The sequence below is a fragment of the Heptranchias perlo genome, chromosome 1, assembly GCF_035084215.1.
Source record: "Heptranchias perlo isolate sHepPer1 chromosome 1, sHepPer1.hap1, whole genome shotgun sequence".
Lineage (NCBI taxonomy): Eukaryota > Metazoa > Chordata > Chondrichthyes > Hexanchiformes > Hexanchidae > Heptranchias > Heptranchias perlo.
In genome coordinates, this window is record NC_090325.1 from 137,201,751 (window position 1) to 137,343,999 (window position 142,249).

The following is a 142,249-nucleotide window of genomic DNA, read 5'->3' on the forward strand; positions in this document are numbered from 1 at the left end:
ATAGTTTTGCTCAGCTTCCTCCCTGAGATGAAAACTATATTTTCTGCTGTTGTTGTTTACATGTTGTAGTGCTGGGTTTTAAACAGAATCAGTTGTACCCATTTTCCTAGGTTATCTCATTTGCATAGCTTCAGGTGATTTGGACAGGTGCAGGGAGGCTACTATTGATGTGACACTCCCTTTAAATTTTACTTTTCCAGTCCCAATAGGAGGACAAATTCTGAAAGCCTTTGAAAAGGCTCGGAAGGCATTTCAAACAATCAGCAGCTCTGCCAAAGTTGGAAGGGAAAGGGAATCCAAAGTACAAATCTGCAGGCAGGTGCTGGAGAAGCCCAGCACCCAGCTGCCCGTTTGATGGCTGCTGTAGAAGGAAGGTGGTGCTGCATGAGGTGGTTGTGAGAAAGTTGGCCCTCTGCCAATCTATGGCACCATCCCCATAAGGCAGCATTGCAGCATGCCTGCAAAGAGGTGGAGCCAAACCTTAGGACACAGCTAACAGTTGTCCCAGCTAACACTCCCTATGCTGTATAGTGACTGCAGGGGTCCACGTAGCAGATGGCAGAGCTCTACAACTAGCTGTTTGCTGACCTGGACCCTGTGAAGACTGTTCCCCACTCATTGGCAGGTAGGTACAACAATTCTTGCAGATATGGTTGGCATTTTGGCAGGTGTGACCAATTAGGGTAAACAACCTGTTGATCAACCTGGCATACCTTCTTTCATGCAGTGCCACTGATAGCATGACATAGCTGTTGAGAAAACAATCTGTTAGTCAGGCATTCACATATCTGAATTTAATGTCCCACTTTCTTTAAGAATTGGAACTTCTGCATGCATTAATTCGCTGCCAAAGTGAGGTCTGGCTGCAGATGCAGGTTTGAAGGTCCCAGAGGTTGGGCACAATGCACCACTTGTGCAGCCTGATCTGCCTCATATCCCTGTTTCAGCCCTCTTCTTCCAAGCATATCAGAGAGGGACATACCCTCTCTGGGAAAAGAATAGCAAAAAATAAACTGAAATATTGCAGATTTAACATACTTAGTTGTACCCTTTTTTATCAGCTACCGCCATAAATGGTTCCCTAGCAATGCTAGACACTCATTTCACATCAGATATCCTCCTGTTTCAGCTGCTTCCTACGCCATTGGTCCTCACTCTCTAGAAAGTGTGCTGAGACGCAAAGTTCCAGTGGGATGGAACTCTTGCCCATTTTCTGAAACTGCCGCCAGATGTATTCTACAAGGGGTAGCTGGCAGTGAGAACTCTAGGTTCAGGTGTTCTGGTAACTGTGAAGTGTCCTGTCAAATAGGTTGTCCAAGAATTGATGTGGTTTGGAATGAAAGTGACTGGGCGGAAGTAGGGACTACTAACTGAGCTTTGAATATATTTATATTGAAGAACATGATTGTCCGTATTGCTGTGGAAAAACTGACATTGTCGTAATCACATTACTAGAGGATTCTATACCAAGAAAAATTATGTAACATTTGGGGATGATATAATCCTCAGTTGTTACAATTCTTTATATGTAATTTTTTGTTTGAGTCATAATTTATTCAAAATAAATTGATGACCAGTGACCTGAGAATATAGACCACAGAGTGAATGAGAGTAACGCCAGTAATGTAAGGGGTATTGTAATTGAAAGTTAATGGACTCGATTTTCCTCTGGATTGAGTTTGCTGTCAGAGCAGGGTTGGGGTGGAATTCCCCCTGCAACTCCAAATCCACCACGATCTTGGTCCTTTTCCCTGAATTGGGGCAAATCTCTTACACAGAGTGGGATTCCTACCACCAAGGGGGAGCCTGCTACTGCCAACGAGGAAGGTGCAGCAGAGAGGTATCCACTGCAGTGCCAAGAGGAGGAGGGAGATGATTTAAAAGGGGGAAGGAGCACTTTGAAGACTTAGGAAAATGTTTTCATTGAAGGTCTCTGACTGGACCAAGGCTTTCAAGAGGTGACTGTTTGAGGCCTCATGGAGGGAGAGATGGTTACTACTAGGCTCTCTGCATGCAATCTTCAGAGTCTGGGGTGGAAAAGAGGGAAATTGGGCAGGTTCCTGGACTCCGTCTCCCCACCATCATTTATATGTGTGGGGTGGCCTGGGGTCAGACAGCCTTCTTCCCTGTGGTGGGGGTGGGAGAGAAATTGAAGTTGGCAGTGGTAGGAGTAAGGAACTGACGGTAGGCCCCTCTGCCTGATTCTTCACTTTTTGCCTGATTTCAACTGATATAACAAGAAAAACCATTTCATTAACTTTTTTACTTTCTATTACTATTGGCATTAATTTTATTCTCGGTGCCCTTTAAATAATTGCTTAAGAAATGGTATGCTCTTTATCTGAATTGTGCCAGCACATCTGGCCGTTCACCTTTTTTGTAAATTCTTTGGAAAATATGAGCAAATTCGCTCAAAATTCAGAGAAACGGACCAATCTGAAAATTCGAGTAAAATGTTATGCCAGTTATTCAATGCTAGTATAATTCGCAGGAGCTGGTAAGAAGTTGTGGAGTTAGCCTTTACATACAGGATATGGAAGCATTGTTTAGTTCTTCCACAGATTTACCTAGTATTTGAATATTTCTGTGTGACTGCTTATATGTCTGAGATTTCTATCAAGATAATTAAAGATTTTGAATTGGTCTGATGCACCAAAATAATTAAATTTTAACTCTGGAGATTGGGACATGCATTTCCTTTATGAATGAGATATTCAAAGAGGAAATCCATTTCGTTTGTGCAGCCAGAAAACTTCCACTACTATCATTTTGTGGAATGCAAAACTATCCCAGTTCTCATTCAGAAACGCCAGCATGGTCAGCAAACATGAGATTTTCATATGTTTACATAGGAACAATCTCTTTAAGGATTGCAAAGTGCTTCCAACTGTGTTGTGGAACATGAGCAACAGTTGCTGCAAGTTGAACTCAGATCTGAAGAACAAGGGTAAAATTTGGTTTGACGACTATAAAGTGATTCCATCTGTACTAAGCATGGGTGAGAACTACAACCAAATAAGACTGAGGCCAAACACCAAGTAAATGTGTGTGAGCTAGGAACACTATCATATGCCAGAATTTGCGGGAAAAAATAACGGCGTGTGAACAACGCATGCTGTTATTAACGTGCAAATCGGCCAGCAACTTGTGGCGAGCAAGAGATAACCTGTGAATTGCAAATTGCCATAAGTTTCTGGACGATTTGCGCCACTCTGCCGTTAGCTTTGCGAAAACGGCATCTCGCCCTTTACCTCCCAGTGATTTTCATGAAGTTGCTGCATTTCCACATTAATTGCCCATTAAACTCATCCACAGAAAGTTAAGTCTAGTAATTAACAGCATAAATATCATTTTAACAAGATAATTGTTAGTTACTGCCAATCAACTCCTGAGGAGCCCAGAAAGTAAACAATTAAAAGTGAAGAGTCTCATTCCTTCAGGTAATCAATTGTGGGAGATTTTAAAAATGTCAACTTTTAAATTTAACTTTTTAAACTTTTTTTGTGTCTCTCTTTTCTCTCTCTTAATCCACTCTTTCTTTCCCTCTTTGTCAAATTTGGTACAGAAAGATATTGAATTTTGGATGCTTTGGTGATGCGAGTACTCTTTGGAAGGATGCGAGTACTCTTTTGCATCACAGTATATACATTAAGATAAATCAGCCAGAAAGGGGGGGAAAAACGTACTTTCTCTAAATTTCTTGGTTATCCCATCCACCGTATATATCTGGCCAGGCGCCTGCTATAAACGGTAGGGACTGTCTTGTAAAATTACCACCTGCTACTCCCAAATGTTTGTGACTGTAGTTTTCAAACCTCACATTTGCAGCATTTTTCTGGCTATTTAGCAGACTTTGTCAGGTATTACACACACACATTGACAGCATAGAGGCATAAGCTTGTTGTTGATTGTATTAGTTGCTGATGTTAAGAAAACTAAGCTACCCTGGCTTTAATGTACGTCATACAGTGTTGTGCATTGCTGGGCACAATATGGTCCCAGTAGACTGGACTGAACAGTAGGATTGAGTGATTAGAATTCTTCATCTCCTTTTAGATTTGCTAAGTCAAATTTGCATCTGCAACAATAGACAGTAAATATTACATATACTCATTACAATTTGACAATGTTATTTGTTATGTTCATCAAAGGGGAAAAAATGCTAACTTTGGAAATGGCTCTGACTAAGTAGTCACCCATCTGTTGGTAAAAATACTAAATGGATTTTTTAATCAAAAAAACTTAAAATTAAAGTACATATTGGTGTGTATTTTGATGAGGAAACATATTTTTATCATTATAAAGGTTTATATTTCTGCAATAGTAATTTTAATAATGCTATCATAAAAATAAGTGAAATTAATCGAGGTCGATGATGAGATATTTAGAGGTGCCTGCACTTAAGCCAGCAAAGAGGGGGACTCTCTTTTATAGTTACAGAACTAAATTAAGAACATAAAAAGCAAGTTCAGAAGTAGTTAACTACTGCATTACTGAGTTGAAATTCCTCTTTTGAGTTAGTTAATGCAAGGGGTGAGTGTGCATTGTGTAGTAATTTTGTGTTATCAGCAGTAACAGACCACTCATTCATTTTTGTCCAGGCCTCTAAAATTCATCCAGGGAGTAATCTGGTCTAATGCACATTAAAGTATAGACCCAACATTTTTTTTGGCATGTTAATGACTTGTTGAACATCAATTGAAGACAAAAGTACAACTTTGCTTATAGCAGCCTTCCAGCCTACGCTGCATTAATAATGCTTACTATGAAGACATTAAGGAAACAAAGAGTGTTGTCAAGGCTACAGCACAGAGCAGAACAGGAGACATTGTAAAGAGTGACTCAACTACTACAGTCCACACAGTAGAATAAGTACATTGGCAAGATTCAATTTGTTGGACCTGTTGGAGGAGGAACAGTAGCAGAGGACAGCCAGGGATTACCAAGGCCTAGAGGGAAGACCCAAAATGACCCATTACTACACCAGCCATGTAGCTGTTGCTGTGCTAGAAATACTCATTCTCACCCAGAATGGTGTTGAGGCTTTGCTTCGGGTACTAAGCTATAGATGAATTGTGCCATCTCCTGGAACCAGACCAGCAGTCGAGCAGCATTATCAGCACCACATTGACAGTAGCAGTACAAATGATACTAGCACTCAACTTTTTTGTCAAAGGTTCCTTTTAGGCAATAGCAGGAGATTAGCTAGTTTGCAGTCCTCGCAATATTGAGATCACAGTACTGTCATACAACAGGAACAGAAGAGGCACACAGGCCTAGAAATTTGATTATTTCTAGAAAATAGAAATTTCCAGGTGAAAAATGGGTGCCAAAGCGTTCAGTATGGCCGCGTTGGAAATGTGCCGCTTGTCACATTGTTATAGGCATTCCAGGGAGGCATCCAGGACCCAAGCCTTAAACATGCGTTAAGCCCTTTACATATGCAAATAAGGGGCATAATGTTTGTGAGATGCCTCCTTTGCCAAATTATTTTGCCCTAATTGCAGTCCAGGCTGGGCCGGGCCAGTTGCATTTAGGAAAGCAAAGTCCACATGTGGCCTAACAGGTGGTCCTTAAAGGGACCACTAAAAAGATGTTTTAAAAAAGTACTTATCTGGAGCCGGGGGGTGCAGGAGTGCTCCTCTCGCCACCACATTAAAACCACTGGCCACTGCCTTCCCCCCCCCCCCACCCCCGATCGCTGCCTCAACTGCCTTGTTTGCCCCGATCGCTGCTGTGACCCCTCCCTCTCTCAATTGCCACCTCGATCCCTCCATCTCCCAATTGGCACCTCAATCCCTCCTTCTGATCAAGGCCTCATACCCTCGAGCCGCCCCCTCCCGATTTTCCCCCCGCCCTGCTATGCTTGGCCGCCCCACCCCCTTCTCCCTAGACTCACCTAACCTACCAGCGATGCAACGGCCCCAAATTCGAATGTTCTTCACAGGCGAGCTGCCTGGGAACGCCCAGCAGGTGACTGCAGCTCATTGGTCTGATGTAAATAAGGCCCATTATCAGGTGGTCCTTGGCCCGATCCGTTCTGCTGCAGGAATTGTTCCCTTGTGCCCAGTTCACTCCGGCCGGCTACAGGGTTTTATGAAAGGTGTGGCATTCCTCATTTAACCATCCTATGCTGTTCATTGACATAAGAGCCCATTCTAAGAATGTCCAAATGATCTTCGACCACCGCCAAAGAATTCTGCACGTCAATGCATGATCGATGGGGCATGTCCACAACACCCTATTTTAAGGGAATAATGGATTCCTTACTTATTCCAGGACGATAATTAGTTCCTCAGATACGGGTTACCCTCTCAAAACGTGGCTGAGACTCCATTGGTAGCACACTCATCACCAACTTTGAAGGTTATGGATACAAGTTCTGCTCAGGACTTGAGCGCATAATCAGGGCTGAAACTTCAATGTAGTATTAAGGCAGTGCAGTCCTTAAAATGAGATGTTAAACATGTTCAGGTGGCTGAGATGCATGCTAAAGATTCCATGATACTGCGAGAAGAAAATCAGGAAATTCTACAGTAGTGTTGGCCAACATTTGGGGGAAAAAAACAATTAATTGTTCATTCATCTTATGTTGTCTGCTGAAAAGCTGTTGCATTTGCCTACGTAATAGCAGACACTGGACTTCAAAGAATTTCATTCTATATGAAGCACTTTGAGATATTTCTGAAAGGTGTGATAAGGTGATACATTCAAGCCTTATTTTTTTTCTTTCTCATAACAGCCACCCACATGTTCCTGTGAGTGTGCGTGCATCCAGCTGCTTGAGGTCGAGTCCTCATGGTGACCATTGATTTGTGTGTGCAGAGAATGTTACTTTACCACAAGGCCTCTGCATTCTTCTGTGATGACTGTGTGTTACCAAGCACATCACACCTGGCCTTGATCATGTCTTGGACTGTCAACCTCTGTCTCAATAGTATCAGTGGGGATACTCATGAGGGATGCTCAGCTGTGCTCACTATCTTCATGCCTGAGGAACGTGCACTGAATGAATGAATGGATGTTTTGTATTATATATGTCAAACAGCAATATGATTTTATAGCTTTATGCATAGTTACTTAAATGTAAAATACCTCAGCTATAACATGTTTGAGAGCTGATTGAGTGCATTAGCTTGCCAGATGAATGCACAAATAATGGCATTTGGTCTTCAATTTTTCAAAGCTGCAATTCATTGACCCTTTTTGGCCTGTTCTACTGGTTCTCAACTATATTGGCATGAGCACGGCCTCAATAGGCTGAATGGCCTCCTTCTGTGATGTGCTGTAACTATGCTATGATTCTATATTCCTTACTTTGTGGTGTAATTGCAGCTCATTACTGGATCAATTCAGGTGAAGTATATTAAGCTACTCAAAACAACTAACAATTTGAGATTGACCTGAATGACTGCTTACATATATTGCGTCCATGTTTTATCCACCCTCTTCCTCATTGTTCACCTTGGCATTTTTCTGAAGGTCAGACTCCAGTTTCTCTGGGTAAATGACCTTGCATTCATGGTTGGGATGTTGGCCTGGTTGACCCTTTGCTTACTGGTGGGTTGCTCCTCTTCACCATTTTCCTTCTGCTGTCTACTATTACTTCCAGATTTCTATCTGTGAATCTGTCTTTGTGCTGTCTGAACTCTCCCTCCATTCTCCCTGAAATTGCTCACTCCAAGGCTGTGTTGAGTCATTGAGTGCTATTTATATTGGTTAAGTAGCTGTTTAGCGAGTTAAGCAACATTAGTGCAGGGGCTTTTGGATTGGCCACTAAATGGTGTGTAGGGTTTTAGGACACTCTAAAACACTAGCCTCCAGAAAGCATAACAAGTTGTACATGTCAAACATTTAACTCCCATTTAAGGCAGTGAGTGTTAAGTGTAATTTCACTTTCTATAAGTTTTAAAAGAAATTAGATAAAAATTGATTAAAATCTGTCGTGTGAAAAGATTTTAGATCATAAAACAAAGTGAATATCTATGTGTAGCAGAACAACTAATACTTTATACCTTTTTAACTGAAGATTCTGGCATCAAATTAAGAAATAACAAATACTGGAGCAAATTTGTTATACCAGAATGTTTAGCGATGGCATTGTTTTCATAACATACATTAAAAATAGTTATATTGAAGATAGATCAAATATGATTTATAAATTCTAGTAATGTAATTCTTTTTGATTTACCATTCAGTATGGTTTACTAATAGGTATGGTTTACTAATGGATTAAAGGTGTTACAAAATTATCAATGCTAAAATACTCCATCAAATTACATTTGCGCTTTCAAGTTAAAAGTGAAAAGCATAACATTTTATTGTTTGTCATTTTGCAAGAAACAAATATATTTATGCCGAATACAGTGCTGTTTATAACACATCAGAACATGTGACTAAAAGTGTACTAATGCACCTCAGTATACATACTGAGGATTGTGGTGGTGCCAAGCAATTGTGCAGCAGATGGTTTGTGAAGCACATGACCATGGGAAAGGAGCTAACATGAGACTATTGAACATGCCTATTTACACACAAACGTGGGCCGCCAAAGATGGAAAACTAATTTCTGTATTGGTGGTTTCCTTCCAGTATTCAAAGGGTTAAACTTTAGAATTCAAATTATGGTCAATCTAAAGATGTCTTACATCAAACAGCAGACAGGACTTCCACTGAAGTGCTTTAAAATGCTATTCCTATTGTTCCAGTTTTTCTTCTGCTGAACGAGATTTCCTTAAACGTCGCTGTGTATCCAAAAAGTGCGGATTTTATGGGCTGTGGAAACTCTGTTGAAGTGGCCCTGTTAAATCAATAAGTACCGACAATCTGAGTGAGCTACACTCTGCAATACTGATCTAGACTTCAACACCGTCACAGGAAATTCACTAAATACGTAGGCCCTGAAAATCTGTGGGGGGTGGGCACATCCCAGTATAAGTGGTGAGAAGTGCCCCCCTGGACTGCTGCAGCTGACCCTGCCAAAGTTTGTAGTGTCAGGGGAAGGACCCTTAATTTGCCAATGACAGGTGCTCGTGCCACCAGGGGTCACTGTAAATGTGCTGGAAGGTCCAGTGGAGGTGGCCGGGCTGGAGGGGGACACGTTGGGGACCCCTTGGAAATATTAGAAAGTTACCCAGTGCGGTCCCCATGTGGAACTCATTCAAGATTTCAACAAAAAGCTATCATTTCTCAGGGATCCAGGCCACAATTGTAGCTTGTCCCCCAGGTAGCCCCTTCAATCACCAGTTGTTAGGAAGATATGCCTGGTCTGAAATAGAGTCCTTGCCCCAGCTCCTAATGGTGATGACTGTGTCTGGGGTAATTGGAGGTTCTACTCCCAACAGGCCATCCTGGATATTTCAGAGTAAGGTCGAAATTTTCCAGGGGCAAGGGTCAGGAATATCAGTGACTTATTAAATTTAAACCCCACGAATCCTTTTAATACACTTTCCTTTTTAATATTTATGCTAGTTGATGTGGCATTGAACATGGTAATCTGCAGAAAATGTTTTGCCTGTCTTTGTATTGCTGTTTCTCTGTCTCCTTTTTTCCTTCTATGGTGTGCTCTCCCCTCTGCTGCTTCTCTCCCTCTCTCTCTCTCTCTCTTCCCCCCCCCCCTTCTGTTTTTTTGCTTCTGTTTTTTTTTCCTTTAGAGTGGGTAGTATGGTGCAATGTTATGGGAAATGAAGCCGCCAACAGATGCAGGTTAAAAATGGCCCGAGGGCTCCCTTATCATCTCTTCTCCCAATTATATGTGCCTCCCAATGCTCTTTTTTTTCATCCCTTACCCCTTCACCTTCCAACCAGCCCCTCATTCCCATCAGTACCCCTGCCTCTTGCCTGTTGAACTACCCATTTAAGCACTGTATCCTCCCCTCCCCCTTACTCAGCTGTCATGCACCTCACCCATAACCCAACAACCACTCCCCCACTCAATAACCCCAAAAGTGGGTACTGAAAGGCCTACAGCTCATCACCTCAACCACTTTCCTCCTTCCCTCCCTCTCTGACTCCCCTTCCTGTTTCCCTCAAAGTGACTTTAGTTACTTTCAACATTGAACTTGCCTTTTTTTTAAAAAAGGCGAAATCAAATGAGAATGAGGAAGAAAAGCTGCCTGTCTGTCAGATAGCTGCCTTTCTCTCCCTCTCTATTGGGTATTAGACATTAGAATCTCACAAGTATAAGCCACTAGCATTGATCTTTTCTAATTGTCAGGTGGAGATAATTAGTTGGCTTCAAAATTCAACTAATTTATTTTGAAGACATGGAAGAAAGATGCACTTCATTTTCACTTTCTAAAGTTTATAAAATGCAAAATCCACAACAGGTGTGTAATCATCATTTTTTTCACTTTCTCACACTTTTTTTAAAAAATACTCAATAAAAAATTTACCTCATTAAAGCTTTTGAAATTTGTCCTCGTTTTTCAAAATTCTGAAGAAAAGCTACAGGGTAGAAATTGCTAGGAGGTAAAGAAAAGTATTCCATCAGTAGAGTTGACTGAACAGTAGGAAATTAGTTACATACTCAGAATGCACAATCCAAATTCAACTCATAGTCACAGTTCTGGACAAAAATAATCATGTGCAAGCCCAGGCTTTTGGGAAAGGCTAAGGCCTTTTTAAGTAAAAATTTTAATGAAGGCATTTAAAGACACAGAAGACAATTCAGTGAATATATTTAATAATTTTATGGTGAAATGCATTTTTTTTGGATATTAGAAAATTGCATTACTGGAAAAAAAATTCAGAAAGCTTTGAGTTATTTATGGGAATCCAGTGCCCAGATTGCATAATCTCTTAACTATGAAATAGCTATTCAGTGTCACTCAGAATGACACCTAATATAGGCTTACTGCAGGCGCAAGGCAGTTTGGGCGCACTGCGTCTATCCAACACCCATGCAGAGGAAGGGGCCAGGAAGATTACCCCACGGTCTTTTCCAGTCCAATACATTTGTTTTTGACATCTTTTTCTTCATAACATAATTGAAATTACAGTCAAAATTGATAATCACTGCCCCCAAACTATCTTAACTTGTTGGACTTAAAATGCATTCAGGACCATTTTCTATGATTCGCAGTCCATTTTGACCACCATTGTTAATGTTATCGCAATCTACCTCTCAGTAGCTGATCTTCCCCTTTAGTATAATCCTATAGCCCAGAAATTGCTCAGAGCAGCAAATGAACTGTGCTTGCCGCTCCATAGATTTATTCTCACCCACAAACTTACCGCGGTCTCTAATTCAAAGCTGAAAAGAGTCCAGCGTTAAGTCCAGCAGAGCTAGGATCATGTGAGTGGTCATGGGGAGAGCGAGCTCCTCTAGTCAATCAGATTGCAGCATTTTTGACAAGCCACGAAAAGTCAATGAGTCAAAACCAGGAAGTGAAAGGTAAAAAATTTTAAAACCTTTATAAAAATAGAGACAGTGAAATAATAAAGTGAGGGTAAGAAATACTGAATTAAAAGATAGAGATAAATGAGAAAATAAAAAAAATTAAAATTAAAAAATTTAAATGTTCAACAGCTCTTAAAATCACAATTAATGAAAATCCACATTTTAAAAAAAATTAAATTTCAGTGCCAGAGAGGTTGTTTGGCAGACATTAAAACTTACCATGCCGTTAAATCTTAGTTTAGAGCTGATATTTTTGAGCGTACCTATTTTGTGGCAATATTAATTTCTAGCTGGGCAAGAGAGCAAGTTGCCATTGGTCTGTTGATTCTAGTGATTCCGGCCAGCGAGGTCCCTTTAAAGCGAGTCTGTTATATCGCTGGCAAACCAGGAAGTGCAAGTTCCGGATTTCCACATTTAACTGAGCATGTGTGGAGGCCAGAACTTGCTCTTCGATTTCATCACTAATAACAGTGAGCGCTGTTGAGCTGACCGTTATTTTAGAAGCAATTTCTGGGCCATTACTTCTACAAACCTCTTTCAATTGTCTATAACTCCCTTCCTCTGTTCTCACTATATGGTGGTCTAGAATGGATGGCCAGTATTGTTGCAAAACTCTTTAGTCTTTTTAATCTGAACACCACCTCAATAATCAATCTCCCTCTCCCTCTGTTTGTCTGTCTGCCTGTCCGTCTCTCTCTTGCAAATTTTATAGCCAGGAATGTTTAATTCCCAGACCTGCCCCAACTGAAGCCAAATTTCTGCAAAAGCTATGACATCAAACCACTCCATAGTAGTAATGGGCTTCTAGGTCTTCAATTTTATTTATAATGCTTTGCGCATTCGCATATAGACTCTTTAGCCATGATCCATTGTTAGTGTTTGATAACCTATTCCCTTCTATGTTTTCCTTATTTCTTCCAATCTGCTTATTGTTAACTCTAGCCCAATCTGTTCTAGGACATGTCTCTCCATTTCACTTTGCTGAGTTCATTGGTTTAAATTCATACCAGCAAATTCTATCTATTCTTGGTGTCAGGACGTTGGCACTCTATTGGTTCAGGTGAAGTCCCTTATTGCTCTGTAGCCACCTCTTGTTCCAAAATTAATCCTAAAACCCCACAAACTTGAAACCCTTCTTCCAACCAGATATTTAGTTGCCTAATGTTCACATATACACTGAGACTCAGCTGTCCCTCTCTATCATCTCCTCTACCTCTCGACAGATTCCTGCTGTAAGGCTGCTTGTCTGACCTCGAGTTTTCCAGCTCCACATCGGGAAAACCAAAGCCATCAGCCTAGAAATTCACACGCCCATTTCTAGGCACGTGGGGGCGCAGGTACAATCCCACTGCATGAATGGTGGGGCATGAGGTGCCCCTGATATTGGGCTTTGGGCCACATTTCCACGGAGCCGTTGCGCTGCGCAGGGCAGCCGGTGAATTGGGATTGAAGATTGGGCCGCTGTTGCGTTGCAGCGATCCTCAGGTAAGTGAGGAAGGGTGGGGGGATCGAGCAATTATCCGATATGGTGGGAGGCAGACTTCTGGCTCACCATATTGGGAGATTAGTAGGCCAGTTCTCGGCCACTGTCTTTGGCCCTCGCCAATAACCCCATCCGTCTCCCCAACTACTCTGAGGCAGAATCATACTGCTAGTACCTTATGACTGATTCTGTGCTCAGCTTTGAACCCCAAATTCTATCCATCACCAAGACTGTTTACTTCCACCTCCGCAACATTGCTCACCTCCGCACCTACAATAGCCACTGAAACACTTTACCTCCAGATTCAATTACTCTAATGCTCCTTTTGCTGGCCTCCCATTAATTCCAACTTGTCAAAACTCTGCTGCATGAATCCTGTCCCATACCAAGTCGCAATTGCTTATATCCCTGACATCCCATACCCAACACATTAAATTTAGAATCCTTTTCTCTCTCTGACATCCTTCCACAGTCTCACCCCATCCTATGCCTAATCTCCACCACTGCCCGCCCCCACCCCCCCTACCAAATCCCTTTCTTAGCACAGTGCTCCATCTGACTCTGGCCTTCTCTACATCCTCCCCTTCCTTTGCCAACCATTGGCTGCCGAGCCTTCAGTCACCTTAGTCCCACGCTATGAATCTTTCTCTCTAAACCTCACTGAGGATGCAACATCCCTATCATTGCCATTCTTTCCTACATTAACTACAGCCACATTCTGCCTTACTGCTCACCCAACCCTCCTTAAAACAGGTCTGCACATTCTTCAACGTTCTTTACCTTGACACCAGGAGGAAATATACCATTTAGAACTCCCCAAGTTTTGGACAGACATACCTATCCATCCCCCTGATCACTGAGTTTCCCACCGTCTTGCCCTATGCTCACTGGCTTCCCCAAGTAACAATGTGTTTCACAAGCTATCATGAGCATCATCTCTACCAGCCTTCTCCATTCCTTTGAAGACAGCCTCTGTAGATTGATCCTTAATCTGCTCCTCATATTCCAGACCAAAAGAACAGTTGTTGTTTTAGCCATATTGAGCTCATAATGAGCTGAATACGTGGCTCTCTTTCTTCTTCCTATCAACTTCTCCCAGCTCATCCTTCCCCCATCTTGCAGTCCAGTGTAGCTGTGTTATTTTCCCCAGCTTGTATACTGTGTAACATATAAAGATACTTCTCATGTTTAGTGATTTACTGCTAGAATATAGTGACTTAATGACAATTAGTCCATGTGCATTCCTCTTGTGCCCTGCTCAAGTATGTAATACATACGATTGTACTTCATGCATGTCACAGGCTTCTCTATTATATATACATCCTTTTAAATATTGTAGCATAATTTAAAAATCAATTGGATAAGTATTTGAGATGGAAGAAACAAAAGGATTTGGGAAAAGGCTGCAAAAATGGGATTAGAATAGGTAGCTCCAGTTAAAGAGGAAGCATCAGCACAGGTGGAATGGGCCAGATGGCCTAACTTCAGTACTGTAATTTCTATAATCCTCAAATCCTTGTGTTTTACTTTACCTTTACTTGTGTTTATAATTATAAGGATGTTTATTAGGAAATAAAAGGAATTTAAAGGCCTATAGTCACCTCACTTCCTATGAGACAATCAAGATCTACTGCTACAGAATGACCAGCTAGGACTCTGTAGTCGGGCACCATAAAACACTCAGCGCTGGTTTCTCTGACACTAGCTATACGATAATGATATATCATATACATTCATTGACAATAATTCCTGTGGGCAGTACATACATTGATTATATAATTTATGTAATATATAACATTGCTACTTGCTTCATGAAGGATGAGCTTTAATAAGTTGAATGGCCTCTTCTCAACCGTGACTTTATGGGGGTAAATTTCTCCTGTTTGTCCACCTTAACTTTGTTTTGTGAGCTTTTGCAGCTCTTCTGCCAGTGTGAATAGTTCCAGTCATGGCAACAGGGTATATAAACCATCTTCATAGCATCATTTCCTTCAGCAAAAATAACAGACACACATTCTTCAAAGAACAGACTTTCAGCAAAAGCTGCTGCTGTGCCAATTATCTCCTTCAAAATGGTGCTGGATAAATATTTGGTGGCATTGAGATTGGAGATTATAGGAACAAGTATAGACCAAGATGAAATAATACCCCACAGGCCCTGTTGGTTGTTGAGGCTTCTCCTCATATTTAGCTAACCTTCATGTCAGCCCATATCTACCCACCCCCCACTCTCCACACACACACACACACACACACATTGTTAAAATAGAACTTCATACCCTGTTTTTAAACTTTTAAAGTATAGTTATATGTGCAGCTTACCTTCACATATTTTTCGCACCAAGTTGATTTCATAATGTTTAAAATCTTCATAGGAACGTACTGGAATCATGAACTTGTGGCTTCCTGCAATTGTCAGAAGTGATGTTGCCTGAGTATCCCCCACTCCCAGCACTATTATGGTGATCCCATTATGTCTCAGCTGTTCTGCACTGGCAACAACATCATCTGAACTCTGACCACCAGTAATTACCACAACAAACTTGTGGATTCCTGGCCTTGCTCCCTTCTGGATGCTTAAGGTATCTTCCAGTATATATTTAAGTGCTTTCCCAGTGTGAGCACTCCCATCCAGGAATGGGCCTGAGCTGATTGCCCTTTTAATTTTTCCTTCACTGTCAAAGGAATCCAAGTTAAAGAGAGTTCGAGGTTTGTCGCTGTAGATCACCATAGCAACCTGTGTAAGGTCTCTGTCGATATCAAACTGTGAGATCACGTTCCTCACATACCCTTTTATTTGACGAAAATGTTGTCTTCCAACATTATCAGAAGCATCCACGGCAAATACTAGATCCAAGGACTTGGAAAAACAACCTGTGAAACAGTAGAGTCACACAGCACTAACTCACTTTGGTAAATGTAAACAATAAAACAGCTTGCAGGGAAAAATGAGGGAGAAAACAATTAATTGGGTGTGAAATGAAACAAACAGTTTTCTCATTTATATTCCATCATATCTGCAAATTTTATCTTTCAATTGGCCTCTGATTCTCTGTAAACTCAATTAAGTTTACATTTATATTATCGAGGGCACTTCATGCATAATCCCTCACTTCCCAGCTCTGTTACAAGACTGATAGTGACACAAGTTTCAAACAAAAAATGTGGTTGGATTCTTCATATTTTGACAGAATTCCAGTATAAATTTTATCCCCATCTTATTTTCAGACAATTTTCTAGAAGCAAATTTAGAAGTGTTAATGCTGTCAATAATAGATAATGAAGGCTGTGGGGGAGAATTTCCACAGGGTGAGTTAGGCCACTTTCAGCATGAAAAAAGGATTAGCACTCGAGGGTGGTCGGGAGAGAGGTATTTACATGAGAGTTTCCTGGCTTGGCTCATTTGCATACCCATTTCCTATATTACAATAGTGACTGCACTTCAAAAAGCACTTCATTGCACGTAAAGTGCTTTGGGGATGTCCTGAGATCGTGAAAGGCTCTATATAAATGCAAGTCTTTTTACATACTATGACCACTGTCACTGGCATAAATCCTGTGTAAAACGGGTCTAATCTGCTGGAGTGCATGAAACCAGGGTGCGGCCTTTAAAAGATAATTCCACTTGCACACTTCAACAGCAAACTAGGGTCAACCAGGTAAGGAACAAGAAGTGCTTGGCTCACTCACTTGACTCTCAAATAAATTCACTACATGTCTCATCAATCAATTTGTCATACTCTTCAAGGGCTATTAGGGATGGGCAATAAATGCCGGCCTTGCCAGCAACGCCCACATCCCATGAACGAATAAAAAAAAACTCTTCAAGAATGTCTCCAGCAGGACCCTTTGGAGCAAAGATCCCTGAGCCCAGGGACCCACATCTCAAAGCCCAGTCTTGAAAAGAACAGTATTTCAGGAGAATCAATCTCAGGTGCTGGCAGTTTCCTCACTCGTGGTTGAGATGATGGATAAGTGGGAGGAGTCCACTACCTGCCTCTGCAACACACTGCAGTAAGTCCCCGCAACCTTGGTCTCCCAAGAGCCTGGTGGAACCCAGTCAGAAGAAGTGTGCTGACACCACCCTCGTGGAAGTGGGGCCCACCTGGGGCTCCAGGATTGGGTTGCAGCTTGGACCCTCAAAAGACAGCTAACTGGTGAATAACTGGCCCAGATGCTCCTGTAGTGGTGCGGATGCCTGCCGTAGGCACTCACATTAGGTGACCCCTCTCTGACCCCAATTACTCTGGCAGGGTTACTGCCTGAGATCACCAATGGATGCCATCCCAGCATAATTTACGGGATCACAGTCTGTGGACATTCAAAAAAATGTTTTTTTTAAAAAGGTCAAAGCAAAAGTTTTTAGGTTATTGGGTTAAATTTTACAAGACCCCTCAATACCAGCTGGGCTTTGCAAGCAGCCGCTGGTCACCAGAAAATTTCCCCTATAATATTTTTATCCGAACAAAAGGTAGTGCCTCCAGACTTTACTTCCAACTTAAGTTATTAAGGGAATGTATCAGCACATCCTACCCACTGAATTTCCAGATACTGCATTAGATTTCGATATGAGCTACTCTACACATTGGGGTCAGAGCATGGTGAGCTTATCATTCGTCACCTTACTGCTGGCCCAAACTAGGTGCATTTTTTGTAGATGCCCCTAATTAAAATAGCCTGGGCCTCATTTCTGCAGCGGCAGGTGAGTACCTCACCATAAGGTCCACCCGTACCTCGCCTGGAGTTAAAATCGGGGCCTAAGTGCTCATCATCAATCACAAATTGAGACTGCAACAAACAAACAAAACAAAAGAACAACTTACCAGGTGTGTTCAATCCACATATTTTCGTCCTAAGCTCCAAAACCTTACTGTCGAGTTCCTGGGGTTCATTATACGTAAATGCCAGCTGAACGTCTCCAGCTATCTGGTTTAGTTGATTTATTATATGTTTTGCTCCAACAGACAGAATAAATATTTCCCTCTCTTTAGCGGACTGTGCAGGGAGAATCACCGAGTCATGAGATTTAGAATTGGACAACACCACAAGAACATGAGGAACGTTCGTTCTGGAGCCTTCACTGATCCTGAAACCATTTTCAGCTACATAATGCAGGGCCTTTCCCGTGAAAGTGTTACCTCCATTGAAGCGTATGTCATCAATTGCTTTCAGCAAGTCATTGAAGCCACCATATTGTCCCATTCCAATCTCGATATGAATTCTGTCACTATACTGAGCAAACCCCACTAAAACTTTGGCTGAAGAAATCATGATGGATCGAAGAAGTCTTTTAGCAAAAGCTTTAGCTTGTAGGAATCCCTCGAGGCCCATATTCCATGACCCATCCACTAAAAAGAGCAGGTCGACAGTACACTCCATGATGCCAGCAGGTACTGCATAAGGAACGTAAATGCATTGGTTCATGAGGACAAGACAACGGCATAAGCTTTGAAATGGCACATTCCACTGAGTGAATTGTCTTAGTCAGGTACTTACTCAGGTATCTGTTTCCAGCTGTGTAACAAAACAATAAAATATAATTAGTAAAGGAAAGTGTTTATTAAGATTCACATTCATGAAATCTATTCATGTAGATTTCCAGCAATCTCAGTCCTTTTGTGAAATATAATCCATAAAGGGGCATTAATGGTGCAGATTTCAAAAGAAGAAATTCTTGACTATAAATGAAAAGCATTTCTTACGTTCTGTTTTTGTTTATTTAATCAACATCCAGGGGTTGTCAAGGAACCACTACTGATATCCCCTTCAGCACTTAGAGTTTATATCAGATCACTTGACCAACTGATGCTGATATCATACATTAGGGGCCCCCTCACTTACGCTGGCGAGGTTATACTGGCTACTGATAGTGATGTTCCTGTTACCTCTAAAGCGGTGAGCACTACTCTGCACGCTTAGGTATGTGTACCTTGTACATGCATAGTAGGATTCCAAATTTTAGAGCAAGTTAGAGCATCCAATGTGTGTGGCCTATTTCACCTAACTGCATACATGCTATATATATGGGCGGATGGATCTGACACCAACAGATATGGTTTCAAATGCATATTATGTTATACATTAGTTTCTGTGGTATGCGTGGACTCCTGCTTTTATACCACAGCTAACACAGTGCTATTCCATGACCAAACCATTTGCTTGCATGGATTTCAATGGAGACAGAATAGCCTAATGACAGTATGATGCAGCTACTCTAGGAACACAGGAATTCACAGGAACAGAAAAGACCATTTGGCTGGTATCAAAGTTAAAAAAAACATACTCAGCCTCTGAATCACTTCTATCACCAAAAGAACTCTTGAATTTTCCAACACTATTTCTATGGGCAGTTTGTCTCACATCCTCATCACTCACTGCTGAAGTAATTTCACCTTCCCTCTTCTGAGCCTGAATCTGTACCATTATTATAGAATTTATGGTTGTATTAAACATTTTATTAGGGTTTAGTTTATCCATATCTCTTAGAAAATTCCATAAGGTCACTTCTGAACCTTTTCTCCAGTCTAAACATTCCCAGCGTTCTTACTCTCTCCTCATAACTCAGGGAATGCGAAAGGTGCCAAATAAATGCAAGTTCTTTCCTTCTTTACTCTCTCCTCATAGCTCAGGTGCCTGATCCCTGGGATCAGTTGATCTGCCCGCCACTTTACCTTTTCCAGAGCCAGAATCCTGTGTAGTATAGTGACCAGAATTGTACACAGTCCTCCTGGTGGGGCTGAACCAATGCTTTATACCAGCTGACTATTACCCCCTGACTATGATATTTGCAGTGAACTTATGCCACTAGGAATTCAAATCTGGCTCAAAAATGTGACTGTAACAGAGGCAGGAATTAACAAGAGACCTGCAGCAAGTCCAATCACGCTGATTCAATTGGGAAAAATCGAAGTAAGAGTAAATAAATGGCCTTGATAATTAGTTTAATGAATGTAACGATTTGGGCATTCTCAAAACTGTTCTTATTCGTGTTCAGGCCAGATTACAATTTTCATAGGCGAACCAGCATTCCCTATGAGTCAAAAGTTACAATTTAACATGTGGTGATTGGGATTGGCATGTTTCAGGATTAATAATATAACTTTATACTACTTTATACACTGGGTTATGTAAAAGAAGTCCTATAGGATGCCTACCATGTACCACTAATCGCTTTGATAGACTGAAAACCACCACAATGTCAGAGCATAATGTTCAGGATAAAAATACAAATCAGATTTATTACAGAAACTTAATTCATACAGAAGCAAAATAAATCAGATGATGAATAGGAATACAGTCCTTAACTTGTGTCAATACTTTAAACTGTCTTTGAAACCAAAAGTAACAAAATGTTCGAATTCCTAGAGTCCTTTTCAGACTCCTGTAACTAAGGGCCTGAAATTTTACTGTTATCCATTGCTGTGGACCATGTCCAAAATCACTGGGACAGGTTCATTTAAATAGCCGGGGGTGGGCAACCTGTGCCTGTACGGGCACTGCAGAAGCATCTGCCTGACAACAGCCAAGACAATCAAAGCGACATTAAACCACTCTGATGGCAGAACTGAGTCCTGCAAAGGACTGAAGAGAAAATGCCTAGAGATGTTTAAAATGCTTCTAAGGGAGCAAATGGATGTTTTTGGGAGAGGTAATTGATCCTCTGGGATCGATTAGCTTTCTCTCGTTCAGTCTTGGGTCCATTACTAGACCCAAAGCAGGCCAGCTCTCAGCTGGAAAAATTGTGTTGGGCTTAACAGGGACGGAATTCCCGGAATAGCCTGGGAATACCCCATGACATGACGTGCGAAGGATGCGTGGAATACTTTTCCATTCACCCCAGCAGAGTTTAAATGGGTTGGAAACTTAGCCGAGAGCTGGTTTGAATCCTTATAAGGCTCTAGGTAAGGCACCAAAATCTCAGCAGGTCAAGGCAATCAAACCTGGAGATCAATTACCTTCACAAAATGCCCCCCTACCACCCTGAGGAGATAACAATTGAATATTTTAAGTAATTAGGCCCAACAAGCCTGTCTTTTTTCCTGAGATCAGATCCATCTACCAGTTCTTTCATTTTATCTCCCAATCCATTTTGTCTACTGAAACATATCCAATTGTCTCTTGATCTCTTTCATATTTTCCATTTCTTTGATGTTATCAGGTACCTTATTTCACAATGATTTTTCATCCAGAATGTAATATCTCACTATTGAAAATAAAGTGCAAGTCCTTAGTTCAAGATCTTATAATAAATACTTACTACAGTGTTTGTCCCCTCCATAACCAAGGGGACACAAACAGCTGTACTCGTCCACAGTCTCTGCAACACAGAGTCCTCCATTATGACATGGACCTGAATCACAGGGATCTGCAACAGTACACAGGAAAGAGCAAAAATCATATTTTATATTTGTGGCACCAGTAAGAGAAATGAGAAGATTGGATTAGCATTATGACTACAAAGATTATCCAAACATTATAACTTATAGTCATTTCCAATATGTAATAAATGGTTGGTTGATTCAGGGGTGCAGCAATGTATCAAAAGTATTGCTGTCCACAGATGAGAGGGAACATTTATCACAATAAAAACAAGCATAACATTTGTCGTCATCATTGAAGAAGAGACTCCCTCGTCAGAGTATTTTTTCTTCTTCTTTGGGTCTCCCCATATCACACTGCTTCCCTGGCCAAGAGGATGGGCATGCATTCTGCTTCCAACAGTCAACCAGTGCAACTTTGAGACTGAGGGGATGTATAAGTGCAGTCTGGGATCTTAGCTCTTTTCCTGTCTTCTATTTAGCATCTCGCTAGGATGCTACAACTGAGATTAACTAGCAGTAGAGGAGCAAACTGGCCATAGCTGACATTCACGCTTTCTAATGAAAGATACTGTCCTAAGCATTTCCTTTTCTCAATAATATTTCCTTCAATCTCACTATCATGTGACAAATTCCTAATTCTCATCTAACCTCAACCGCTGTAACAAGGCACCAAGCAGATGCTGGACATTTCCCTGCAGAGAGAGGAAAATCAGAGGACATATCATTCAGGATATCGTCATGCACCATCTTGTGAGTGACAATGTTGGGAAAGACCGTTTGTCCTAATGAGACCTAAAAAAATGGAAGGTGAGAAAATCTCATGAAAAATTACAAAACAGCAAGAGAACTTGACGCTTGTAGATGATAGGGTGAAACTTCCACATGGGTTCCCCAATTTCCTGCTGTGACTTTGGCTGAAGATTGGAAGAATCCTGCAGAAATTCCCAGTGGATGTATTTACCTGGACAGAGGGTGCGGTAACAGCGACTTTGAATCCTATTGTATGTTCTTTTCCAGCTGAAGGGATGAAAAGTTCCAACTATTAAAATAAAGCAACCACATTTCCTAGTGACTTATTTTTTAAAAACTGCCACTGTGTATTTGTCTTTACAAAGCTGGTAACATGTTCATCTATTTACCATGATAGCATTGGCACTTCAAATTAATATATATTCAATTAACATAGAAACATAGAAAATAGGAGCAAGAGTAGGCCATTCGGCCCTTCAGGCCTATTCTGCCATTTAAAATGACCATGGCTGATCGTCTAACTCAGCACCCTGTTCCTGCTTTTTCCCCATATACCTTGATCCCTTTAGCATTAAGAAATATATCTATCTTCTTCTTGAATACATCTAATGACTTGGCCTCCAGTGCCTTCTGTGGTAGAGAATTCCACAGGTTCACCACCCTCTGAGTGAAGAAATTTCTCCTCATCTCGGTTCTAAATGGCATACCCCGTATCCTGAGACTGAGACCCTTGGTTCTGGACTCCCCAGGCATTGGGAACATCCTCCCTGCATCTAGTCTGTCTAGTCCTGTTAGAATTTTATATGTTTCGATGAGATCATCTCTCATTCTTCTAAACTCTAGTGACTATAGGCCTAGTCGACCCAATCACTCACCATACGTCAGTCCTGCCATCCCAGGAATCAGTCTGGTAAACCTTCGTTGTACTCCCCCCATGGCAAGGATATCCTTCCTCAGATAAGGAGACCAAAACTGCTCACAATACTCCAGATGTGGTCTCACCAAGGCCCTGTATAACTGCAGAAAGACATCCCTGCTCCTGTAGTCAAATCCTCTTGCAATGAAGGCCAACATACCATTCACCTTCCTAACTGCTTGCTGCATCTGAATGCTCGCTTTCAGCGACTGATGTACAAGGACACCCAGGTCTCATTGCACCTCCCCTTTTCCCAATCTATCACCATTCAGATAATAATCTGTCTTTCCGTTTTTACAACCAAAGTGGATAACCTCACATTTATCCACGTTATACTGCATCTGCCATGTTCTTGCCCACTCAGCCAACTTGTCTAAATCACATTGGAGCCTCTTTGCATTCTCCTCACAGCTCACATTCCACCCCAGCTTTGTGTCGTCTGCAAACTTGGAAATGTTACATTCCGTTCCCTCATCAAAATCATTGATATATATTGTGAATAGCAGGGGCCCAAGCACTGATCCCTGCGGTACCCCACTAGTCACTGCCTGCCACCCGGAAAAAGACCCGTTTATTCCTACTCTCTGTTTCCTATCTGTCAACCAGTTCTCAATCCATGCTAGTATATTCCCCCCAATCCCATATGCTTTAATTTTGCACACTAACCTCTTGTGTGGGACCTTATCAAAAGCCTTCTGAAAATCCAAATACACCACATCCACTGGTTCTCCCCTATCTATTCTACTAGTTACATCCTCAAAAAACTCCAGTAGATTTGTTAAGCATGATTTCCCTTTCATAAACCCATGCTGACCTTGTCCAATCCCGTTAATGCCCTCCAAGTGTTCTGTTATCACATCTTTTTTGTAATTCCCTGTTTTTTCTCTCCCTCCTTTTTTAAATAGTGGTGTTACATTTGCCACCCTCTAATCTGTAGGAATTGTTCCAGAGTCTATAGAATTTTGGAAGATGATCACCAATGCATCCACTATTTCAAGGGCCACTTCCTTTAGTACTCTGGGATGTAGATTATCAGGCCCTGGGCATTTGTCAGCCTTTAGCCTCATTAATTTCCCTAGCACTATTTTTTTTACTAATACTGGTTTCCTTCAGTTCTTCCCTCTGACGAGGGAGTCTCTTCTTCAATGATGACGACAAATGTTATTTGTGTCCTCCTTTGTGAAGACGGAACCAAAGTATGTGTTTAATTGTTCTGCCATTTCTTTGTACCAAATTATAATTTCCCCCATTTCTGACTGTAAGGGACCTACATTTGTCTTCAATAATCTTTTTCTCTTGACATATTTATAGAAGCTTTTACAGTCAGTTTTTATGTTCCCTGCTAGTTTACTCTCATACTCTATTTTTCCCCTCTTAATCAATCTCTTTGTCCTCCTTTGCTGAATTCTGAACTGCTCCCATTCCTCAGGCTTGCCGCTTTTTCTGGCAATTTTATGTTTCCTCTTTGGATCTAATACTATCCCTAATTTCTTTTGTAAGCCACGGCTGAGCCACCTTTCCTGTTTTATTTTCGATTTAATCAATCAGCTGGTATTTAACCATTTTGTGACAAAACTGAATTTCCAACCATAAGATTTTAGAGTCTTGTCTTGCAGAATTAACATCAAACCACACAAATGCATTCAAAAAGATGTTTACGATGTTACTACATATAGTGACCAGAGTAAAGATTTGTAGATCTATAGCAATGTTTGGCAACAATCCCACTACATGTAGCTATAGTTGTAGCTTCTTGGCACAAGGGTGATTGTGTATATGTGACTGGGCTAGGAGGAGGGGGGAATGCAGAGAGAATTATTTTGAAATCTTTTTCCTTGTGAAAAATGGAAGACTCCTTCATGTCAGTCCAATTAGTAACTATGTTAATATGCCAAGGAGAAGAAATGTTGCATGTATGTATGTACATGTTGGCATGTTTTGTGTGTAGTCATGTGCCCAGATGTGTACATACATATGTGCACATGTGGAACACATGCGAGGATGCCTGCTGACATTATCTGCTTTGGTCCCCAGCCACCATTCTTCCCACCAGATGTCCTATTCACATGTTACATACGATAGCTGTTGGTGAAATTAATGTCAGACGAAATAATCAAACTCTTTAAATATATCTGCTGCTATTAAGAGCTGAACAAACTGACGTGTAGAAAGGACAGAAGGTAGCTATGGGTTTTCCATGTTGTTTTGCACCGTTGTTTTTGCCTTTCCAGCAAATATGGTTTCCAAGGTATTTCTTCTCAGCGTTGACTGTTGTTCTCAGACAAAACTGAGACATCACCCTACAGGCTGTAAAATCACAGAACAAAATATGACTGAATGAAATATTTATAAATGTGTCAGTAAATTTTAAAGACAAGTAATGAAAGAAAATAGCCCTAGTGCTGAAACAATTAGTCATGTGTTTCAAGAGTGTCTTCATTCAGACTGGAGTTAGAGAAAGGACCACTCACAAAAAATGTTGAAAAAGACCATCGAGTTATCCAACTCCCTCCAACATCCAGGTTCCATTTCAGCAGTTCTACTTTGTCCACCTCCCACAAGTCATCAGGTCCCACTAGTACTGGTTTAATTCCCTGCTCCCCCCGCCCCCAACCTCAAAAAAAAATCACAAGAACCAGAAATGGATTAGCAAATAATTATGGCATTGTAAGTTATGATGAGAGATTTACTTTTGGAGAAAAGATTACTGAGGTTGAGCTGACCATTTTGCATAGTTCTCCTACTCCAACCCATGTGCTTCCACTCTAATGAATCAAGAGTCTGAGTATTGATAAGAGTATACAATGTTAATTTACAACAATGTGGGAGTAACTTTAAATAAGTACACCTTTTATCCCCATCAGACAGCAAATCAGTCGTTAAAGTATGAGCTTGAGGGCAGCTAGTTGGCAACGATATGTCAGTTACTAGGAGAACAGCACAAGCACTGTAAGCAATTCCCACTACAGAGTCTTGAGCACATAATCCAGGCTGACACTCCAGTACAGTACTGAGGGAGTGCTGCACTGTCGGAGGTGCTGTCTTTCAGACGAGACGTTAAACTGAAGCCCATCTGCTCTCTCAGGTGCACTCTCATCAAGAGCAAGGGAGTTCTCTCCAGTGTCCTGGCCAATATTTATCCTTCAACCAACATCATTAAAGAACAGATTATCTGGTCATTATCACATTGCTGTTTGTGGGACCCTTGCTGTGTGCAATTTGGCTGCTGCATTTCCTACATTACAACAGTGACTACACTTCAAAAGTACTTCACTGGCTGTAAAGTGCTTTGGAATGTCCTGGGGTCAAGAAAGGTGCTATATTAATGCAAGTTCTTTCTTTAGCAAATTATAGAAATTGACGGCCATGGGGCTGGCTGCTGAGGTCGGCAGCTGCCATAACATGGGCAAAAATGTTCATGAGCATGTGATTAATGAAGCCAACCTCACGAATACTATGAGACTTTGTATTAAAGTGCTCAGCCAGTCTGCATTAAGCCTGGAAGAACTAAATGCAGATTCCCCAGCACTCTAGCAGCACTTAGTACCCACGGCAATATCTCAGACAGGCTGTAAGCGAAGAAGACTTCACTTGGTTCAAACAAGTTATTTTTAGGTCCTCTAGCACCAGTAGAAAAAAATTGTCCTGAAGCTGTGAAGGAGCAACCAGTGTTCAAGACCCAGCAGGGCTTAAAACTGCGGTAGGAAGATTAAGAGATAGGCTGGATCTTGCCTTAATATTCATTGATGACCTTCTCATTGCCAGCCTGGCTGAAGCTCTTATTTGATACTGGTAAAGGGAGTGGACTTTACCATGTCAAAAGCTAAATACTGCAGATGCTGGAAATATGAAATAAAAACAGAAAATGCTGGAAATACTCAGCAAGTCAGGCAGCATCTGTGGAGAAAGAAACAGAGTTAACGTTTCAGGTCAACGACCCTTTCAAACTGAAGCGTTAAATCTGTTTCTTTCTCCACAGATGCTGCCTGATTTGCTGAGTATTTCCAGCATTTTCAGACTTTACCATGTGCTGTGAGTGGGAAATCCTGATAACATCTTTGCTTTTGAACTCTACGGGGTCGATTTTAGCACCCGCGATTGGGTGTGTTCCTGGCGGGGGGGCCACGAAAATCAGGGATTCCCTGGGCGGGTCGGGAGCCCGGCTCCAACCCGCCCACTTCCAGGTTTCCCACAGACGCGCTGACATGCGCGCACAGCCTCCGCATGTGGGACTCCCGCCGGCAATTAAAGCCGGCGGGGTGCCACTTAAGCTATTTATTTTGGTATTTCAGGTTGTTTACAGACCTGATTAATGAGATATTTTAGGAGGGTTGGTATTTTACAAACAACTGGAACTGTTTCCCATACTGGGGGAAACACTCCCAGTTGAAATGGACGTGTTGCAGCCATCAGCCTGTGGCAGCTGCAAAGGTCCATTTGACAGGTGGGGGGGAGACCCTCACTCATTGCAGGAGGCCACTCTGTCACTTCGGACAAAGTTTGGCCTCCACCACCCTCCTCCTAACAAGCTCCACACTTACCCCGGGGTCCAGGGACATGTACCTACCTTGCGGACCCCCTCAGATGTACATCTTCTGGATTGGGGCCGCCGTAGCTGCAGTCATGACCTCCTCGGAGGGCGAACAGCATCACCAGCCTCGCCGGCCACGCCGTCCACCTCTGACACGTGGAGCTCCACAACACAGTGCTGTGACACATCCACCTGCACAGCAGGAGGGAGGGCAACCGCAGAGAGAGATGCGTCGCAGAGGACACTACCCTCACCACAGGGTCCACAGGCCGAGGCTCAGCTTCCTGGACCTCTCTGAGCAGCAGTGCACACAGAGGCTCTGAGTCACTCGACATGTAGTCAAGGACATCTGCAGCCTCCTTCATGCCGAGCTGCTCCCGGTTGGCCCGAGCACCATCTTCTTACCTGTCGCTGTCAAAGTCACCACTGCCCTCAACAACTTCTCCTCCGCATCCTTCCAGGGTGCCACAGGGGACATCGCCGACGTCTCTCAGTCGTCTGCACAAAAGAGCCCTGCAAATACACCTACACCCACTCTGCAGTGACACAATGGGTGGCATCTGTTGTGGGTCTTCATTGTGATCCTCAGGAAAGGGCATTATTGCACAAACCAGACAAGATTCGTAAAGAAATGGCAGTAGTGGTGCCAATATACTATGTAATGTGAGTTGGTCAGAAATTAAATATAAGTAAAAACCATGACAATCCCTCAAACACCCTTGTGCATCCCCTTCATGCTCACGAAACGTTTGCCTTATGCTGCCTACTGCACATATGTGATGCATGCCCTGTGGCTGCAGCACAGGTAGTGGCAGGTTGAGTGAGGCTGACCGTGAAAGAGATGCATGAGAGGGTGAGTATGAGATAGAGCCATGAGATTGTATGAGGATTGGGTTGAGTGGTAGTGGTGGGATGAGTACTGGCGAGGTGAGTAAGTACAAATAAGATGAGGATGAGGTTTGAGTGGGTGTGAGGGGTGATGTGACAGAGTAGTGTTGGCAGTGCAGAAGGAGATGCGGGGTGGGGGCGGTGATGTGGCAGACAGAGTGTAGGGGAATGAGTAAGTGTACTCACTTCGGCTGACCTACTTAGGTCATTGCAGCGCCTCCTGCACTGTATGCAGGTGCGTGATATGTTGGTGGTGCAGGTGACCTCCTCTGCCACCTCGAGCCAGGCCTTCTTGGTGGCAGAGGCAGGCTGCTTCCTCCCGCCCGCCGGGGGGGGAAGATCTCTGTCCTCCCCCTCCTCCTCACCCCATCCAATGATACCTGGAGTGAGGCATCATTAAACCTGGGAGCAGCCTTCCCCCTGGGCTGCTCCATGCTGTAATTTTTCCTATTTCTTGCAGCATCAGTCAGTGGAGGACTGCCCCTTTAAATAGAGCTCCTCCCACTGACAGACAGTACTGCGCATGCGCAGTTCGCCCGCCGCGCAGCTCAGCAGCGGGGAACCTGGAACAAGAGGTAAGTGGATCCAATCAGCCTGCGATTGCATTCGGGGCAGACTGATTTCACCGGGCGCGTTACCCACGCGCCCAATCGCCCCCCCGCCGCGAACCCGCCGCCCTGGTAATATCGGGCCCTATGTCACTATTTATAAAGCCAAGGATCCCGTATGCCTTTTTAACAGTTTTATCAACTTGTCCTGCCACCTTCCAAGATTTGTGTACGTGCACCCCCAGGTCTCTCTCTTCCCGCACCCCCTTTAAAATTGTACCATTTAGTTTATATTGCATCTCCTCATTCTTCCTACCAAAACGAATCACTTCACACTTCTCTGTGTTAAATTTCATCTGCCATGTGTCTGCCCATTTCACCACTATGTCCTCCTGAAGTCTATTATTATTCTCCTCACTGTTTACTACATTTCCGAGTTTCGTGTTATCTGCAAACTTTGAAATTGTGCCCTGTATACCCAAGTCTTGGTCATTAATATGTATCAAAAAGAGCAGTGGTCCCAACACCGACCCCTGGGGGACACCACTGCACACATCCCTCCAGTCTGAAAAACAACTGTTCACCACTACTCTCTGCTTTCTGTCCCTTAGTTAATTTCGTACCCACACAGCCACTGTCCCTTTAATCCCATGGGCTTCAATTTAGCTAACAAGTCTATTATGTGGTACTTTATCAAACGTCTTTTGAAAGTCCATATACACATCGAACGTGCTACCCTCATCAACCCTTTCCGTTACTTCATCAAAGAACTCAATAAAGGTAGTCAAACACAATTTCAACCCAACCTAGGAAGCATCCCATCTGGACTGGGTGACTTTTCTACTGTACAATGTAGATGAAAAAAAAAGACTTGCATTTATATAGCGCCTGTCATGACCTCAGGATGCCCCAAAGTGCTTTACAGCCAATTAAGTGTTTTTGAAGTGTAGTCACTGTTGAAATGTAGGAAACACAGCAGCCAATTTGCGCACAAACAAGGTCCCACAAACAGCACCGAGATAATGACCAGATAACCTTTTCTTTAGCAATGTTGTTTGAGGGATAAATATTGCCTAGGACACCATGAGAACTCCCCTACTTTTCTTCAAAATAGTGAAGAAAGGGCCTCAGTTTAACATCTCATCCGAAAGACTGCACCTCCGACAGTGCAGTACTGGAGTGTCAGCCTAGATTTTGTGCTCAAGTCCCTGAAGTGGGACTATGAACCGACAACCTTCTGACTCAGAGATGAGAATGCTACCACTGAGCCACAGCTGGCACCTTTAGGATATTCCTGAGAGGTGTAATAAAGTGCTCTATAAGTGCAAGATTTTCTTTAGATTAAAACTCTAAAAACTGTGGAAGATAAAATCGATTTTAAAATGAACCAGAATGCACCATTTTTAATGTAACTATTCAATGTTTCCCGGGGCAGCCAGCTTCTGAACCCCTCATGAAACGCACGCAACAGTGGGCACAGGGCAGCATTTGAAATATGCCTGCACAGTTCTAAATTTCCTGCTTGCACCATTGTCCTGAACAAATTTTCGATAAAAGCTACCTGATTCCCAAAAGGTAATGAATCTAACTCCTGAGTATTCAACTCTTCTCATATCTTTGGTACTTAGCCCTGGTCGACTCTCCTCCAGATGACATCCCCCTATCGCACCCTCCAAGTGCATGAACCATTGTATCCCATGGAGTATTTCATCATCTCTGTCTACACCTAACCTATAACTACCAATCCTGTTCCCAGATATTTATCCAGTTCCTTGTTAAACATGTTAATTGGCTGAGCTTTTGTGGCTTCTGTTGGAAACCTGTTCCACATATCCTCTACTCTGTGGGAAAAAAAGTTTCTTCTAACTTCTCGTCTCAACTGAGATTTTAAATTTTAAATCTGCACTCACAGTTTACATCAAATAGCCTGTTTATATCTACATCATCGGTGCCTCTTAGTATTTTAAGGTTTGAATCATGTTCTCTTAAAATCTTTTCTGCAATGAAAGTAAATTCAACTCTATAAGTTTCTCCTTAGAATTTAAAGCATGCAAATCCCATGATTGTTGTTTTTTCACTGTAAAATTGCTTAGTTCCTATTTTGGGAAGTAGAACTAAACATTTTATTTGTTTTAAAAGTACGTACAGCAATAAGGCATAATCAAATAGTAGAGACCGCACAAACAGATCATTAACGTGACTAAAAAAGCAGATACAGCTTATTTTAAAGGTGGATCACAAGGTGATTGCAGCATGTTACAGAGGGTGATGCAGAACACTCTCAGGGTGTTACCCCTATTAAAGTAGTGCTTGTGGAGGCCAAAAAGCTGTAAGTGGTTGTTAGTAGGCAGACAAGGCACGGGCCAATGTGGATACCTGTGGTGCTGATCGTTCAGGCTCAGAAGCACAAAATTTCACAGAAACATAAAAAAACTTCAGGTTCTGACCAGCGCGACAGCAGAGAGGCCAGAGTGGGGATAAGGAGAGACGGTGAGAGGCTTCAGACCAGCACGAGAGCAGCAGCGAGAGCAGAGAGGCCAGAGTGGGGATCAGGAGAGACGGTAAGAGGCTTCAGACCAGCACGAGAGCAGAGAGGCCAGAGTGGGGATAAGGAGAGACGGTAAGAGGCTTCAGACCAGCACGAGAGCAGCGGCGAGAGGCCCCAGACCAGCGGGAGAGCAGCGGCGAGAGGCCCCAGACCAGCGGGAGAGCAGCGGCGAGAGGCCCCAGACCAGCGGGAGAGCAGCGGCGAGAGGCCCCAGACCAGCGGGAGAGGCAAACAAAACAAAAACAAAACAGTTAATGTGATGTCAGCACAAAGGACGGAAAGTAGCTGATTGGTAAGTAGCTGATTTGAGTGTTTTTTTTAACCCTTTAGTTTATTTCTGTTAAGTTGAATTAATAGTCTAATAAATAGGGGCATGGCAGGGCACCTCAGACTCACTGAATGCACATCCTGTGCCATGTGTGTCCTGGACAGCCACAGGTGCAGAAAGTGTCGTCAGCTGGAGGAGCTTGAGCTCCGGGTTTTGGAGCTTGAGCAGCAGCTAGTACGGACACGATGGGCTGAATGGCCTCCTTCTGTGCCGTAACTTTCTATGATCCTATGATTCTATACTGACCCTAAATAAAAAGCGTAGGCAAAAGCTAATTACAGACATAAGTTTAAAAATTACTGCTACCGAGATTAGCGGACAAGCTCTTAATGTGATTGTTTGATATTCTTCTGCCTGTTATTTTAATGGAGACATTAACACGTTTAAGAATAATTGGGTTACTGCTTCCATTAAAAGTGTGGGCAGAGGAATGTCATGTGAACATGAGAACATGTTAAATGTTTGTCTGGTCATACTGGCAACAGTAATGTCTAGGTTACAGTTACATTGCAGGCGGAATACATTCTATAGTATACACAATAGAGGTGATATTCTTATTTCAGGCTTCGAACGGAGAACCCTCCCCACTGGAACAGCAGATCAGAAATTTGACTGTGCACAGCGCACAATTTAAATGGTTGGAAAATCATGCACCATGCATGTCCGAATTTCCAAAGGGAGCGCAAAGATGGGAAATTACCTGCAATATTTCTAGACGCTTCAAACACATACTGAAATTTGCTGCATTGTATCTCTAACAGAGGATTCAGAGCAATGTTGCCTACCTGGATGCACATCAGAGCAGACTGTATACTGTGTCAGTGTGGTGTACAAACCATTGATAGCATCGTCATAGTGTTCTGCATAGAACATATGCATCTCACTGGGAACGCTGGCTAATCTGTCCAGTTCTTTCCACCTACAGATGGCACAACAGCAGATGAGAGCATTGCAGCAATTGTTACTCAAAAATTAAATCACCCTTACGGCTTTTTCTCAGCACAATAATATGTTCTTACCCTGGATGCTTAATTCCTACAGCAAATATTGTCATTCCACTGTTTCTAGCAAACCTCAAAGGCACTGTTGCATTGTCTTGAGATTTACCATCAGTGAGAATCACAATGATTTTTGGGGCATCTTCCCGTCCTCCATGAAACCCTTTGCGCAGCACGTACATCATTGCTCTACCAATCTCAGTGCTGCCACCCCTAAATGAAACATTGAGAGAAATCAATGGGTTAATTCTTTTGCGAGAACTATTGTAGTTTGCAGTTTAATGTAAAGTTACTGTTCTATATTCCAGGAATGCAGCTCTTGTACATGCAAAAGTTTTATTTGAATTATTACTTTCCACTAGTTATGCAGTGGCAATACATGCCTGAAGAAAATCTTTTTGATAGCTTCTTTTGCTTCTTCTCTTGTAGGGTAGGCTTCCAATCCAAATTCTACTTTTGGTTTTGAACTGAACTGGATCACTCCAATGCGAACCTATTTGAAAGTAAATAAAGCCTTAAATAGGATACAAAACTAAATTATAACAATTTCAAGATAAGATACGACGACCATAGAAAGTAGAACTGGTGCTCTGGGAACTGAATGACATTGTTTTTGTACTAACTACTTGTAATAAGTTTTGATCAGACTTGTTAGAGCTATCTAATCTGAAACTATACCCAAAATTCCAGAGGTACTTGACTCACAAAACATGAAAATCTCAGTTTATGACAAGTGTTGCCTTTTGCATTGTGTAACTAACTGATGCTGAATGTCAGGTTTAAGGCATATTAAGTGTTGCCAGGGCCCAACAGACTTCAGTAAAAAACAGCTGATTTAATATTTTCACTAGAGTAACATCTGTTGTATAACATGCTGCAAAATATTGCTACTACGTGTACTGAGCAGATCCTCACAATATGCAAACAATGAGCAGAATAGCTGAAGTCCAGTTCTGTGCTTTGTTTCATGACCAAATGGGAATGGGGTATACCCTTTGAACTGAAGAATTTTGCTCTTAAAGGAATACTTCAGAATAAGAGTCTTCAGGGTAGGAGTTTATAAAATCCTCATTCTTAAGTATTCATATGAAATACATCCCAAATTTATTTTTCAAAACATCTCTTGTCAGCTTGGCTCAGTTGGTAGCATTCTTGCCTCAGAAGATTGTGGGTTCAAACCTCACCCCCAGACACTTCAGAGCAGAGGTGGAGGTGCTGTCTTTCAGATGAGACATTAAAATAAGGTCTCAACTGCCTGTTCAGGTAGATGGAAAAGATCACATGGCATTATTTGAAGAAGAGCAAGGAGTTCTCCCAGTATCAACATTGTTCCCACCACCACCAAAAACTTCTGTTTGTGGGATCTCACTGTGTGCAAATTGGCTGCTGTATTTGCCTCCATAACAATAGTGACCACACTACAAAAGTTATTCATTGGATATGAAGCACTTTGCAATGTCCTAATGATAAAACGATCGGCACATTTCTGCATTTCTGATTATGACACCACAGTGGAACTTTGGTGTAATATATGTTTAAAAAGCTACTATTTAGCTAAATGTAGTTCTCAGGGGTTTAGATTGACAGGACAGGAAGACTGGGAGATATAGATTAAGATTCAGATGGGACTTCTGAACCAATGTGCTGCAGACAATGAAAGATAGTTTAAAATTATAGTGACTGCTCATACATATTGCTGCTGCAACAACTCTATTCATTTAACCTCAGCCAAGTTAGGCTGGTGGATTTTGCTAGGGAGGGAGATAGTCAGGTTGACTAAAAGCCGAGTCAGGCTGACTGGAGAGAACAAAACAGCAAACTGTAAGTGAGGAAGTTCTGCCCTGGGTGTAAGGCAAACATTTGGGGGTTCAGTTTCTGTAGCTAGTAGTTGTAAGATAATTCTGAAAATATGACTAAGACAGTCTACCAATGTGGCATGGCATGGCGAGTTCATTATTTCCTCTATGTACTGGAATTAAGTACAGGTATCAAGTGATATCAAGATTAACACAAAAAGTTTTTACAATTATATTTGAAGAAAAAGGGTAGTGAAGGGTAATGTGGGCCCTTTAAAAACAGGAGCAGGTAATATTACAAATGAAAATAAGGAAATGGCAGACTTGTTGGATAATTACTTTGTCAGTCTTCACAGTAGAGGAAGAGGATAATATACCTGACATTCCAGGGAAAGTAATAATGAATCAAGGATTAGAACTCACTAAAAAGTTAATGTAAGCAAGAAAACAGTAGTTGAAAAAATAATGGCACTAGGGACTGACAAATCCCCAGGACCTGATAGTTTCCACCCCAGGGTTTTAAAGGAAGTAGGTGAGGAAATTGCAGATACTTTAGCCATAATCTTCCAAAGCGCTCTCAATTCAGGAATTGTCCCTTCAGATTAGAAAATTGCAAATGTAACTCTATTCTTTAAGAAAGATGAGAGAAACCAGGAAATTATAGACCTGTTAGTCTAACATCTGTCATGGGGAAGTTATTGGAATCTATAATTAAGGACAGAGTAACTGAGCATTTAGAGAAATTTGAGCTGATTGGAGAGAACCAACATGCATTTGTAACAGATAGGTCATGTCTAACAAACCTAATTGAACTTTTTGAGGAAGTAACTAAAGTGGTAGACAGGGGAATGTCTATGGATGTAGTTTTAATGGATTCCAGAAGGCATTTGATAAAGTTCCACATAACAGACTGTTAGTTAAAATTAAAGCTCATGGAAATGAAGGCAAATTATTGACCTGGTTAGGAGATTGGTTAGACATAGAGTAGGGATAATGGGTATGTACTCGAATTGAAAGGAAGTGATTAGTGGTGTCCCACAGGGGTCTGTGCTGGGGTCTCAACTATTCACTATATTTATTAATGACTTAGATAACACAATAGAAAGCCATAGGATCCAAGTTTGTCGATGACACAAAGATTGGTGGCTTAGTAAGTAGTGTAGACGGGAGCATAACTTTACAAAAAGGCATTGATAGATTAAGTGAGTAGGCAAAACTGTGGCAGATGGATTTCAATGGAGATAAGTGTGAGGTCATCCATTTTGGACCAAAAAAAGGATAGATCCGAGTATTTTTTAAATGGTGAAAAGTTAGGAATGGTGGAGGTCCAAAGAGATTATGGAGTCCATGTGCGCAGATCACTAAAATGTAGTAGTCAGATACAAAAAATGTTAGCCTTTATATATAGGGAGCTAGAATATAAATGTAAGGAAGTTTTGCTTCATCTATACAAAGCCCTGGTTAGACCACATCTGGAGTACTGTGCATAGGAAGGAGTATAGCGCAAATTCACCAGAATGTTACCAGGGCTCCAAGGGTTAAATTATGAGGCGAGATTACATAAACTAGGCTTGTATTCCCTGGAATATAGAAGGTCAATGGGTGATTTGATTAGATTTTTAGGATTTTGAAAGGAATTGATAGGGTAGATAGAGAGAATTTTTTCCACTGGTGCGGGGGTCTAGGACAAGGGGACATAACCTTCAAATCAGAGCTAGGCCATTCAGGAGAAATGTTAGGAAACATTTCTTCACGCAAAGGGTGGTAGAAATGTGGAACTCTCTCCCACAAAAAGCAGTAGATGCTAGCTCAACTAATAGTTTTAAATCTGAGATCAATAGATTTTTGCTAGCCAAGAATATTAAAGGATACGTAGCCAAAGCAGTTAAATGGAGTTAGGATGCAGATCAGCCATGATCTCATTGAATGGCAGAACAGACTCGAGGGGCTGAATGGTCTACTCCTGTTACATACAAACATACAAACAATGACAGACAGGAAAAGACACACTGGTCCATCCAGCCTGTCCCACACAATTGTGTGTCTCACAATATATACACTCCCCACTCCAGACCATGTGATCTCCTGGGCGAGGCGAAAAACCAGATAAAAGCCCATGCCAATTTGGGGTGAAAAAAATCAGAGAAATTCTTCTCCGACCCCTTTGGCAATCGAAACTAGTCCAGGAGATCACTCTGGCCTGGATAATTCTATGCATTACATTGCCTACCTTTTGTAACAGGTGATCTCGGCCCCAGCCAGAAACAGGTCTGGCTCTCGCTTGAAGGAATTCACCGAATCGACATCCACCGTATGAGCTGGCAGCCTGTTCCAGAGGTGCACTATTCTCTGGGAGAAGAACCATCTCCTGACATCTAACTTAGATCTGGCCATATCCAACTTAAAATTGTGACCCCTGGTCCTCCCTAACCTATTTAATTGGAACAAACTGTCAACTCGAACACAGTCTATTCCCTTCATCATCTTATAAAGCTCGAGCAGATCACCCCTAAGTCTACGCTTCTCTGGAGTGTAGAGTCCTAGCTCTTTTAGCCTATCTTGATAACTAAGATGCTTTAAACTGGGAATTAATCTAGTGGCCCTCCTCTACACCCTTTTCAATGCCTCACTATCACCCACCATGTGAGGAGACCAAAATTGGACAGAGTGTTCCAACTGAGGCCTGACCTAGGTCTTGTACAAGGACAAAATAGTATGTGTAGTCTTATAGTGAATTGTCCTATAATGTCCTATAAATGCACCCCAACACACAATTCACTCTAGCTAATGCTTCAAGGCATTGTTCATGAACTTTTAGAGATTTATGCAGTAGAACTCCCAGATCTCTTTCTCTACCTGCTTTAATGCTGTTCCCTGAAGGGTGTAAGCATGTTGAGCATTTGTCCTGCCCACATGCATTACACTGCACTTTCCAAACTAAACATCATTTGCCAGTCACAGGGCCAGTCCCCCAACATATCAAGATCCACCAGAAGCAGTCGAGCAGTCCTAACACTCGCACTAATCTTTGTATCATCTGCAAATTTGCAGATCATGCCCCCAATACCTACATCTAGATCATTAGTAAAAATAGTAAAGAGCAACGGTCCCAACACCGATCCCTGCGGTTCACCATACCGGTCTCCAAATCCATCTATAACAACTTTCTATCTACGGCCTTCCAGTCAGTTCTCAATCCGGTCCAATATATTACCACCAATACAAGTGGCTTCGATCTTGTCGAGAAATCTCTTGTGCGGTACTTTATCAAAAGTTTCTTGGAAGCCTAACTGAACAATGTCTACTGGGCTTCCCTCATTCATCACCTTGGTGGCTTCTTCAAAAAATTATAATCAATTTGAAGCCATGTTGGGTGTCCCTAATATGTCCCTCTCTATCCAAGTAATCATATATTACATCCCTAATGATTCCCTCAAGCATCTTTCCTATTACTGATATCAAACTAAGTTATCCGGGTCCGTCTTGTCTCCTTTTTTAAAGATGGGGACTATATTAGCCTCCTTCCAGGCTATGTCCCAGAGTGCAATGAGCTATTAAAAATACAGGCATGGGGCTCGCACAGCACATGTCCCATCTTCCTGAGGACTCTCGGGTGGATGTCATCTGGCCCGGCTGCTCCATCTGTTTTCAGGTTCTTAATTCTACCTTAAACAATATGTTACATACGAACATACGAATTAAGAGCAGGAGGCCCCTCGAGCCTGCTCTGCCATTTGATAAGATCATGGCTGATCTGATTGCGACCTCAACCCTACTTTCCCGTCTACCTACTATAACCTTTGACTCCCTTGTTGGGGGACTGGCCCTGTGACTGGAAAATGATGTTTAATTTGGAAAGTGCATTATTATGCAGGAATCTATCTAACTCAGCCTTAAAAATATTCAATGACCCTGCCTCCACCGCTCTCTGGGGAAGGGAGTTCCACAGACTCACAACCCTCTGAGAGAAAAAATTTCTCCTCATCTCTGTCTTAAATGGGAGACCCCTTATTTTTAAACTGTGGCCCTTAGTTCTAGTCTCTTCCACAAGGGGAAACATCCTCTCAGCATCTACCCCTTCTAGTCCCCTCAGGATCTTATATGTTTCAATAAGATCACCTCTCATTCTTCTAAACTCCAATGTATACAGGCCCAACTTGACCAACCTTTCCTCATAAGATAACCCCTCATCCCAGGAATCAGTCCAGTGAACCTTCTCTGAACCACCTCTAAAGCAATTATGTCCTTTCTTAAATAAGGAGACCAAAACTGCACACAGTATTCTAGATGTGGCCTCACCAATGCCCTGTACAACTGTAGCAAAACATCTCTACTTTTATATTCCATTCCCCTTGCAATAAATGACAACATTCCATTTGCCTTCCTAATCACTTGCTGTACCTGCATACTAACTTTTTGTGTACTAGGACACCCAGATCCCTCTGTACCTCAGAGTTCTGCAATCTCTCTCCATTTAAATAATATACTGCTTTTCTATTCCTCTTGCCAAAGTGGACAACTTCACATTTTTCCACATTATACTCCATAAGTTCATCTATGTTAAAATTACTAGTTTTATTATTAACATCTTTAAATTGTAACAGTCGAGCATCATCTTCAAGAGTGAAGACCGATGCAAAGTACTCATTTAATATTTCCGCCATACCCGATGAGTCCTTCGTAATCTGTCCTCGAGATCCTTCAATGGCCCAATACAGGCTTTGACAATTCGCTGACTCTTCACATAACTGGAAAAGCTTTTCCCATAACTTCCACAATTGTCCACAATCCTCTTTTCCATTATTGTTTTAGATCTAATAGCAGCCTTCATTTTCTATAGCTGTTCTTTATACTTAATTCTGTTTAGTTGAGTATTAGATGCCTTTAGATTGTAGAAACATTTATGTTTACATTTTATTTGTCTTTGTACATGACCAGTCAGCCACCTTGGCTTTTTCTTATCACATCCCCTTTTTTTGATTTTGGATACACATAGGGGGAAAAAAAAAAATTGGATAGGGCCTATTATTGGGCAGGGGTAGCGCGATCCACTATTACCCTGCGCACAATGGCCCCTGAGCAGGCAGGACTTACCTTCAAGCAGCGTTCTGAATCAGCGTTGACACGAGGATTCAATGCAATTCACACTTTGCACCAGCTAGGGGAGTCCCAATCTCTTAAAGGCAGGCTGTCTCTTAAAAATCTCTTAAATGTAGCTGATACCTGTTATTTGCTAAAATAACAGTCTACTGTCTGCATGGAGTCTGAATGGAGATCAGACCTCGCACATGCAAAACACAGATGCAGCTCCCGTCCCTATGTTTACAAACTGTTGAGTTATGTTAAAACATTGAATAAAGGTTGCGCACTACTAAATCCCACATTCTCCAATCTGCGTGCCAGACCTCACCAATCTGCCGATCTGAGTTTGTACCAGCCTGCGAGAGAGCATGTACCAAGGTTCTCTGCTGATGCACTAGAGGCCTTGGTGCAAGAGGTGGACAGAAGGAGGGACATCCTATATCTGCAGAGGTGGGGGGGGGGGGGGGGGTCAAAAGTCCCTCATGACATATGCCCAAAAGGCAGTGGGAGGCAGCGGGGGACGAAATCAACGGCAGGCACACAGCATCATGAACGTGGATACAGTGCAGGAAGAAGTTCAATGCTTTGAGGTCAACTGTCAAGTGGCATCTCCTACCACCTGCACCACTAGCCGCATCCACTGCTCCATGCACTACACCCCCCATCACCCACATACCAACAAACTCTTTCAATCAGTACTCAACTCTTCCAATCAGATGCTTCCTCTCACCCTTACACGTTACCACTGTTGCAATCCACCCACCCACAACTCACACGCCACACACACTGGCAGCTATTCAACCATGACAGGCACATCACCCAGACACATGTCCCGCTTTCTTGCAGGAGATGGTGGCGCATATCAGGAGGCAGCAAGTGGCAGTGACATTTAGCCCCTCAAGCCTGTTCTCCCAATCAATGAGATCATGGTGTTCCTGTGACCTAACTCCATGTACCCGCCTTAACCCCATATCCCTTAATACCCTTGGTTCACGGAAAACTATCAATCTCAGATTTAGAATTCACATTTGAGCTAGCATCAACTGCCGTTTGCAGAAGAGCGTTCCAAACTTCTCCCACCCCTTACATGTAGAAGCATTTCCTAACTTCAATCCTGCACTTCTTGGCTCTAAATGTTAGGCTATGTCCCCTAGTCCCAGTATTCAAGTGTAGGAGACCTCCAAAAACAGTTACAAATGTCTCAGCAGCCAGAAGCAATAATCCAGCAACTAACCTGTAAATCGTGCATGGTCCCTTTAAATAGCATTGGTGGAGGCCCTCCAGGCACTCTAAGACACATTCAGATGGTTGGGGTTAAGACTCTGCATTGAGTTGAGCATTAAATCCCAAAATGGTGACTATCACTTTAAATCAGCGTTGCACACTGATTGTATCCATTTTCTCCTTACTTTACATGCTTCCGGCGTTCGGTATTTGCGTATGTGCTAACTCCTATACCAAGATGGCATCTGGCGCACATCACGCTGGAAACTTGCTTGCGCAGCCAAGATGCCATCTTGGATGTTGGAGATGCCATTTAGCGCCAAAACAAGGGGCGTTACACTGCCCAATTTAGCACCCATTGTGTCTTCCACATTCTTCTATGTTCCTAAAAGTGTAACTAACTGGAATAAATACGTGTTGATTACAACTGATACTTTAAATTCAAATGCTGTCTAGAAAACTAAAGCAGCTTAATGATTCGAATCTGGCCTGGTCTTACCAAGTATTTTTTTTCAATTTGCCTTTGAAGAAGCACATATGTGAAAGACACAAATATCCCGTTCAGATCACAAGAGGTTGCTAACATTACATCCCTGGATTATGCTTTCGTACAAGTACATATGGGGCAGCCTGAGTCAACTCCCATAAACGTAGGATCGACTGACACCACTGAACCCGAGACTTCATCTATGACTGACCTGAATTCATAACACTGCTGAATAACTGTAAGTTCTTTCTCTTCTAACTATATATACACACGCATATATACACACATGGATATATAGACACACGCACGTGCATGTATACATATACACACATATACATACATCTATACACACGGATACATACATATTAATACATATACACACATATAAATACATATACACATATACATATACACATACACATACACACACATATATACATCGGTCGGGGGGAACCAGAACAAGGGGGCATAACCTTAAAGTTAATTCTAAGCCATTTAGGAGCAAAATCAGGAAGCACCTTTTCAACTGATTTCAATGGAATGAAAATCTGCTATTTACGTGTTCTCTGGGTCTCTTAAATGCTTTTAATTTATTTTATAATGCTCCTTTCTATTGTCTCGTGCTAATATCAATTCAGCCATTTAACCACCTCCTGTTTTCCTTTCAAGCACTTTATCGATCATTCTACTTCTGCTCGTGTGTAAGTGCATAGCTTTTTTTCATCTTCCTTCAGTTTGTTATTAAATACTGTTCATCTCTAATTTTTTTTCACTTTCGGTGAAGGGTCTACGGGGGTAATTTCCAACTTCGCCACCTGGGCAGTAACCTAGCGGAGCAGATCACTTGCCTGTTGTAGAACCCACCACTGAAATCAAATGAATTAAACTCAGGCGGGTTCGACAACAAGAGGGCAATCTGCTCCCCCAGGTTACCACCCAGGTGGCAAAGTTGAAAATTAGCCACTATACCTGAAAGGTTAACGTTCCTGTTCTCTCCGCAGATGCTGGTTGATCTTCTGAGGGTTTTCACAATTTCCTGTTTTTATTTCAAATAAGTTAGTGCTTCAAATTATTTTTAGCAGTTCTTATTTGCCAGCTGGCAGCAGAGAGAGTGTGTGTGTGTGTGTGTGTGTGTGTGTGTGTGTGTGTGTGTGTGTGTGTGTGCGCGCGCGCGCACACAGACAACATCGGGCCAGAAGATCCAATTCCCAGTAGTTTAGTTTAGTGCAGTGTATGTGATGTTGCAGTGGATTTCTATTGCTTTTAAAAATACAGTAATTAATTTATACACTGCTGACTTTTGCAAACAAATTTTAGGTAAATCCACTTATGACAAGTCCTACTTGGCGATTTGTTTTCCATTCAAACTTTCTTTCCTCTTCTCCCTAAGGTCCTGACTCACGCTCGTGCAAGTGCCAAGAATGCCAGCTACCCCCTGGTAACTTGCTTGAACATATGAACAGTGATGGACAGGAAAAGACCCTCAGGTCCATCCAGCCTGTCGCACACAAAAGTGATGTCTTGTGCATCACAATATATGGTCTCCACACCCCACCTGAAAGCCGTGTGAGTGACCATTCTTCACGTGTAAGCATAGGCAGTGAGTGCAAGCAAGCTATTTGATTATGGAGGGCATCACAGGCAAACTCTTACCCAAAATCCACACACATTTCCCACCCCCGCCTAGCTCAGGAGTGCTGAGGCCAATTGCACTGCCCTTTTAGTTACCCTGGCTGCCATCAGTCAACTCAGCAAAGACTGAGGAGTAAATGTAGGACCTTGCTGGGATGTACAGCTCAATGCACTTTCAACCGAGTCACTAGGCAAGCATTCATCATCTGTCTTAAAGGTCAACTGATTTTTCATTATCCTGCCATATGATGTGAATTTATTGTGACAGTTCAATCAGCCTGCATGTAAATAAATGGAAGTTTTGTTAATCCAAGATATTACCAAACAAGCTGAATCATCATAAAAATGCATGCTTAACTTTCACAGCAATAGCTCAAACAAATCTAATAGAATTTAGAATAAATGCGGTGCTTCTATTTTCCAGATAATTTTATTACATCCATTATCTCTTACCCTGTCAGGATTAATGTCAAGAATATCGCACAGTTTGGCCGCAAAGTGCTTTGATCTTTCAAAGCTTCCTTTTCCTATACTATAGGATCCATCCATCAACAACAAAACGTCAATAGCTGATGAGCACTGAATTACTAAAAAAGGAAATAAAACATAGTTGCGTGTTTAGAATGAACAGTTTTCGAGTGTATAGATAATTATGATAATAGTACAAAAAAGCCAGACATATTCATGCTTTCAAATATCAGTATAAGTTCAAACAAAACACTCACTAGCAAAATGTTTAAAGGTGGCAATGGAGTTCTTGCAGAGGATAGAACTGCTGGAAAAGCCACACATAAGAATATAAGAAATAGGAGTAAGAGTAGGCCAATTGGCCCCTTGAGCCTGCTCCGCCATTCAATCAGATCATGGCTGATCATCGACCACAACTCCACTTTCTTGCCCGATCCCCATATCCCTTGATTCCCCTAGAGTCCAGAAATCTATCTATCTCAGCCTTGAATATACTCAACGACTCAGCATCCACAGCCCTCTGGGGTAGATAATTCCAAAGATTCACAACCGTCTCAGTGAAGAAATTCCTCCTCATCTCAGTCTTAAATGGCCGAACCCTTATCCTGCAACTATGCCCCCTAACTCTTCACAATGATGTCACATACTAGTGACGGGATGACATTTTTGGGATGTAATGACGTACATTGATGTAAGTTGTGACATCAAGCTGCAGGAAAAGATTTGACAAGAACTTCTCAACAAGATGGCACCCCTCAGACTGAGCAGAAATTTCTCTAAAAACATGACTCAGTTCAGCTCCATAGGGATTTTCGTTTGATTGCCTCAAATGTACAGTGGATTAAATGTTGATATTCTATCACTGTGACCTTGGGAAATGACACACAAGTGTCAGGCACATGGAAGTGCAACATGACTCCAGCTGATAGGGGTTTTACTGCTGCTGTATTTGCATTGTTGGTTTGCTGTCAACAGCAATTCTGCTGTCACTCACACATTGGCAATATAAACAAGGTAACGCTGCTATATCAAAAGGTGATCGGCACCTCCAGCCATGCTTCTCCTCACTACCTTGCTGAGCAGGTAAAGTTTTTCCCTGTACAGGCCAGAAAAGTGGTCTGAACAGACCTTCCCCAGCCATTGAGTTGGGTACCAGTGTCAGATGAGCAGATGCTATTTCCAGTTGTTTTGCAGTGGAACCAGCTGCTGCATAAAAAACGGCACAATATAAACAAAGTGGTTCCCGCAGCCCTGGAACCAGGGCCCAACTTTGAAAAATGAAAATGAATAATAATTGAACGATTCAATTTCATTTCACATATCTGAAGTCCAAAAGCTCCATATCTGCTTTGGTCTTACACTTCCCTACTCCAGGAGTCAGAAACACTAGATGTTGGGGAGGTTGGAGCACGAGGTTGCACCGTTAAGTAGAAAGGGTGCGCATTGAAGGGCCTGTGAGTCTTTGCATACGCTCTTTTTCATATGTTCAGTAACTATATATTGTACAGTTCAAAACAATGGGCTTGACCATGGCCACATCTGGAACATGCTTCAAACCCAAACCAAACCAGCGAGATGAAAATATCCTCTCTCTTCTGACATTATGGGAGTAGGATTTCTACGCGGGTTCTCCCGATCTCCAGCCATAACTTCGTCAGAAGATCGATGAAAACCCTAGGGAAATGGCGTAAAGGGCCATTTACACCATTTCTCCGGAGTTTCCGCCGCACTTGCGGCAGATGATTGGGAGATCCACTGCGGAGATTCCAAGCATACGGTGAAATAGATCAGAGCACTTTCAACTCAGTTCTTAGTGAATATTGGCGAAATTTGGCAGTTTCATTTCGAGATAAGGATAGCTTATATAGAAAAAAATGTTTAATCACATTTCCGTAGTAAGGGGTATCTTTCTGAGATTGGGTTTAAGGTTTAGTACAAAGTAGAAAGAGTCTTAAGATGGTCAATGCTCCACCTGACCTCAGAATGCTTGATGCTGATACTGGGTAGTTTCTGTCTTTGTATTACACTTTTCTCATGAGTCACACTGATGTTCATTAATGGTCAGCTGCAGAAACGACATTTCTCTCTAGTTAGAATGAACTATAAGCTGGCATGCTTTGCTGTTTATAGCACTGAATTTGGTGAATAGATTATTTTTACGTGCATTTTTCAGATAACTTACAGATTTGACTTCAGGACAACATTAATTGAAGATTGTATAATTGTTTGATAAACCCAACTTACACTTTCCTGAAGACAAAATCTTCACTATTGTTTCTTTGTCAGCCATGAGCTGCTGCAAGCCACATCCTTGAGAGACTGTTCAAAGAAATAAATGGAATGGTTTTCTTTAAAACAGATGTACTCAAACTCACGTATATGTAATTCCAAATTTCCACTTGTATGCAAGTTTACATTGTGGCCCAATTCCTTTATCAACCTTAATCCAAATTTGAGTTGGTATGCAAATTTAAATTGTATACTCCAACTGAACACATTAGCAAGGCTTGCAATGTCGCTAGCACACAACATTTTTAATCCACATCCAGGAGCACATTACTTCAGAAATGATGTTCCTCTGGCTGACTGCAGTGCTCCTATTACAAACACTGTGAAGGATCCACTAAAATGCTTGAAAACAATTAATATTGTGGTATTAAAAACGTAAAAACTTTTCACTGACACATAGAGCAGCACACAGACTAGGTGAACAAAACCTTGAACACTAGATGCTATCGGACTCAACTACAGCATTAATGCAGCCACCAATGATAATAATCAATCTAAAAGAATGATTGAAATGGTACGTCCCATGCTCAATCACTGCTGTGTAGAAAAATTGCTAACTTGTCCCAATTTTGCTACATTATCAGTAATAACACATTTATCTTTGAAAAAGAACATTGGAGCTGTGATAAACAGAGTCAAATGTTCCACTCTTCACAATTTACCGACTTTTGACTCTAAAGGAGGCTAGGAGTGATTGGGATGGAAGTTCGCCCAGTTTTGGGCGCGAAAGCAGCAGTATGGCCGCATTGCTCACCCGAACCGAGAGGCCCGAGGCCGGTCTGAAGATAGAACACTGGCCTCATCTAAATAGTGTGGGTGCATGTCACACTTTCACAGGCAGCTCGCCCTTTTGCAGCAAACTAATTTCAGGCCATCAGCCTCAGTTAAGTGCTGGGGAGGGACAGGACAGTGGAAGGGTAGGTGATTGTAGCTGTCAGGAGTGCTCTGGATCTGGGAGGAGCACTCTTGCTCTTCCTGGCCCCAGAGAAAGGCTTCAAAAACATTTTTTAAAAAGCTTTCCTTTGGTTGGCGACCGCTGAAGAATCCTGAGCAAGGCAGGCCCATACCTACCCTGCGCATCGTGCCTTAATTCCTGTGAGGGAACCTAAAACAGGTGTTAGACCCCTCGTTTACATAAGTAAAGGACCCACTGTCTGTTTTAGGTGGCCGCTAGGGATGCCTGAAAAATGGCCTGACCCAAATTCAGGTCGGATGTTTTTTAAACGTCCTTGAAGCGCAGAATGTAGGCCGCTGAAATTAGGATGCATTGCGCCCATTTTACGGGCATAAAACACTCAATGGGCCCGATATTAGATGGGCGGCGGGTTTGCAGCGGGGGGGGGATTGGGCGCGTGGGTAACGCGCCCAGTGAAATCGGGGTGCTCTACAGGCAATCGCAGGCTAATTGAAGCCACTTATGCTGTGCTCAAGGGTTTCGCGCTGGAAAGCTGCGCAGCGGGCGGACTGCGCATGCACAGCATAGGCTGTCAGCTGGAGAAGCCCTATTTAAAGGGGCAGTCCTCCACTGACTGATGCTGCAGAAAATAGGAAAAATTACAGCATGGAACAGCCCAGGGGAAAGGCTGCTCCCAGGTTTAATGATGCTTCACTCCAGGTATTATTGGATGGGGTGAGGAGGAGGGGGAGGACAGAGATCTTCCCCCCGGCGAGCGGGAGGAAGTGACCTGCATCTGCCATCAAGAAGGCCTGGCTCGAGGTGGCAGAGGAGGTCACCAGCACCACCAACATATCACGCATCTGCATACAGTGCAGGAGGCGCTTCAATGACCTAAGTAGGTCAGCCGAAGTGAGTACACTTACTCATTCCCCTGCCACATCACCGCCCCCACCCCACATCTCCTTCTGCCCTGCCAACACTACTCAATCACATCACTCCTCACACCCACTCAAAGTTCATCCTCATCTTACCTGCACTTACTCACCTCGCCAGTACTCATCCCACCACTACCATTCAACCCAATCCTCACACAATCTCATGGCTCTATCTCACCGTCTCATGCATCTCTTTCACGGTCAGCCTCACCCAACCTGCCACTGCCTGTGCTGCAGCCACAGGGCATGCATCACATATGTGCAGTAGGAAGTGTAAGGCAAACGTGTCGTGAGCATGAAGGGGATGCACAAGGGTGTTTGAGGGTTTGTCATGGTTTTTACTTATATTTAATTTCTCATCAACTCACATTACATATTATATTGTCACCACTACTGCCACATCTTTGCAAATCTTGTCTGGTTTGTGCAATAATGCCCTTTCCTGAGGATCACTATGAAGACCCACAACTGATGCCACCCATTGTGTCACTGCAGAGTGGGTGTAGGTGTATTTGCAGGCTCTTTTGTGCAGACGACTGAGAGACGTCGGTGATGTCCCCGGTGGCACCCTGGAAGGATGCGGAGGAGAAGTTGTTGAGGGCAGTGGTGACTTTGACAGCGACAGGTAAGAAGATGGTGCTCGGGCCAACCGGGAGCAGCTCGGCATGAAGGAGGCTGCAGATGTCCACGACTACCTGTCGAGTGACTCTGAGCATCCGTGTGCACTGCTGCTCAGAGAGGTCCAGGAAGCTGAGCCTCGGTCTGTAGACACTGTGGTGAGGGTAGTGCCTTCTGCGACGCATCTCTCTCTGCAGTTGCCCTCCCTCCTGCTGTGCAGGTGGATGTGTCACAGCACTGTGTTGTGGGGCTCCACGTGTCAGAGGTGGACGGCGTGGCCGGCGAGGCTGGTGATGCTGTTCGTCCTCCAAGAAGGTCATGACTGCAGCTACGGCGGCCCCCATCCGGAAGATGTACATTTGAGGGGGTCCGCAAGGTAGGTACATGTGTCTGGACACCGGGGTAAGTATGCAAGTTGATGAATTTTATTGTTAGGAGGAGTGTGGTGGAGGCCAAACTTTGTCCCAAGTGACAGAGTGGCCTCCTGCAATGAGTGAGGGTCTCCCCCCAAACCTGTCAAATGGACCTTTGCAGCTGCCACAGGCTGATAGCTGCAACACGTCCATTTCAACTAGGAGTGTTTCCCCCAGTACGGTAAACAGTCCCAGTTGTTTGGAAAATCCCACCCCTCCTAAAATATCACGTTAATCAGGTCTCTAAACGACCTGAAGTACCTAAATAATTACTTCAAGTGGCACCCCGCCGGCTTTAATTGCCAGCGGGAGTCCCACATGCGGGGGCTGCGCGCGCATGTCAGCGCGTCACTGGGGAACCCGGAAGTGGGCGGGTTGGAGCCGGGCTCCGGACCCGCCCCGGGAATCCCCAATTTTCGCAGCCCCCCCGCCACGAACACACCCGCTCACGGGTGCGAAAATCAAGCCCAATGAGTTCCAATCTCTACCTCATTTGCGATCCAGTGTCCCCAGTGGTTCCCAAGATGCACTCCCTGCAAGCGTGATCGTCAGATGGCAGAATTACCTGCATTATAACTTACTGTTATGAAGTGACATGTTTATTTAACATACCCAAGTTTCCCAAACTGCACCAGAGTCAGGCTGTAGCTCTAGCTAGTAATTGTAAAATATTATAATGCAGCTGAAGAAAATTTTAAGTTCTGACAAAGGATCTTCACTCAAAATGTTAACCTGTCTTCTCTTTTCAGAAGCTGACTAAGCTGCCGTGTATTTCTAAAATTATCTACTTTTATTTCAGCATTTGCAGTTTTTTTTTACCTGAACCAAGTTTCAGTCTTTGAGGCTCTGTTCTTAGTGGCAAAAAATAAGTAGTGCAGAATTCCAGTTTAAAAGAGAAACATGTTTTCAGCCCACTGAACATGTTCATTCCACAAATTCTCCACAATCCACTCGATCATAGACTTTACTCAGTTCACTCAACTCCCTGAGGAAAGATTTTGAAAAGTTTCTCCCTCCCCTTAAAGGTAATCAAGCAAAACACCAGAATACCTATCTAACCACACATCATATATTATTCACCGGTTGACTTAATTGACATGACATTTCCATCATGTTAAATTTGATCATCTTTATCTATACTTACGCTTATGATCCTGAATTCTATTTCTAATCAGATGTTCATCCAGCTATTTTTTAAAGATGTTAATCAACAGAGCATTAACTGTTTCAGTTAGCAGTTATTCCACTACTCTGTGGGAAGAAAATCCTTATCATTTCTAAGTTTACTTCAGCTTTGTTAATTTTATACTCATGTCTTTAAGTTGTGTGCTCCAGGTCAAAGTTAAATAACCTAGCTTGCATCTATGTTATCAATTTCTCTCAGTGTTTTAAAAACCTGGATTGTGTCTCCTTTCAATCTTTTCATCGATGAGGACGAGTTAAATGTTGTCTCTCTCTGTAACTCAGAGCCTAAAACCCCAAATCATCCTCGTCGCTCTTCTCTGGACTCTGAAATTTCTAAATATTCTTTTGTGTCCTAAACCACACACAATATTCCAAATGTTGCTTCATCAATAATCTATACAAGATGCTCCATTAATCAAATGGTCTCTACACTCATATCTTCTGCTAGTCCTTTCTTAAAAAGGAGCAGGCTCCTGACCTCATATCATTGGAATTCTGTATTACTGCGTTCTTTCTGAAAATGCACATATGGGGTATATTTTCTGATCAGTGGAGTTCACATGTAAATGCTTCACGTGCTCTTACTACGTTCCTCTATGCACTACTTTTAGTCCAGTTGTAATTCGTTTTTGAATTAGTTTAATGTCAGCCTGAAAATACACAAAAGGTAATGTATTATGGGTGTGACAAACATTCATACATGAATTTTGCCGATTGAAAGTATACTCTACTATGTCAACTATACCCCCATTCCTGGTATTTTATCTCTGTTTCACACTTGATCCCAGTTTCCACATAACTTACTTTAATATAATTTAAAGTCTTCTATAGTAGAAAATTACTTTGAGCCTGGGGATTGGGTGTTAGAGCACTGACTTTTTATCTCCAGGATCTAGCTTCTCAAATAACTAGGTTAATAGTCTCCTTGTTGATGATGCCAAGTGAAATGAACCTGGGAAACTTGGAACAGTCAGACTGCTGCAATAGGAAGAGTTCTTCGGAAATAAGTTGTGCTGTCAGGATAATGTGGGAAATCTCTGTGTTGTATCTCACTCCTGTAATTGTGGGGGGAGTACTTGATGCAATCACTCAGTATAAACTAGCAAATGATTTCTTTCAGTAGCAGTGCAATCCTTTACCTCAGAGCACACAGACTGGGCTCGATTTTCCCGGGAAATTGTGGGTGCGTTGGGGGCGGGGGGGTCACCGAAAATTGGGGATATCCCGTTCAGGTTCGGAGTCCGGCTCCAACCCGCAGACTTCCGGGTTCCCCACTGACATGTCTGGGTGCGCACGCGCCTCCCGAATCCGGAAGTCCCACCAGCAATTAAAGCCAGCGGGATGATCATTTACAGTTGTTGAGCTAGTTTACTTGCTAGTGAACTATTTAATTACTTAGTGAACTACTTAATTTTCTCCACATTTTGGTAGGGGTGTGATTTTGAAGCATCCTCAGCATGTTTCCTGTGCTGTGGGAAACATTCCACGTTGCAACAGACGTGTTTCAGCCAGCAGCCAGTGGGAGATTCAAATGCTTATTTGACAGATGGAGAGAAAAGGTCACTTATTGCATCAGGACACCCTGTTCTGTCAGACAAAGTTTTGGCTGCAAGATCTTTGTGTTTTCACTGAAAATTCTTACTTTCCACTCAAAATTCTTCTGTTCAAACATATTTAACTTCTTTCCGGACCCCCTCAAACTCACTCCGTCAGGATCGGCGGCGACATGGCTGCATTCACCACTACATCTGAGGACGGGCAACATCACCAGCCTCGCCAGGCACGTGTCCATCTCCGCCATGTGGAGCTCCACAACACAGTGCGACGCCACAGGCACCTGCACAAGAGCACAGAGGGCACCAACAGAGAGAGCGACGTCGCAGGAGGCACTACCCTCGCCACAGGGTCTACAGACCGAGGTTCAGCTTCCTGGATCTCTCTGAGGAGCAGTGCATACGGAGGCTCAGAGTCAGTTGCCAGGTAGTCGCAGACATCTGCAGCCTCCTTCATGCCAAGCTGCTCCTGGCAGGGCCGAGCAGCATCTCCTTACCTGTCACTGTCAAAGTCACCACTGCCTTCAATTTCTTTGCCTCCGGATCATTCCAGGGTGCCACCGGGGACATCGCCGGGATCTCTCAGTCATCTGCACACAAGTGCATAAGGCAGGTCACCGATGGCTTGTTTCACAGGGCTTCGCAATACGTCAACTTCCCCATGGACGACCTCAGCCAGACGGAGAGGGCAGTGGGATTCCACTCTGTGGCTGGCTTCCCGTGGGTGCAGGGTGCATTCGATTGCACCCATATAGCAACATGAACACATCCACACGAGCCAGGACTGTTCATCAACAGGAAGGGCTATCACTCAGCTTGTTTGTGACCACCACAAGAGATGCCTTCACGTGTGCGCAGATTCCCTGGCAGCTGCCACGGTTCCTTTATCCTCCAGGAATCCAACATTCCGCCCCTCTTCCATGCACCGAACACCCTTAAGGGCTGGCTCCCCGGGGACAAGGGATACCCCCTGCACACATGGCTCATGACACCTCTGAGGAACCCCATCACCAAGCAACAGCGTCGATATAACAACAGCCACATCGCCACCAGGTCTACAATTGAGCATGCTATAGGGCCGCTCAAGATGTGATTTAGGTGCCTGATCGTTCTGAGGGTGTGCTTCAATACGCACCAGACAGAGTGGGACGCATTATAGTCATGTGTTGCACCCTGCACAACATGGCACAACAGAGATGGGTGCCGCCTGGGGAGGCCCAATCCATATCTGCCACCCACATTGAGGAGGAGGAGGAGGAGAAGGAGCAACCCACGGGCAGAGCAGCAGCTCACCTGGCTGCTCGAGGTCAGTGAGTCATTGATATGTGAACGGTTCTCCTAACTTCAGTCAGTGTGAAGAGTCCAGTCCTCACTCCACCTGGATAGAGCAGCACCCATGCCAGCCACCCCCCCCCCCCAATCCCTCCCTCCTGCACAAAACATTCCTGCAACTACACATACACCAACGGGTGAGAGCACTTTGAGTGGCATCCCCACTTTCATGGCCCCTTTCACCATCATCCCTCCCCTGGGCCAGGCCCACATCACTCCTACCACTCTGCTGGACAACAGTTTGGAGGACATGTGTGAAGCCTTGTAAGGCCAGTGCTAGTGTATCTGCCTGCCTGATTATGGCGGCAAAATATTGTTCACTGTGAGTCTGAACAGCCATTGTCAGGGCCTGAATGGACTCATTTGTGAGCCGTGCTTGAAGCTGAATGGAGGCTAGCCTTCCCTCCATCGCAGACATTCCCGCACTTACCCACGACAGTATCTCAGAGAGTTGCTCACGTTCCTGTGACACTATCTCAGAGATTCCCTCCCGTACCTGTGCCACCATTCCACTCGTGCAGGAGTTGGACTCCTCCATCCTCTGCGCGATTGTGGAGAGTGCACGTGGCACCTGTTCCAGTATCTCGCAAATGTGCTCCTGCCTCTTGATCATTCTCTTTTTAAAGGATGGTCCCCAGGTTTCAGTATCTGCGTCCAACTGAGCAGACTCTCCACAGCTGCCCCTGCCACCAGTGTCTGCTCGTGCTTACTTGTGTGATAACTCACCAGGTGCCAACCCAACTAACTGAGGACTAGGACCCACCGAGGTGTGAGTATCTGCGCTGGTGGATGGCTCACTAAGATGTGACGGTGCACCCTCAGAAGCCGGCAGGTCCTCTGAGGAATTGCCCTCTGCCATCACAATGGTCGCTGAAGACCCTGTAAGAGAACAGAAGGCAATATTAAGCATGATCACAGATGTGTCACGTTGCGATGAGCATACTGAGGTGCTGAAGATGGCAAGGCATGTTAACATCAATTCATATTGTGTGTGCTGAATGTTAAAGTTCTGTCACCAGAACGTTTGTCGGGTGCCAGTCTCGGCGTCCCCGACGGTCAGGCACTCGAGGGTTCGGCTGAGCTCCAGCGCCTCCTGCTCTGCGTCTGTGAGGACGACGGTCTGTTGCAGCCCCCCTCCAGTCCTCACCCTCTCCCGTGCATTCTGGGCTCTCTTATAAGGAGAGAAAGTACAGATGCGTGAGTGAGTGATGGTGACGTGGCCAACCAATGAATGAATTGGTTTGGGTGCGGCTGACCGTGAAAGAGATGCATCAGAGGGTGAGTATGAGACAGAGCCATAACATTGTGTGAGGAATGGGTTGAATGATAATGATGGGGTGAGTAATGGGGGGTGAGGAAGTGCTGAGGAAGTGCAGATAAGTTGAGGATGAGGTTTGAGTGAGTGTGAGGAATAATGTGATAGAGTAGTGTTGGCAGTGCAGAATGAGTTGTGGGGTGTGGGGGCGGTGATGTGGAAGACGGGATGTAGGAGAATCAGTAAGTGTACTCACTTTGGCTGACCTAGTTAGGTCATTGAAGAGCTTCCTGCACTGGATCCAGGTGTGGGAGATGTTGCTGCTACTGGTGACCTCCTCTGCCACCTCGAGCCAGGCCTTCTTGATGGCAGAGGCAGGCCACTTCCTCCCGTCGGCCGGGTAGAATATGTCCCTCCTCCTCACACCATTCAGTAGCACCTGGAGTGAGGCATCATTGAATCTAGGAGCAGCCTTTCCCCTGTGCTGCTCCACTGTGGTGTGTGGGTGTTTGCTCCAGGAGCAGCCATTGGAGGACTGCCCCTTTAAATAGAGCTCCTCCAGCTGACAGCCTGTGATGCCAGTCCGCAGTCCGCTGCAGCGCAGCTTTCGGACGGCAAACCCGGAAGCCACGTTAAGTGGCTCCAATTGACTCGCAATGAAACAGACATTTTTTATTGGGCGGAGTACCCACGCGCCCAATCGCCCCCCCCCCCCCCCGCTGGTATCCCGCCTCCACTCTAATATTGGGGCCACTGTTGTGAGAAGGAATATATATGTAGCATGAGAGAACCTGCGCTTTCTTTTGTTGTGAGATTTTAATGACATGGCAGGGTAGACTTTGGAGGCCTTACCAAAGCAAGCTCATTGTCTGCGATTGTTTTGATGCTCGCTTGTGATGTGTGTGGTATCTTGCCACAGGCAGAGACTTGGAAAATCTACCCTTGTATCTACTCTTTCAAAAGCATGTACTATCCAATTTTTAATTTCTGGTAAAGGAGGTTTATTGAAAAAATCCTACCCAAAATCATGAGGAAAAGCACAAAATAAAAACTTCTGCTTATGGACCTCATCCCGAGATTCACCTAAAGGCAAGGAACAAAAACAAAATATTAATCAATGGTGAAGCGACCTAAATTAACGTTTTCCAGAATAAAACAGCTATTCAGTCCTAAATGATAATATGTGATGCCCCTCATGATTGAACTGTCAGCTTGCACTTGCTTTCTGGGTTCACATATTAAAAAGCTGGCCACTTGGGCAGGGTACCAGAGGGGAGCTAGCACCTGTGGAACATGCTCCAGTATGATTCAATGTATCCAAGAAAAGAGAAGAGAACATTGGAAACAAGAGTTTTAAACTTTTGGGATCTGAAAATCCCATATCCTGCCTTAAATGCCGGGATGACCCTGTTGGTGACCTCTGATGCTGACCCTGTCAAAAGGTATGTGGTATTGGAAACGGTCACCCTATTTATATAATCTGGGCACCCGCCAGCAGGAGAAGAGTACAAAATATGGCGAGGGTGCCCGCTGTGGGGGAGAAGGCCTAGGGCCCCCTCTGAAAAGATCTCGAATGTGACCCACTGGCCTTCTTTATCGGGGGGACTGAAAAACCTAGAAACACTTTTAAAATCTTCTGGGGTCCAGGCCTAGACCTCTTGGTGGACCCTATTTCCACCAGATGGCAGGCTGGTGCACCGCCTCACACTTGGCTAACTGACCCACTGCTGTTTGTCCAGGCTAAGATGAGGAAACCCCTGACCTGGGAGTTTCCTACCCTGGTCGTGTCTCCTCTAATGTGGAGGACTATGTTTGGGGCGGACAGAGGTTCTGCTGAGAGAACAGACATTTTGGAGTGAAATGCAGAGAAGGGCATTGATTTGTTGTTTTGCTGGCAGAGTCCAAGGTGACGGTGTAGGGTGGGGTTAGCGGGACAGGAAGAAGGTTAACTTGGTTAGCCCCCAGTGGGTGCAGTGATGGGAAGGTCGGAGAGATAGGATGAGGGGGCAGTTGAGTTTCTGCTTGTAAGGAGGCAGGCATGGGTAACTTGGTGGGCCCTTTAGAGAATGCCAAGAGAAGCGCAAAGAGAAGCTGTGGGCTTATTCAAGGAGATTCAAGCCTGCAACAGCAGGAGGAGAGTAGGAAGGCAGAAGAGTAATGATGGTTGGGATAGGGATTGGGAGGCAAAGTACCCAAGAGGGGAGAAATGAAAGGTGGCATGACTGGGTGACAGGAAGGGGAGCAGACCAGAGTGAAGGGCCCAAGAGAAAAAAAGGAGAAAGAAGTAATGGGCTTGGGTCCGGAGCGGCAGCCAAAATATGTATGCATACAGTGATGTTAACAGAAGAATACTCTCCCATCCCCGAAACAGTTGTCATAGCTGCAATATTTCATGTCACTGATACCTGATGATGTTCACACTGAATGATTAATGAAAGTGACCATTGTTGATTATTGGGGACTATCAGTTAATTAATATTACACACAATAAATGATTTACAGTGTGAATTTCTTACCTAAACTTGTAGTGTTCTCTCAAGTACTTTACTTTGGTACAAAGAATGTGAATTCTTGAGAACTTTACTACATGTTTAACTAAATACTTTACAAATTATTTATTCTTCCTTTAAAAATGCATCTAATTTTTATATGGAAAAGCTTTAAATAAAGTCAAATTGTTGCTTTCTGTAAACAGCAGCACGTAGACATGCCCAGGACAATTTACAAGCACATTAATTGTCCTGGAACAGTTCAATCCCGCACTTATTCCTGTAAAGTTCAGCTCTAAATATCTCGAGTGTGGGGAGATTTGAGCTATCTGAATTTCACTTGTTCTGAATTGGACGTAATTTGAACGCTGGTTGCTACAGCCTGTGCCTTTATCGTTGAAATCGGATGACGAGTAAGGGATGGAAATTATACATGCAATACAAGAAGATTAGTGCCTGCTTGAACAGTTTGAATAATCGGCGTTTCCCCAACGGCGCATCTTCTGATCATGAGACGAGCACAGCGCAACGCGAAGTTCTGACAAAGTGCAAATCTTTCCTTCTCCAGACTGGGTTCCCGGGAACATTTCGAACAACAGGAAAAATACTTTGATCTATCCTCAAAAAATTGTCAGAATGACTGCACGTCGTTATTGAATTACTTCTAAACATGACCTCTTGAGGGGCAGGGGGGACAAGTTCCATGATTTTAAAAAACACACAAAACGTGCAGACTGAAACATAAATACTGCAAAAACAACAAGTCTGGAGACTTCCGAGGGAAAAACGAGCCTCGCTGGACATTTAAATGAAATGCATATCTTCCCTTCACCTTCAGGAATCTTTTCGAGCTTTTCCAAACAAGGAATTGGATGGAGCAAGTTGGAGAAAGAGACTGTCAAAGTGACATTATTCTGCAATCTTGATATGCGTGTGAAGAGTGTTAGATTTTAGGGACTTGTACGCGTGTTCTAAAATAAAACATTGCACAGACATTCGTTTCAGTTGTCTCAACGTCTTTCACTAACAAATGAAGAGTAAAGCAACTTGTTTCTTAAATTATGCAGCCCTTCAAGAAGATATAACAGCACTGAATGAATCATTATGCATGTTCTGGGTGAACGATGCACTGTTTAGCTCTAAGGATCTAATAATTGTACCTGAAAGAGTTAAGACTCACCTCCCCAGTTCGAGCAGACGGGGCGTGGGTACAGGTCCAACACTTGGGTTCAGTAGAATGAGCCAAGATTCAGGAGCTGCCACACTCAGATTCACTCCTCCGGTCAGGCTCTTGGAGAGGTTCCCACGTGCCAGTGCAACCAGATTTTAAAAAAGAGAGGGAGCAGCCCCACGCCCGGACTATCACGGATTCATCTCTCTGCTCAGATTCCTGCTGTCAAATTTCTGCATTTAAAACATCGTCCCCCACACACACCTGCATAAACTATAACCTCCAACCACGCCCAGAGATCACACACACTGCTCATTTTGCTCAGCTCATTGAGATGAAGGGAAACATTTCCAAGTAAAAATTACTGGAGATTGGAAAACAATATGCGTGTCAAGTACCATCGAAAAAGCCATAACAGATAGTATCCATAGCCATATATCATATCTATCTATATTTATATAATGGAGGTGTGTATATGTTTTTGTCTATCATTCTTCAGACTTCACATTTTGTTACATAGTCAAAATAATCTTTAAAAAATACAGAAAAGAGCTGGAACATTTTCCAATCCTCACATTCCTGAAAAACTATTGAATTCTAATCTACCTGAGACTTTTTGCTAAATTACACTTAAACTTTGTGATCTTATAGAGATACAACTCTATTTTAGCAGCAGAATAATACCTTGTGCATTACATGATATTACAAGCCTGTCCTTATAAAACTGCCTATTGTGTGACTTACTGTGAGCAATGCCAGAGGTGATACACTAGTGAATATTTAATTATTAATGTACTCAAGCCTATCTTTAACTCTGCTACCGATGTAATTAATGGATTGTAATGATATTTGGTAGGTGGTGAGTTTGTTATGAGGCAAAGTGTTCATGTATCCTATAATTTGTACAAGATTATTTTTAAAATTTAAAAATGTCTCCACTCTGAACTTTTTTGTAGATCTGCCTGTTAAAATCAGAAATCTGCTTATACAATAAACCCAATGACAAATTCCAAATACAAAATTGAGCTGTTTGGAAGGAAGCTGCTCAACAGTTTTGCTTAAACCTGAAATAATGATGTGATGTTTAAACCCATTTAGCAAGAAATATAAAAACAGATTGTAAGAGCTTCTACAAGTATGTACAAAGGAAGAGAGCAGCGAAAGTAAACGCTTAGAGGCTGAGATAGGAGAAATTATAATGGGGAATAAGGAAATGGCAGAGACGTTAAACAAATATTTTGTATCTGTCTTCACAACAGAGGACACGAAAAACATACCAGAAATAGTGGGGAACCAAGGGTCTAACGAGTGCTTAGGATGGATAGAGGATTGGTTAACAGACAGAAAATAGAGAGTAGGAATAAACAGGTCATTTTTGGGTTGGCAGGCTGTAACTAGTGGGGTGCCACAAGGATCAGTGCTTGGGCCTCAACTGTTTACAATCTATATTAATGACTTAGATGAAGGGACAGAGTGTAATGTATCCAAGTTTGCTGACGATTCAAAGCTAGATGGGAAAGTAAGTTGTGAGAAGGACACAATGGGGGTTAAATTGGTTAACCCCTGAATCCAGGCGCAAGCATTGCAGTGCGTGATTAGCCCGTGCCCGGTGGTACAGACACAACCAGCAGTGTGGAGGCCTGGCTGCTTCCATCTCTTCATTTTCTCCATTCTTTCCACTTCTCACCAGCAGGGGGGTCCAAATCTCAGGTGAGTTGCTTGCACCTCTTAAAGGCAGGCTGCACCTCTTAAAGGCAGCCTGCACCTCTTATTTGCAAAAAATAAGGTACAGGTCTGCACGGAGTCTGAATGGAGATCAGACATCGGACGTGTAAAAACACAGATGCAGGTCCCATCCCTATGATTACAAACTGTTGAGTTATGTTAAAGCATTGAATAAAGGTTGCGCACTACTAAATCCCGCATCCTCCAAACTGTATGCCAGACCTCACCAATCTGCTGATGAGTTTGCACCAGGCCTGGGAGAGTGCGTGTACCAAGGTTCACTGCTGATGCACTAGCAGCCATGGTACAAGAGGTGGACAGCAGGAGGGTCATCCTATATCTACAGGAGGGCAAGAAGCCCTCCAGACATATGCTCCTGAGGCAGTGGAAGGCAGTAGGGGATGAGGGTGATGCCAGGTGCATAGTACCACGAACATGGATGCAGCTCAGGAAGAAGTTCAATGCTTTGACACGAGTGATCAAGGTGAGTGAGGTCAACTGTCAAGTGGCATCTCCTACCAACTGCACCACTAGCCGCATCCACTGCTCCACACACTACACCCCGCCACCCCCACCTACCAACAAACTCTTTCAGTACTCAACTCTTCCAATCAGATAATTCTTCTCACCCTCACATATTACCACTGTTGCAAGCCACACACCCACAACTCACAGGTCACACACACTGGCAGCTATTTAACTATGACAGGCACATCACCCAAACATCCTGCAGCACACTCACCAACACATGTCCCACTTTCTTGCAGGAGAAGGTGGGGCACAACAGGAGGCAGCAAGTGGCAGTGCATTTAGCCCCTCGAGCCTGTTCTGCCATTCAATGGCTGATCTGTGACCTAACTCCATATACCCGGCTTGGACCCATATCCCTTAATACCCTTGGTTAACAAACATCTATCAGTCTCAGACTTAAAATTAATATTTGAGCTAGCATCACCTAATGTTTGCGGAAGAGAGTGCCAAACTTCTACCACCCTTTGCATGTAGAAGTATTCCTAACTTCATTCCTACAAGTCCTGGCTCTAAATATTAGGCTATGTCGCCTAGTCCTAGTATTCAAGTTTAGGAGGCCTCCAAAAATAGGTACAAATGCATCAGCAGCCATAAGCAATAATCCAGCCACTAACCTGTAAATCCTGCATGGTCCCTTTAAATAGCGTTGGTGGGGGGGGGGGTACTCCAGGCACTCTGAGACACGTTCAGATAACTCCTGATATGCGCCATCTTCTCCTGCAAGAAAGCGGGATGTGTGTCTGGATGATGTGCCTGTCATGGTTGATTAGCTGCCAGTGTGTGTGGCCTGTGAATTGTGGGTGTGCAGCTTGCAACAGTGGTAATGTGTAAGGGTGAGAGGAAGCATCTGATTGGAAGAGCTGAGTGCTGATGGAAAGAGTTTGTTGGTAGGTGGATGATGGGGGTGTAGTGTGTGGAGCAGTGGATGCAGTTAGTGGTAGGAGACGCCACTTGACAGTTGACCATTCGTGTCAAAGCATTGAACTTCTTCCTGCACTGCATCCATGTTCGTGGTGCTATGTGCCTGGCATTGACTTCGTCCCCCGCTGCCTCCCACTACCTTTTGGGCATATATCTGGAGGGCCTCTCGCCGCCAACCCCCACTCCAACACCCCACCAACCCCTGTGGATATAGGATGCCCCTCCTTCTGTCCACCTCTTGCACCAAGGCCTCTAGTGCATCAGCAGAGAACCTTGGTGCACGCACTCTCGCAGGCCTGGTACAAACACAGATCGGCAGATTGGTGAGGTCTGGTATGCAGATTGGATGATGCGGGATTTAATAGTGCGCAACCTTTATTCAGTGGCTTAATATAACTCAACAGTTTGTAAACATAGGGATGGGACCTGCATCTGTGTTTTATGTATGTGATGTCTGATCTGGAACCCACCATGATGCAACGTCTGATGGCCGATGTGGCAGCTTCCATTGCAGCACAAACCAATGTCATCAAAGGCCTGCAAGCTATGGTTGCTGCTCAGACTGCTGCAATGGAAGCTCAGACTGCTGCATTGGAAGCTCGGACTTCTGCTATCGTGGCTCTGGGGACCACTGGAACGGGGCTTCCAGGGCGTCACAGCACCCCAACAATCCGTTATCCAGCTGATCACCAGGATTGCTGAGGCGCTGCCCCGGGAGAGTGGCAGTGGCGCCATGGCAGTCAGACCTGCTGTCCTCTCTCAGGATGACAGCATTCCTGCTCCCACCCCTGCCACTCCGCTAGTGCCCCTGTTGTTGCCTATTGGCCAGCCAGGCCAGACTGCTGCAGCCCATGCTGAGATGGTGCAGACTGAAGCCGGGCTGTCACGGCCCAGAGCTGCTCAAAATCATCTTCCAAGGCCATCTGCACGCTCCTCCATTGAAAGCCAGCAGCCTCCCACCACCCATGATCCAGCTGCTGGGGAAGCCCCTCGTAGGAGCACTAGGATAGGTAAAGGCACACGAACAACAGGCACTAAGGCAATGCACAAGGGTGAACAGTTCTGTTCTGTTTCTATAATTTCATTTATTCATTGATAAATGTGACTTTGAATTTGCATTTGGTGGTGGTTTTTATTTGTGCGATGAGTTGAGGGGGAACCAATGTGCAATTAGATGGAGGGCGATTTGATTGTCTTGTTGGAGCGGAAAGGTGGGGAGTGTAGGACTGTTGGTGAGTTGGGGGATGTAGTTGACAATATTGAGAGCGGGCACGGATCAGGCGAGCGGAGGAAGATCAGGGAGTGGAGTGTTCCTGTTGCACCCTTCCGTCTTCTTCCACTTCCTCTTCCAGCTCCTCCCCCTCCCCTTCCTCCTCCTCCTCCTCAGCCTTTTCCTCCTCCTCCTTCTCCTCCTCCTCAGCCTCTTTCTCCTCAGCCTCCTCCTCCTCCACCTCTGGCTCAGGGCCTTCTCCGATCATTGGTGGCAAAGGCTGGTCCCTCATGATGGCGCGGTTGTGCAGCATGCAGCAGACCACCACAAATCTGCCCACCCGCTCAGCGGAGTGCTGCAGGGCTCCTCCAGACCGGTCCAGGCAGCGGAAACGTTGTTTGAGGAGGTCTATGGTGCTGCGAGTGGCAGCATGGCTCTCATTATAGGCCTGCTGTGCACGTGTGCATGTGTTCCTGACTGGAGTCATGAGCCACGGGAGGGGATAGCCCTTGTCACCCAGTAGCCAGCCTTTGACTTGCCGAGTTGGATGAAAGATAGCTGGCACGTTAGACTGCCGCATGACGAAGGCATCGTGACTGCTCACAGGGTAGCGGGCATCGACCTTCATGATTCGATGAGTGTGGCCACACACCAGCTGCACGTTCAGGGAGTGGAAGCCCTTTCGGTTGACGAAGACGGCTGAGTTGATATGCGGGGCACGAAGGATAATATGTGTGCAGTCAATGGCACACTGCACCATTTTGTAAGCCAGCAATGCGAGTGAACCCCCATACTCGCTCGTTCTACTTGTCTCTGTGGAGAGGGAAAGTAATGAACCTGTTCCTCATCTGGTACAGTGTGTCTATGACCTCCCTTATGCAGCAGTGCAGTACATACTGCGAGATGTTGCACATATCACCAGCAGAGGCCTAAAATGATCCTGAGCCGTAGAAATTCAGTGCCACGTGACCTTCACAGCCACAGGCAATGCTGACCTTGCCCTGCTCTGAGGCTGTAGTTGTGACCGCACCAGCTGACAGATCTCGGTCATGGCTTCCTTGGTGAACCTCAGGCATCGGATGCAATCCTCCTCAGTCATGTTGAGCTCAGAGAATTGGTCCCGGAAGGCCCTCATTGGATACGACCTCCTGCTCAGTGCCCTGCGCCTCTTCATCCTCCCTCTCCTCGCAGCTTGACCTGCTATGCGTGGCCGCTCCGCATGCTCCCAGTCATGTTCAATGCTGAGCAGGAGCCTTAGCAGACCACCCATGGTTGCCAAGAATGTTGTTCAACCACAGTTGTAACTTTCTGACCCCTAAGACAGTACCTGCCAAACCACCCTCAAATGTACTCTAGGAACTCTCAGTAAGTATAGGGAGCTTCAAAAAACACTTCCTATTCTACCAGCAGCCAGAAGCAATAATCCAGCCACTAACCTATAAATCCTGCATGGCCCCTTTAAATAGCACTGGTGGGGGGTGCTCCAGGCACTCTAAGACATGTTCAGGCATGCGTGGTTAAGACTGTGCGTTGAGTTGAGCGTTAAGGTCCAAAATGGTGTCTATCACTTTAAATCAACATTGCAAACTGATTGCACGCATTTTCTCCCTGCGCTACATGCTTCTGGCGTTCGGAATTTGTGCATGCGCTAACTCTTATACCAAGATGCAATCCGGCGCACGTCACGCCAAAACAACAGGCGCTACATGGCCCAATTTACCACCCCCTGCGTTTAAGAGATTAGGGCTCCCCCTGCTGGTGAACAGTGCAAATGTCCATGAATCCTCGAGTCAACGCTGATTTGCAATGCTGCTTTCAAGTACGTACTAAGAAAGTCTCGTCCTGCCTGCGAAGGACGCACCGGGCGCAGTTTAGTCGCAGATCGCTGTACCCGCATCCGGTTATTGGTCTAATGCAATTTAGCCCCCAGGAAATCTTGCTGCAATTGTACAGGGCTTTGGTGAGACCACACCTGGAGTACTGTACACAGTTTTGGTCTCCTTACCTAAGGAAGGATATACTTGCCTTAAAGGGGGTGCAACGAAGGTTCACTAGATTAATTCCTGGGATGAGAGGTTTGTCCTATGAGGAGAGATTGTGTACAATGGGCCTATACTCTCTGGAGTTTAGAAGAATGAGAGGTGATCTCATTGAAACATACAAGATTCTGAGAGGGCTTGACAGGGTAGATGCTGAGAGACTGTTTCCCCTGGCTGGAGAGTCTAGAAACAGGGGCATATTATCAGGATAAGGGATCGGCATTTAGGACTGAGATGAGGAGGAATTTTTTCACTCAGTGGGTTGTCAATCTTTGGAATTCTCTACCCTAGAGGGCTGTGGATGCTGAGTCGTTGTGTATATTCAAGGCCGAGACCAATAGATTTTTGAACTCTAGGGGAATCGAGGGATATGGGGATCGGACAGGAAAGTGGAGTTGAGATTGAAGATCAGCCATGATCTTATTGAATGGCAGAGCAGGATCGAGGGGCCATCTGGCCTACTCCTGCTCCTATCTCTTATGTTTCTTTTGTTTCTTATTTGTGCGTAAATACAGGTTTTACATTGTAAACTAAGGTCAACAACAAACAACAAAAAAAATTTGCACTTATATAGCACATTTAATGCAGGAAAACACCCCAAGGCGCTTCATAGTAGTGTAATCAGATAATCAATTGACATTGAGCCAAATAAGGAGATATTAGGAATGGTGCCTAAAAGCTTGGTGAAAGAGGTAGGTTTTAAGTAGGGTCTTAGAGGAGGAGAGGTGGAAAGCTTTAGGGAGGGAATTCCAGAGTTTAGGGCCTAGATAGCTGAAAGAACTGCGGGGTGAAGTGAATGGGGGATGCACAAGGGGCCAAAGTTGGAGGAACGCAGAGATCTCGGAGGATTGTAGGGCTGCAGGAGGCTACAGAGATAGGGAGGGGCGAGGCCATGGAGGGATTTGAACATGAAGATGAGAATTTTAAACTCGAGGCATTGCTGGACTGGGAATCAATGTAGGTCGTCAAGCACAGGGGTAATGAGTGAGCAGGATTTGGTGTGGGCTTGGAAATGGGCAGCAAAGTTTCGGATGAGTTCAAGTTTATGGAGGGAGCATGATTGGGGGCCTGCCAGGAGAGCTTTAGGAATAATCGATTCTGGTGATAGCAAAAGCATGGATGAAGGTTTTAGCAGCAGATGGGCTGAGGCAGTGGCAGAGAAGAGTGATGTTTATGGGGGTGGAAGTAGGTGGTCTTGATGATGGAGAGGATATAGGGTTGGAAGCTCAGCTCAGGGTCAAATCAGACGCCAAGGTTGCAAACAGTCTGATTCAGCCGGAGATAATGGCAATGGAGGGGGATGGAATCAGTGGCTAGGGAGTTTGTGATTGGGGCCAAAGACAATGGCTTCTGTCTTCCTACTGTTTAATTGGAAGAAGTTGCAGCTCATCCAAGACTGGTGTCAGACAAGTAACCTAACAACACAGAGGCAGTGGAGGGGTGGTGGTGATGTAGTGCTGGGTGTCATCAGCGCAATTAACATTATATCTTCACATGATGTCGCTGAGAGGCAGCATGTAGATGAGAAATAGGAGGGAGACTTAGTGGACTCCTGAGGTAATGGTGCAGGAAGAGAAGCCATTGAGGGAGATTCTCCGGCTACAACTGGATAAATAAGAGTGGAATCAGGCGAGGGCAATCCCTCTCAGCTGCATCATGAAGGAGAGGCCTTGGAGGAGGATGGTGTGGTCAACCATGTCAAAGGCTGCAGACAGGTCGAGAAGGATGAGGAGGGATAGTTTACCACGGTCACAGTCACATAGGATGTCATTTGTGACTTTAATAAAGGCCATTTCAGTACTGTGGTAGGGGCAGAAACCTGATTGGAGGGGTTGAAACATGGAGTTGCGGGAAAGATGGGCACGGATTTGGGAGGCGACATCACGTTCAAGGACTTTGGAGAGAAAAGAGAGGTTGGAGATGGGGCGGTAGTTTGCGAAGGACAGAGAGGTCAAGGAATTATTTGAGGAGGGGGGTGATGATGGCAGATTTGAAAGGGAGGTGGACAGTACCTGAGGGGAGGGAACCATTCACAATATCAGCTAACACTGGGGCCAGGAAGTGAAGCTGGGTGGTTAGCAGTTATTTGGAATAGGGTCAAGGGAGCAGGAGATGTGTTTCATGGACAAGATAAGCTCAGAGAGGGCATGAGGGTGATAAGAGAAAAATTAGAGAAAGATGAAAGTTCAGGGCTAGGGCAGGAGAATCCTTAAGGGAAGCTTGGCTTGGTGGGCAAGGGGAAGGGAGGGAAGCAGCAGAGGCAGCTGAATAGATGGTCTCAATCTTAGTGACAAAATAGTTGATGAACTCCTTGTACTTTTTGTTGGAGGTGAATGTGAAGGGGGCATGGTAGGGGGGTTTTAGGAGATGGTTGGTAGTGGGGAAAAGAAACCGGGGGTTATCTTTGCATTCCTGGATGATCTTGGAGTAGTGAGCAGTTTTGGCACCGGAGAGCATTGCCCAATAGGAACAATGTAACATTAGGAAGAGGAGTAGGCCCCCCGAGCTTGTTGTACCATTCAATTAGATCATGTCTTCATATCAATTCCATTTACCTGTCTTTGCTCCATATCCCTTGATACCCTTACCTAACAAAAATCTATCTATCTCAGTCTTGAAAGCTCCAATTGTCCTAGCATCCGCAACCATTGGGAGAGAGAGTTCCAGATTTCTACCAACCTTTGTGTGAAAAATGCTTCTTGATTTCGCTCCCGAATTTTCTAGCTCTAATTTTAAGGTCATGTCCCATTGTTCTTAATTCCCCCACTGGCGGAAATAGTTTCTCTGTATCAACCCTCCTTTCAAATCCTTTTCACATTTTGCTTGATCAGATCATCCCTCAATATTCTATACTCAAAGGAATACAAACCAAGTTTATGCAACTTGTCCTCATAATTTAATTCTCTTAGCCCCGGTATAATTCTGGTGAATCTGCGCTGTACCCCCTCCAAGGCCAAAATATCCTTCCTGAGGTGCGGTGCACGAAATTGAATGCAGTACTCCAGATGGGGTCTGACCATGGCTCAATACAACTGAAGCATAACTTCCTCCCCCTTGTATTCCATCCCCAAAAGGGGGATGGAATACAAGAGGGAGGAAGTTATGCTTCCATTAGCTTTTTTGATTGGTCTTTGTATATGAGAGCTTTAAACACAGAGCTTGGTGAGAGTTGGATGAATCTGCTAAATGGAATGGCTTGCTAAACAGAGTGACAACGAGAATTTGGTGAGAGTGGGATTTCAGTGCTGAGGGGGAAGAAGGTGCTAAGTAATTTAAACTAAGGGGCAACATTAAATAAGTAAATATATAAATAATTGGAGTAATTAATTAGATCTGAGGAGATAAAATTAAAATTAAAATTGACCAAGTAGAGGATACCAACATTAAAGGGATCTGAATTGTATTAAATAAAAGTCTGGTATATAATAATAAATAAAAAATAAATAGGAGCAAGGGGATACTAAACTAAAAACTATATATATATATAACATATGGGACATAATGTAAGTAGATAGACTTTTAAGTAAAATGATGGGACAGTTGAGACCCGTTGTTTGCAATTCCTGTGCCATGTGGGAACTCCAGGGCGTTTCCTAACCATGTGTGCAGGAAGTGCTTCCAGTTGCTCGAACTCAAGCTCAGGGTTTCTGAGCTTGAGGAGCAGCTGGAGTTACTGCAGGGCATATGGGAGGCTGAAAATTTCCTGGAGGGAGGGCAGCCCTGAGCACATCCACAGCACTGTAGGGCAAATGACTGCATGGGGGGGCACAGCAAATGTCGAAATGCAGTGGTTATAGGGGATTCAATAGTCAGGGAGATGGACAGGCATTTCTGCAACCGCCGACGTGCGTCTTCCATGGTGTGTTGCCTCCCTGGTGCCAACGTAGAGGACATCACTGAATAGGTGCAGAACATTTTGCAGGGGGAAGGGGAACAGCCAAAAGAAAGGAATGATGTACTTGATGTACCAAATTGGCTAATGGATAGCAAGCAGAGAGTAGTGGTGAACAAATGTTTTTCAGACTGGGGGGAATATACAGTGGTGTGCCCCAGGGTCTGTGTTCGGGCCACTGTTCTTTTTGATATATATTAATGACCTGGACTTGGGTATACAGGGCATAATTTCAAAGTTTGCAGATGACATGAAACTCGGAAATGTAGTAAACAGTGAGGAGGATAGTAACAGACTTCAGGAGGACATAGACAGACTGGTGAAATGGACAGACACACGGCAGATGAAATTTAACACAGAGAAGTGTGAAGTGATTCATTTTGGTAGGAAGAATGAAGAGAGGCAATATAAACTATATGGTACCATTCTAAAATGGGTGCAAGAGTAGAGACACCTGGGGTTGTACGTACACAAGTCTTTGAAGGTGGCAGGACAAGTTAAGAAGGCTGTTAAAAAGGCATATGGGATCCTTGACTTTATAAACAGAGATATAGGCCCCGATATTACCAGGAAGGCAGGGTGGCAGCAGGGGGTTGACTGGGCACGTGGGTAACCCGCCCAGTAAAATCGGTGGGTTCCCCACGTGATCACATGTAAATTGAAGCCACTTAACGTGGCTTCCGGGTTTCCCGTTGGAAAGCTGCGCAGCGGGCGGACTGCGCACCCGCATCACAGGCTGTCAGCTGGAGGAGCTCTATTTAAAGGGGCAGTCCTCCAATGCTGCTCCTGCAGCAAACAGCCAAAATTACAGCATGGAGCAGCCCAGGGGAAAGGCTACTCTCAGATTTAATGATGCCTCACTCCAGGTCTTACTGGATGGGGTGAGGTGGAGGAGAGAGATCTTCTACCTGGCAGACAAATTAAAAAAAATCCCACATTGAACTCCATCTGCCACAATTTTGCCCACTCACTTAATCTATCTATTTCTGTTTGCAACTTCCTGCTCCCATTTACACTGATTACTGGCCCTTTTTTTTATCCGTTCATGGGATATGGGCGTCGCTGGCGAGGCCAGCATTTATTGCCCACCCCTAATTGCCCTTGAGAAGGTGGTGGTGAGCCGCCTTCTTGAACCGCTGCAGTCCGTGTGTTGAAGGTTCTCCCACAGTGCTGTTAGGAAGGGAGTTCCAGAATTTTGACCAAGCGACGATGAAGGAACGGCAATATATTTCCAAGTCAGGATGGTGTGTGACTTGGAGGGGAACATGCAGGTGGTGTTGTTCCCATGTGCCTGTTGCCCTTGTCCTTCTAGGTGGTAGGGATCATGGGTTTGGGAGGTGCTATCGAAGAAGCCTTGGCGAGTTGCTGCAGTGCATCCTGTGGATGGTACACACTGCAGCCACTGTGCGCCGGTGGTGAAGGGAGTGAATGTTTAGGGTGGTGGATGAGGTGCCAATCAAGCGGGCTGCTTTGTCCTGGATGGTGTCGAGCTTCTTGAGTGTTATTGGAGCTGCACTCATCCAGGCAAATGGAGAGTATTCCATCACACTCCTGACTTGTGCCTTGTAGATGGTGGAAAGGCTTTGGGGAGTCAGCAGGTGAGTCACTCGCCGCAGAATACCCAGCCTCTGACCTGCTCTTGTAGCCACAGTATTTATATGGCTGGTCCAGTTAAGTTTCTGGTCAATGGTGACCCGCAGGATGTTGATGGTGGGGGATTCGGTGATGGTAATGCCGTTGAATGTCAAAGGGAGGTGATTAGATTCTCTCTTGTTGGAGATGGTCATTGCCTGGCACTTGTCTGGCGCGAATGTTACTTGCCACTTATCAGCCCAAGCCTGGATGTTGTCCAGGTCATACTGCATGCGGGCTCGGACTGCTTCATTATCTGAGAATGGAACTGAACGCTGTGCAATCATCAGCGAACATCCCCATTTCTGACCTTATGATGGAGGATGTTCATTGATGAAGCAGCTGAAGATGGTTGGGCCTAGGACACAGCCCTGAGCAACTCCTGCATCAATGTCCTGGGGCTGAGATAATTGGCCTCCAACAACCACTACCATCTACCTTTGTGCTGGGTATGACTCTAGCCACTGGAGAGTTTTCCCCCTGATTCCCACTGATTTCAATTTTACTAGGGCTCCTTGGTGCCACACTTGGTCAAATGCTGCCTTGATGTCAAGGGCAGTCACTCTCACCTTACCTCTGGAATTCAGCTCTTTTGTCCATGTTTGGACCAAGGCTGTAATGAGGTCTGGAGCCGAGTGGCCCTGGCGGAACCCAAACTGAGCATCGGTGAGCAGGTTATTGGTGAGTAAGTGCTGCTTGATACCACTGTCGACGACGCCTTCCATCACTTTGCTGATGATTGAGAGTAGACTGATGGGGCGGTATTTGGCCGGATTGGATTTGTCCTGCTTTTTGTTTTCGAACTTAGTGTCAACTGCAAACTTGGATTTGGTACTTTCTATTCCTTCATCCAAGTCATTAATAAATATGGTGAAAAGTTGAGGCCCCAGAACTGATCTCTGGGGAACAGCACTTGTCATATCCCACCAATCAGATTGCATAACCTTCATCCCCACTCTCTGTTTCCTATTTCCCAACCAATTTCCAAGCCAAGTCAAATGGTTACCTCCAAGTACATGTGCTCTCATTTTTGCTAATAATCTCTTGTATGGAACCTTATTGAATGCCTTCTGGAAGTCCACAGAGATAACATCCATAGACATTCCTTTATCTACCTTATTATAGACCTCCTCAAAAAATTTGACTAGATTAGTCAGACATGACTTACTCTTAAGACAGTCATGCTGGCTCTCTCTGATCAGTTCATAGTTGTTCAAGAGCTCAGTCACTCTATCCCTAATGACAGATTCTAAAACCTTTCCCATAACTAATGTTAAACTGACAGTCTGTAGTCATCTGAGTTCTTTCTCCCACCCTTCTTAAATAATAGAGTGACATTAGCAAATTTCCAATCTAATGGTACAATTCCCAGATCAAGAGAGCTTTGAAAGATTATGACTAATGTTTCTGCAATACCCTCTCCTTCTTCTTTTAATAACCTGGGGTAGAAACCATCAGGCCCTGGAGATTTATCCATTATTTTCTTGATTACCATTTTGTTATTTATATTGAATCCAATAAGTTCCTCCCCTTGATTTTTTTTTTACTTTCTCTTCTATCAATGGTATTTTATCCCCTTCCTCTACTGAGAAATCAGATACAAAATACTGGTTTAATAAATCTGCCATTACCTTGTTGTCTCATAGCCAAAGAATCAACTGCAATGGCTTCTCTTCCCGCTCCCACACCATTACCTCTGGAGTCCTCCAAGGGTCTATTTAGCCTTGGCCCCTTCCTATTTCTCATTTACATGCTGTCCCTCGGCGACATCATCCGAAAACACGACGTCAGGTTCCATATGTTCGTTGACGACATCCAGCTCTACCTCACCACCATCTCTTGACCCTTCCTCATCTCCTATTTGTCAAGCTGCTTGTCCGACATCAGAAATTTCCTCCAACTAAATTTTGGGACATCCGGAGCCACTGTCTTCGGTTCCCGCCACAAACTCCGTTCCCTAGCCATCGACTCCATCTCCTTCCCTGGCCACTGTCTGAGGCTAAACCAAACCATTCGCAACCTTGGCAGCCTATTTGACCCTGAGATGAGCTTCTGGTCACATATCAGCTCCATCACGAAGACCGCCTACTTCCACCTCTGTAGCATCGCCCGTCTCTGTCCCTGCCTCAGTTCATCTTCTGCTGAAACCTTCATCCATGCCTTTGTTACATCTAGACTTGACTACTCCAATATTTTCCTGGCCGGCCTCCCATTTTCCACCCTCCATAAACTTGAGCTCATCCAAAACTCCTAACTCACATCAAGTCCTGTTCACCCATTACCCCTGTGCTCGCTGACCGACATTGGCTACCGGTTTGGGAACGCCTCGATTTTAAAATTCTCATCCTTGTTTTTAAATCCCTCCATGGTCTCACCCCTCCCTATCTCTGTAACCTCCTTCAGCCCTACAACCCTCTGAGATCTCTGCGCTCCTCCAATTCTGGCCTCTTGCGCATCCCCGATTTTCATTGCTCCACCATTGGTGGCAGTGCCTTTAACTGCCTAGGCCCTAAGCTCTGGAATTCCCTCTCTAAACCTCTCTGTCTCTCTGAATCTCTCTCCTGCTTTAAGTTGCTCCTTAAAACCTATCTCTTTTGCTAAGCTTTTGGTCACCTGTCCTAATATCTCTTTATGTGGCTTGGTGTCAAATACGCTTGTGTGAAACACCTTGGGACATTTTACTATGTTAAAGGTGCTATATAAGTGCAAGTTGTTGTTATTACAGTATCGCCTGTATTTCATCCCATTAATTATAAAGTGTAGAATAGGTGGGTGTTTATTAGTCTACGTTGGGGAGGTGCTAAAAATAAGTTTCTATATCAAGTCAGCCTACTCTTTATTTTTTAATTCGTGCAGTTGAAATCCAGTTTGATCTCTGATCGATCATATTGTCAGTATCTTCTTAAATAAAAGGGAAAAACTGTTTAGAAAGCTTAATAATGCAGAATCCCCATCCCCAAAAGAAAGATGATCGCATTTAGCAAGATATTAGATTTCTCACGCTCTCAGCTTTGATAGATCAATATTTATGAAATTATTGCACCATGTGACTGATTAACCAGGCAGTAAAGCTTTCCTCTATACAGACTCACTCCCTCAGTTATCAACAGACTGATCTGACACTTTTAAGGGGCATTACCGAGTTAAGTGTTAGATACACAATGGAAACCAAAATCATCAGATTAAACTGTCATCAGTTGAGCACCAGCCTAATTTCTTACAGATATAAAACATTTTGAGCATTCCTAACATAGCAAGCATTGATTTTGTTTAATATTAGGTTCATAGAATGAAGGGAGCCATTTCTTGTTAAAATGTAAGGCAGAATGGTCTTTTAAATGCTGAGTAAAGAGATTAAGTAAAAACAGCTATTCGAAAAAAAATCAATAACAAATTCTGAAGTCTGAGTCAAAATAAACGTGGCATTCTTACTCTGCGATCCTGTATCTGAACTGTTTCAGCTTCGGTCTGTTATTCCATGCAGGTTTTCTTTCAATGTTTTCTTAGTGAAAATACCACCTGGCCAGGAAAATCCTCCCCAAAATGTTACGGAAATCTCTGAAAAAAAACAGTGGGGTAATTTTGACTTGGGTGGTAGTGTAAAACAGGTGTTATCGATTCAGCCCCCTGTTATATACCCATCCTGATTTTCATTTCCACAATGTGTTTTTAAATGGACTGATTCCCTTAAGTTTGCAATTCCTAAAAAAATTTCTGAAGCAGAAAAAAAGGAAATTTCAGAAATACAGTAAAATGTTTAATAAAAACAACACGTGCTTTCATGCTTCCCTCCTCCTCTGTTATACTGCTGTAGCCATTTACACCTCCTCTGGACCCATCTTTTGTTTCTATTGTTGACACCTCATTTTGCCTTGCACCATCATCACTTTTGTAATTTAATCACTCCTGCCCTCCACCCTATCATCCTTTTGTGGAGATGCCGGTGATGGACTGGGGTGGACAAATGTAAGGAATCTTACAACACCAGGTTATAGTCCAACAATTTTATTTGAAAATCACAAGCTTTTGGAGGCTTTCTCCTTCCTCACCTGACGAAGGAGAAAGCCTCCGAAAGCTTGTGATTTTCAAATAAAACTGTTGGACTATAACCTGGTGTTGTAAGATTCCTTACATTTGTCACCCTTTTGTTCTACATCGCTCCTCTCCCCTCCCACTCATACTACAGTTTTACCTCTGATCTACCATGAGCAATACCAGGGTAATAATTTTTTCTCATGTAACATTTATGTCATAAAAATAATCTATTTTAGTTACATCATGAAATAATGAAATGTAATAATGAAAATGGATTCTTACAATACCTTCCTGTTCACATGTATTTGAATTTAGATTAGGTATTACTGTATTTTAAGGCACTGTCTCGTCTTCTATTGTTGGGGACAATTTATGAAATCATTCCTGGAATGTTAGACTACTAGGATAACATTCCATGGTAACACATGCTTACCCAGAATATTTTCTATTTAAATATTTGGAACAATAGTGACATGAGCAGCATTAATGGCTGGACCTTGCATCACAGTGGAACCTCCATTTTCTGTACTTCAGTCATCCAGTTTTGTGATTACCCAGCATTGTGATTACTGGACAAATCCTTGCACTAGATATCATATCATTGCACAACCCACTAACATGTGTCTCCTCCTGTCTGATACAATTCATCCTCACAGCACATGAAAAATTAAATTCAATTGAAGAAGTGTTTAACCTTGATGGTCCAGCCATCATGATGTGGGCAGGCTTGATAAGAACATAAGAACATAAAATAGGAGCAAGAGTAGGCCATATGGCCCCTCGAGCCCGCTTCGCCATTTAATAAGATCATAGCTGATATTCTACCTCAACTCCACTTTCCCGCCCTATCCCCACATCCCTTGATTCCCTTAGTTTCCAAAAATTATTGATCTCGGTTTTGAATATACTCAACAACTCAGCATCCACAGCCCTCTGGTGTAGAGAATTCCAAAGATTGACAACCCTCTGAGTGAAGCAATTTTTCCTCATCTCGGTCCTAAATGTCCGACCCCTTATCTTGAGACTATGACCCCTTGTTCTAGACTCTCCAGCCAGGGGAAACAGCCTCTCAGCATATACCCTGTCAAGCCCTCTAAGATTTTTATATGTTTCAACAAGATCATCTCTCATTCTTCCAAACTCCAGAGAATATTGGCCCATCCTGCTCAATCTCTCCGAATAGGACAACCCTCTCATCCCAGGAATCAATCTAGTGAACCTTCATTGCACCGGCTCTAAGGCAAGTATATCCTTCCTCAGGTATGGTGACCAAAACGTTACACAGTACTCCAGGTCTGGTCTCACTAGAGATTTATATGATTGTAGCAAGACCTCCTCACTCTTGTCCTCCAAATCCCTTGTAATAACATTTCCCCACATTGTACTCCATCTGCCACCTTCTTGCCCAATCACTTAACCTGTCTATGTAAAAGAACCAAAGGTGACATGAGGAAAAACATTTTTACACAGCAAGTGGTTAGGATCTGGAATGCACTGCCCGAGGGGGTGGTGGAGGCAGATTCAATCATGGCCTTCAAAAGGGAACTGGATAAATACCTGAAAGGAAAAAAAATTGCAGGGCTATGGGGAAAGGGCAGGACAGTGGGACTAGCTGGATTGCTCTTGCATAGAGCCGGCGTGGACTCGATGGGCCGAATGGCCTCCTTCCGTGCTGCAACCTTTCTGTGATCCTATCACTTTGCAGCCTCTTTGCGTCCTTCTCAGAGCTTACTTTCCCACCTAGTTTTGTATAGTCAACAAACTTGGATACATTACACTTGGTCCCCTCATCTAAGTCATTGGTATATATTGTAAACAGCTGAGGCCCAAGCACTGATCCTTGTGGCACCCCACTAGTTACAACCTGCCAACCCGAAAATGACCCGTTTATTCCTGCTCTCTGTTTTCTGTCTGTTAACCAGTCCTCGATCCATGCTAATATATTACCCCCAGTCCCATGAGCCCTAATCTTGTGTAACATCCTCATATGTGGCACCTTATCGAATGCCCTTTGAAAATCCAAATATACTACATCCACTGGTTGCCCCTATCTACCCTGCTAGTTACACCCTCAAGAAACTGTAATAGATTTGTCAAACACGATTTCCCTTTTATAAAACCATCTTGACTCTTCCTAGTCAAATTATGATTTTCTAATCAAGACCAGCTGGTCTTTTCCTGCTCATCAATTTCGTATGTTTGCATGTATTGCACTTGTGTTCACTCCCATGACTAGGGCATTGCTGTATCACATATCCAAAATTTATGGACACTGAGTTATTAGTCAATTTCAATAATCCAACTGGGGTTCCCCTGCAATGCACTAGATGATGAGAGTCCATTGCATGTATTTTAACAGGTTCTTATTCCACCTTCCATATCACAGTTATGCTATATGTCAATTAGTGACTATTAATCTTAAATTCAAGTCCAGAAGATGTTAGAAGCTACATCTTTGTAAGCCTTGGGCTTCTGTCACTGAAACACACAATTTAACCAGAAGCGTAATACTGTGGTTTAAATATTAGTTGCAGGGGAAAATCAAACCTGATATATATTTGATCTTCTTACCTATTACAGATTGTTTGTCAGGATTAAATTATTTCTCATTATGGTGTTGATGGCTAAACATGAGAAGCTTGGAGCTCTTATTTAGGTTTTGGGCAGGTCCAACCCAGACTTTCAGCATTAACAAAATATGCTTTTGTGACCCATCATGTGGCATTAGATAGCATTCCACACAAAGTATTGCCCAGAGCTGCAGTTTAGCCAGCCATCAAGTCATGTCACTACTTGAAAAGAATCCCTTGATGTAATAGAGAGCAACACAGGTGCTTTCTTCTACATGGGATACTTATGTCTAAAATTAAAGTTTAATTTTGACAAATTACATAATTAGAATTCTTTGCAATTCAATTTTTAAATTATTTTGGCATTCCAGCAAATTTAGTTAATTTTGGTAAGAGATCATTGTTGTTGATTTCAATTACACACATAAGGGCTCATTTTGATTTTGTGCGATAATGTAAAACGGGTGGTAATGGATTGGCAGCCAGTTTTACATCTCTCCCGATTTTTATTTCGTTGACTTCAATTTAGGGAGAAAACAACTTTTGTCAGTCACTGTACAGAAGTGAATAACTACTGATGGTTCCAGGTGAGAATGTTGGTGGTAAATAGGAAATAGTTTAGTGGTGCTAGGATGATAACTTATTGATGGTAAAACATTTTTCTGACTATTTGATTACCAATTGAAATTATTGGGGCAATTTTCCAACTTCAAGCTCCCAACAGTGAGCCTCGCCATCACCAGATATTTGGACACCTGCGTGCTTTTGTTGATTGGTTGGGAAATCATGCATTTGAACCCCTATTAAGCATAATTGGCAAGTGCAAAGTGAGGAAATTACCCCTATAATTCAAATTGCTATCACAGAAAATGTGAGACACCAAGGGCGATATATTTTGAATACTGCACTGGAACTCAAACAGCAACTCATTAATTTGAAATATGTGCAACAGACTGGGTTATTTGTATTTTCATCTTAGGTGAGTCACATTAGTTCGAGCAAAATCTGAGAGGATGGAGTCTCCTCTCACTGCTAGATGGAAGGTTTCTAAATTTAATAAAATCTGGATAGTGTTGACCTAGTTCTCAGAGGTGCGAATCCATGGTACAAAACTGTCCATAACTTGATCCAAATTGACAATCTCACTTAGTGAGACCATAAGACTGACTAATGTGAAAAATAGAAATTGTCATACTGGTGCAATGTGGTTTGCTCAACTGTGACTGGGGTTAATGCACATTGTTGAACTACAGCCAAGACCATACTTGGCACAGGAACGTTTGAAGGGGATATTTGCCAAGAATCTCCTCTTCAGGGCAAACTTTCGCCTGCCCCTTCGCATCCACTTCAACCTGAGCCATTTTCCTGGATCACTGCTGCAGTACCAGAAGAGGCGAAGAGAGGCCTTAAAAGGGCAGAAACTCCGTGAAGGTGGCATCAAGGCTCCCACCAAAGGCCTTCTCCTTCCATTGGTGGAAGTTAGGGGCTTTACCATCACTTCCTGAGACTTCCATAGTAAAATGACATTCATTCAGATAATGTGCTATGTTTATCAATTGCTACAAAGTTTGAAGCCAATTATTCACCCTTTAGGAAGGCAAGCTTTACACTGACAGTGTCTCAGAGCTTCAGCGAAGCAATATATAATTTATCAAAAGAACATTTATAGCAGCATCACTTACTAAGCTTAACGAACTATTCAACAACAATCCCTAAATTGAGCATTACGCTAAGAGATTACAAATAAATACATTTATGTTTTATGGAATGCAATGTAACAAATTCAGCACAATTTATGTAATGGTTTAAATCCATACTGCTATTGTCATTTTAATATTCTGGTATTAACAGACTCAAGACATTTTTTTTATTCGTTCGTTGGATGTGGGCGTCGCTGGCAAGGCCAGCATTTATTGCCCATCCCTAAGTGCCTTGAGAAAGTGATGATGAGCTGCCTTCTTGAACAGCTGCAGTCCCACAGGTTTTCCCACAGTGCTGTTAGGAAGGGAGTTCCAGGATTTTGACCCAGTCACGATGAAGGAATGGCAATTATATTTCCAAGTCGGTATGGTGTGTGACTTGGAGGGGAGCGTGCAGGTGGTGTTGTTCCCAAGTGCCTGCTGCCCTTGTCCTTCTAGGTGGTAGAGGTTGCGGGTTTGTGAGGTGCTGTTGAAGAAGCCTTGGCGAGTTGCTGCAGTGCATCCTGTGGATGGTTCACACTGCAGCCACAGTGCGCCAGTGGTGAAGGGAGTGAATGTTTAGGGTGGTAGATGGGGTGTCAATCAAGTGGGCTTTGTTGCTTTGTCCTGGATGGTGTCGAGCTTCTTGAGTGTTGTTGGAGCTGCACTCATCCAGGCAAGTGGAGAGTATTCCATCACACTCCTGACTTGTGCCTTGTAGATGGTGGAAAGGCCTTGAGGAGTCAGGAGGTGAGTCACTCGCCGCAGAATACCCAGCCTCTGACCTGCTCTTGTAGCCACAGTATTTATACGGCTGGTCCAGTTAAGTTTCTGGTCAATGGTAACCCCCAGGATGTTGATGGTGGGAGATTTGGCGATGGTAATGCCGTTAAATGTCAAGGGGAGGTGGTTTGACTCTCTCTTTTTGGAGATGGTCATTGCGTGGCACTTGTCTTGCAAAGGCGACATGAGGAAAAGCTTTTTTTACACAGCGAGTAGTTATGATCTGGAATGCGCTGCCTGAAAGGGAGATGGAACCAGATTCAATCGTGGCTTTCAAAAAGGAATTGGATAAATACTTGAAGGGAAAAAAATTGCATGGCTATGGGGAAAGAGCGGGGGAATGGGACTAACTGGATTGCTCTTACAAGGAGCCAGCACAGGCTCAATGGGCTGAATGGCAATTTCTGTGCTGTAACCACTCTGATTCTATGATTCTATAAGATTTATCATCTAGGGTTGGCAGCTATGTTGGCTTGAGGGACTTCCAAGTAACCTGAAAAACAGCTTCTTTATCCAATAATGACCATGTGTCCATCCCTTTGGGTATAGCAGTACTTAAGAAATGCATCAGTGAAAAAACAAAATGTAGTTCACAACAGAATCAATTACCTGAAGAAAAGTGAAGTGGCTTAAAAAAGAATGAGAAAATTCCTGAGGCAGCTAGTCTCAGGCAATATATAACGAATTGTTCCTTCCATGCTTTTTTTACCCTTTCTGGTGCAGTCTTATGTGTGTCCCACACAAACAATATAATGGAGCCATCCTGATTTAAGTCTTTTTGTCTCCTTGAAAGCAAAATGCAGTCAAGTAAAAAAAAAATCTCAGAACATTTCACACATAAATTTTGCTAAGAGGGCCAGAGGTCTATAATTCTGGATATATTATAAGATGCTCTGTCTACCACATAACATGTTCTGCTTACAAAATAAACTCTTTTCTCATCAAATTTTAACATGTAATTTCTATGACCCAAAACAGTAATTGATATATTGTTATTGAGAAAATGTCTAGGACAGACTATTTAGTTGGTATTTAACCCTTTATATACTATATTTCCATTGCAACAATGAAGATGAAATATCGTTCAACCATATGTCATCTATAGCAGCCCCAGAAACTCCCTTTCAACAATCTGATCATTGTTTACTGATCAATACTTACTGGTCAACCTTTACTGATCAATGTTTACTTTGCTTTCATTAAAAAATTGCCAATTTTTAATGATGAATATTCTAGAGCACAATCAGAGAATTGTACTGAACCATACTGTCTGTGTACTCACTGTTTTATGATATTGTATAGTTCTGAAATAAAAATATAAATTGCTGTACTTACACAACAATTTGACCAGTATTTAAAAGAAAATACAGATTAACATTTTAGACATGACTCTTCATCAGAATTGGGTTTATTACTTAAATTAAATATTTCATACCAAGCTATATTAAGAAATATTTATGACGTGGAGATGCCGGTGATGGACTGGGGTTGACAATTGTAAACAATTTTACAACACCAAGTTATAGTCCAACAAATTTATTTTAAATTCCACAAGCTTTTGGAGGCTTCCTCCTTCCTCAGGTGGTGTGGATTAGCTAATAATCTGGGGCTCTTTTATCTAGAAAAGGGAAGACTGAGGGGCGACCTGATAGAAGTCTTTAAAATTATGAAAGGTAGGGTACACATAGAGATGTTTCCATTTTTGGGCAAGATTAAATCTTGGGGCCATAAACATAAAATAGTCACTAATAAATCCAATAGGGAATTCAGGAGAAACTTCTTTACCCAGAGAGTGGTTAGAATGTAGGACTCACTACCAATAATTAGCTAAAATTTCATTTCCACACCACCTGAGGAAGGAGGAAGCCTCCGAAAGCTTGTGGAATTTAAAATAAATTTGTTGGACTATAACTTGGTGTTGTAAAATTGTTTACAAGAAATATTTAGAAATTACCTAATTAAAAAAGGATCCGCATGCAAGTTGAAGTCACTTAAGTTACCACTAATCTATCTGTTTCAGCTTACTAACTAACAAACTAATTAACGGAAAATAACAATAAATGTCTGTGGTGAAAAATCCTGTAATATGGCACAACTGTATGCTTCAGAGGAAGCTCAATATTGAGGTGGCTCAGCCAGGTATTATTAGCTAATTTAATGTAACTGAATTTTCAGAACTGGTGTGGTTTTCACTTTAACCCTCTGAGATCACAGGTCACATTGGAACAGTCTGATTTAATTTTGTTTGCCATTCATGTTGACATACCAGAACAGATTGGTTATACCTATCAGGCAAGATTGAACAGGCTGGGGCTCTTTTATCTAGAAAAGAGAAGACTGAGGGGCGACCTGATAGAAGTCTTTAAAATTATGAAAGGGTTTGATAGGGTACACATAGAGATGTTTCCATTTTTGGGCAAGATTAAATCTTGGGGCCATAAATATAAAATAGTCACTAATAAATCCAATAGGGAATTCAGGAGAAACTTCTTAACCCAGAGAGTGGTTAGAATGTAGGACTCACTACCAGAAGGGGTAGTTGAGGCAAATAGAATAGCTGCATTTAAGGGGAAGCTAGATAAACACATGAGGGAGAAAGGAATAAAAGGATATGCTGATCGAGTTAGATGAAGAGGGGTGGGAGGAGGCTTGTGTGGAGCATAAACATCCGGCACATATCAATTGGGCCGAATAGCCTGTTTCTGTGCTGTACATTCTATGTAATTTTTTTTCCAGTTGCCAACATAAAACAGCATTTGAAAGAATGGTTATAGTAATACTTCCAACATAAAACAGCATTTGAAAGAATGGTTATAGTAATACTTCCAACATAAAACAGCATTTGAAAGAATGGTTATAGTAATACTTCCAACATAAAACAGCATTTGAAAGAATGGTTATAGTAATACTTCCAACATAAAACAGCATTTGAAAGAATGGTTATAGTAATACTTCCAACATAAAACAGCATTTGAAAGAATGGTTATAGTAATACTTCCAACATAAAACAGCATTTGAAAGAATGGTTATAGTAATACTTCCAACATAAAACAGCATTTGAAAGAATGGTTATAGTAATACTTCCAACATAAAACAGCATTTGAAAGAATGGTTATAGTAATACTTCCAACATAAAACAGCATTTGAAAGAATGGTTATAGTAATACTTCCAACATAAAACAGCATTTGAAAGAATGGTTATAGTAATACTTCCAACATAAAACAGCATTTGAAAGAATGGTTATAGTAATACTTCCAGCACTCAGAAAACTGCATAATTTCTTTGCTGCTCAAGCATGGGAGTCTGATTCCAAATATAACCGCTCTGCAGCTGACAGTGCCTCTAACCTATCAGTTTCCATAGCTTTTTCGTCAGTGACACCTTTATCTGGCTAAAGGTTCATGAAAGGGTTCATAAACCAACGTGGTTGACTCTTAACTGCCCCCTGAAGTGGCCTAGCACGCCTTTCAGTTGTATCAAACCGCCACAAAGAATAAAACCAAACAGATCACTCAGCTGCGTCTTAGGCATTGAATTAGGACACGACAAAGGCACACCCAGCCCAGTCGACCTTCAAAGTCCTCCTCGTTAATGCTCGTGGCCAGGTGCCAAAGTTGAGAGAGCTGTCCCACAGATTAGTCAAGCAACAGCCTGGCACAGCCATACTCACAGAATCATAGCTATCAGCTAACATTCCAGACTCCTCCATCACCATCCCTGCCTATGTCCTGTCCCACCAGCAGGATAGATACACCAGAGATGGGGGCACAATGGTATACAGTTGGGTGGGAATAGCCCCAGGAGTCGTCAACTTTGACACAGGACCCCATGAAATCTCATGGCTTCAGGTCAAACATGGGCAAGGAAGCCTCCTGCAAATTACCACCTACCACCCTCCCTCAGCAGATGAATCAGTACTCCTCCATGTTGAGCATCGCTTGGAGGAAGCACTGAGGGTAGCAAGGGCACAGAATGTACTCTACGTGGGGGACTTCAAAATCCATCACCAAGAATGGCTCGGCAGTACCACCAGCGACTGAGCTGCATGAGTCCCGAAGGACATAGCTGCCATACTGGGCTTGCAGCAGGTGGTGAGGGAACAAACACGAGGGAATAACCTATTTGACCTTGTCCTCACCAAGCTACCTGTAGCAGATGTGTCTGTCCATGGAGGCATTGGTAGGAATGACCACCACACAGTCCATGGAGGAGACCAATTCCTGTCTTCACACTGAGAACACTCTCCATCGTATCGTGTGGCTCTACCACCACACTAAGTGGGATAGATTAAGAGCAGATTTTGCTGCTCATAACTGAGCAGCCGTGAGGTGCTGTGGGATATCAGCAGCAGCAGAATTGTATACCACCACAATCTGTAACCTCATGGCCCAGCATATCCCTCATTCCTTCATCACCATCAATCCGGATGACCAACCCTGGTTCAATGAGGAGTGTAGAAAGAGCAGCACTAGGTGTATCTGAAAATGAGGTGCCAACCTGGTAAGGCTACAACACAGGACTACAGGCATGCTAAACAGTGGAAGCAGCATGCTGTAGACAGAGCTAAGTGATCCACAACCAACAAATCAGGTCAAAGCCCTGCAGCACTACCGCATCCAGTTGTGAATGGCAGTGGACAATTAAGCAACTGACAGGGGGAGGAGGCTCCATGAACATTCCCATCTTCAACGATGGTGGAGCTCAGCACGTGAGTGCTAATGACAAGGCTGAAGCATTTGCAACCATCTTCAGCCAGAAATGCCGAGTGGATATTCCTTCTTGGCCTCCTCCTGAGGTCTCCACCATCACAGATGCCAGTCTTCAGCCAATTCGATTCACTCCACGAGACATCAAAAAACAGCTGAGTGCACTGGATACAGTAAAGGCTACAGGCCCCAACAACAACTCTGCTGTAGTGCTGAAGACCTGTGTTCCAGAATTAGCTTCAACTCTATCCAAGCTGTTTTAGTACAGCTACAACAGTGGCATCTACCCGACAACATGGAAAGTTGCCCTGGTATGTTCTGTTCACAAAAAGCAGGACAAATTCAATCCAGCCAATTACCGTCCTATTAGCCTACTCCCAGTCATCAACAAAGTAGTGGAAGGAGTGGTCAACGGTGCTATTAAGCGGCACTTACTCTTAATAACCTGCTCGGTGATGCTCGTGTGTATCTGGGCGCGAATGCAGAGGAAACTCCAGGCCTCACACTTAAGATTGAGGAATGCATCTTAAACAGCTCCAGCGGTGGTAGAAAGCAGGAATTACTACTGCTCTGAACATTGTATAGGCACTCAGGACTACAGCAAGTTGTAAGTAAAATCGAAACCTTTTCGCAACCTCTTAATACCCACAACATTCCAGTGCCAGCTGTACTTGAACACCCTGCAGCCCTGGACATATAATAAGGAGCACACACATACAATTCTCCCACTATTCACAAAAGCACCTCCTCGGGGGACAGGGTGTCAGAGTGGATTAAAAAACAGACTTTTCATCTCTGTGACCTGGCTTCCAATCCAGGCTAAACTGATGAGATGAAAGTCTCCTCTCTGATGACTGTCAAGATACCAAGACGCAATCATGCAGTCTCAGAGTAGCTCCCAGTGGGTCCCCACAATCCATCGTCCTTTCACCTTCTATCGTTCATTTCTCACATAGCTCAGCAAAGGTTAGTTGATAATTGCCCCCTAGAAGGAGGTAAGAGTGTAGTCAACATGATATCCAACCTCAGATCATCTGCTAGGGATTCAGTGTCCTTGCCTTGTAGCTATCGCTCCATTAACTGTTTATCCTCTGCTTGCATGGGACACAAGCGGAATTTTTTTTAGTGAAAATTGTTTTATTTTTAATTACATCTAAGTTTTAAAAAAAACATTTGTAAACATGCATAAGGCTGTGTATTATGTGGTTCATTATTTAATTCAATAAGCTTTAAAAAGAAACAACAACAATTCTAGAAATTTGAAATAAAAACTGAAAATGCTTGAAATAAACAGCAGGTCAGTCAGCATTTGAAAGAGAAAAACATGTCAACATTTTGGATGGTACCCTTCACAGAACTGGTACAGTAAGTAGTTGAGTCCTTTTATAGGACTGACCAAAACACAGACGGGAGAGAAAAATAATGGATAGGGACCTAGGAAACAGAAATGTTAGCCTTCATGGATCGAAAGCCTGATGATGGCAGTAGTTTGAGCACCCAGTGAAGCTGTCAGAGTGGTCACCAGAGGCTCCATTATTGTGGGCCCCACTGCAGTGTTCATAGAACTGACCATGCACACCATGGTTGACTGCATGGTCTCAATGCCATTCTGGACGACCCCACATAAGTTGGAGCTTGATTCTTCCATATTCTGTGTCATTGTGCGCAATCTCGCCTGCAAGTTGCCCAGTGCAGTTAGAAGGTCCTGGTGTATAGTCATTAGTCTTTTAAGTATGCTGTGCCATCAAGGTCTTCACCTGTGCCCTCTGCAGCAGGGCTAGGATGCCAGCTCTCCCTCTGGCAAGCTGCTTCCTGGGCCGTCCTATCCCCCTGCCCTTACTCCTGCGCACTAGCACTTGGTGAGTCTCCCAGTGCCCATCATCTGCTGCTGAAACCCTCATCCATGCCTTTGTTACCTCTAGACTTGACTATTCCAATGCTTTCCTGTCTGGCCTCCCATCTTCCACCCTCCATATACTTAAGCTCATCCAAAACTCTCCTACCCATATTCTAACTTGCACCAAGTTCAGTTCACCTGTCATCCCTGTGCTCCCTGACCTACATTGGCTCCCGATCCAGGAATGCCTCGATTTTAAAATTTACATCCTTGTTTTCAAATCCCTCCATGGCCTCACCCTTCCCTGTCTCTGTAACCTCCTCCAGCCCTATAACCCTCCGAGATCTCTGCACTCCTCCAATTCTTGCGCATCCCTGATTTTAATCGCTCCACCATTGGCGGCCATGCCTTCTGCTGCCTAGGTCCTAAGCTCTGGAATTCCCTCCTTAAATCTCTCCATCTCTCTACCTCTCTCTCCTCCTTTAAGATGCTTCTTAAAACCTATCTCTTTGACCAAGCTTTTGGTCACCTGTCCTAATATCTCCTTATGTGGCTTGGGTGGATCTGGTTTTGGGGAATGAGGTGGGTCAAGTGGAGCAAGTGTCAGTGGGGGAACACTTAGGGAACAGTGATCAAAGTAACATAAGGTTTAGATTAGTTATGTAAAAGGACGAGGAGCAATCTAGAGTAAAAATACTTAGTTGGAGGAGGGCCAATTTTAGTGGGTTGTGAACGGATCTGGCCCGGGTAAATTGGAATCAAAGATTGGCAGGCAAAACTGTAATCAAACAATGGGCCGCCTTTAAAGAGGAGATGGCTTGGGTACAGTCTAGGTACATTCCCACGAGGGGGAAAGGTAGGGCAACCAAAGCCAGAGCTCCCTGAATGACGAAAGAGATAGAGTAAGATGAAGCAGATAAAGGGGGCGTAAAGCAGATGTCAGGTTGATAATACAAGTGAGAACCGGGCTGAATATAAAAAGTTCAGAGGAAAAGTGAAAAAGGAAATAAGAGGGGCAAAGAGAGTATGAGAATAGACTGGCGGCAAACATAAAAGGGAATTCTAAAGTCTTCTACAGGCATATAAATAGTAAACAGGTAGCAAGAGGAAGAATGGGGCTGATTAGGGACCAAAAAGGAGATCTAGGCATGGCTGAGGTACTAAATAAGTACTTTGCATCTGTTTTTACCAAGGAAGAAGACGCTGCCAAAATCACAGTAAAAGAAGAGGTAGTTGAGATACAGGATGGGCTACAAATTGATAAAGAGGAGGTACTAGAAAGGCTAGTGATACATTTTGGCAGGAAGAATGAGGAGAGGCAATATAAACTAAACGGTACAATTCCAAAAGGGGTGCAGGATCAGAGAGATCTGGGGGTATATGTGCACAAATCTTTGAAGGTGGCAGGACAGGTTGCGAAAGCGGTTAAAAAAGCATACAGGATCCTGGGCTTTATAAATAGAGGCATAGAGTACAAAAGCAAGAAAGTTATGTTGAACCTTTATAAGACATTGGTTTGGCCACAACTCGAGTATTGTGTACAATTCTGGGCAACGCACTTTACGAAGGATGTGAAGGACTTAGAGAGGGTGCAGAAAAGATTTACTAGAATGGTTCCAGGGATGAGGAACTTCAGTTACGTGGATAGACTGGAGAAGCTGGGGTTGTTCTCCTTAGAGCAGAGAAGGTTGAGAGGCGATTTGATAGAAATGTTCAAAATTATGAAGGGTTCAGATAAAGTAAATAAAGAGAAACTGCTCCCATTGGTGGAAAGGTCGAGAACCAGAGGACACAGATTTAAAGTGATTGGCAAAAGAACCAAAGGCGATATGAGGAAAAATGTTTTAACACAGCGAGTGGTTATGATCTGGAATGTGCTGCCTGAAAGGATGGTGGAAGCAGATTCAATCATGGCTTTCAAAAAGGAATTGGATAAATACTTGAAGGGAAAAATTTGGGGGGCTACGGGGAAAGAGCAGGGCAATGGGACTAACTGGATTGCTCTTACAAAGAGCTGGCATGGGCTCGATGAGCCAAATGGCCTCCTTCTGTGCTGTAACCGTTCTATGGTGTCAAATTTTGTTTGATAATCGCTCCTGTGAAGCACCTTGGGACATTTTACTATGTTAAAGGCGCTATATAAATGCAAGTTGTTGTTGTTGTTGTTTGATCCATCAAGTCTATTTTGTAAAGAATGCATGAAGTCAGTATCTGAGCTGGTGCTTGCTAGGATAAGGTCAAGTGACATCGTGTCTTCAATAGTGCTGCCCTCTTCCAGCTCCTCATCCTCTGGGTGCTCCATATTTGCTTCACCTGAAAAAGAAGAGAGGGTGAAGGATTAGCATTTTAGTGTCAAGGCTCAGCAGAGATAGATGACTGCTGAAAGCAGCTGCACAGTGTGTGAAGGGTGGCAAAGGTGTGAGGAGGTGAAGGAAGTAATAGTGTGCAGTGTAGCAGGTGTAGAGTGCTGCATTAGGAGCAGAAGGAGGTAGAGTGAAGTGTGGTCCAGTGATTGGAGGACAGTGCTGGTAATCAGATGAGGGAAGGGCCATGAGCACTAGGAGTTCAGGTAGTGCAGGGTTAAGCAGAGAGTGATGCAAGATCTGAGTTAGGAGTCTTACATTATCAATCCTGGTCAGGTCATTGAACTTCTTCTGATATTGCAGTCAGGTCCGTGGCATGATGCTCCAGGCGTTAACCCACCTCTGCCCACTGCTGCTGAGCAGCTTGCTTGGACATCTTCCTGCTGCCTTGTGGGAAGATAATGTTCCTCCTCCTGCTGACCTCCTCCACCCATACCTCTAAAGTGGTATCCGAGAACCAGGGGCCCTTGCAGCTTCTCTTTACTCTGCCTACTTAATGATAATGAGTGCCCCAGACCAATCACGCCCACATGATTGGGCGCAGCGCTGAATATGATCCTGAAAAATGGCAGAAAATTGGCCAATCGCAATGCACTTGTAATAATGATCATTTTACCTTTCTCAATGCGTTATCTTGGCATATTACTGGTTTCAATGGTGGATCCTTCATCCAGCTGTGGAATGTACAAAGCTTAATTGAAATGGGCCAATGAGGATTTTCTAAAAACCCATTTTACAGACCATAAGTTCTGATAGATAGCTTGATTGAACTGCATAACACTACTGCCCATCTGCTGTTGCAACCCCGACTTGACCCAATTCCTACTGGCAACCCCCTGAGCAGACTGGACTCTGATTGGCAACCCTGTCGACCTGACTGTGCATATACCCCTGACTCAACCCAACCCCTGCTGGTAGCTCACATGCCCAAATTAATTAACTTACAATTGCCAAGTCAGCCATTCTTAATATGGACGGGGGGACATATATGGGCGATGAAGTAGTAAAAGTTAGACATTTAAGGAAAAAACTATACTGAAATGAATGAACTTGTCAGTTGGTGGGTATATCACAGGATTTCAAAATGTAATAAAATGAATTCAATTTTAATACATCTTGTAGTCTTCCATCGCTTCATTGTGCGGAAAAAAAACATCAGTTGTGCAAAAGACAAAGTGGTTGATTCCGGGGTATGTCTGGTAGCTCCCTGTGACATCAAAATTAAAAATCAGTGTCACAGGTAATATACAATAGACGATTGGCTGTCCTGATTTTCTTGAACTAGGTGGCATAATTCAGTCTCAAAATCCCTGATGAGCCCCAAGCCTCCCCACGTTCTGCTCAGATAGCTGAATTTGTTGTGTTGGATCCACTTCCTGAGGTAGTACTTGCCACAGGTCCCGTGCCTCCTATGCCCTCTGCACTTCCAGGCTGCTCTCTCCTCTTGCTCCACAGTAATATGTTTTCCAATGACTTCTATATCAATCCTGTCAGACAGAAACCTCCTCGAGACTATGCACTTCTTCCACTTGCCACAGGGCCCTTTAAGCCATACTCCAAGTCATTGCGTTTGCCTTTGCTGTGGCGATACTATGAAATTTTTCTCTTTGTTAAGTTCACTATCACCATGTCTGATCTGGAATAAAATACCGTGCAGATGCAAAATGCTGCACAAATTTATCAATAATGACATTAACAAGCCAACATTGGCCGTTTACTCACTTTTTGTGAATCATTTTTTAGCCCTTTTTTGGAGTAGAAATTCTTAAGATGTTGCTAACCATTGAGAATAGTCCATTCGTGCTTTTTTACCCAACATTTTTACTCATACCTACTTATTTTGACTAAAATTAGTGAAGGAATGAAAATAAAGCCCCTAGTTCTTTTTAAAGTAATAAAATGTGGATACAAATACTTTTTAGCCCAGAGCTCCAAAAATGAATGGGTGGAGAAGAAACCAGTTTCAAATTTCTTTGCAGAATGCCAAGCTTTCATCTGCAATAAGGACTCCGACATTAGCTCCTCCTTTATCTCAGACAACATTACTATCATTTTTCTAGTTCTTAACGCTAGATATGATAGTTCTTTTATAAACACCTATCTAAAATTGAAGTAATTTTCAGAATAATTGAAGAGACTGTACTCTGGTGGTTTAAATGACTTACTCATGTCTGTAATTAAAAACTAACAGCCATTAAATCTGCTCTGTACTGTTTCCAGCTTGAAAACTACAAAGCATTCTTTCATGAATTTTGAAATCAATGATACTAGACCTAGCATCTTTCTACACTAAATTTATTCAAATTGCCTCAACCTTACAATTGGAAAAAATAAGGTTTAAAGAAAGATTTAACACTGCACAAATTTAATTCTTTAATTCTTGATGGATCTAATTCTTGCTGTAAAAATGTATCTTTTTTGGTGTCTTTGTATCTTCATCTAAAGTAGCAACAATATTACATAACTAGTGCAGTAAGATTTAAATCACTTTTTACAAAATCTTTGCAGATGTTTAAAAGAGATGAATTAATTTTCATTTTGGTGCAAAATTCATTAAAAATAGGATAAGGAATACAATTATCTAAAACCCCTAGCATCCTTAGCTCCATAACAAAGGAACAGTAAGATGGATTATGTTGTAGTGAAGTTAAAATGGATTGGAGGAGGATATTCATCAGCAATTCAATGGAGGTAAAATGGAACAACATTTAAAGAACTAATTCTGAGCATGCAGAACAAATGTTAAGATCAGCAAGCTCAGACTGAACAATGGCCTGACAAGCAAATTAAAAATATAATAAAGAGAAAAAAATGACCTCTACAAATCTTGCAGGAAGAAAGGGGTAGGGGTTCACTGGGATGAGTATAGATGTCAGCTAATAAGCCTCAAAGGAATAAACAAAAACATAAATAATCAATTTCCTTGCTGAATAGAATAAATAAATCATTGCATTGTAGAAATAATTGATTCATTCATTGAGTGGAATGACTAACTAAATAGCCAACAGTCTGAATTAAATATTAAATTCTCTGACAAAACTAAATCAATAACCTTTTCACTTAAATAAATAATTAAGCCACGGGATTGGAGAAAGTAATCAAATACATTTAAGAATTAATTAATTATCTGACCAAACTAAACAATAAAATCTGCAATAAACAAACAGATTGCTGGAACAGTCAGATGATCTGACTCAGCTGCCTAAATAATTCAACTCACCTTGACCTTGCAACCCACGATTAACTCAGTCCAGCAGTTGCTCCTCCAGCTCTCTATTCCTAGCTAAAGTTTTGCTTGGCACTTGCCTGGATGTTCCTTGTCTGCCGGTTTCTCCCTTAGTGGTTCTTGTTAGGTGTGCTCTGTTCCTTTTGACAACTCCCCTTTTCCAGCTTTTTTCTTTCTCCAGCTATTTTGGAGGTGGGGGTCTCCTCTACCAGACTACTTCACCATCAGTTTGTTTCCAACTGACATAGCATACCTACAAGCAAATCCAAAACCAAATCTCCAGACCTTGCTGAACCCATCAGATAATCCTGTGTGGATGCTCAAAGATTCACCCATCACGCTATAACCTGAGTTGTAACACCCAAATGTTAGATAGAAAGAGAGATGACACACCATAGGAAAGACAGTAGGCTCCCAATTTTAGTCCAAGGATATTTTCTTAGTAAAACTCTTCCATTCTACCAGGCCTGCATTACAGTCCATTTCAATTTTCAAGTGATTTCCCAATTTAATTGCTGCTAAGACGGTTAATTTATATGTGCTCTCTTTAATACCTTCCCACACAATGTATATTTTACACACAATCTTCATTGCTACTCATTCCTATAAGCTCTTTAATTTGGCTACATTTTCTTCACAATTTTACACCATTGATTAATACACTCTCTAATCATCCCTCCCTCCCTGATCTCCACTTTGCCCCTCTCTATCTTCCCTATGATATGGCCTATGTGGAATTCTGTATGTGAAGAACTGTGTGAACACAAGGATTCTGATTGTGAATAAAGAAATCTCAGTCTAAATACAAAGAACTCACAGCCAAAGGTTTGTCTGAGAGAACTGCTTGCCCTGCAGCATAAACTCACCTTTTATTGGGTTCGGCAATCGCTGGTTTAAAGGTCCAAATGGCTGCCGGCTGCAACTCACCTCCGTTTCCATGGCGTGTTTCAGAGGCCATGGGAAACACATTGAGGCAGAGTTAAAATTGTTTCCCTGCCTCAATCCACAAAAAATTAAACACTTTAACTACTTTAAGTCTCTTATTTGATGGTTTAAATATCGGCCCACTGGCTTTAATTGCCGGCAGGAATTCCGGCTTCCTGAAACGAACGTGCACCCAGGCGCATCTGGGTCGAACGCGCAAGTCGGTGGCTTGAGGCCTGGATTCATTCCCGCTCTGAAAAACACCGATTTTCTCTGCCCCCAACCCACCCGATCTTGGGGGCTAAAATCATGCCGAATGTTTAACTCTGTTTCTCTCCACATATGCTGTCTGACCTGCTAAGTATTTCCAGCATTTTCTGTTTTTATTTCCAAGTTAAATTTAGTCTGGTTTTAATTATCCCATGAAAATGATAAGAAGCCAAAAGAGTATTATTAAGAGGTAACACCCTAAAATATCTGATCGATCGAGCAGAGTGTAAAACAAGCGGCCGATTCGCTATCACTCATTTTGCGCTACTGCCCGAGACAAGCTTCACCCCCAGAAAGAAGGATTTGGATATGGCAACAGAGGGAGAGATTTTAAAATGTAATAAAACTCTACAGCTTGTGTTTCAGGGCCCATTAACACAGGCTACACAGGGCTTCTTCACCTGCCCCTGTTGGATCCTCCCCTCTGCCTGTTTCCCAGGCAGGGTCCATTCTATTGTTAATGCAGGCTACACAAGGCCACAGCTATCCAAACCTGTTCTTCCAGATTCTTCGCCAAAGTTTGCAAGCAGTTGGGGTGTGTCTGCTTTCAGTTTGCTGGGATAGATGGTTCACATTCCAAGGGGCTGCTGTTCAATCTTGAACTCTATTATAAAAGCAGAAACTGCTGGAGAAGCTCAGCAAGTCAGGCAGCATCTGTGGAGAAAGAAACAGAGTTAACTTTTCAGGTCGAAGACCTTTCGTCAGAACTGGAAGATGTTAAAAGAGTTAAAGTTTTTAGCGAGTACAGAGACAGGAAAAGGGGGGGGAGGGGGAGGGAGGAAAGAACAAAAGAGAAGGTCTGTGATAGGGTAGAGGGCACAAGTGATTAAATGACAAAAGGGATGATGGTTCAAGGCAAGGAAGGCGATAATGGGACAGGTTAAGAAACAAAAGATTGGTCAGGAGTAGCTGTAAATGGCAGCAGCAGAACCATTACCAGCACTAGCTGACCGAAAAAATGAGAGCAGTGGTTATGATCTGAAGTTATTGAAATCAATGTTGAGTCTGGAAGGTTGTAAAGTGTCTGAAAGAAAGATGAGGTGCTGTTCCTCGAGCTTACGTTGAGCTTCATTGGAACAGTGTAAGAGGCCGAGGAAAGAGAGGTCAGAGTGGGAAGGGGAATTACAATGGCAAGTGACCGGCAGGTCAGGGTCACGCTTGCGGACAGAGCGGAGGTGTTCAGCAAAATGATCACTCAGTCTGTGTTTGGTCTCCCCAGTGTAGAGGAGACCGCATTGTGAGCAGCGGATACAGTATATACTAAATTGAAAGAAGTACAAGTGAACCGCTGTTTCACCTGGAAGGAGTGTTTGGGGCCCTGGACAGTCGAAAGAGAGGAGGTGAAAGGGCAGATGTTGCATCTCCTGCGCTCGCATGGGAAGGTGCCGTGGGGAGGAGAGCGAATGTTGGGGGTGATGGAAGAGTGGACCAGGGTGTCGTGGAGGGAGCGGTCCCTTTGGAATTCAGGAAGGGGAGGGGAAGATGTGTTTGGTGGTGGGATCGCGCTGGAGGTGGCGGAAATGGCGGACGATGATATGTTGAATGTGGAGACTGGTGGGGTGGAAGGTGAGGACAAGAGAGACCCCATCATGAACATGACGTTAAATGGCATGGAAGGTTCCCCCCCACCCTCAACCAGTGCTGTTTAAAGAGATCACAAAGTACTTACAGGTTAGTTGCTGGATTATTTCTTCTGGCTGCTGGTGCAATTGTATGAGTTTTAGGAGGTATCCTATACTTGGCTAAAGTTTCAATACTCTAGGAACATAAGAACATAGGAACAGGAGTAGGCCATTCAGCCCCTCGTGCCTGCTCCGCCATTTGATAAGATCATGGCTGATCTGTGATCTAACTCCTTATACCTGCCTTTGGCCCATATCCCTTAATAACTTTGGTTGCCAAAAAGCTATCTATCTCAGATTTAAAATTAGCAATTGAGTTAGTATCAATTGTTTGCGGAAGAGAGTTCCAAACTTCTACCACCCTTTGAGTGTAGAAATGTTTTCTAATCTCACTCTTGAAAGGTCTGGCTCTATTTTTTAGACTGTGCCCCCTACTCCTAGAATCCCCAACCAGCGGAAATAGTTTCTCTCTATCCACCCTATCCGTTCCCCTTAATATCTAATAAACATCGATGAGATCACCCCTTAACCTTCTAAATTCTAGAGAATACAACCCCAATTTGTGTAATCTCTCCCCTTGAAGTCCAGGTATCATTCTAGTAAACCTACGCTGCACTCCCTCCAAGGACATTATGTCCTTCCGAAGGTGCGGTGCCCAGAACTGCTCACAATACTCCAGGTGCAGTTTAACCAGGGTTTTGTATAGCTGCAGCATAACTTCTGCCCCCTTGTACTCTAGTCCTCTCGATATAAAGGCCAGCATTCCATTAGCCTTATTGATTATTTTCTGCACCTGTTCATGATACTTCAATGATCTATGTACCTGAACCCCTAAGTCCCTTTGGACATCCACTGTTTTTAACTTTTTACCATTTAGAAAGTACCCTGTTCTATCCTTTTTTGATCCAAGGTGGATGATCTCACATTTGCCTACATTGAATTCCATTGCCACAGTTTTGCCCATTCACCTAATCTATCAATGTCGCTTTGTAATTTTATGTTTTCATCTACACTGCTTACAATGCCACCAATCTTTGTTTCATTGGCAAACTTAGATATGAGACTTTCTATGCTTTAATCTAAGTCACAATTATTATGAATAATTGAGGCCCCAAGAAAGATCCCTGCGGAACTCCACTGGTCACATCCTCTACAGGGAGTGGTCTGGCTGGTCTTGCAGTACTTTCTGTGTCATTTAAAATATTGTGGTGAAAAAGTTGCTTCCAGACATGGGTGGCCTGCTAGGACTTCCTCTGGGAATTGAGTATGACTGGGAGAATGAAGAGAGGCCACGCAGAGCAGGACAAGGTTCTAGAAGAGGGAGGAGGGAGAGGAGGAGGAGCAGCAGGGCACTCATCAGGAGGGTCTTCAGGGAGCAATTCTCTCACCTCAACTTCAGCAATGACCAGTGCATCAAACGGCTACGGTTCACTAAAAAGGTCGTGACTGAAATCTGTCAACTGCTGCAGCCACAACTACAGCCTCAAAGCAGGGCCTGTGGCTGTCAAGGTGATTGTGGCACTTAATTTTTATGCCTCTGGCTCCTTTCACGCTGCTGCTGGAGATAGAAGCAACATCATAGAGTCGGTGAGCGGCGGTAAAGAGCAAGACCAGAGCGGGGATAAAAACAGCGTGGAGAGAGCGAGAGTTCAGTCGGTGAGCGGCGGGAGAGAGCGAGACCAGAGCGGAGATATAAACAGCGCGGAGAGAGCCAGAGTCCAGTCGGTGAGCGGCGGGAGAGAGCGAGACCAGAGCGGAGATATAAACAGCGCGGAGAGAGCGAGACCAGAGCTTCCTCTGAGAGCGAGACTCTGAGACCAGCGGCAATTCGGGGTGACGTCACCAGTCAGAAAGTGACGCGGCACAGGGGAGGCAGCTGATTGGTGAGTAGGTTCAGGTGAGTATTTCTACCATTTTACTGTAAGTAAAGTAATAAGAAAGGGAAGATCTGCAGGTTTTATAGCAGGTAGTGTTTTTTTTTAGTGAACCTAGGTCCCTAGTATAGTTAACATTTTCTAATTTCAACGTAATTTAAAAGGGGTAACTAAGCTAAGGCAAGTCATGGCAGCAGACCTCGCACCCGTGATATGCTCCTCCTGCAAGATGTGGGAAGTCATGGACACTACCAGTGTCCCTGCCGACCATGTGTGCGGGAAGTGTGTCCACCTGCAGCTACTGACCGATCGTATCTCGGAGCTGGAGCTGCGGGTGGACTCACTGTGGAGCATCCGCGATGCAGAGAAACTCATGGATAGCACGTTTAGCAAGTTGGTCACACCGCAGGTAAAGGGTATACAGGCAGGAAGTGAATGGGTGACCACCAGGAAGAGTAAGAGATGCAGGCAGGTAGTGCAGGGGTCCCCTGTGGCCATCCCCCTCTCAAACAGATATGCCACTTTGGATGCTGTTGGGGGGGATGACTTATCAGGGGAAGGCAGCAGCAGCCAACTTCCTGGCACCACGGGTAGCTCTGCTGCACAGGCTGGGAGGAAAAAGAGTGGCAGAGCTATAGTGATAGGGGACTCAATTGTAAGGGGAATAGACAGGCGTTTCTGCGGCCGCAACCGAGACTCCAGGATGGTGTGTTGCCTCCCTGGTGCAAGGATCAAGGATGTCTCGGAGCGGCTACAGAACATTTTGGAGGGGGAGGGCGAACAGCCAGCTGTCGTGGTGCACATAGGCACCAACGATATAGGTAAAAAAGGGGATGAGGTCCTAAAAGCAGAATATAGGGAGTTAGGAGGTAAATTAAAAAATAGGACCTCAAAGGTAGTAATCTCAGGATTGCTGCCAGTGCCACGTGCTAGTCAGAGTAGAAATAGGAGGATATTTCAAATGAATACGTGGCTAGAGGAATGGTGCAAGGGGGAGGGATTCAAATTCCTGGGACACTGGAAACGGTTCTGGGGGAGGTGGGACCAGTACAAACCGGATGGTCTGCACCTGGGCAGGGCCGGGACCGCTGTCCTAGGAGGAGTGTTTGCTAGTGCTGTTGGGGAGGGTTTAAACTAAAGTGGCAGGGGGTTGGGAACCTGAGCAGGGAGAGAGAGGAAAGCGTAACAGGAAGGGACAGAAGGTATGGAGTAATAGGTAAAGTGTTAAAAAAGGAAAAAGCAGGAACTAAGCGTCACAAAACAGATTTGAAAGTTCTTTATCTGAATGCACGTAGCATTCGTAATAAAATGGACGAGTTAACGGCACAAATAACTACGTATGGGTATGATCTTGTGGCCATTACAGAAACATGGCTGCAGGGTGACAACGACTGGGAATTAAATATGCCAGGGTATTTAACAATCAGGAAGGACAGGCAGGAAGGAAGGGGAGGTGGGGTGGCTATGTTAATAAAGGAAGGAATCACTGTAATACAGAGAAATGATATTGGGACAAAGCATCAAGATAATGAAACAGTTTGGGTGGAGATAAGGAATAATAAGGGAAAAAAAACATTAGTGGCATAGTATATAGGCCTCCTAATAGTTGCAACTCTGCTGGAAGAAGTATTAATCAGGAAATAGTCGGGGCATGTAATAAGGGAACAGCCATAATTATGGGGGATTTTAATTATCATATTAACTGGACAAATCAAATTGGGCAGAGCAGCCTTGAGGACGAGTTCATTGAGTGCATCAGGGATGGATTTCTTGAGCAGTATGTAACTGATCCTACAAGGGGGCAGGCAACCTTGGACCTGGTCCTGTGTAATGAGTCAGGATTAATTAATAATGTCCTAGTTAAGGATCCCCTTGGAACGAGCGACCACAACATGGTTGAATTCCATATCCAATTAGAGGGTGAGAAGGTTGATTCTCAAACAAGCGTACTGAGCTTGAATAAAGGAGACTATGATGGTATGAGAGCGGAATTGATTAAAGTGGACTGGGAAAATAGATTAAAGGGTAAGACGGTACATGAGCAGTGGTGTTCATTTAGGGAGTTATTTTACAACTTTCAAAATAAATATATTCCACTGAGGAAAAAAGGGTGTAAAAGAAATGACAGCCATCCGTGGCTAAGTAAAGAAATCAAGGATAGTATCCGACTAAAAACAAGGACATATAAGGTAGCCAAACTTAGTGGGAGGATAGAAGATTGGGAATTCTTCAAAAGACAGCAAAAAGTAACTAAAGGATTGATTAAGAAAGGGAAGTTAGATTATGAAAAGAAATTAGCAAAAAATATAAAAACAGATAGCAAGAGTTTCTATAGTTATATAAAAAGAAAAAGGGTGGCTAAGGCAAACGTAGGTCCCTTAGAGGATGAGACCGGGAAATTAATGGTGGGAAACATGGAGATGGCAAAAATGCTGAACAAATATTTTGTTTCAGTCTTTACAGTAGAGGACACTAAGAATATCCCAACACTGGACAAACAGGGGACTCTCGGGGGGGAGGAGCTAAATACGATTAAAATCACTCAGGAGATGGTACTCAGTAAAATAATGGGACTCAAGGCGGATAAATCCCCTGGACCTGATGGCTTCCATCCTAGGGTCTTGAGGGAAGTGGCAGTAGGGATTGTGGATGCTTTGGTGATAGTTTTCCAAAATTCCCTGGACTCAGGAGAGGTCCCGGCAGATTGGAAAACTGCTAATGTAACACCGTTATTTAAAAAGGGTAGTAGGCAGAAGGCTGGAAATTATAGGCCAGTTAGCTTAACATCTGTGGTGGGTAAAATTTTGGAGTCTATTATTAAGGAGACAGTAACGGAACATTTAGATAAGCATAATTTAATAGGACAAAGTCAGCATGGCTTTATGAAGGGGAAGTCATGTCTGACAAATTTGCTTGAGTTCTTCGAGGATATAACGTATAGGGTGGATAAAGGGGAACCAGTGGACATAGTGTATTTAGACTTCCAGAAGGCATTCGACAAGGTGCCACATAAAAGATTATTACTTAAGATAAAAAATCACGGGATTGGGGGTAATATTCTGGCATGGGTGGAGGATTGGTTATCGAACAGGAAGCAGAGAGTTGGGATAAATGGTTCATTTTCGGACTGGCAACCAGTAACCAGTGGTGTTCCACAGGGGTCGGTGCTGGGTCCCCAACTCTTTACAATCTATATTAACGATTTGGAGGAGGGGACCGAGTGCAACATATCAAAATTTGCAGATGATACAAAGATGGGAGGGAAAGTAGAGAGTGAGGAGGACATAAAAAACCTGCAAGGGGATATAGACAGGCTGGGTGAGTGGGCGGAGATTTGGCAGATGCAATATAATATTGGAAAATGTGAGGTTATGCACTTTGGCAGGAAAAATCAGAGAGCAAGTTATTTTCTTAATGGCGAGAGACTGGAAAGTACTGCAGTACAAAGGGATCTGGGGGTCCTAGTGCAAGAAAATCAAAAAGTTGGTATGCAGGTGCAGCAGGTGATCAAGAAGGCCAACGGAATGTTGGCTTTTATTGCGAGGGGGATAGAATATAAAAACAAGGAGGTATTGCTGCAGTTATATAAGGTATTGGTGAGACCGCACCTGGAATACTGCATACAGTTTTGGTCTCCATACTTAAGAAAAGACATACTTGCTCTCGAGGCAGTACAAAGAAGGTTCACTCGGTTAATCCCGGGGATGAGGGGGCGGACATATGAGGAGAGGTTGAGTAGATTGGGACTCTACTCATTGGAGTTCAGAAGAATGAGAGGCGATCTTATTGAAACATATAAGATTGTGAAGGGTCTTGATCGGGTGGATGCAGTAAGGATGTTCCCAAAGATGGGTGAAACTAGAACTAGGGGGCATAATCTTAGAATAAGGGGCTGCTCTTTCAAAACTGAGATGAGGAGAAACTTCTTCACTCAGAGGGTGGTAGGTCTGTGGAATTTGCTGCCCCAGGAAGCTGTGGAAGCTACATCATTAGATAAATTTAAAACAGAAATAGACAGTTTTCTAGAAGTAAAGGGAATTAGGGGTTATGGGGAGCGGGCAGGAAATTGGACATGAAGCTGAGTTCGGATCGGTCAATGCCCTGTGGGTGGCGGAGAGGGCCCAGGGGCTATGTGGCCGGGTCCTGCTCCGACTTCTTGTGTTCTTTAGATTTGTGGTTGGGATCAGATCAGCCATGATCTTATTGAATGGCGGAGCAGGCTCGAGGGGCCGATTGGCCTACTCCTGCTCCAATTTCTTATGTTCTTATGTTCTTATGTTCATCATGCAGTTTGCAGTGCACTGCTGTATAAGGGAGGTCACTGAGGCTCTCTATACAATGAGAAACATATTCATCTCATTCCCTCTTGCCAGGCAGGACGAGCAAGCACGAGGGTTAGCTCACATTGCAGGCTTCCCCATGGTGCCAGGTGCCATTGACTGCACGCACATTGCCTTGCATGCTCCTCATCTGAACCAATATTCATCAATAGAAAGGGATTTCACTCCCTCAATGTGCAGCTGGTATGCGACCACAGGGAGCGCATCATGCTGGTGAATGCCTGCTATCCTGGCAACAGTCATGATTCTTTTATTCTGTGGCAGTCCTCTGTTCCACCTGTATTTGAACCAGCATGGCAAGTCAAGGACCGGCTATTGGGCACCAAGGCTTATCCCCTCATGAAATGGCTCATGACTTCAGTCAGAAATCCATGTACACATGCACATCAGGCCTATAATGAGAGCCTTGTTGCCACAAGGAACATTATAGAGCACACCATCAGTATCCTCAAGCAATGCTTCCACTGCCTGGACGAGCTCCGCAGTATTCAGCTGAGTGGGTGTCACGATTTGTGGGAGTATGCTACATGCTGCACAACCTGGCCATTATAAGGGAACGGCCCTTTCCACTGCCTATCAGGCAGGAAGCTGAGGAGCAAGAGGAGGAGGAGGAGGAAGAGGAAGGGAGGCTACAACGTAGACAGGTCCTTTCTGCCAGGGCTCTACGTGATCAGATTATTAATGAGCAATACCAGTAACCTCAACTACACCTCCCCATTCACCAACAGTCCCACACTCCTTACCTTTCCCCTCTCACTGACCATCACATTATCCTTTTTATGATTACACATATTGGTTCCCTGCTCAGCTCACTGCAGAAATAAAAACCACCACCAAATGCAAATTCAAATCTACATTTATAAATTCACTCATTAAATAATGCATACAAAATGAAACTATTCACCCTTGTGCATTGCCTTAGTGCCTGTCTTCCGTGTGCCTTTACCTTTCCCAGTGCTTGAGTGAGGCGCTTTCCCAGTGGGAGGTGAAAGGCTGCTGACCTTCAATTGAGGAGACTGCAGATGGCCTTGGGGGATGACCTCAAGCAGCTCTGGGCCTAGAGGGCCTGGCTTCAGACTGCATCATCTTGACCTGGACTGCACCAGTCTGGCCTGGCTGGCTGACAGGCAACAGCAAGAGCACTGGTGGAGTGGCAGGAGTGGGAGCAGGAATGCTCTCCTGGGGCGGTGTCTCAGCAATGCTGGTGATCTGTTGGAGAACAGATTGCTGGACTGTTGTAATGCCCTGGAAGCCCCTTTCAACAGAGCCACGATGGCAGCAGTCAGACCTTTGGCGGAAGCTGTGACATCGGTCATCAGACGCTACATCGTGATGGTTTCCACAGGTATGCTGATGGAGGTGACCACCTATTCCATGTTGGAAAGGATGGGCTCCAAGCTCTGCGCAAAGCCCTGTGCCAAGTTGGAGCTGGACTCCTCCATGCTCCTTGACATTGTGCACAGGCTTTTTGGCAGACTTTCAAATGCACCAAGCATTTTGTTGTGTACGCTCATCAGCCTTCTTCTACAGCCTGGCCCATCAAAGTCCTCATCCGACTCCTCTGCAGCAGAACTAATGTGCGACTTCGCCCTCTGGCAAGCTGGCATCTGCGGTATCCGTTCCCCCGCACAGGCTCCTGTGCCCGGTGACTCACCACATACAGATCCCTCCTCTATCCTAGCCTCTAAAGTATGCACAGTGTCAGTCTCTGAGCTGGTGGCTGCGAGTGTAAGATCGAGAGACGGTGTGTGTTCATCATCACTGTCTTCTTCCTCTGCCTCTTTTACTGGGAAGGCTCCAGTTTTTGGGTATCTGAAATGAAAAAGGGACAAGGGTTGGGTTGTGGTGCGGGGAAGGAGAAAGTGAGATGTGTGTGCTTACACCATCTGCAGCACGTGAGTTAGAAAAGATTGTGGGATGAGGGAGAAGTGGGAATCGAGAAGAAGGATTAGGTATGCAGAGACCCTCATCATCCATCCCTCCAGCGCTGCCAGTGGCCATGACCTCAGCGATGGTCCTTCCCATGATGGCCAGCACTGTCTCCTCCATGGGGGTTAAAATGTGTAGGAGCGCTTGTCCTCTTCCAGTTGTTTGTTGCTGCCACGTTCTCCTGCAAGAAAGAGCGAAGTGCGTCAGTGAGTGTCCTGCAAGATGTTTGGGTGATGTGGCTATCATGGTTGAACAGCTGTCAGTGTGTGTGAGCTGTGAATTGTGGGTGTGAGGCTTGCAACAGTGCTAAGTGTGTGAGGGTGAGGTAACCATATGCATTTAAGGGTTGAGTACTGATTGATAGATTGTTGATAGGTGGGTGATGGGGGTGTAGTGAATTAAGCAGTGGATGAGTCTAATGGTGCAGTTGGTAGGATGTGCCATTTGATGACTGAACTCCCTCACCTTGACAACTCGTGTCAGATCATTGATCGTTTTAAATTGGGCAAATTTTACAGAACTAAGAGGTGATTTGGCAGAAGTGGACTGGACACAACTACTTGAGGAGAAATCAGTGGCAAGCCAGTGGGAGGCACTAAAAAGTGAAATTCTACGGGTACAATGCAGACACGTCCCCTCAAAGAAAAAGGGTGGCACTGCCAAATTTAGAGCCCCCTGGTTGTCTAGATGCATACGGGGCAAGATAAGCAGAAAAAGAAAGCTTATGACTGTCACAGAAAACTAAATACTGCAAAAAGCCTCGAGGTGTATCGAAAGTACAGGGATGACGTAAAAAGGGAAATGAGGAAAGCAAAGAGAGGGCATGAAAAAATATTAGCTAGTAAGATTAAAGAAAACCCAAAGATGTTTTATCAGTACATTAAGAACAAGAGGATAGCTAAGGAAAAGGTGGGACCTATCAGGGATGATAAGGGTAACTTGTGTATAGAAGCAGAGGATGTGGGTAGGGTTTTAAATGAATATTTTGTCCCCGTATTCACAAAGGAAAGGGATGATCCAGATGTAGTAGTTAAAGAGGAGAGGTGTGAAATATTGGATAAAGTAAACATAACAAGAGAGGAAGTACTAGAGGGACTGGAATCCATGAAAGATGATAAGTCACCAGGGCCGGATGGATTGTTTCCTAGGCTATTGAAGGAAGCCAGGGAGGAAATAACGGATGCTCTGAGGATCATTTTCCAATCCTCACTAGATACAGGGGAGGTACTGGAGGACTGGAAGACTGCAAACGTAGTACCATTGTTTAAAACGGGTACGAGGGAAAGGCCGAACAATTATAGGCCGGTCAGTCTTATCTTGGTGGTGGGCAAGCTATTAGAATCAATACTGAGAGATAGGATAAACTGTCACTTGGAAAGGCATGGTTTAATCAGGGATAGTCAGCATGGATTTGTTCAGGGAAGGTCATGCCTTACAAATCTGATTAAATTCTTTGAGCAAGTGACAAGGAGGATTGATGAGGGTAGTGCAGTGGATGTTGTCTACATGGATTTTAGTAAGGCAATTGACAAAGTCCCACACATCAGACTGGTCAGAAAGGTAAAAGATAAAAGTCCATGGGATACAGGGAAATGTGGCGAATTGGATCCAAAATTGGCTCAGTAACAGGAAACAAAGGGTAAAAGTCGATGTCTTTGAGAATGGAAATCCGTTTCCAGTGGTGTGCCACAGGGCTCAGTGTTGGGTCCCTTGCTGTTTGTGGTATATATTAATGATTTGGACTTGAATGTAGGGGGCATGATTGGCAAATTTGCAGACAACACAAAAATTGGCCATGTAGTTGATAGTGAAGAGGATAGCTGTAGACTCCAAGAAGATATCAATGGGTTGTTGGAGTGGGCAGAAAAGTGGCAAATGGAGTTCAACCCAGAGAAGTGTGAGGTAATGCACTTAGGGAGGGCAAACAGTAAAAGGGAATACGCAGTAAACGGGAGGCTGAGGGGTGACTTGATTGAGGTGTACAAAATTATGAGGGGCCCAGATAGAGTAGACAGGAAGTACCTGTTTCCCCTCGCGGAGAGCTCAAGAACTAGAGGACATAGATTTAAGCTGATTGGCAGAAGGATTAAAGGGGACATGAGGAAAATCTTTTTTACCCAGAGGTTGGTGGGTGTATGGAATTCGCTGCCCGAATTGGTGGGAGAGGCAGGGACGCTCAACTCTTTTAAAAAGTACCTGGACCTGCACCTAAAGTGCTGTAAACTGCAGGGCTACGGACCAGGTGCTGGAAGGTGGGATTAGAATGGGCACCTGGTTGTTCTTTGAGCCGGTGCGGACATGATGGGCTGAATGGCCCCCATCTGTGCTGTATCTTTTCTATGGTTCCGTGGTTCTTTTGAACTTCTTCCCGCACTGCATCCATCTTCTTGGTGCTATGCTCCTCGCATTGACCTCCGCCGCTACTTTATAGGAACATAGGAACAGGAGTAGGCCATTCAGCCCCTCGTGCCTGCTCCGCCATTTGATACGATCATGGCTGATCTGTGATCTAACTCCATATACCTGCCTTTGGCCCATATCCCTTAATACCTTTGGTTGCCAAAAAGCTATCTATCTCAGATTTAAATTTAGCAATTGAGCTAGTATTATCGCACTGCCTCCTGAATATCTGTCTGCAGGGCCTCCTGCCACATTGCGGATACAGGATGACCCTCCTCTCCACCTCTTGCACCAAGGCCACTGGCACATTATCAGAAAACTTTAGTGCACCCCCTCTCGTAGGTTGAGACATCTTCACAAAATGTCTTCCAAAGCAATCCACTTCCTGACACCAAGTCCATCAGCCATGGTGCACCTCCCCTTTAAGAGGTGCGGGCTGCCTTTAAGTAGCACTAGCCACTCGCGATATCGGGCCCCATGTTGAAGCATGCCACCAATGAACAGCGCAGATAGCGCTGGCTATACGCAGCAATCATTTAAATCAGCAGGCAGCATAAATTTAGCATGCTGTCTGCATCACTATGAACGGACACGCCCGTTTTCAGCGGTTATCTAATTTAACCCCCATAGAATCTTACAGCACAGAAGGAAGCCATTTGGCGTCTTCATGCCTGTGCCAGCTCTTTTAAAGAGCTATCCAGTTTAGTCCCACACCCCAGTTTTTGCCCCATAACCCTGCAAACAAGTCCTCTTCAAGTACATGTCCAATTGTTTTTTGAAAATTCCTATGGAATCTGCTTCCAGATAGTGCATTCCAGATCTTAACAACTCTCTGTGTGAAAAAAATTCTTCTCATTTCCCTTCTAGTTCATTTGCCAATTACTTTAAATCTGTGAACTCTGGTTACCGACCCACCATCCAGAGGAAATAGTTTCTCCCTATTTGCTCTATCAAAATCCTTCATCATTTTGAATATCTCTATTAGGTCTCCCCTCAACCTTCTCTGCTCTACGGAGAACAATCCCAGGTTCTCCAAGCTCTTCACTGAAGTCCCTCATCCCTGGTATCATTGTGATAAACCTCTTCTGTACCCTCTCCAAGGCCTCGATATCCTTCCTTAACGGTGGTGTCCAGAATTGTACACAATACTTCAGCTTTGGCCTAACCAGTGATTTGTGAAGGTTAGTATGACTTCCTTGTTTTTGTATTCAATGCCCCTAGTTACATAGCCAAGTATCCCAAATGTTTTCTTAACTGCCTTATCAACTTGCCCTTATCGACCACCTTATCAAACCTTCAAAGATTTGTGAATATGTACCCCCAGGTCCCTCTACTCTTGCACCCCCCTCAAAATAGTACCATTTAGATTATACTGCCTCTCCATGTTGTTCCTCCCCAAGTGCATCACTTCACACTTATCCGCATTAAATTGCTTCTGCCTTGTGCCTACCCATTTCACCAGTCTGTCTATGTCCTCCTGAAGTCTGCTACTATCCTCTTCACTATTTACTACATTGCCAAGTTTTGTATCATCTGCAAACTTTGAAATTGTACTTCCTATACCCAAGTCCAGATCATTTATATATAACAAGATATGTACACACTCCTTCCAAATCCTGCAGCTCTCCCTACCTGCTCTCCCCCTGTGGGTACTACTGTGAATACACCCAGTGGAGTGGGGCCCAACCAGGACAGGAGTAGGGTGAAAAGACCTGGGAGCAGGCATCAGAGAGAACTAGAGGCATTTATTACAGGAATCAATAAGTGAAAGTTTTCATAAGATCGATGGAATAAATAAATGAATGAATGAATGTGCATTTATATAGGGCCTTTCACAGCCTCAGGATGTCACAAAGTGCTTTACAACCAATGAAGTACTTTTGAAGTGTAGTCACCGTTGTTCACCGTTGTAATGTAGGAAACGTGTCAGCCAATTTGCACACAGCAAGGTCCCACAAACAGCAGTGAGATAAATAACCAGATAATCTGATGTTGGTTCAGCGATAAATATTGGCCAGGGCACCAGTGAGAATTCCACTCCTCTTCTTCAAATAGTGCCATGGGATCTTTTACATCCACCCGAGAAGGTAGACATGGCCTCAGTTTAACATCTCATCCAAAAAATAGCAGTTTATTGCGTTTGAATATAAGTCCAAAAATGCTTGATTCATACTTAAAACATGACATATTGGTTCCACAAGTATACCTACTGAGTGGCACTTTCAGAAGTTTGAATTTTGTTTGGTCCCATGAATCATGACACACCACAGAAAAAGTTTCAAATTATGTTCTGCAGCATTATCAGTCAGGAAGAAAGTTCAAAAATAAAGTACACGTGACTACTACAGTAAAACTCAAATATTTAAGTAAGGCTAGGGACCCAGCTTTTAGAGTTTCAACAACTCCATTACCATAGGTGTCAGCTGTGACTCAGGTGGTGGCAACTCTTGCCTTTGAACCAGAAAGTCCCACTCCACAGACTTGAGCACAGAATCTAGGCTGACACTCCTGTGCAGTACTGAGGGAGTGCTGCACCGTCGGAGGTGCTTTCTATACAGATGAAACATGAAACCATAGGTCATCGGCACTTTATCTGGACACATAATAATTTGTCTTGTTCTGCTGCGCCACCATCTCTTGTTTAATCTACAAGTGGGCAACTTATAACTTTGATCTGAAACAACGACAAAGATATCTCAAGTTTAAAAAAAATGTTTGTACTACTGACTTCGCTACTGGAGTAAAACCAGATGCAACTTCGTAAATTCTGTAGAAATTGTGCTCTTTCTCATACTGGCAAGAAAAAAATAACGTATTTTATTGGGAGTTGAATTTGAATTGCTCAGATAACTTAACAGACTTATTACCAGAATAAGGGTGAAGATGGCACAGGAGTTCACTTGAGCAGCTCATCTCATCAAGCAGCGACATGACCTCGGAATCGCATGAGGCCACATGCTCAATGCATTAACAGATGTATAAAGTTGTTTCAGGTGCTCTGTTGGGTGTTTTAATAGATTAAGGTGCTGTAGTAAGTTCAGCTGTTGGGCTAGTTTTGAGTGCTAGGGTGGTTTGAGGTGCTGAATAGCTTTCAGGAGCTGGGTCAGTTTGGTTGCAGTGCTGGGTGATTCTGGGGTGCAGAGGCAGTGAGTTTGGAGTGCTGGGTGATTCTGGGGTGCTGGGTGATTCTGGGGTGCTGGGTGATTCTGGGGTGCAGGGGCAGTTGGTTTGGGCTGTCAGTTAGGTTTGGTGGTGAGATTCGAGTGCTTTGTTGGGTGTTCTAATAGATTAAGGTGCTGTATTAGTTTCAGCTATTGGGCTAGTTTTGGGTGCTAGGTCAGTTAAAGGTGCTGGGCTGCTTTGGGGTGTTGGGTCAATTTGAGGTGGTAGGGTAAATTCTTGTGCTGGCATTTGGGATTGGTAGGGTACATCGGAAAGCTCGGCTGGTGTTGAGGACTGGACGAGTTTGGGGCGATGAGTTGGTTGAGGGGACTGGGCGAGTTTGGGTGCAGGGTAGTTTCTAGTTGGGGTGCAGGGTAGTTTCTAATTCTGGTGTAGTTTGGGTGCAGGGTAGTTTCTAATTCTGGTGTAGTTCGGGTGCAGGGTAGTTTCTAATTCTGGTGTAGTTTGGGTGCAGGGTAGTTTCTAATTCTGGTGTAGTTCGGGTGCAGGGTAGTTTCTAGTTCGGGTGCAGGGTAGTTTCTAATTCTGGTGTAGTTCGGGTGCAGGGTAGTTTCTAATTCTGGTGTAGTTCGGGTGCAGGGTAGTTTCTAATTCTGGTGTAGTTCGGGTGCAGGGTAGTTTCTAATTCTGGTGTAGTTTGGGTGCAGGGTAGTTTCTAATTCTGGTGTAGTTCGGGTGCAGGGTAGTTTCTAGTTCGGGTGCAGGGTAGTTTCTAATTCTGGTGTAGTTCGGGTGCAGGGTAGTTTCTAATTCTGGTGTAGTTCGGGTGCAGGGTAGTTTCTAATTCTGGTGTAGTTCGGGTGCAGGGTAGTTTCTAATTCTGGTGTAGTTTGGGTGCAGGGTAGTTTCTAATTCTGGTGTAGTTCGGGTGCAGGGTAGTTTCTAGTTCGGGTGCAGGGTAGTTTCTAATTCTGGTGTAGTTCGGGTGCAGGGTAGTTTCTAATTCTGGTGTAGTTCGGGTGCAGGGTAGTTTCTAATTCTGGTGTAGTTCGGGTGCAGGGTAGTTTCTAATTCTGGTGTAGTTCGGGTGCAGGGTAGTTTCTAATTCTGGTGTAGTTCGGGTGCAGGGTAGTTTCTAATTCTGGTGTAGTTCGGGTGCAGGGTAGTTTCTAATTCTGGTGTAGTTCGGGTGCAGGGTAGTTTCTAATTCTGGTGTAGTTCGGGTGCAGGGTAGTTTCTAATTCTGGTGTAGTTCGGGTGCAGGGTAGTTTCTAATTCTGGTGTAGTTCGGGTGCAGGGTAGTTTCTAATTCTGGTGTAGTTTGGGTTCAGGGTAGTTTCTAATTCTGGTGTAGTTCGGGTGCAGGGTAGTTTCTAGTTCGGGTGCAGGGTAGTTTCTAATTCTGGTGTAGTTCGGGTGCAGGGTAGTTTCTAATTCTGGTGTAGTTCGGGTGCAGGGTAGTTTCTAATTCTGGTGTAGTTCGGGTGCAGGGTAGTTTCTAATTCTGGTGTAGTTTGGGTGCAGGGTAGTTTCTAATTCTGGTGTAGTTCGGGTGCAGGGTAGTTTCTAGTTCGGGTGCAGGGTAGTTTCTAATTCTGGTGTAGTTCGGGTGCAGGGTAGTTTCTAATTCTGGTGTAGTTCGGGTGCAGGGTAGTTTCTAATTCTGGTGTAGTTCGGGTGCAGGGTAGTTTCTAATTCTGGTGTAGTTCGGGTGCAGGGTAGTTTCTAATTCTGGTGTAGTTCGGGTGCAGGGTAGTTTCTAATTCTGGTGTAGTTCGGGTGCAGGGTAATTTCTAATTCTGGTGTAGTTCGGGTGCAGGGTAGTTTCAATGGCAGGGTTAGTGTGGGGGACTGTGTTAGTGTAGAAGGCTGTATTGGTTCGAGATGGTGGGTTGCAATACTGTATTAATTTGAGCTGCTGAAGTGATTTGTGGTGCTAGGTTATCATGAGGTGCTGGGATAGTTTGAAGAGCCGCATTAATTTGGGGCGCTGGGTGCTTTTAGGTGTTGGGGTGATTTCCAGTGCAGAGCTGGTTTGGGGTGCTGAGACGTTTAGGAGGAGTGGTTTGAAGCGCAGGCCTGGTTTTCATTGCTGGAATGGTTTGGGCTGCTGGGGCACTTTGGGATTCTGTGGCATTTACAGGTCCTGTGGTGTTTTGAAGTGCTAGGGTAGTTTTAAGCAGTGGGGTGATTTTGGCTGTTTTAGTTTTGAGGTGACAAGGAGGTTTCTAGTGCAGGGTCGATTTGGGTTACTGGGTTAGCTTTGGGTGCTGGGGTGATTTTGGGGTGTAAGCTTAGCTTGGGGTGCAGGGCAGTTTGCAATGCTGATTAATCTTGAGGGGCTGGGTTGGTGTGTGGGGATTGTGATAGCTTGAGGTGATCAGTCAGTTTGGAGCTTCTGGATTAACTTGGGGTCCTGTATTAGTTTGAGCTACTGGGCTAGTTTGGGTGCTATTTTAGAGTGGATTTTATATTAGAATGGTTACAGCATTAGTCTGAGGTACTATAACAGTTTGAAATGCAGGGTGGTTTTGAGCACTGCAACGGTTTGTGGGGGGCTGTGTGAGGATCGAGGTTGCTGTGTGATTTTGTTGTGGGGAGGTTTCTGAAGCTGGCTTAAATAGGGATGCTGGGTGTTGGGGTAGTTTTAGGCAATAGGTTAGTTTGGGTGCTGGGGTGTTGGGGTTTGGAGTGCTGGGTCAGTTTGGGATTACAACAATGACTATACTTCAAAAGAACGTCATTGACTGTAAAGCGATTTGGGATGTCCTGAGGTTGTGAAAGGTGCTATATAAATGCAAGTTCTTTCTTTGCACAAGTCTGAGATGTTGTATCTGTCTGAGATACAGCATTAGTTTTAGGTTCTGTGGTGGTTTGGGATATTGGATCGGTTTGGACTGCAGAGTCGGTTTGGGGCGTTGTTTGAGCTTAAGCAGGTTAGTTTGGGGTGCTATGGTGTAGGGTGAAGTAAGTGGTTTTGGGCACTGGGTCAATTTGAGGTGCTGGGCTGGTTTAGGGTTGGGTGACTGGTTGAATTTGAGGGCACTCACAGATTATGTGACCGGATTCTCTCTCTCCTGCTTGGTGCCTTCTCCCTCCATATTTGAAGCCTGGTGACTTTCAGGTTCCTATTGAATCGAGAGATTCTGTCAGATTTTGGTATGATGTTAGGTTTGAGCTTTCCATCTGTCAATTGTCCACTTCTAATCCCCTGTAAAATGGGTTTGTGAAGGTCAGTACTGCAACCACTGGATAGAAATCCATAACTGACAATGCCACTTTCTGTAGCCCATCCCTTCTTCCTCAAAGCTGCCCTTCCTCCTTGCTGCATTCTCACTGGGTTAAATTCAAACTGTATCGCTATCTCTCCTAATCTGTATCTTCCCTCTGAATTTCTCCTTTCAACTCCTCTCCCCAAGAAGCTCCCACAGGTTTCAGTAGAGCTCCCCCCACCAACCTTTAACATTCCCCCAATAAATGTTCCCAGACTCTCCTCTCCTTTAATACCTCACTGATAAATGGTCCCAGATTCCCTCCCCTTCCCTTTAACATCTCAATAAATCCTCACCCACCCCTTAACATCTCATAAATCTCCCGACTTCCCTCCTTTTAACATCTGCTAAGTAAATTTTCCCAGACTCCCACCCTCCTTTAGAGTGAAAAAGGGTAAAAAGACCCAAAAGTACAGCAGCTGGTTTTCTCTCTCTCTCCTCTTCAGGTTCTCTCTTTGTCCTCTTCTGTTTCTTTCTCTTTTCTGGTTCTTTCTCTAATCTCCTCATTCTATTTTTCTGACTTTGTCTTTGTCTTTGTCCTCTCTCTTTTCTCCTATTATTTTCTCTCTTTTGTTCTTTTGCCTTCTCTCTCTCTCTCTCTCTCTCTCGTTCTATTGCCTTCTCTCTCTCTCTCTCTCTCTCTCGTTCTTTTGCCTTCTCTCTCTCTCTCTCTTGTTCTTTTGCCTTCTCTCTCTCTCTCTCTTGTTCTTTTGCCTTCTCTCTGTCTCTCTCTTGTTCTTTTGCCTTCTCTCTCTCTCTCTCTTGTTCTTTTGCCTTCTCTCCCTCTCTTGTTCTTTTGCCTTCTCTCTCTCTCTTTTGTTCCGTTGCCTTCTCTCTCTCTCTCTCTCTCTCTCCCTTTTGTTCTTTTGCCTTCTCTCTCTCTCTCTCTTGTTCTTTTGCCTTCTCTCTCTCTCTCTCTCTCTTGTTCTTTTGCCTTCTCTCTCTCTCATTCTTTTGCCTTCTCTCTCGCTGTTTTGTTCTTTTGCCTTCTCTCTCTCTCTCTCTCTTGTTCTTTTGCCTTCTCTCTCTCTCTCTCTTTTGTTCCGTTGCCTTCTCTCTCTCTCTCTCTCTCTCTTGTTCTTTTGCCTTGTCTCTCGCTCTCTCTCTCGTTCTTTTGCCTTCTCTCTCTTTTGTTCTTTTGCCTTCTCTCTCTCTCTCGTTCTTTTGCCTTCTCTCTCGCTCTCTCTCTCTCGTTCATTTGCCTTCTCTCTCTTTTGTTCTTTTGCCTTCTCTCTCTCTCTTGTTCTTTTGCCTTCTCTCTCTCTCTCTTTGTTCTTTTGCCTTCTCTCTCTCTCTCTTTGTTCTTTTGCCTTCTCTCTCTCTTTTTTGTTCTTTTGCCTTCTCTCTCTCTCTTTGTTCTTTTGCCTTCTCTCCTTTTTTGGTCTTTTGCCTTCTCTCTCTCCTTTTTTGTTCTTTTGCCTTCTCTCTCTCTCTCTCTCTTTTGTTCTTTTGCCCTCTCTCTCTCTCTCCCTCTCTTGTTCTTTTGCCTTCTCTCTCTCTTTTGTTCTTTTGCCTTCTCTCACTCTCTTTTGTTCTTTTGCCTTCTCTCTCTCTCTTTTGTTCTTTTGCGTTCTCTCTCTCTCCCTCTCTTGTTCTTTTGCCTTCTCTCTCTCTCTCTTTTGTTCTGTTGCCTTCTCTCTCTCTCTCTCTCCCTCTCTTGTTCTTTTGCCTTCTCTCTCTCTCTCTCTCTCTTTTGTTCTTTTGCCTTCTCTCTCTCTCTTTGTTCTTTTGCCTTCTCTCTCTCTCTTTTGTTCTTTTGCCTTCTCTCTCTCTCTCTTGTTCTTTTGCCTTCTCTCTCTCTCTCTTTGTTCTTTTGCCTTCTCTCTCCTTTTTTGTTCTTTTGCCTTCTCTCTCTCTCCTTTTTTGTTCTTTTGCCTTCTCTCTCTCCTTTTTTGTTCTATTGCCTTCTCTCTCTCTCTCTCTCTCGTTCTTTTGCCTTCTCTCTCTCTCTCTCTTGTTCTTTTGCCTTCTCTCTCTCTCTCTCTTGTTCTTTTGCCTTCTCTCTGTCTCTCTCTTGTTCTTTTGCCTTCTCTCTCTCTCTCTCTTTTTCTTTTGCCTTCTCTCCCTCTCTTGTTCTTTTGCCTTCTCTCTCTCTCTTTTGTTCCGTTGCCTTCTCTCTCTCTCTCTCTCTCTCCCTTTTGTTCTTTTGCCTTCTCTCTCTCTCTTGTTCTTTTGCCTTCTCTCTCTCTCTCTCTCTTGTTCTTTTGCCTTCTCTCTCTCTCATTCTTTTGCCTTCTCTCTCGCTGTTTTGTTCTTTTGCCTTCTCTCTCTCTCTCTCTCTTGTTCTTTTGCCTTCTCTCTCTCTCTCTCTTTTGTTCCGTTGCCTTCTCTCTCTCTCTCACTCTCTCTCTTGTTCTTTTGCCTTGTCTCTCGCTCTCTCTCTCGTTCTTTTGCCTTCTCTCTCTTTTGTTCTTTTGCCTTCTCTCTCTCTCTCGTTCTTTTGCCTTCTCTCTCGCTCTCTCTCTCTCGTTCATTTGCCTTCTCTCTCTTTTGTTCTTTTGCCTTCTCTCTCTCTCTTGTTCTTTTGCTTTCTCTCTCTCTCTCTTTGTTCTTTTGCCTTCTCTCTCTCTTTTTTGTTCTTTTGCCTTCTCTCTCTCTCTTTGTTCTTTTGCCTTCTCTCTCTCCTTTTTTGGTCTTTTGCCTTCTCTCTCTCCTTTTTTGTTCTTTTGCCTTCTCTCTCTCTCTTTTGTTCTTTTGCGTTCTCTCTCTCTCTCTCTCCCTCTCTTGTTCTTTTGCCTTCTCTCTCTCTCTCTTTTGTTCTGTTGCCTTCTCTCTCTCTCTCTCTCCCTCTCTTGTTCTTTTGCCTTCTCTCTCTCTCTCTCTCTTTTGTTCTTTTGCCTTCTCTCTCTCTCTTTGTTCTTTTGCCTTCTCTCTCTCTCTTTTGTTCTTTTGCCTTCTCTCTCTCTCTCTTGTTCTTTTGCCTTCTCTCTCTCTCTCTTTGTTCTTTTGCCTTCTCTCTCCTTTTTTGTTCTTTTGCCTTCTCTCTCTCTCCTTTTTTGTTCTTTTGCCTTCTCTCTCTCCTTTTTTGTTCTTTTGCCTTCTCTCTCTCTCTTGTTCTTTTGCCTTCTCTCTCTCTCTTGTTCTTTTGCCTTCTCTCTCTCTCTCTTTGTTCCTTTGCCCCCCCTCTCTCTCTCTCTCTTTTGTTCTTTTGCCTTCTCACTCTCTCTCTCTCTTTTGTTCTTTTGCCTTCTCTCTCTCTCTCTTCTTCTTTTGCCTTCTCTCTCTCGTTCTTTTGCCTTCTCTCTCTCTCTCTTGTTCTTTTGCCATCTCTCTCTCGCTCTTTTGTTCTTTTGCCTTCTCTCTCGCTCTCTTTTGTTCTTTTGCCTTCTCTCTCGCTCTCTTTTGTTCTTTTGCCTTCTCTCTCTCTCTTTTGTTCTTTTGCCTTCCCTCCCTCTCTTGTTCTTTTGCCTTCTCTCTCTCTTTTGTTCCGTTGCCTTCTCTCTCTCTCTCTCCCCCTTTTGTTCTTTTGCCTTCTATCTCTCTCTCTCTTGTTCTTTTGCCTTCTCTCTCTCTCTCTCTCGTTCTTTTGCCTTCTCTCTCTCTCTTGTTCTTTTGCCTTCTCTCTCGCTCTTTTGTTCTTTTGCCTTCTCTCTCTCTCTCTCTCTCTTGTTCTTTTGCCTTCTCTCTCTCTCTCTCTCTTTTGTTCCGTTGCCGTCTCTCTCTCTCTCTCTCTCATTCTTTTGCCTTCTCTCTCGCTCTCTCTCTCGTTCTTTTGCCTTCTCTCTCTTCTGTTCTTTTGCCTTCTCTCTCTCTCTCTCTCTTGTTCTTTTGCCTTCTCTCTCGCTCTCTCTCTCGTTCTTTTGCCTTCTCTCTCTTTGTTCTTTTGTCTTCTCTCTCTCTCTCTCTTTTGTTCTTTTGCCTTCTCTCTCTCTCTCTTTGTTCTTATGCCTTCTCTCTCTCTCCTTCTTCTTTTGCCTTCTCTCTCTCTCTCTTTTGTTCTTTTGCCTTCTCTCTCGCTCTCTTTTGTTCTTTTGCCTTCTCTCTCTCTCCTTTGTTCTTTTGCCTTCTCTCCCTCTCTTGTTCTTTTGCCTTCTCTCTCTCTCTTTTGTTCCATTGCCTTCTCTCTCTCTCTCTTTGTTCTTTTGCCTTCTCTCTCTCTCTCTCTCTTTTGTTCTTTTGCCCTCTATCTCTCTCTCCCTGTCTTGTTCTTTTTCCTTCTCTCTCTCTCTTTTGTTCTTTTGCCTTGTCTCTCTCTCTCTCTTGTTCTTTTGCCTTCTCTCTCTCTCTCTCTCGTTCTTTTGCCTTCTCTCTCTCTCTCTTGTTCTTTTGCCATCTCTCTCTCGCTCTTTTGTTCTTTTGCCTTCTCTCTTGCTCTCTTTTGTTCTTTTGCCTTCTCTCTCGCTCTCTTTTGTTCTTTTGCCTTCTCTCTCTCTCTTTTGTTCTTTTGCCTTCCCTCCCTCTCTTGTTCTTTTGCCTTCTCTCTCTCTTTTGTTCCGTTGCCTTCTCTCTCTCTCTCTCCCCCTTTTGTTCTTTTGCCTTCTATCTCTCTCTCTCTTGTTCTTTTGCCTTCTCTCTCTCTCTCTCGTTCTTTTGCCTTCTCTCTCTCTCTTGTTCTTTTGCCTTCTCTCTCGCTCTTTTGTTCTTTTGCCTTCTATCTCTCTCTCTTGTTCTTTTGCCTTCTCTCTCTCTCTCTCTCTTTTGTTCCGTTGCCGTCTCTCTCTCTCTCTCTCTCGTTCTTTTGCCTTCTCTCTCGCTCTCTCTCTCGTTCTTTTGCCTTCTCTCTCTTCTGTTCTTTTGCCTTCTCTCTCTCTCTCTCTCTTGTTCTTTTGCCTTCTCTCTCGCTCTCTCTCTCGTTCTTTTGCCTTCTCTCTCTTTGTTCTTTTGTCTTCTCTCTCTCTCTCTCTTTTGTTCTTTTGCCTTCTCTCTCTCTCTCTTTGTTCTTATGCCTTCTCTCTCTCTCTTTCTTCTTTTGCCTTCTCTCTCTCTCTCTTTTGTTCTTTTGCCTTCTCTCTCGCTCTCTTTTGTTCTTTTGCCTTCTCTCTCTCTCCTTTGTTCTTTTGCCTTCTCTCCCTCTCTTGTTCTTTTCCCTTCTCTCTCTCTCTTTTGTTCCGTTGCCTTCTCTCTCTCTCTCTCTCTCCCTTTTGTTCTTTTGCCTTCTCTCCCTCTCTCTTGTTCTTTTGTCTTCTCTCTCTCTCTCTCTCTTGTTCTTTTGCCTTCTCTCTCGCTCTTTTGTTCTTTTGCCTTCTCTCTCGCTCTCTTTTGTTCTTTTGCCTTCTCTCCCTCTCTTGTTCTTTTGCCTTCTCTCTCTCTCTTTTGTTCCGTTGCCTTCTCTCTCTCTCTCTCTCTCCCTTTTGTTCTTTTGCCTTCTCTCTCTCTCTTGTTCTTTTGCCATCTCTCTCTCTCTCTCTTGTTCTTTTGCCTTCTCTCTCGCTCTTTTGTTCTTTTGCCTTCTCTCTCGCTCTCTTTTGTTCTTTTGCCTTCTCTCTCTCTCTTTTGTTCTTTTGCCTTCCCTCCCTCTCTTGTTCTTTTGCCTTCTCTCTCTCTTTTGTTCCGTTGCCTTCTCTCTCTCTCCCTTTTGTTCTTTTGCCTTCTATCTCTCTCTCTCTTGTTCTTTTGCCTTCTCTCTCTCTCTCTCTCGTTCTTTTGCCTTCTCTCTCTCTCTTGTTCTTTTGCCTTCTCGCTCGCTCTTTTGTTCTTTTGCCTTCTCTCTCTCTCTCTCTCTCTTGTTCTTTTGCCTTCTCTCTCTCTCTCTCTCTTTTGTTCCGTTGCCGTCTCTCTCTCTCTCTCTCGTTCTTTTGCCTTCTCTCTCGCTCTCTCTCTCGTTCTTTTGCCTTCTCTCTCTTCTGTTCTTTTGCCTTCTCTCTCTCTCTCTCTCTTGTTCTTTTGCCTTCTCTCTCGCTCTCTCTCTCGTTCTTTTGCCTTCTCTCTCTTTGTTATTTTGTCTTCTCTCTCTCTCTCTCTTTTGTTCTTTTGCCTTCTCTCCCTCTCTTGTTCTTTTGCCTTCTCTCTCTCTCTTTTGTTCCATTGCCTTCTCTCTCTCTCTCTCTCTCCCTTTTGTTCTTTTGCCTTCTCTCTCTCTCTCTTGTTCTTTTGCCTTCTCTCTCTCTCTCTCTCTTGTTCTTTTGCCTTCTCTCTCGCTCTTTTGTTCTTTTGCCTTCTCTCTCGCTCTCTTTTGTTCTTTTGCCTTCTCCCCCTCTCTTGTTCTTTTGCCTTCTCTCTCTCTCTTTTGTTCCGTTGTCTTCTCTCTCTCTCTTTCTCTCTCTCCCTTTTGTTCTTTTGCCTTCCCTCTCTCTCTCTCTTGTTCTTTTGCCTTCTCTCTCTCTCTCTCTTGTTCTTTTGCCTTCTCTCTCTCTCTTGTTCTTTTGCCTTCTCTCTCGCTCTTTTGTTCTTTTGCCTTCTCTCTCTCTCTCTCTTGTTCTTTTGCCTTCTCTCTCTCTCTCTCTCTTTTGTTCCGTTGCCTTCTCGCTCTCTCTCTCTTGTTCTTTTGCCTTCTCTCTCGCTCTCTCTTTCGTTCTTTTGCCTTCTCTCTCTTTCGTTCTTTTGCCTTCTCTCTCTCTCTTGTTCTTTTGCCTTCTCTCTTGCTCTCTCTCTCGTTCTTTTGCCTTCTCTCTCTTTTGTTCTTTTGCCTTCTCTCTCTCTCTCTCTCGTTTTTTTGCCTTCTCGCTCTCTCTCTTTGTTCTTTTGCCTTCTCTCCCTCTCTCTTTTGTTCTTTTGCCTTCTCTCTCTCTCTCTTTGTTCTTTTGCCTTCTCTCTCTCACCTTGTTTGGTCTTTTGCCTTCTCTCTCCTTTTTTGTTCTTTTGCCTTCTCTCTCTCTCTCTTTTGTTCTTTTGCCCTCTCTCTCTCTCTCTCCCTCTCTTGTTCTTTTGCCTTCTCTCTCTCTCTTTTGTTCTTTTGCCTTCTCTCTCTCTCTCTTTTGTTCTTTTGCCTTCTCTCTCTCTCTTTTGTTCTTTTGCGTTCTCTCTCTCTCTCTCTCTCCCTCTCTGGTTCTTTTGCCTTCTCTCTCTCTCTTTTGTTCTGTTGCCTTCTCTCTCTCCCTCTCTTGTTCTTTTGCCTTCTCTCTCTCTCTCTTTGTTCTTTTGCCTTCTCTCTCTCTTTTGTTCTTTTGCCTTCTCTCTCTCTCGTTCTTTTGCCTTCTCTCTCTCTCTTTGTTCTTTTGCCTTCTCTCTCTCTCTTTGTTCTTTTGCCTTCTCTCTCCTTTTTTGTTCTTTTGCCTTCTCTCTCTCCTTTTTTGTTCTTTTGCCTTCTCTCTCTCCTTTTTTGTTCTTTTGCCTTCTCTCTCTCTTGTTCTTTTGCCTTCTCTCTCTCTTGTTCTTTTACCCCCCTCTCTCTCTCTCTCTTTTGTTCTTTTGCCTTCTCTCTCTCTCTCTCTTTTGTTCTTTTGCCTTCTCTCTCTCCCTCTTGTTCTTTTGCCATCTCTCTCTCTCTCTCTTTTGTTCTTTTGCCTTCTCTCTCTCTCTCTTGTTCTTTTGCCTTCTCTCTCTCTCTCTTGTTCTTTTGCCTTCTCTCTCTCTCGTTCTTTTGCCTTCTCTCTCGCTCTTTTGTTCCTTTGCCTTCTCTCTCTCTCCTTTTTTGTTCTTTTGCCTTCTCTCTCTCCTTTTTTGTTCTTTTGCCTTCTCTCTCTTGTTCTTTTGCCTTCTCTCTCTCTCTTGTTCTTTTGCCCCCCTCTCTCTCTCTCTCTTTTGTTCTTTTGCCTTCTCTCTCTCTCCCTCTCTTTTGTTCTTTTGCCTTCTCTCTCTCCCTCTTGTTCTTTTGCCTTCTCTCTCTCTCTCTCTTTTGTTCTTTTGCCTTCTCTCTCTCTCTTGTTCTTTTGCCTTCTCTCTCTCTCTCTCTCTTGTTCTTTTGCCTTCTCTCTCTCTCTTTTGTTCTTTTGCCTTCGCTCTCTCTCTTTTGTTCTTTTGCCTTTGCTCTCTCTCTTTTGTTCTTTTGCCTTCTCTCTCTCTCTCTTTGTTCTTTTGCCTTCTCTCTCTCTCTCTTTTGTTCTTTTGCCTTCCCTCTCTCTCTCTCTTGTTCTTTTGCCTTCTCTCTCTCTCTCTTGTTCTTTTGCCTTCTCTCTCGCTCTTTTGTTCTTTTGCCTTCTCTCTCTCTCTCTCTCTTGTTCTTTTGCCTTCTCTCTCTCTCTCTCTCTTTTGTTCCGTTGCCTTCTCTCTCTCTCTCTCTTGTTCTTTTGCCTTCTCTCTCGCTCTCTCTCTCGTTCTTTTGCCTTCTCTCTCTTTTGTTCTTTTGCCTTCTCTCTCTCTCTCTCTCTCTCGTTTTTTTGCCTTCTCGCTCTCTCTCTTTGTTCTTTTGCCTTCTCTCTCTCTCTCTTTTGTTCTTTTGCCTTCTCTCTCTCTCTTTGTTCTTTTGCCTTCTCTCTCTCTCCTTGTTTGGTCTATTGCCTTCTCTCCCACCTTTTTTGTTCTTTTGCCTTCTCTCTCTCTCTCTCTCTTTTGTTCTTTTGCCCTCTCTCTCTCTCTCCCTCTCTTGTTCTTTTGCCTTCTCTCTCTCTCTCTCTCTTTTGTTCTTTTGCCTTCTCTCTCTCTCTTTGTTCTTTTGCCTTCTCTCTCTCTCTTTTGTTCTTTTGCCTTCTCTCTCTCTCTCTTGTTCTTTTGCCTTCTCTCTCTCTCTCTTTGTTCTTTTGCCTTCTCTCTCTCTCCTTTTTTGTTCCTTTGCCTTCTCTCTCTCCTTTTTTGTTCTTTTGCCTTCTCTCTCTCTCTTGTTCTTTTGCCTTCTCTCTCTCTCTTGTTCTTTTGCCTTTTCTCTCTCTCTCTTTGTTCCTTTGCCCCCCCTCTCTCTCTCTCTCTTTTGTTCTTTTGCCTTCTCACTCTCTCTCTCTCTTTTGTTCTTTTGCCTTCTCTCTCTCTCTTGTTCTTTTGACTTCTCTCTCTCGTTCTTTTGCCTTCTCTCTCTCTCTTTGTTCTTTTGCCTTCTCTCTCTCTCCTTTTTTGTTCTTTTGCCTTCTCTCTCTCCTTTTTTGTTCTTTTGCCTTCTCTCTCTCTCTTGTTCTTTTGCCTTCTCTCTCTCTCTTGTTCTTTTGCCTTCTCTCTCTCTCTCTTTGTTCCTTTGCCCCCCTCTCTCTCTCTCTCTTTTGTTCTTTTGCCTTCTCACTCTCTCTCTCTCTTTTGTTCTTTTGCCTTCTCTCTCTCTCTCTTGTTCTTTTGCCTTCTCTCTCTCGTTCTTTTGCCTTCTCTCTCTCTCTCTTGTTCATTTGCCATCTCTCTCTCGCTCTTTTGTTCTTTTGCCTTCTCTCTCGCTCTCTTTTGTTCTTTTGCCTTCTCTCTCGCTCTCTTTTGTTCTTTTGCCTTCTCTCTCTCTCTTTTGTTCTTTTGCCTTCCCTCCCTCTCTTGTTCTTTTGCCTTCTCTCTCTCTTTTGTTCCGTTGCCTTCTCTCTCTCTCTCTCCCTTTTGTTCTTCCTTCCCTCCCTCTCTTGTTCTTTTGCCTTCTCTCTCTCTTTTGTTCCGTTGCCTTCTCTCTCTCTCTCTCCCTTTTGTTCTTTTGCCTTCTATCTCTCTCTCTCTTGTTCTTTTGCCTTCTCTCTCTCTCTCTCGTTCTTTTGCCTTCTCTCTCTCTCTTGTTCTTTTGCCTTCTCGCTCGCTCTTTTGTTCTTTTGCCTTCTCTCTCTCTCTCTCTCTCTTGTTCTTTTGCCTTCTCTCTCTCTCTCTCTCTTTTGTTCCGTTGCCGTCTCTCTCTCTCTCTCTCGTTCTTTTGCCTTCTCTCTCGCTCTCTCTCTCGTTCTTTTGCCTTCTCTCTCTTCTGTTCTTTTGTCTTCTCTCTCTCTCTCTCTCTTGTTCTTTTGCCTTCTCTCTCGCTCTCTCTCTCGTTCTTTTGCCTTCTCTCTCTTTGTTATTTTGTCTTCTCTTTCTCTCTCTCTTTTGTTCTTTTGCCTTCTCTCCCTCTCTTGTTCTTTTGCCTTCTCTCTCTCTCTTTTGTTCCATTGCCTTCTCTCTCTCTCTCTCTCTCCCTTTTGTTCTTTTGCCTTCTCTCTCTCTCTCTTGTTCTTTTGCCTTCTCTCTCTCTCTCTCTCTTGTTCTTTTGCCTTCTCTCTCGCTCTTTTGTTCTTTTGCCTTCTCTCTCGCTCTCTTTTGTTCTTTTGCCTTCTCTCCCTCTCTTGTTCTTTTGCCTTCTCTCTCTCTCTTTTGTTCCGTTGTCTTCTCTCTCTCTCTTTCTCTCTCTCCCTTTTGTTCTTTTGCCTTCCCTCTCTCTCTCTCTTGTTCTTTTGCCTTCTCTCTCTCTCTCTCTTGTTCTTTTGCCTTCTCTCTCTCTCTTGTTCTTTTGCCTTCTCTCTCGCTCTTTTGTTCTTTTGCCTTCTCTCTCTCTATCTCTTGTTCTTTTGCCTTCTCTCTCTCTCTCTCTCTTTTGTTCCGTTGCCTTCTCTCTCTCTCTCTCTTGTTCTTTTGCCTTCTCTCTCGCTCTCTCTTTCGTTCTTTTGCCTTCTCTCTCTTTCGTTCTTTTGCCTTCTCTCTCTCTCTTGTTCTTTTGCCTTCTCTCTCTCTCTCTTTTGTTCTTTTGCCCTCTCTCTCTCTCTCCCTCTCTTGTTCTTTTGCCTTCTCTCTCTCTCTTTTGTTCTTTTGCCTTCTCTCTCTCTCTCTTTTGTTCTTTTGCCTTCTCTCTCTCTCTTTTGTTCTTTTGCGTTCTCTCTCTCTCTCTCTCTCCCTCTCTGGTTCTTTTGCCTTCTCTCTCTCTCTTTTGTTCTGTTGCCTTCTCTCTCTCCCTCTCTTGTTCTTTTGCCTTCTCTCTCTCTCTCTTTGTTCTTTTGCCTTCTCTCTCTCTTTTGTTCTTTTGCCTTCTCTCTCTCTCGTTCTTTTGCCTTCTCTCTCTCTCTTTGTTCTTTTGCCTTCTCTCTCTCTTTGTTCTTTTGCCTTCTCTCTCCTTTTTTGTTCTTTTGCCTTCTCTCTCTCCTTTTTTGTTCTTTTGCCTTCTCTCTCTCCTTTTTTGTTCTTTTGCCTTCTCTCTCTCTTGTTCTTTTGCCTTCTCTCTCTCTTGTTCTTTTACCCCCCTCTCTCTCTCTCTCTTTTGTTCTTTTGCCTTCTCTCTCTCTCTCTCTTTTGTTCTTTTGCCTTCTCTCTCTCCCTCTTGTTCTTTTGCCATCTCTCTCTCTCTCTCTTTTGTTCTTTTGCCTTCTCTCTCTCTCTCTTGTTCTTTTGCCTTCTCTCTCTCTCTCTTGTTCTTTTGCCTTCTCTCTCTCTCGTTCTTTTGCCTTCTCTCTCGCTCTTTTGTTCCTTTGCCTTCTCTCTCTCTCCTTTTTTGTTCTTTTGCCTTCTCTCTCTCCTTTTTTGTTCTTTTGCCTTCTCTCTCTTGTTCTTTTGCCTTCTCTCTCTCTCTTGTTCTTTTGCCCCCTCTCTCTCTCTCTCTTTTGTTCTTTTGCCTTCTCTCTCTCTCCCTCTCTTTTGTTCTTTTGCCTTCTCTCTCTCCCTCTTGTTCTTTTGCCTTCTCTCTCTCTCTCTCTCTCTTTTGTTCTTTTGCCTTCTCTCTCTCTCTTGTTCTTTTGCCTTCTCTCTCTCTCTCTCTCTTGTTCTTTTGCCTTCTCTCTCTCTCTTTTGTTCTTTTGCCTTCGCTCTCTCTCTTTTGTTCTTTTGCCTTCGCTCTCTCTCTTTTGTTCTTTTGCCTTCTCTCTCTCTCTCTTTGTTCTTTTGCCTTCTCTCTCTCTCTCTTTTGTTCTTTTGCCTTCCCTCTCTCTCTCTCTTGTTCTTTTGCCTTCTCTCTCTCTCTCTTGTTCTTTTGCCTTCTCTCTCGCTCTTTTGTTCTTTTGCCTTCTCTCTCTCTCTCTCTCTTATTCTTTTGCCTTCTCTCTCTCTCTCTCTCTTTTGTTCCGTTGCCTTCTCTCTCTCTCTCTCTTGTTCTTTTGCCTTCTCTCTCGCTCTCTCTCTCGTTCTTTTGCCTTCTCTCTCTTTTGTTCTTTTGCCTTCTCTCTCTCTCTCTCTCTCTCGTTTTTTTGCCTTCTCGCTCTCTCTCTTTGTTCTTTTGCCTTCTCTCTCTCTCTCTTTTGTTCTTTTGCCCTCTCTCTCTCTCTCCCTCTCTTGTTCTTTTGCCTTCTCTCTCTCTCTCTCTCTTTTGTTCTTTTGCCTTCTCTCTCTCTCTTTGTTCTTTTGCCTTCTCTCTCTCTCTTTTGTTCTTTTGCCTTCTCTCTCTCTCTTGTTCTTTTGCCTTCTCTCTCTCTCTCTTTGTTCTTTTGCCTTCTCTCTCTCTCCTTTTTTGTTCTTTTGCCTTCTCTCTCTCCTTTTTTGTTCTTTTGCCTTCTCTCTCTCTCTTGTTCTTTTGCCTTCTCTCTCTCTCTTGTTCTTTTGCCTTCTCTCTCTCTCTCTTTGTTCCTTTGCCCCCCTCTCTCTCTCTCTCTTTTGTTCTTTTGCCTTCTCACTCTCTCTCTCTCTTTTGTTCTTTTGCCTTCTCTCTCTCTCTCTTGTTCTTTTGACTTCTCTCTCTCGTTCTTTTGCCTTCTCTCTCTCTCTTTGTTCTTTTGCCTTCTCTCTCTCTCCTTTTTTGTTCTTTTGCCTTCTCTCTCTCCTTTTTTGTTCTTTTGCCTTCTCTCTCTCTCTTGTTCTTTTGCCTTCTCTCCCTCTCTTGTTCTTTTGCCTTCTCTCTCTCTCTCTTTGTTCCTTTGCCCCCCTCTCTCTCTCTCTCTTTTGTTCTTTTGCCTTCTCACCCTCTCTCTCTCTTTTGTTCTTTTGCCTTCTCTCTCTCTCTCTTGTTCTTTTGCCTTCTCTCTCTCGTTCTTTTGCCTTCTCTCTCTCTCTCTTGTTCATTTGCCATCTCTCTCTCGCTCTTTTGTTCTTTTGCCTTCTCTCTCGCTCTCTTTTGTTCTTTTGCCTTCTCTCTCGCTCTCTTTTGTTCTTTTGCCTTCTCTCTCTCTCTTTTGTTCTTTTGCCTTCCCTCCCTCTCTTGTTCTTTTGCCTTCTCTCTCTCTTTTGTTCCGTTGCCTTCTCTCTCTCTCTCTCCCTTTTGTTCTTTTGCCTTCTATCTCTCTCTCTCTTGTTCTTTTGCCTTCTCTCTCTCTCTCTCGTTCTTTTGCCTTCTCTCTCTCTCTTGTTCTTTTGCCTTCTCGCTCGCTCTTTTGTTCTTTTGCCTTCTCTCTCTCTCTTTTGTTCCATTGCCTTCTCTCTCTCTCTCTCTCTCCCTTTTGTTCTTTTGCCTTCTCTCTCTCTCTCTTGTTCTTTTGCCTTCTCTCTCTCTCTCTCTCTTGTTCTTTTGCCTTCTCTCTCGCTCTTTTGTTCTTTTGCCTTCTCTCTCGCTCTCTTTTGTTCTTTTGCCTTCTCTCCCTCTCTTGTTCTTTTGCCTTCTCTCTCTCTCTTTTGTTCCGTTGTCTTCTCTCTCTCTCTTTCTCTCTCTCCCTTTTGTTCTTTTGCCTTCCCTCTCTCTCTCTCTTGTTCTTTTGCCTTCTCTCTCTCTCTCTCTTGTTCTTTTGCCTTCTCTCTCTCTCTTGTTCTTTTGCCTTCTCTCTCGCTCTTTTGTTCTTTTGCCTTCTCTCTCTCTATCTCTTGTTCTTTTGCCTTCTCTCTCTCTCTCTCTCTTTTGTTCCGTTGCCTTCTCTCTCTCTCTCTCTTGTTCTTTTGCCTTCTCTCTCGCTCTCTCTTTCGTTCTTTTGCCTTCTCTCTCTTTCGTTCTTTTGCCTTCTCTCTCTCTCTTGTTCTTTTGCCTTCTCTCTCTCTCTCTTTTGTTCTTTTGCCCTCTCTCTCTCTCTCCCTCTCTTGTTCTTTTGCCTTCTCTCTCTCTCTTTTGTTCTTTTGCCTTCTCTCTCTCTCTCTTTTGTTCTTTTGCCTTCTCTCTCTCTCTTTTGTTCTTTTGCGTTCTCTCTCTCTCTCTCTCTCTCTCCCTCTCTGGTTCTTTTGCCTTCTCTCTCTCTCTTTTGTTCTGTTGCCTTCTCTCTCTCCCTCTCTTGTTCTTTTGCCTTCTCTCTCTCTCTCTTTGTTCTTTTGCCTTCTCTCTCTCTTTTGTTCTTTTGCCTTCTCTCTCTCTCGTTCTTTTGCCTTCTCTCTCTCTCTTTGTTCTTTTGCCTTCTCTCTCTCTTTGTTCTTTTGCCTTCTCTCTCCTTTTTTGTTCTTTTGCCTTCTCTCTCTCCTTTTTTGTTCTTTTGCCTTCTCTCTCTCCTTTTTTGTTCTTTTGCCTTCTCTCTCTCTTGTTCTTTTGCCTTCTCTCTCTCTTGTTCTTTTACCCCCCTCTCTCTCTCTCTCTTTTGTTCTTTTGCCTTCTCTCTCTCTCTCTCTTTTGTTCTTTTGCCTTCTCTCTCTCCCTCTTGTTCTTTTGCCATCTCTCTCTCTCTCTCTTTTGTTCTTTTGCCTTCTCTCTCTCTCTCTTGTTCTTTTGCCTTCTCTCTCTCTCTCTTGTTCTTTTGCCTTCTCTCTCTCTCGTTCTTTTGCCTTCTCTCTCGCTCTTTTGTTCCTTTGCCTTCTCTCTCTCTCCTTTTTTGTTCTTTTGCCTTCTCTCTCTCCTTTTTTGTTCTTTTGCCTTCTCTCTCTTGTTCTTTTGCCTTCTCTCTCTCTCTTGTTCTTTTGCCCCCTCTCTCTCTCTCTCTTTTGTTCTTTTGCCTTCTCTCTCTCTCCCTCTCTTTTGTTCTTTTGCCTTCTCTCTCTCCCTCTTGTTCTTTTGCCTTCTCTCTCTCTCTCTCTCTCTTTTGTTCTTTTGCCTTCTCTCTCTCTCTTGTTCTTTTGCCTTCTCTCTCTCTCTCTCTCTTGTTCTTTTGCCTTCTCTCTCTCTCTTTTGTTCTTTTGCCTTCGCTCTCTCTCTTTTGTTCTTTTGCCTTCGCTCTCTCTCTTTTGTTCTTTTGCCTTCTCTCTCTCTCTCTTTGTTCTTTTGCCTTCTCTCTCTCTCTCTTTTGTTCTTTTGCCTTCCCTCTCTCTCTCTCTTGTTCTTTTGCCTTCTCTCTCTCTCTCTTGTTCTTTTGCCTTCTCTCTCGCTCTTTTGTTCTTTTGCCTTCTCTCTCTCTCTCTCTCTTATTCTTTTGCCTTCTCTCTCTCTCTCTCTCTTTTGTTCCGTTGCCTTCTCTCTCTCTCTCTCTTGTTCTTTTGCCTTCTCTCTCGCTCTCTCTCTCGTTCTTTTGCCTTCTCTCTCTTTTGTTCTTTTGCCTTCTCTCTCTCTCTCTCTCTCTCGTTTTTTTGCCTTCTCGCTCTCTCTCTTTGTTCTTTTGCCTTCTCTCTCTCTCTCTTTTGTTCTTTTGCCCTCTCTCTCTCTCTCCCTCTCTTGTTCTTTTGCCTTCTCTCTCTCTCTCTCTCTTTTGTTCTTTTGCCTTCTCTCTCTCTCTTTGTTCTTTTGCCTTCTCTCTCTCTCTTTTGTTCTTTTGCCTTCTCTCTCTCTCTTGTTCTTTTGCCTTCTCTCTCTCTCTCTTTGTTCTTTTGCCTTCTCTCTCTCTCCTTTTTTGTTCTTTTGCCTTCTCTCTCTCCTTTTTTGTTCTTTTGCCTTCTCTCTCTCTCTTGTTCTTTTGCCTTCTCTCTCTCTCTTGTTCTTTTGCCTTCTCTCTCTCTCTCTTTGTTCCTTTGCCCCCCTCTCTCTCTCTCTCTTTTGTTCTTTTGCCTTCTCACTCTCTCTCTCTCTTTTGTTCTTTTGCCTTCTCTCTCTCTCTCTTGTTCTTTTGACTTCTCTCTCTCGTTCTTTTGCCTTCTCTCTCTCTCTTTGTTCTTTTGCCTTCTCTCTCTCTCCTTTTTTGTTCTTTTGCCTTCTCTCTCTCCTTTTTTGTTCTTTTGCCTTCTCTCTCTCTCTTGTTCTTTTGCCTTCTCTCCCTCTCTTGTTCTTTTGCCTTCTCTCTCTCTCTCTTTGTTCCTTTGCCCCCCTCTCTCTCTCTCTCTTTTGTTCTTTTGCCTTCTCACCCTCTCTCTCTCTTTTGTTCTTTTGCCTTCTCTCTCTCTCTCTTGTTCTTTTGCCTTCTCTCTCTCGTTCTTTTGCCTTCTCTCTCTCTCTCTTGTTCATTTGCCATCTCTCTCTCGCTCTTTTGTTCTTTTGCCTTCTCTCTCGCTCTCTTTTGTTCTTTTGCCTTCTCTCTCGCTCTCTTTTGTTCTTTTGCCTTCTCTCTCTCTCTTTTGTTCTTTTGCCTTCCCTCCCTCTCTTGTTCTTTTGCCTTCTCTCTCTCTTTTGTTCCGTTGCCTTCTCTCTCTCTCTCTCCCTTTTGTTCTTTTGCCTTCTATCTCTCTCTCTCTTGTTCTTTTGCCTTCTCTCTCTCTCTCTCGTTCTTTTGCCTTCTCTCTCTCTCTTGTTCTTTTGCCTTCTCGCTCGCTCTTTTGTTCTTTTGCCTTCTCTCTCTCTCTCTCTCTTGTTCTTTTGCCTTCTCTCTCTCTCTTTTGTTCTTTTGCCTTCTCTCTCTCTCTCTTTTGTTCTTTTGCCTTCTCTCTCTCTATCTCTTGTTCTTTTGCCTTCTCTCTCTCTCTCTCTCTTTTGTTCCGTTGCCTTCTCTCTCTCTCTCTCTTGTTCTTTTGCCTTCTCTCTCGCTCTCTCTTTCGTTCTTTTGCCTTCTCTCTCTTTCGTTCTTTTGCCTTCTCTCTCTCTCTTGTTCTTTTGCCTTCTCTCTCTCTCTCTTTTGTTCTTTTGCCCTCTCTCTCTCTCTCCCTCTCTTGTTCTTTTGCCTTCTCTCTCTCTCTTTTGTTCTTTTGCCTTCTCTCTCTCTCTCTTTTGTTCTTTTGCCTTCTCTCTCTCTCTTTTGTTCTTTTGCGTTCTCTCTCTCTCTCTCTCTCCCTCTCTGGTTCTTTTGCCTTCTCTCTCTCTCTTTTGTTCTGTTGCCTTCTCTCTCTCCCTCTCTTGTTCTTTTGCCTTCTCTCTCTCTCTCTTTGTTCTTTTGCCTTCTCTCTCTCTTTTGTTCTTTTGCCTTCTCTCTCTCTCGTTCTTTTGCCTTCTCTCTCTCTCTTTGTTCTTTTGCCTTCTCTCTCTCTTTGTTCTTTTGCCTTCTCTCTCCTTTTTTGTTCTTTTGCCTTCTCTCTCTCCTTTTTTGTTCTTTTGCCTTCTCTCTCTCCTTTTTTGTTCTTTTGCCTTCTCTCTCTCTTGTTCTTTTGCCTTCTCTCTCTCTTGTTCTTTTACCCCCCTCTCTCTCTCTCTCTTTTGTTCTTTTGCCTTCTCTCTCTCTCTCTCTTTTGTTCTTTTGCCTTCTCTCTCTCCCTCTTGTTCTTTTGCCATCTCTCTCTCTCTCTCTTTTGTTCTTTTGCCTTCTCTCTCTCTCTCTTGTTCTTTTGCCTTCTCTCTCTCCCTTTTGTTCTTTTGCCTTCTCTCTCTCTCTCTTGTTCTTTTGCCTTCTCTCTCTCTCTCTCTCTTGTTCTTTTGCCTTCTCTCTCGCTCTTTTGTTCTTTTGCCTTCTCTCTCGCTCTCTTTTGTTCTTTTGCCTTCTCTCCCTCTCTTGTTCTTTTGCCTTCTCTCTCTCTCTTTTGTTCCGTTGTCTTCTCTCTCTCTCTTTCTCTCTCTCCCTTTTGTTCTTTTGCCTTCCCTCTCTCTCTCTCTTGTTCTTTTGCCTTCTCTCTCTCTCTCTCTTGTTCTTTTGCCTTCTCTCTCTCTCTTGTTCTTTTGCCTTCTCTCTCGCTCTTTTGTTCTTTTGCCTTCTCTCTCTCTATCTCTTGTTCTTTTGCCTTCTCTCTCTCTCTCTCTCTTTTGTTCCGTTGCCTTCTCTCTCTCTCTCTCTTGTTCTTTTGCCTTCTCTCTCGCTCTCTCTTTCGTTCTTTTGCCTTCTCTCTCTTTCGTTCTTTTGCCTTCTCTCTCTCTCTTGTTCTTTTGCCTTCTCTCTCTCTCTCTTTTGTTCTTTTGCCCTCTCTCTCTCTCTCCCTCTCTTGTTCTTTTGCCTTCTCTCTCTCTCTTTTGTTCTTTTGCCTTCTCTCTCTCTCTCTTTTGTTCTTTTGCCTTCTCTCTCTCTCTTTTGTTCTTTTGCGTTCTCTCTCTCTCTCTCTCTCCCTCTCTGGTTCTTTTGCCTTCTCTCTCTCTCTTTTGTTCTGTTGCCTTCTCTCTCTCCCTCTCTTGTTCTTTTGCCTTCTCTCTCTCTCTCTTTGTTCTTTTGCCTTCTCTCTCTCTTTTGTTCTTTTGCCTTCTCTCTCTCTCGTTCTTTTGCCTTCTCTCTCTCTCTTTGTTCTTTTGCCTTCTCTCTCTCTTTGTTCTTTTGCCTTCTCTCTCCTTTTTTGTTCTTTTGCCTTCTCTCTCTCCTTTTTTGTTCTTTTGCCTTCTCTCTCTCCTTTTTTGTTCTTTTGCCTTCTCTCTCTCTTGTTCTTTTGCCTTCTCTCTCTCTTGTTCTTTTACCCCCCTCTCTCTCTCTCTCTTTTGTTCTTTTGCCTTCTCTCTCTCTCTCTCTTTTGTTCTTTTGCCTTCTCTCTCTCCCTCTTGTTCTTTTGCCATCTCTCTCTCTCTCTCTTTTGTTCTTTTGCCTTCTCTCTCTCTCTCTTGTTCTTTTGCCTTCTCTCTCTCTCTCTTGTTCTTTTGCCTTCTCTCTCTCTCGTTCTTTTGCCTTCTCTCTCGCTCTTTTGTTCCTTTGCCTTCTCTCTCTCTCCTTTTTTGTTCTTTTGCCTTCTCTCTCTCCTTTTTTGTTCTTTTGCCTTCTCTCTCTTGTTCTTTTGCCTTCTCTCTCTCTCTTGTTCTTTTGCCCCCTCTCTCTCTCTCTCTTTTGTTCTTTTGCCTTCTCTCTCTCTCCCTCTCTTTTGTTCTTTTGCCTTCTCTCTCTCCCTCTTGTTCTTTTGCCTTCTCTCTCTCTCTCTCTCTCTTTTGTTCTTTTGCCTTCTCTCTCTCTCTTGTTCTTTTGCCTTCTCTCTCTCTCTCTCTCTTGTTCTTTTGCCTTCTCTCTCTCTCTTTTGTTCTTTTGCCTTCGCTCTCTCTCTTTTGTTCTTTTGCCTTCGCTCTCTCTCTTTTGTTCTTTTGCCTTCTCTCTCTCTCTCTTTGTTCTTTTGCCTTCTCTCTCTCTCTCTTTTGTTCTTTTGCCTTCCCTCTCTCTCTCTCTTGTTCTTTTGCCTTCTCTCTCTCTCTCTTGTTCTTTTGCCTTCTCTCTCGCTCTTTTGTTCTTTTGCCTTCTCTCTCTCTCTCTCTCTTATTCTTTTGCCTTCTCTCTCTCTCTCTCTCTTTTGTTCCGTTGCCTTCTCTCTCTCTCTCTCTTGTTCTTTTGCCTTCTCTCTCGCTCTCTCTCTCGTTCTTTTGCCTTCTCTCTCTTTTGTTCTTTTGCCTTCTCTCTCTCTCTCTCTCTCGTTTTTTTGCCTTCTCGCTCTCTCTCTTTGTTCTTTTGCCTTCTCTCTCTCTCTCTTTTGTTCTTTTGCCCTCTCTCTCTCTCTCCCTCTCTTGTTCTTTTGCCTTCTCTCTCTCTCTCTCTCTTTTGTTCTTTTGCCTTCTCTCTCTCTCTTTGTTCTTTTGCCTTCTCTCTCTCTCTTTTGTTCTTTTGCCTTCTCTCTCTCTCTTGTTCTTTTGCCTTCTCTCTCTCTCTCTTTGTTCTTTTGCCTTCTCTCTCTCTCCTTTTTTGTTCTTTTGCCTTCTCTCTCTCCTTTTTTGTTCTTTTGCCTTCTCTCTCTCTCTTGTTCTTTTGCCTTCTCTCTCTCTCTTGTTCTTTTGCCTTCTCTCTCTCTCTCTTTGTTCCTTTGCCCCCCTCTCTCTCTCTCTCTTTTGTTCTTTTGCCTTCTCACTCTCTCTCTCTCTTTTGTTCTTTTGCCTTCTCTCTCTCTCTCTTGTTCTTTTGACTTCTCTCTCTCGTTCTTTTGCCTTCTCTCTCTCTCTTTGTTCTTTTGCCTTCTCTCTCTCTCCTTTTTTGTTCTTTTGCCTTCTCTCTCTCCTTTTTTGTTCTTTTGCCTTCTCTCTCTCTCTTGTTCTTTTGCCTTCTCTCCCTCTCTTGTTCTTTTGCCTTCTCTCTCTCTCTCTTTGTTCCTTTGCCCCCCTCTCTCTCTCTCTCTTTTGTTCTTTTGCCTTCTCACCCTCTCTCTCTCTTTTGTTCTTTTGCCTTCTCTCTCTCTCTCTTGTTCTTTTGCCTTCTCTCTCTCGTTCTTTTGCCTTCTCTCTCTCTCTCTTGTTCATTTGCCATCTCTCTCTCGCTCTTTTGTTCTTTTGCCTTCTCTCTCGCTCTCTTTTGTTCTTTTGCCTTCTCTCTCGCTCTCTTTTGTTCTTTTGCCTTCTCTCTCTCTCTTTTGTTCTTTTGCCTTCCCTCCCTCTCTTGTTCTTTTGCCTTCTCTCTCTCTTTTGTTCCGTTGCCTTCTCTCTCTCTCTCTCCCTTTTGTTCTTTTGCCTTCTATCTCTCTCTCTCTTGTTCTTTTGCCTTCTCTCTCTCTCTCTCGTTCTTTTGCCTTCTCTCTCTCTCTTGTTCTTTTGCCTTCTCGCTCGCTCTTTTGTTCTTTTGCCTTCTCTCTCTCTCTCTCTCTTGTTCTTTTGCCTTCTCTCTCTCTCTTTTGTTCTTTTGCCTTCTCTCTCTCTCTCTTTTGTTCTTTTGCCTTCTCTCTCTCTATCTCTTGTTCTTTTGCCTTCTCTCTCTCTCTCTCTCTTTTGTTCCGTTGCCTTCTCTCTCTCTCTCTCTTGTTCTTTTGCCTTCTCTCTCGCTCTCTCTTTCGTTCTTTTGCCTTCTCTCTCTTTCGTTCTTTTGCCTTCTCTCTCTCTCTTGTTCTTTTGCCTTCTCTCTCTCTCTCTTTTGTTCTTTTGCCCTCTCTCTCTCTCTCCCTCTCTTGTTCTTTTGCCTTCTCTCTCTCTCTTTTGTTCTTTTGCCTTCTCTCTCTCTCTCTTTTGTTCTTTTGCCTTCTCTCTCTCTCTTTTGTTCTTTTGCGTTCTCTCTCTCTCTCTCTCTCCCTCTCTGGTTCTTTTGCCTTCTCTCTCTCTCTTTTGTTCTGTTGCCTTCTCTCTCTCCCTCTCTTGTTCTTTTGCCTTCTCTCTCTCTCTCTTTGTTCTTTTGCCTTCTCTCTCTCTTTTGTTCTTTTGCCTTCTCTCTCTCTCGTTCTTTTGCCTTCTCTCTCTCTCTTTGTTCTTTTGCCTTCTCTCTCTCTTTATTCTTTTGCCTTCTCTCTCCTTTTTTGTTCTTTTGCCTTCTCTCTCTCCTTTTTTGTTCTTTTGCCTTCTCTCTCTCCTTTTTTGTTCTTTTGCCTTCTCTCTCTCTTGTTCTTTTGCCTTCTCTCTCTCTTGTTCTTTTACCCCCCTCTCTCTCTCTCTCTTTTGTTCTTTTGCCTTCTCTCTCTCTCTCTCTTTTGTTCTTTTGCCTTCTCTCTCTCCCTCTTGTTCTTTTGCCATCTCTCTCTCTCTCTCTTTTGTTCTTTTGCCTTCTCTCTCTCTCTCTTGTTCTTTTGCCTTCTCTCTCTCTCTCTTGTTCTTTTGCCTTCTCTCTCTCTCGTTCTTTTGCCTTCTCTCTCGCTCTTTTGTTCCTTTGCCTTCTCTCTCTCTCCTTTTTTGTTCTTTTGCCTTCTCTCTCTCCTTTTTTGTTCTTTTGCCTTCTCTCTCTTGTTCTTTTGCCTTCTCTCTCTCTCTTGTTCTTTTGCCCCCTCTCTCTCTCTCTCTTTTGTTCTTTTGCCTTCTCTCTCTCTCCCTCTCTTTTGTTCTTTTGCCTTCTCTCTCTCCCTCTTGTTCTTTTGCCTTCTCTCTCTCTCTCTCTCTCTTTTGTTCTTTTGCCTTCTCTCTCTCTCTTGTTCTTTTGCCTTCTCTCTCTCTCTCTCTCTTGTTCTTTTGCCTTCTCTCTCTCTCTTTTGTTCTTTTGCCTTCGCTCTCTCTCTTTTGTTCTTTTGCCTTCGCTCTCTCTCTTTTGTTCTTTTGCCTTCTCTCTCTCTCTCTTTGTTCTTTTGCCTTCTCTCTCTCTCTCTTTTGTTCTTTTGCCTTCCCTCTCTCTCTCTCTTGTTCTTTTGCCTTCTCTCTCTCTCTCTTGTTCTTTTGCCTTCTCTCTCGCTCTTTTGTTCTTTTGCCTTCTCTCTCTCTCTCTCTCTTATTCTTTTGCCTTCTCTCTCTCTCTCTCTCTTTTGTTCCGTTGCCTTCTCTCTCTCTCTCTCTTGTTCTTTTGCCTTCTCTCTCGCTCTCTCTCTCGTTCTTTTGCCTTCTCTCTCTTTTGTTCTTTTGCCTTCTCTCTCTCTCTCTCTCTCTCGTTTTTTTGCCTTCTCGCTCTCTCTCTTTGTTCTTTTGCCTTCTCTCTCTCTCTCTTTTGTTCTTTTGCCCTCTCTCTCTCTCTCCCTCTCTTGTTCTTTTGCCTTCTCTCTCTCTCTCTCTCTTTTGTTCTTTTGCCTTCTCTCTCTCTCTTTGTTCTTTTGCCTTCTCTCTCTCTCTTTTGTTCTTTTGCCTTCTCTCTCTCTCTTGTTCTTTTGCCTTCTCTCTCTCTCTCTTTGTTCTTTTGCCTTCTCTCTCTCTCCTTTTTTGTTCTTTTGCCTTCTCTCTCTCCTTTTTTGTTCTTTTGCCTTCTCTCTCTCTCTTGTTCTTTTGCCTTCTCTCTCTCTCTTGTTCTTTTGCCTTCTCTCTCTCTCTCTTTGTTCCTTTGCCCCCCTCTCTCTCTCTCTCTTTTGTTCTTTTGCCTTCTCACTCTCTCTCTCTCTTTTGTTCTTTTGCCTTCTCTCTCTCTCTCTTGTTCTTTTGACTTCTCTCTCTCGTTCTTTTGCCTTCTCTCTCTCTCTTTGTTCTTTTGCCTTCTCTCTCTCTCCTTTTTTGTTCTTTTGCCTTCTCTCTCTCCTTTTTTGTTCTTTTGCCTTCTCTCTCTCTCTTGTTCTTTTGCCTTCTCTCCCTCTCTTGTTCTTTTGCCTTCTCTCTCTCTCTCTTTGTTCCTTTGCCCCCCTCTCTCTCTCTCTCTTTTGTTCTTTTGCCTTCTCACTCTCTCTCTCTCTTTTGTTCTTTTGCCTTCTCTCTCTCTCTCTTGTTCTTTTGCCTTCTCTCTCTCGTTCTTTTGCCTTCTCTCTCTCTCTCTTGTTCATTTGCCATCTCTCTCTCGCTCTTTTGTTCTTTTGCCTTCTCTCTCGCTCTCTTTTGTTCTTTTGCCTTCTCTCTCGCTCTCTTTTGTTCTTTTGCCTTCTCTCTCTCTCTTTTGTTCTTTTGCCTTCCCTCCCTCTCTTGTTCTTTTGCCTTCTCTCTCTCTTTTGTTCCGTTGCCTTCTCTCTCTCTCTCTCCCTTTTGTTCTTTTGCCTTCTATCTCTCTCTCTCTTGTTCTTTTGCCTTCTCTCTCTCTCTCTCGTTCTTTTGCCTTCTCTCTCTCTCTTGTTCTTTTGCCTTCTCGCTCGCTCTTTTGTTCTTTTGCCTTCTCTCTCTCTCTCTCTCTCTTGTTCTTTTGCCTTCTCTCTCTCTCTCTCTCTTTTGTTCCGTTGCCGTCTCTCTCTCTCTCTCTCGTTCTTTTGCCTTCTCTCTCGCTCTCTCTCTCGTTCTTTTGCCTTCTCTCTCTTCTGTTCTTTTGTCTTCTCTCTCTCTCTCTCTCTTGTTCTTTTGCCTTCTCTCTCGCTCTCTCTCTCGTTCTTTTGCCTTCTCTCTCTTTGTTATTTTGTCTTCTCTTTCTCTCTCTCTTTTGTTCTTTTGCCTTCTCTCCCTCTCTTGTTCTTTTGCCTTCTCTCTCTCTCTTTTGTTCCATTGCCTTCTCTCTCTCTCTCTCTCTCCCTTTTGTTCTTTTGCCTTCTCTCTCTCTCTCTTGTTCTTTTGCCTTCTCTCTCTCTCTCTCTCTTGTTCTTTTGCCTTCTCTCTCGCTCTTTTGTTCTTTTGCCTTCTCTCTCGCTCTCTTTTGTTCTTTTGCCTTCTCTCCCTCTCTTGTTCTTTTGCCTTCTCTCTCTCTCTTTTGTTCCGTTGTCTTCTCTCTCTCTCTTTCTCTCTCTCCCTTTTGTTCTTTTGCCTTCCCTCTCTCTCTCTCTTGTTCTTTTGCCTTCTCTCTCTCTCTCTCTTGTTCTTTTGCCTTCTCTCTCTCTCTTGTTCTTTTGCCTTCTCTCTCGCTCTTTTGTTCTTTTGCCTTCTCTCTCTCTATCTCTTGTTCTTTTGCCTTCTCTCTCTCTCTCTCTCTTTTGTTCCGTTGCCTTCTCTCTCTCTCTCTCTTGTTCTTTTGCCTTCTCTCTCGCTCTCTCTTTCGTTCTTTTGCCTTCTCTCTCTTTCGTTCTTTTGCCTTCTCTCTCTCTCTTGTTCTTTTGCCTTTTCTCTCGCTCTCTCTCTCGTTCTTTTGCCTTCTCTCTCTTTTGTTCTTTTGCCTTCTCTCTCTCCCTCTCTCTCTCGTTTTTTTGCCTTCTCGCTCTCTCTCTTTGTTCTTTTGCCTTCTCTCCCTCTCTCTTTTGTTCTTTTGCCTTCTCTCTCTCTCTCTTTGTTCTTTTGCCTTCTCTCTCTCACCTTGTTTGGTCTTTTGCCTTCTCTCTCCTTTTTTGTTCTTTTGCCTTCTCTCTCTCTCTCTTTTGTTCTTTTGCCCTCTCTCTCTCTCTCCCTCTCTTGTTCTTTTGCCTTCTCTCTCTCTCTTTTGTTCTTTTGCCTTCTCTCTCTCTCTCTTTTGTTCTTTTGCCTTCTCTCTCTCTCTTTTGTTCTTTTGCGTTCTCTCTCTCTCTCTCTCTCCCTCTCTGGTTCTTTTGCCTTCTCTCTCTCTCTTTTGTTCTGTTGCCTTCTCTCTCTCCCTCTCTTGTTCTTTTGCCTTCTCTCTCTCTCTCTTTGTTCTTTTGCCTTCTCTCTCTCTCGTTCTTTTGCCTTCTCTCTCTCTCTTTGTTCTTTTGCCTTCTCTCTCTCTCTTTGTTCTTTTGCCTTCTCTCTCCTTTTTTGTTCTTTTGCCTTCTCTCTCTCCTTTTTTGTTCTTTTGCCTTCTCTCTCTCCTTTTTTGTTCTTTTGCCTTCTCTCTCTCTTGTTCTTTTGCCTTCTCTCTCTCTTGTTCTTTTACCCCCCTCTCTCTCTCACTCTCTTTTGTTCTTTTGCCTTCTCTCTCTCTCTCTCTTTTGTTCTTTTGCCTTCTCTCTCTCCCTCTTGTTCTTTTGCCATCTCTCTCTCTCTCTCTTTTGTTCTTTTGCCTTCTCTCTCTCTCTCTTGTTCTTTTGCCTTCTCTCTCTCTCTCTCTTGTTCTTTTGCCTTCTCTCTCTCTCTCTTGTTCTTTTGCCTTCTCTCTCTCTCGTTCTTTTGCCTTCTCTCTCGCTCTTTTGTTCTTTTGCCTTCTCTCTCTCCTTTTTTGTTCTTTTGCCTTCTCTCTCTCCTTTTTTGTTCTTTTGCCTTCTCTCTCTTGTTCTTTTGCCTTCTCTCTCTCTCTTGTTCTTTTGCCCCCCTCTCTCTCTCTCTCTTTTGTTCTTTTGCCTTCTCTCTCTCTCTCTCTCTTTTGTTCTTTTGCCTTCTCTTTCTCCCTCTTGTTCTTTTGCTTCTCTCTCTCTCTCTCTCTTTTGTTCTTTTGCCTTCTCTCTCTCTCTCTTGTTCTTTTGCCTTCTCTCTCTCTCTCTCTCTTGTTCTTTTGCCTTCTCTCTCGCTCTTTTGTTCTTTTGCCTTCGCTCTCTCTCTTTTGTTCTTTTGCCTTCGCTCTCTCTCTTTTGTTCTTTTGCCTTCTCTCTCTCTCTCTTTGTTCTTTTGCCTTCTCTCTCTCTCTCTTTTGTTCTTTTGCCTTCCCTCTCTCTCTCTCTTGTTCTTTTGCCTTCTCTCTCTCTCTTGTTCTTTTGCCTTCTCTCTCGCTCTTTTGTTCTTTTGCCTTCTCTCTCTCTCTCTCTCTTGTTCTTTTGCCTTCTCTCTCTCTCTCTCTCTTTTGTTCCGTTGCCTTCTCTCTCTCTCTCTCTTGTTCTTTTGCCTTCTCTCTCGCTCTCTCTCTCATTCTTTTGCCTTCTCTCTCTTTTGTTCTTTTGCCTTCTCTCTCTCTCTCTCTCTCGTTTTTTTGCCTTCTCGCTCTCTCTCTTTGTTCTTTTGCCTTCTCTCTCTCTCTCTTTTGTTCTTTTGCCTTCTCTCTCTCTCTTTGTTCTTTTGCCTTCTCTCTCTCTCCTTGTTTGGTCTTTTGCCTTCTCTCCCTCCTTTTTTGTTCTTTTGCCTTCTCTCTCTCTCTCTCTCTTTTGTTCTTTTGCCCTCTCTCTCTCCCTCTCTTGTTCTTTTGCCTTCTCTCTCTCTCTCTCTCTTTTGTTCATTTGCCTTCTCTCTCTCTCTTTGTTCTTTTGCCTTCTCTCTCTCTCTTTTGTTCTTTTGCCTTCTCTCTCTCTCTCTTGTTCTTTTGCCTTCTCTCTCTCTCTCTTTGTTCTTTTGCCTTCTCTCTCCTTTTTTGTTCTTTTGCCTTCTCTCTCTCTCCTTTTTTGTTCTTTTGCCTTCTCTCTCTCCTTTTTTGTTCTTTTGCCTTCTCTCTCTCTCTTGTTCTTTTGCCTTCTCTCTCTCTCTTGTTCTTTTGCCTTCTCTCTCTCTCTCTTTGTTCCTTTGCCCGCCCCCTCTCTCTCTCTCTTTTGTTCTTTTGCCTTCTCACTCTCTCTCTCTCTCTTTTGTTCTTTTGCCTTCTCTCTCTCTCTCTTGTTCTTTTGCCTTCTCTCTCTCGTTCTTTTGCCTTCTCTCTCTCTCTCTTGTTCTTTTGCCATCTCTCTCTCGCTCTTTTGTTCTTTTGCCTTCTCTCTCGCTCTCTTTTGTTCTTTTGCCTTCTCTCTCGCTCTCTTTTGTTCTTTTGCCTTCTCTCTCTCTCTTTTGTTCTTTTGCCTTCCCTCCCTCTCTTGTTCTTTTGCCTTCTCTCTCTCTTTTGTTCCGTTGCCTTCTCTCTCTCTCTCTCCCCCTTTTGTTCTTTTGCCTTCTATCTCTCTCTCTCTTGTTCTTTTGCCTTCTCTCTCTCTCTCTCGTTCTTTTGCCTTCTCTCTCTCTCTTGTTCTTTTGCCTTCTCTCTCTCTCTCTCTTGTTCTTTTGCCTTCTCTCTCTCTCTCTCTCTTTTGTTCCGTTGCCGTCTCTCTCTCTCTCTCTCTCGTTCTTTTGCCTTCTCTCTCGCTCTCTCTCTCGTTCTTTTGCCTTCTCTCTCTTCTGTTCTTTTGCCTTCTCTCTCTCTCTCTCTCTTGTTCTTTTGCCTTCTCTCTCGCTCTCTCTCTCGTTCTTTTGCCTTCTCTCTCTTTGTTCTTTTGTCTTCTCTCTCTCTCTCTCTTTTGTTCTTTTGCCTTCTCTCTCTCTTTGTTCTTATGCCTTCTCTCTCTCTCTTTCTTCTTTTGCCTTCTCTCTCTCTCTCTTTTGTTCTTTTGCCTTCTCTCTCGCTCTCTTTTGTTCTTTTGCCTTCTCTCTCTCTTTTGTTCCGTTGCCTTCTCTCTCTCTCTCTCTCTCCCTTTTGTTCTTTTGCCTTCTATCTCTCTCTCTCTTGTTCTTTTGCCTTCTCTCTCTCTCTCTCGTTCTTTTGCCTTCTCTCTCTCTCTTGTTCTTTTGCCTTCTCTCTCGCACTTTTGTTCTTTTGCCTTCTCTCTCTCTCTCTCTCTCTTGTTCTTTTGCCTTCTCTCTCTCTCTCTCTCTTTTGTTCCGTTGCCGTCTCTCTCTCTCTCTCTCTCGTTCTTTTGCCTTCTCTCTCGCTCTCTCTCTCGTTCTTTTGCCTTCTCTCTCTTCTGTTCTTTTGCCTTCTCTCTCTCTCTCTCTCTTGTTCTTTTGCCTTCTCTCTCGCTCTCTCTCTCGTTCTTTTGCCTTCTCTCTCTCGTTCTTTTGCTTTCTCTCTCTCTCTCTTGTTCTTTTGCCATCTCTCTCTCGCTCTTTTGTTCTTTTGCCTTCTCTCTCGCTCTCTTTTGTTCTTTTGCCTTCTCTCTCGCTCTCTTTTGTTCTTTTGCCTTCTCTCTCTCTCCTTTGTTCTTTTGCCTTCTCTCCCTCTCTTGTTCTTTTGCCTTCTCTCTCTCTCTTTTGTTCCGTTGCCTTCTCTCTCTCTCTCTCTCTCCCTTTTGTTCTTTTGCCTTCTCTCTCTCTCTCTTGTTCTTTTGCCTTCTCTCTCTCTTGTTCTTTTGCCATCTCTCTCTCTCTCTCTTGTTCTTTTGCCTTCTCTCTCGCTCTTTTGTTCTTTTGCCTTCTCTCTCGCTCTCTTTTGTTCTGTTGCCTTCTCTCTCTCTCTTTTGTTCTTTTGCCTTCCCTCCCTCTCTTGTTCTTTTGCCTTCTCTCTCTCTTTTGTTCCGTTGCCTTCTCTCTCTCTCTCTCCCTTTTGTTCTTTTGCCTTCTATCTCTCTCTCTCTTGTTCTTTTGCCTTCTCTCTCTCTCTCTCTCGTTCTTTTGCCTTCTCTCTCTCTCTTGTTCTTTTGCCTTGTCTCTCTCTCTCTCTTTTGTTCCGTTGCCGTCTCTCTCTCTCTCTCGTTCTTTTGCCTTCTCTCTCGCTCTCTCTCTCGTTCTTTTGCCTTCTCTCTCTTCTGTTCTTTTGCCTTCTCTCTCTCTCTCTCTCTTGTTCTTTTGCCTTCTCTCTCGCTCTCTCTCTCGTTCTTTTGCCTTCTCTCTCTTTGTTATTTTGTCTTCTCTCTCTCTCTCTCTTTTGTTCTTTTGCCTTCTCTCCCTCTCTTGTTCTTTTGCCTTCTCTCTCTCTCTTTTGTTCCATTGCCTTCTCTCTCTCTCTCTCTCTCCCTTTTGTTCTTTTGCCTTCTCTCTCTCTCTCTTGTTCTTTTGCCTTCTCTCTCTCTCTCTCTCTTGTTCTTTTGCCTTCTCTCTCGCTCTTTTGTTCTTTTGCCTTCTCTCTCGCTCTCTTTTGTTCTTTTGCCTTCTCTCCCTCTCTTGTTCTTTTGCCTTCTCTCTCTCTCTTTTGTTCCGTTGTCTTCTCTCTCTCTCTTTCTCTCTCTCCCTTTTGTTCTTTTGCCTTCCCTCTCTCTCTCTCTTGTTCTTTTGCCTTCTCTCTCTCTCTCTTTTGTTCCGTTGCCTTCTCTCTCTCTCTCTCTTGTTCTTTTGCCTTCTCTCTCGCTCTCTCTTTCGTTCTTTTGCCTTCTCTCTCTTTCGTTCTTTTGCCTTCTCTCTCTCTCTTGTTCTTTTGCCTTTTCTCTCGCTCTCTCTCTCGTTCTTTTGCCTTCTCTCTCTTTTGTTCTTTTGCCTTCTCTCTCTCTCTCTCTCTCGTTTTTTTGCCTTCTCGCTCTCTCTCTTTGTTCTTTTGCCTTCTCTCCCTCTCTCTTTTGTTCTTTTGCCTTCTCTCTCTCTCTCTTTGTTCTTTTGCCTTCTCTCTCTCACCTTGTTTGGTCTTTTGCCTTCTCTCTCCTTTTTTGTTCTTTTGCCTTCTCCCTCTCTCTCTTTTGTTCTTTTGCCCTCTCTCTCTCTCTCCCTCTCTTGTTCTTTTGCCTTCTCTCTCTCTCTTTTGTTCTTTTGCCTTCTCTCTCTCTCTCTTTTGTTCTTTTGCCTTCTCTCTCTCTCTTTTGTTCTTTTGCGTTCTCTCTCTCTCTCTCTCTCCCTCTCTGGTTCTTTTGCCTTCTCTCTCTCTCTTTTGTTCTGTTGCCTTCTCTCTCTCCCTCTCTTGTTCTTTTGCCTTCTCTCTCTCTCTCTTTGTTCTTTTGCCTTCTCTCTCTCTTTTGTTCTTTTGCCTTCTCTCTCTCTCGTTCTTTTGCCTTCTCTCTCTCTCTTTGTTCTTTTGCCTTCTCTCTCTCTCTTTGTTCTTTTGCCTTCTCTCTCCTTTTTTGTTCTTTTGCCTTCTCTCTCTCCTTTTTTGTTCTTTTGCCTTCTCTCTCTCTCCTTTTTTGTTCTTTTGCCTTCTCTCTCTCTTGTTCTTTTGCCTTCTCTCTCTCTTGTTCTTTTACCCCCCTCTCTCTCTCTCTCTTTTGTTCTTTTGCCTTCTCTCTCTCTCTCTCTTTTGTTCTTTTGCCTTCTCTCTCTCCCTCTTGTTCTTTTGCCATCTCTCTCTCTCTCTCTTTTGTTCTTTTGCCTTCTCTCTCTCTCTCTTGTTCTTTTGCCTTCTCTCTCTCTCTCTCTCTCTTGTTCTTTTGCCTTCTCTCTCTCTCTCTTGTTCTTTTGCCTTCTCTCTCTCTCGTTCTTTTGCCTTCTCTCTCGCTCTTTTGTTCTTTTGCCTTCTCTCTCTCTCCTTTTTTGTTCTTTTGCCTTCTCTCTCTCCTTTTTTGTTCTTTTGCCTTCTCTCTCTTGTTCTTTTGCCTTCTCTCTCTCTCTTGTTCTTTTGCCCCCCTCTCTCTCTCTCTCTTTTGTTCTTTTGCCTTCTCTCTCTCTCTCTTTTGTTCTTTTGCCTTCTCTTTCTCCCTCTTGTTCTTTTGCCTTCTCTCTCTCTCTCTCTCTTTTGTTCTTTTCCCTTCTCTCTCTCTCTCTTGTTCTTTTGCCTTCTCTCTCTCTCTCTCTCTTGTTCTTTTGCCTTCTCTCTCGCTCTTTTGTTCTTTTGCCTTCGCTCTCTCTCTTTTGTTCTTTTGCCTTCGCTCTCTCTCTTTTGTTCTTTTGCCTTCTCTCTCTCTCTCTTTGTTCTTTTGCCTTCTCTCTCTCTCTCTTTTGTTCTTTTGCCTTCCCTCTCTCTCTCTCTTGTTCTTTTGCCTTCTCTCTCTCTCTTGTTCTTTTGCCTTCTCTCTCGCTCTTTTGTTCTTTTGCCTTCTCTCTCTCTCTCTCTTGTTCTTTTGCCTTCTCTCTCTCTCTCTCTCTTTTGTTCCGTTGCCTTCTCTCTCTCTCTCTCTTGTTCTTTTGCCTTCTCTCTCGCTCTCTCTCTCGTTCTTTTGCCTTCTCTCTCTTTTGTTCTTTTGCCTTCTCTCTCTCTCTCTCTCTTGTTCTTTTGCCTTCTCTCTCGCTCTCTCTCTCGTTCTTTTGCCTTCTCTCTCTTTTGTTCTTTTGCCTTCTCTCTCTCTCTCTCTCGTTTTTTTGCCTTCTCGCTCTCTCTCTTTGTTCTTTTGCCTTCTCTCTCTCTCTCTTTTGTTCTTTTGCCTTCTCTCTCTCTCTTTGTTCTTTTGCCTTCTCTCTCTCTCCTTGTTTGGTCTTTTGCCTTCTCTCCCTCCTTTTTTGTTCTTTTGCCTTCTCTCTCTCTCTCTCTTTTGTTCTTTTGCCCTCTCTCTCTCTCTCCCTCTCTTGTTCTTTTGCCTTCTCTCTCTCTCTCTCTCTTTTGTTCTTTTGCCTTCTCTCTCTCTCTTTGTTCTTTTGCCTTCTCTCTCTCTCTTTTGTTCTTTTGCCTTCTCTCTCTCTCTCTTGTTCTTTTGCCTTCTCTCTCTCTCCCTTTGTTCTTTTGCCTTCTCTCTCCTTTTTTGTTCTTTTGCCTTCTCTCTCTCTCCTTTTTTGTTCTTTTGCCTTCTCTCTCTCCTTTTTTGTTCTTTTGCCTTCTCTCTCTCTCTTGTTCTTTTGCCTTCTCTCTCTCGTTCGTTTGCCTTCTCTCTCTCTCTCTTGTTCTTTTGCCATCTCTCTCTCGCTCTTTTGTTCTTTTGCCTTCTCTCTCGCTCTCTTTTGTTCTTTTGCCTTCTCTCTCGCTCTCTTTTGTTCTTTTGCCTTCTCACTCTCTCTCTCTCTTTTGTTCTTTTGCCTTCTCTCTCTCTCTCTTGTTCTTTTGCCTTCTCTCTCTCGTTCGTTTGCCTTCTCTCTCTCTCTCTTGTTCTTTTGCCATCTCTCTCTCGCTCTTTTGTTCTTTTGCCTTCTCTCTCGCTCTCTTTTGTTCTTTTGCCTTCTCTCTCGCTCTCTTTTGTTCTTTTGCCTTCTCTCTCTCTCTTTTGTTCTTTTGCCTTCCCTCCCTCTCTTGTTCTTTTGCCTTCTCTCTCTCTTTTGTTCCGTTGCCTTCTCTCTCTCTCTCCCCCTTTTGTTCTTTTGCCTTCTATCTCTCTCTCTCTTGTTCTTTTGCCTTCTCTCTCTCTCTCGTTCTTTTGCCTTCTCTCTCTCTCTTGTTCTTTTGCCTTCTCTCTCGCTCTTTTGTTCTTTTGCCTTCTCTCTCTCTCTCTCTCTCTTGTTCTTTTGCCTTCTCTCTCTCTCTCTCTCTTTTGTTCCGTTGCCGTCTCTCTCTCTCTCTCTCTCGTTCTTTTGCCTTCTCTCTCGCTCTCTCTCTCGTTCTTTTGCCTTCTCTCTCTTCTGTTCTTTTGCCTTCTCTCTCTCTCTCTCTTGTTCTTTTGCCTTCTCTCTCGCTCTCTCTCTCGTTCTTTTGCCTTCTCTCTCTTTGTTCTTTTGTCTTCTCTCTCTCTCTCTCTTTTGTTCTTTTGCCTTCTCTCTCTCTCTCTTTGTTCTTATGCCTTCTCTCTCTCTCTTTCTTCTTTTGC

The 142,249-nt window shown here is 43.6% G+C and overlaps 1 protein-coding gene across 1 annotated transcript; it reads right to left on the reverse strand.

Annotated features, from left to right (window-relative positions):
• Window positions 1–13,929: 13,929 nt before the first annotated feature.
• On the reverse strand, window positions 13,930–91,628 carry LOC137320362 (von Willebrand factor A domain-containing protein 2-like). Its single transcript, XM_067982098.1, has 15 exons — window positions 91,556–91,628; window positions 87,223–87,413; window positions 54,899–54,962; window positions 45,646–45,720; window positions 43,387–43,520; window positions 33,096–33,205; window positions 32,734–32,925; window positions 32,500–32,633; window positions 25,034–25,178; window positions 22,167–22,222; window positions 21,142–21,249; window positions 18,381–18,398; window positions 17,708–18,277; window positions 15,207–15,758; window positions 13,930–14,042 (listed from the first exon to the last, which is right to left on the reverse strand). The coding sequence occupies exons 1-15, from the start codon at window positions 91,626–91,628 to the stop codon at window positions 13,930–13,932; spliced, it is 2,535 nt and encodes an 844-aa protein (XP_067838199.1).
• Between the last annotated feature and the right edge of the window lie 50,621 nt (window positions 91,629–142,249).

Excerpts from the sequence above, each read along its gene's own strand:
- LOC137320362 (XM_067982098.1), bottom strand. The coding sequence starts at position 91,628 with ATGGAAACGGAGGTGAGTTGCAGCCGGCAGCCATTTGGACCTTTAAAC. Across the intron at positions 54,963-87,222 it reads TATATAGCGCCTTTAACATA|GTGAATCTCGGGATGAGGTC; the intron begins GTAAAATGTCCC and ends CCTTGCCTTTAG. Across the intron at positions 43,521-45,645 it reads GATTTTGTCTTCAGGAAAGT|TAATTCAGTGCTCATCAGCT; the intron begins GTAAGTTGGGTT and ends TTCCTTTTTTAG.